The sequence below is a fragment of the Arachis hypogaea genome, chromosome 20 (assembly GCF_003086295.3).
Source record: "Arachis hypogaea cultivar Tifrunner chromosome 20, arahy.Tifrunner.gnm2.J5K5, whole genome shotgun sequence".
Taxonomy (NCBI): Eukaryota; Viridiplantae; Streptophyta; class Magnoliopsida; order Fabales; family Fabaceae; genus Arachis; species Arachis hypogaea.
Genome location: NC_092055.1, coordinates 140,406,538 through 140,528,666, shown reverse-complemented (window position 1 = coordinate 140,528,666; position 122,129 = coordinate 140,406,538). Strand labels below are relative to the sequence as shown.

Below are 122,129 nucleotides of genomic sequence, written 5' to 3'. Positions count from 1 at the left end.
TCATTCGGATGTGGTAACAAAGTTACAACAGGCTAATTAGTGCATGACAGAAGAAAATCAAAGAATGGTAAATCAGATAACCGAGTTAACCAATACTCAGATTGCTAATAATGGTGATCACAATGAACAAATAGATGACGAGAAAAAAAATTATGATCCAACGCATGTCTCTGAAACTCAACAACCAGAGGGAGATCAACAAACCAATGAAGATGATGAATTGGACAACACAATTGGACCATTCGCGGCAAATGTCATGAATTTCAAATTGTCTAGGAACTTTACGTTACCAATAACTCTAATTCCCTATGTTGGCATGGGTGATCCGAAAAAATACGTTAAAAAATTTCGCTCCATAATGATAGTAAACGGTACTTCCGATCTTACCTTATGTCGTTGTTTTCCTACTTTTTTTAGACGGTCCTGCATTTGATTGGTTTTATATTTGCTTGCAGATTCTATTTCACGTTTCCAGGAGCTTGCAAAGTTATTTGAAGATCAGTTCGCTGTAACTTCCATATATCTACACGACTCCGATTATCTGAACACTATCAAATAAGGACAACATGAAAGTCTAAGGGGGTATGTTACTCGCTTCACCAAAGTAGCAATGAGCATCCCAATTTCCAAACCTCCACCCACAAGCAGGGACAGATGTATGGAGGGGGCAAGTGGAGGCCTGGGCCCGGTTTTTTAAAAAAAAAAAAGTAGTCAAAAGCTTAACCTAATCCAAATAAAACATAATAGTTTTTAAATTTTTTTAAATTCCTAAAACTAATTCTCTTTCTTCACGTTTTCTATTCTATTTCCTAATTCTCCCGTTTCCTCACGATTCACGCGGCGCTCACTAAGTCACTATCACAGATTCACAGTGTTACTGCCATTCCCAGGGTAAGTAGCTAGTGTTATTTTCAATCATATATAATATATTCATATCAATTAGAACAAGGACGCAATGTATTCATTTTATTTTTGAGATTTATTTTTTTATTTTTTATTTTATTTTTTAATGAAATTGATAGTAATTTAGTAAAAAAATTATTATTATTGATATTTAATTAATAAAAAATACTTAAATTTTTTTATTCATGTAAGTATATAATTATTTGAGTTTTTTTTTTCAGGTAAAAAGAAATTAGAACATTTTATGATGAAAAAGCAAAGTAAAATTGATGCAATTTTTAAAAGAAAAGCTACTGATAATGTTGGAGTTCAAACAAGTCAACCCTATAATCTTATTTCACAAGAAGTTCAAGTAAGTGAACTCTCTAATTTACTCAAAATACACATCAACATAAAACCAAAGTACCAAGATTAGAAAGAGATGTTGATATCTCTTTACTAGAAAGGGATCCAGGAAAGTGACGTCCAATTTGGCAGTATAATGTCCATGAACATGATAAGATTCGTAGAGTATACATAATAGCTGGGCCATACCAACCAACAAATATTAGCTATCCAGTTTTTGGTAATAGCAATCATCATCGATATTTTCAATCTTCTTGGTTTAAGAAATTTTCAAGTTGGTTAGAATATTCACCAGAAAAATATGCTGCTTATTGTTTGCCTTGCTACTTGTTTGGTAAACATTATGGTACTCGCAATGATAGAAAAAATGTATTTTTAGAGTTAGAGTTTAGTAATTGGAAGAAAATAAACAATGGGGTAAATTGTGCATTTATATGTCACGAGAGTTCTATTCCTAATTCTCCCCATAATTTATGTGTGAAATCTTGTGATGATTTAATGGCTCAATCTAAGCATATAGACAAAGTTCTTGATAGGCATAGTGATGAAACTATTACAAATAACCGTTTAAGGTTGAAGACATCTATTAATGCTATTCGATGGCTTGTATTTCAAGCATGTGCATTTAAAGGCGATGATGAAAGTCCTGGATCTTTGAATAGGGAAAATTTTATTGAGTTAATTAAGGTTTTAGCTTCCTGTAATCAGAATGTTAATAATGTTGTCCTTGAAAGTGCTCCTGAAAATGCTCAATATATATCTCTCGGTGTTCAAAAAGATATATTGTGTATCTTTACTAGAAAAGTGCGTGCAACAATTCGAGAAGAAATTGGTGATTTTAAATTTTGTATAATTATTGATGAAGTAAGAAATGAGTCAAAGCAAAAACAAATGTCTGTGGTTTTGAGATTTGTAGACAAGCATGGTTGTGTTCAAGAAAGATTTTTTTATCTTATACATGTTTCTGATACATGTTCTTTGACATTGAAAACAGAAATTTCATTAGTTCTTTCTCGTCATAATCTTGATGTCCAAAATCTTAGGGGACAAGGGTACGATGGAGCTAGTAATATGCGTGGTGAATGAAATGGATTGCAAGCTCTTTTTTTTAAAGATTGTCCTTTTGCTTATTACATTCATTATCTTGCTCATCGATTACAATTAGCACTTGTTTCTGCAGCCAAAGAAGTTTGTTATGTTCATCAATTCTTTTCAAAACTTACACTAATTATGAATGTTGTGACTGTTTCTGCTAAATGTCGTGATCAGTTAAGGGTTGCTCAAGCAAATAATGTTGCAAACTTAATTGCCAATGATCAAATTGTGACAGGTAGTGAACTTAATCAAATTGGTACTTTGCAAAGAGCTGGAGATACTAGATGGGGGTCTCATTTGAATTCTGTACGTAGCTTGTTATGCATGTTTGATGCTACTTGTGAAGTTCTTGAAAAAAGTACCGAAGAAGGTAATTTCTCCACTCGTGGTGATGCTAGTGCTGCTTATGATGCTATCACATCCTTTGAATTTGTCTTTGTTTTGCATTTGATGAGAAATATTTTGGAAGTTAGTCATGATCTTTGTCAAGCTTTGCAACGAAAAAATCAAGACATATTGAATGCTTTAACTCTGGTTTCTACTACCAAGACTTTAATCCAAATAATGAGAGAATCAAGTTGGGAGGCTTTCATAAAAGAAGTTATATTATTTTGTGAGAAACATGAAGTTGAAGTTCCTGATATGAATGCATTACATATTCCTAGAAGAGGCCGAACTCGCAAAATTGTTGATCAAATTTCAGTGGAGTATCATTACCGTGTTAATTTATTTCTGGCTGTAATTGATACACAATTGCCAGAGCTTAATGGAAGATTCAATAATAATATGGTGGAATTGCTTACTTTAAGTTCAACTTTAGATCCCAGAGATAATTATAAGTTCTTCAGTGTCAACAAAGTATGTGAATTAGTAGAACGATTTTATCCAGGTGACTTCAGTGACCAAGAGAAATTTCACATTAGAATGCAAGCTCAACATTATGAACTTGATGTTCCTAATCATGTTGAATTAACTAACTTGTGCACAATTTCGGAGTTATGTCAAGGATTAACGAAGTTAGGAAAGTCTTTAACATATCCTTTGATTGATCGTTTGATTCGCTTGGTATTAACTCTCCTTGTTTCAACTGCTACAACTGAGAGATCTTTTTCAGCTATGAATATTGTGAAGAATAGACTCAGAAACAAAATGGAAGATGAATTGCTTGCTAATTGTCTTTTGATTTACATTGAGAAGAAGATTGCTGAAAAATTTGACACAGATTCTCTTATCGATGAATTTTATGATATGAAGAATCGACTAGTACCACTTCGTTAATAAAAAGTACACATTTTTTTATACTTTAAATATATATTCTCTATCTGTATATTTTTATAATACATCTTACATTATAATTTATTTGCATATATTTTTTTATATTATATATATTATTAGCCCCATGATAACATTTCTGGATCCGTCCCTACCCACAAGTGCACCTATATGTTATAAAGAGTGAATTTCGTCCAGAAAAATTCAAAGAGACCATTACAGTAGCCAAACCCAGAACCTTGGCCAAATTTTAAGAGAAAGCCAAGGGTCAAATGAAAATTTTAAACAAACGACATAAGATATATAACATATTACTCATAATTATCAAGCATATGCAATTAAGATAGATAACATATAACTCATAATAATAAATTTCTATCCAAAAGTTTCCTATGCCTCCCTTCTTAGCTCCGACCAATACTAACCAAATGGAATCCCAGAACTTAAATAAAATAGAAGTTATATGACATATAACTCATAATTATCAAGCATCTTTAATTAAAGCTCAGTTTCATACTTGAAGATATTGGTCCATGGCAATATCCCCGACCACATCAATCAGAGAAACGTCGGAAGACGCCTGCAATACCTCGTTAGCAACAAGTTAATAACCATAAAAGGAAACTTCTTATCCCACATCGAAGAGTCGTCTCCATCCTCGGCAAAACCATGCAGCCTTTTTTGCTTGCTCACGAAAGCAGTAAACTCTTCTAAGGGAATCTCCCTCTCCTTCTAAACTAGATCATCACATAAATTTATGACATCGGCCTTCCTCTTTTTGAAAATAATACCCTTCTTTTCAGCATTATTGGTCTTCAAACGAGCTCTTAAGCTCATTGTCGAAATACCTGGATACTTCCCATCTACAAAACATATAAAAACAGTCTCAGAAATATTCACTCATTTTATCTTCAAACACATTTTAATATTTCATACATTCTTATTGAAATAATTCACCACAGATATTCTATCTTCTTCCCATGAAAGCAGATAAAAAACAAATATTAAATTTTTCCTATCAACAACCTCTATCAGATACCCTATTATACACTCATTTCTAGAACTTATCTCTTCTGGACCCAACATGTGTTGTGGTTATAAATACCAAAACAAAGAAAACTTTTCACTGAGATGTTCGTCCAAATCAAAAGGAAAATTCTCATCTATCGATTTCAATTTAAGAAACATTTCTTTAAAGTCTTTAAAGGATGACTTATAGAGTTTAAAAATAGCAAAGCTCGGAGCACTATTAAGGTTAATCCAAACCCCTTTTCAAACCCCCTTTAGCTTGAAACAAAGAAAAAAAACAACTCCACTGAAAGTTTTATTGCCAAAAATTCCATTAAAATTTCAAAACACCTAAAAAATACCCAATCATTTAGATAAAGTTGTGAAGTAATACACTTTAATTGTTTCAAAACATCACACTCAAAACTAGTAAATGGCAATTTCACACGAAGTTCTTCAAGTACACAATTATGCATGTAAAAATATTCAAAATAAATTTTTCTATAAATAATCCTGTTAGGTGAACAATAAAAGATGCGAACAATGGGTAACCATTCAAAATAAGGATTATATCTAATTAATTCAAAATTTAAATTTTAAAATTAAAATTAACTTTTTTTTTAACTATTGTTTACCTTGTTAAAAAAAAGTATTGTTTTCCTGTACTTTCTTTTTTAATAATGCCTAAAATTAGATGTCCAATTTATCTAACAAAAAAAATTTAATGAACATTAAAAAACTCATTAATCGTGCCGTTTAAAATTTATGTTTGTAAAATCACAAATTTTTTTAAATTTGAACTAAAATACACAATTTAAATTTCTATCTTATTAGTTTTAATTTTTTAATATATTATTTAAATCTAAATGAGAATATTTTTTTCTGACATTTATAGTTTAAAGTTAATGACTTAAAAATAAAAAATTAAAAATAATAAAAATTGTTTAGAGTAGCAATTATATTTTTTTTATTGTCCAAATTTTGCTCGCAACTAAACTACATTGAAAATTGTTCTACTTCAATTTTGTTAGCAGTGGATATGAAATTAAAGTTAAAAAAATATGCTTTTCTAATTTCAATTATACTGACGCAAAAATAAAAAATTAGACGTAAAATATTCAATAGTTACATTTTTATTTAAAATAGTATATATGTAATTTTTTATTTATTTTAAAGAAAGTCTTAACTAGTGTCAACATTCTTATTAGAGAAAGTATAGAAGAACAACGTTTTTTTTTTTTAAATGTAAACAATAGTTTAAAAAAAAGTTAATTTTAATTTAAAATTCAAATTTTAAATTAATTAGATATAATCTTTGTTTTGAATGGTTAGTGAACCTGAAATGGGACCCGTTGTTCACGTCACTCATTATTCACCTAGAGGAAAACTCCAAGCAAGGTAATTCAACAATATTTATAGCATGTGATACATGAAAATTTTTTAAAATACCAAAAAACAAAATACATGAATGCAAAAGAATGTACCAACATAAATCTTCCAAGAAGGAAAAATAATGGCAAAGAGATTAGAGTGGCTATTGATGAATTAAACCCCAATAATAAGGAGCTGCTGTCAACTAATGGAGAAGGTTAGTGAATGCAAGTGGACAGACTATGGCATTCTTCAATATTGTCTTCATCATCATCTTAATTCATTCCCTTTTCATTGTTTAACCATTTAAATATTCTGAATTCCCTATACTTTTCAATTGTGAATTTTTGGCACTCTTATTTCACTACAAATATAACCTTCCAGACCATGAACATGAAATTCTAAATCTTCAAAAGGGTAGGTTCCAGAAAAACAAACAAGGTATTATTTTACAATTTACAATGCAATGGTTATGTGAATGTGACACACTGACAGAATATGTTGACTTGATTTCTCTTGATAAGGTTTTGAATTAGTCCAATTTGTTCATAGCCACCAATTAATATCCCATTAACTAAAGCAAAACTAAATTTATCTGTTAAACTTTAGTTCATTCGCATGAAATTTATTATCAGATGGTTTGGAAGAATTTTAGAGTGTAACATACACATGAATCGAAATTCAAAAGGTAAATATGATAATGATCAATAAGAAGGACAATAATCAATATTTTTTTGGTGACTGACAATAATCAATATTATGAAGGTGGACTTCCGGTATTCTTCTGGTGCTTCCTTGCAAACTGGAATGGCTGGACCCACCGCAGACATACAAATTTGCTCTTTCCACGTGGCTCTCTATGTCATTAAGTTGCTTACCTTGAGATTGGACTAAAACAGCCATGTCCAAGAACAGTTGATGAAGTTCATTGGGGCTCCTCTCTATATCAATCAGCGTGTCATGCCGCTCTTGAATCTCTTGGATTGTGTCCATGATTGTCCCTGCTTGCTCAGTTGCTTTCTGCAAGAAAGTTTCAACCACCACATACAAATTTTCATAGGAGTAATCAAAGTTAATCCAACATTATAAAGTAGAAATTCCTTCTCAGGTAATATACAAATTTTCATGAAATGATTTTTTTTTTTACAAAAAAAAAAAAGAAGAAAAATGGTTAGTTCAGCCATCCATACCACTTTAGTCATGAGGTGGTTTCCTAACCACCCGTCCTCAAGAACCTTCCTCTGTTGCAGTTATTATGATTGTCTTGTTTATCAGAATTCCTCTGAGTATTACAATGATTGAATATTATTGATACATCAAAAGCAAAATCGTAACTGCACAAGTTATCTCTTGTTGGAAAAGCTGTAGGAATGATACAAGACAATAATAAGAATGAAGAATAACAATATTGTAAAAAGAGAATGAAGAATGAAAAACTAGTGACTAGGCAACACAGAATAATGTTGTGTGAGATAGAAACAATTACCTGTTGAAGTTGTTGGATTACCAAATCCATCTGTCATCAACTTGAATGGCGGGGATGTGGCAAATTTTGGGCCAAACCTGCGGGTCCTTCATCTCACACCGTTCACCCAAAGGGCTTCCATTGATGATGAGTCGTAACAGAGAGGCAGGCAGCTTTTCTCCATCAATGTTCTCCATATTGGAACAATCAATAGATAATTGTTGGAGTGAGGTGAGGTGGGCAAGTCCCTTGCATTCCAACATCTCCATACTTTTAATGCTTTCCAGTCTGAGAGACTCAAGGGTGGCAGGCAACCAACCTTCCTTTGGGAGACACTTCACACTCTCATATTCACCTTCAATACAAAGATGAGTAAGCCCATGAAACTGCGATGCTACACAGCTGAGTTGTTTCTCGCAGTAGCGGATGGTAAGAGATCTCAAGCTACGGTGTGGATCTCCTGTAGCAGACAAATCAATCTCTGGGCAACCAAGTAATGTGAGATCTTCTAGCTGAGGTGATGCCATCCATAGCGTCTGCAGGGATTTCAAACTCCCACAATTCTTTATCTCTAAATAACGGAGACATGAAAGAGAGCGTGACACCACGACAGACTCCATCTTTTCACACTCGCTGATTGCAACACGCACGAGATTTGGAAAGGAATCCAGCGAGAAGGATGTAACCGAATCACAGCTGTTCTCTATCATTAGTTGATGCAATGAGTGGTGTTGGCCTTCCATTTCGAATTCTAATTTTTTGCAATTCAATATCGTCAGATCTTGTAGTGCTGCGGGAATACTACTCACTGGAAACAATACGCGGGATGAACAACCTGAGATGGATAAATATGTGAGGCAACTGAGTTTAGTTTGCTTAATGGCCTCCATCACCGACTCCGCTTGCTGCTTTCCATTAATTGATAGCTTATCCAGCAAAGGAGGTAGCTCCCCAATTCTCACTTCTTCGCTTCCTTCCATGCGTAAAGAGGTAATCGCAGGATCTCTTGGAACACAACAACTGAGCTGCTCGCAATACTCAATAGTAAGTGACCGCAAAGATGGTAGTTGATTGGGCAAATCTCCTCTCAACATGGGACAATCCCATATTGAAAGCTCCCTAAGTCGAGGAAATGCATTGAACTCCAATGAACGCCATTCCTCCCAGCAAGGCATTGAGTAAAATCTAAGAGTTTCAAGCATTGGAAATGGAGTCTCCAGACAAGATTCATCATTTCGGTAAAACTCAGACCCTACAATAGCAAGCCTTTCAAACATTGAAATTTCCAGGTGCTTCAAAGAGGGCAACTGTCCAAGTGAAGGAAGCATACAACAATTCTTCAAATAACCCGAAAAAATACCGCCCAGTGTTATTTGGGTGATGTTGTGGTAGGAAGAATGTCCCAACCAATCTGGAAATGCTGTACCCCTGTAACCCCAAATATGTAGTCGTTTCAAATTACTATGAGGTCGTAACTCTTCAAGTATATCTCTTTCAATTTGGGAATCAACCACATTCTCGTATTTAGCTGGCGACCACTTCAACATCAAAGATTCAATGCCATCCTTACGAAACATTCCTGCCTCCAAAGCTTCGCTGCTATTGACCACATTCTCCAATTTGTCAATCGAAATTGTTTGGTGTAGATTTGCAAGTTTTCCCAATTCATTAATCTTGTTCCCTTCACGCTTCCCAACAACATAGCTGCTTAAAACCTGCAAACTTGTCAATTTGCTCATGCCTTCCGGCATCTCATACAAACCAGTCCCCCTAATATCAAGGTAACGCAAATTTGTAAGATCTTTCATGCCAACAGGAAGGGCTTCTAGTGCGCAACATCCAAACAGCTTCAATGTCTGTAAATTGTATAAGTTACAAAGTGTATCGGGCAATGTCATGATGTCGGTGTAAGACAAATCCAAGTAACGCAAATGAATTAACTCGCCTATTGAATCAGGCAATGACTTGAGAGGAAAGAATTTGAACGACAAGGCCCTCAAGTACTTCAACTTTGACAACAAGATACAAGGTGCATTTTCCATGTTAAATGGAATATCTGAACTCAAATTGAGTCCAAGAAATGTCCTTGTGTGTTTTACTCGGTCACAAACTCCCAAAAGTTTTGAGATTGGATAATTGCCTTTGCCATTATGTGACAAACGGCGAGTTTTAATATCAACCTCAACTGCATTCTCAAGCTCTTCAGCTCTGAAATAGAATTCTCCAGCAAACATCATTGCCAAATCATGCACTAGATCATGCATCACAAATATGTTTTCAAAAGTACGTTGGAAAAATGATCTCGCAACTAATTCGTCAAAATATTTATCACCAATTTCCTCTGGAGTCTTTTTCCCTCCTGGTTGCAAAAAATTCTCTGCCATCCATAGCAATATCAATTCATCTTTGCTAAATTCATAGTCTTTGGGATACAAAGAACAATAAACAAAGCACTCCTTTAAATACGAAGGAAGATAGTAATAACTGATTCTTAATGCGGGAACAACCTTTATCTTATCATCGGAGAGTTCCCAGATCTCACTCTTCAATAAATGATTCCAATACTTGATATCAGAATTTCCACGCAATAAGCCCCCAAGGGCTTGAGCTGCCAAGGGCAATCCATCACACTTCTTTACAAGATCTTTGCCGAATTTATTCAAGGTTGGATTCTCCATAGAACCAGTTGAGAGACGTGCGTGTTTCGAAAACACTAACCAACAATCTTCCTCAGACAATAAGCTTAGTTCATATGGTGAAACAGTTTGCACCACAGAAGCCACTCTTTTACTTCTAGTAGTTATGAGAATTTTACTTCCCTTAACCCCTTTTCGAAAAGGTTTTAGAAGTTTATTCCAATCTTCGTAACTTTCACTCCATACATCGTCCAAGACAACAAAGAATTTTTTTCTTGACAACTTTTCTTTTAAATCATGCTGAAGCAAATTCAAATCTGTCAAGTTGCAAAAACTTGAAGTTATTGCCTCGATTATAGTCTTGGTAACCTTGAAAACATCAAACTCTTCTGACACACAAATCCAAGCTCGAAAATCAAAATTCTCCTTCACTTTGCCATCTTGGTAAACCAATTGGGCCAAAGTAGTCTTTCCTATCCCACCCATGCCTACAATGGGAATAACAGATACATCACTATGACCACCAGTATCATCATCCAACAACAGTTTTACTATGGCCTCCTTGTCTTCTTCCCTGCCACATATATCAGATGTTTCAACTAGAGATGTAGTGATCCTCCATGACATGTTCTCCTTAGGAATCTCTCTGAGACCAAGAGTGTCTTTTTGAATCACAAGAGACTCTATCCTATCAATGACATCCTCCATCTTGTTTGCTACATCTCTATCTTGCAAATTGAGAAAACGAGAGAGGAAGGTACCTGGATCCTTCTGAGTGGCAGCTTTGGTGAAGACTTCATCGAGCAAGTCATCAGCAACATACATGGCATGTTTGAGACTATCAAGCCAGTCCTTGACAGGTCTGTCCTTGATCTGCTTCTGCTCAGCATCAATGAGAAAGGCTTGAACAGCAAAAAGATTAGTCTTCAACCTTTCAATCAGGTTCTGAGTAAGCTTCTTCCCTTTGATCCAGTTAACAACTTCAGGAGAGGACATCCTGTCAAAAACAACACTAAGAACGGAAGACAAAACAGCTTCTGCAGCCATGTTTCTGAAGAGAAGTGATCAGATCTGAAAGAACAAATGGTAAGCAAGTGGTTGACTGATTGTAGTAGTTTGTGGTAGTGCCTTAACTGTGATATGTGTTGAGTAGTTAAATGTGTTAGGTGTTGAATATTTTTGTAATAAAATAAAATGACTTCATGCTCTTATTGGTCTTCGACATATTGTTCACATGGCATCCTGTATAGTTTTGATGTATTCACATGTCATATTATATTATATTATATTATACTAAAATTTGCGTATCTATAATTCAAATTTATCTAAATAATCATGTTAACAACTGTTGATCTTAATTTTAAAAAATATTGTCATTCTTCAATATTGTCTTCAATAAGGAGCTGGTGTCAACTAATGGAGAAGGTTAGTGAATGCAAGTGGACAGACTATGGCATTCTTCAATATTGTCTTCATCATCATCTTAATTCATTCCCTTTTCATTGTTTAACCATTTAAATATTCTGAATTCCCTATACTTTTCAATTGTGAATTTTTGGCACTCTTATTTCACTACAAATATAACCTTCCAGACCATGAACATGAAATTCTAAATCTTCAAAAGGGTAGGTTCCAGAAAAACAAACAAGGTATTATTTTACAATTTACAATGCAATGGTTATGTGAATGTGACACACTGACAGAATATGTTGACTTGATTTCTCTTGATTTCTCGACAGAAGGACTATAATCAATATGATGATGATCAATATTATGATGCCAAATTGCCAATGAATGTGGACTTCCGGAATTCTTCTGGTGCTTCCTTGCAAACTGCAACTGCTGGACCCACCGCAGACATACGAATTCACTCTTGCCACGTGGCACTCTATGTCATGGAGTTGCTTACCTTGTGATTGGACCAAAACAGCCATGTCCAAGAACACTTGATGAAGTTCATTGGGGCTCCTCTCTATATCAATCAATGTGTCATGCCGCTCTTGAATCTCTTGGATTGTGTCCATGATTATCCCTGGTTGCTCAGTTGCTTTCTGAAAGAAAGTTTCAACCACCACATACAAATTTTCATATTTTGAGTAATCAAAGTTATTCCAACCTATAAAGTATATATTCCTTCCCAGGGAATATGTAAAATTTCATGAAAAAAAAAAGGAAATCGTTAGTTCAGCCATCCATACCACTTTTGTCATCAGATTTTTTAACCACTTGTATGAAAGCAATCATGGTGAGAATTTCATTCTGTGTTGCAGTTATTATCATTGTCTTGTTTCTCAGAATTCCTCTCCGTTACAATGATTGAATGTCTTATGTCAGTGATGCATCAAAAGCAAAACCGTAACTGCAGAAGTTATCTCTTGTTGGAAAAGCTGTATGAATGATACAAGACATTAATAACAATGAAGAATGAAAAACCAGTGACTGGGCAACACAGAATAATGTTGAGCGAGACAAAAACAATTACCTGTTGAAGTTGTTGGATTACCAAATCCATCTTCCACCAACTTGAATGGCGGGGATGTGGGAAATTTTGGGCCAAACCTGCGGGTCCTTCATCTCACACCGTTTACCCAACAAAGGGCTTCCATCGATGATGAGTCGTACTAGAGAGGCAGGCAGCTTTTCTCCGTCAATGTTCTCCAAATTGAAACAACAATAAATAGATAATTGTTGGAGAGAGGTGAGGTGGGCAAGTCCCTTGCATTCCAACATCTTCACACTTGTGATGCCGATCAGTTTGAGAGACTCAAGGGTGGCAGGCAACCAACCTTCCTTTGGAAGAGACTTCACACTCTCATTTTCACCTTCAATACAAAGATGAGTAACCCCATGAAATTGCGATGCTGCACCGCTGAGTAGTTTCTCGCAGTAGCTGATGGTAAGAGATCTCAAGCTACGGTGTGGATCCTCTGTAGCAGACAAATCAATCTCTGGGCAACCAAGTAATCCTAGATCTTCTAGCTGAGGTGATGCCATCCATTGCGTCTTGAGGGATTTCAAACTCCCACAATTCTCTATCTCTAAATAAGGGAGACATGAAAGAGAGCGTGACACCACAAGAGACTCCATCTTTTCACACTTGCTGATTTCAACACGCCCGAGATTTGGAAAAGAATCCAGGGAGAAGGATGGAACCGAATCACAGCTGTTATGTATCATTAGTTTATGCAATGAGTGGTGTTGGCCTTCCATTTGGAATTCTAATTTTTTGCAATCCAATATCGTCAGCTCTTGTAGGGATGCGGGAATACTACCAACTGGAAACAATACGTGGGATGAACAACCTGAGATGGATAAAGATCTGAGGCAAGTGAGTTTGGTTTGCGTAATGGCCTCCATCACCGACTCCACTTGATGTTTTCCCGTAATTGATAGAATATCCAGCAAAGGAGCTAGTTCCCCAATTCTCACTTCATTGCTTCCTTCTATGCGTAAAGAGGTAATCGCAGGAGCTCTTGGAACACAACAACTGAGCTGCTCGCAATTCTGAATAGTAAGTGACCGCAAAGATGGTAGTTGATTTGGCAAATCTCCTCTCAACATGGGACAATCCCATATGATAAGCTCCCTAAGTCGAGGAAATGCATTGAACTCCAATGAACGCCATTCCTCCCAGCAAGACATTGAGTAAAATCTAAGAGTTTCAAGCATTGGAAATGGAGTCTCCAGACAAGATTCATAATTTCGGTAAAACTCATCCCCCACAATAGCAAGCCGTTCAAACTTTGAAATTTCCAGGTGCTTCAAAGAGGGCAACTGTCCAAGTGAAGGAAGCATACAACAATTCTTGAAATAACCCGGAAAAAAACCGCCCAGTGTTATTTGGGTAATGTTGTGGTAAGAACAATGTCCCAACCAATCTGGAAATGTTGTACCCCTGTAACCCCAAATTTGAAGTTGTTTCAAATTACTATGAGGTTGTAACTTTTCAAGTATATCTCTTTCAATTTGTGAATCAACTGTATTCTCATATTCATCTGGCGACCACTCCAAGAACAAACATTCAATGCCATCCTTATCAAACATTCTTGCCTCCAATGCTTCGCTGCTATTGACCACATTTTCCAATTTGTCAATGAAAATTGTTTGGTGTAGATTTGCAAGTGCTCCCAATTCATTAATCTTGTTCCCTTCACGCTTCCCGACAACATACTTGCTTAAAACCTGCAAACTTGTCAATTTGCTCATGCCTTCCGGCATCTCATGCAAACCAGTCCCGCTAATATCAAGGTAACGCAAGTTTGTAAGATCTTTCATGCTAACAGGAAGGGTTTTTAGTTTCCGACATCCAACCAGCTTCAATGTTTGTAAATTGTACAAGTTGCAAAGCGTATCGGGCAATGTCATGATGTAGGTCCAAGACAAATCCAAGTAACGCAAATGAATCAACTCGCCTATTGAATCAGGCAATGACTCAAGAGGAAAGCAATTGAACGACAAAGCCCTCAGGTACTTCAACTTTGACAACAAGATACAAGGTGCATTTTCCATGTTAAATGGAATCTGTGAATTCAAATTGAGTCCAAGAAATGTCCTTGTGTGTTTTATTCGGTCACAAACTCCCAAAAGTTTTGAGATTGGATAATTGCCTTTGGCATTATGTGACAAACGACGAGTTTTAATATCAAGCTCAACTGCATTCTCAAGCTCTTCAGCTCTGAAATAGAATTCTCCAGCAAATATCATTGCCAAATCATGCACGAGATCATGCATCACAAACTTGTTTTCATGAATCTTATGAGGTTGGAAAAATGATCTTGCAATCAATTCATCAAAATATTCATCACCAACTTCTTCTGGAGTCTTTTTTCCTGCTGGTTGCAAGAAATTCTCTGCCATCCATAACAATATCAATTCATCTTTGCTAAATTCATAGTCTTTGGGATATAAAGAACAATAAACAAAGCACTCCTTTAAATTCGAAGGAAGATAGTAATAACTGATTCTTAACGCAGGAACAACCTTTATCTTATCATCGGAGAGTTCCCAGATCTCACTCTTCAATAAATGATTCCAATACTTGATATCAGAATTTCCACGCAATAAGCCTCCAAGGGATTGAGCTGCCAAGGGCAATCCATCACACTTCTTTACAAGATCTCTGCCAACTTTTTTCAAGGTTGGATTCTCCATAGAACCAGTTGAGAGACGTGCATGTTTTGAAAACACCAACCAACAATCTTCCTCAGACAATAAGCTCAGTTCATAAGGTGAAACAGTTTGCACCACAGAAGCCACTCTTTTACTTCTAGTTGTTATGAGAATTTTACTTCCCTTGACCCCATTTCGAAAAGGTTTTAGAAGTTTATCCCAATCTTCGTAACTTTCACTCCATACATCGTCCAAGACCACAAAGAACTTTTTCCTTGACAACTTTTCTTTTAAATCATGCTGAAGCAAATTCAAATCCGTCAAGCTGCAAAAACTTGAAGTTATTGCCTCGATTATAGTCTTCGTAACCTTGAAAACATCAAACTCTTCTGACACACAAATCCAAGCTTGAAAATCAAAATTCTCCTTCACTTTGTCATCCTGATAAACCAATTGGGCCAAAGTAGTCTTTCCTATCCCACCCATGCCCACAATGGGAATCACAGATACATCACTATGACCACCAGTATCATCATCACCATTATCATCCAACAAGAGTTTTACTATGGCCTCCTTGTCTTCTTCCCTGCCACATACATCAGATGTTTCAACTAGAGATGTAGTGATCCTCCATGACATGTTCTCCTTAGGAATCTCTCTGAGACCAAGAGTGTCTTTTTGAATCACAAGAGACTCTATCCTATCAATGACTTCCTCCATCCTGTTTGCTACATCCCTATCTTGCAAATTGAGAAAACGAGAGAGGAAGGTACCTGGATCCTTCTGAGTGGCAGCTTTGGTGAAGACTTCATCAAGCAAGTCATCAGCAAGATACATGGCATGTTTGAGACTATCAAGCCAGTCCTTGACAGGTCTCTCCTTGATCTGCTTCTGCTCAGCATCGATGAGAAAGGCTTGAACAGCATAAAGATTAGTCTTCAACCTTTCAATCAGCTTCTGAGTAAGTTTCTTCCCTTTGATCCAGTTAACAACTTCAGGAGAGGACATCCTGTCAAAAACAACACTAAGAACGGAAGACAAAACAGCTTCTGCAGCCATGTTTCTGAAGAGAAGTGATCAGATCTGAAGGAACAAATGGTAAGAAGGGGGTTGACTTCTGGTTGACTGGTTGTAGTAGTTTGTGGTAGTGCCTTAACTGTGATCTGTGTTGAGTAGCTAAATGTGTTAGGTGTTGAATATTTTTGTAATAAAATAAAATGATTTCATGCTCTTATTGGTCTTTGAGAGATTGTTCAAATGGCATCCTATATAGTTTTGATGTATTCACTTGTCATATTAATCTTTTGTAAACAAGATTAATTTTTTTTAAAATAATATTTTTTAATAAAATTTATTTGTCTAATATGTATATCAAATATTTTATTATAAGTATTAGAAAAAACAAAATATCTCACGAAAATAATTTTAAAAGACTTCTATAATAATAAAAATTTATTAGAATTTCAAGTGTCTTATTTGTAATTTGTAGAGGAACAATTTGAGTATATATTAAAAAAATTAATTGTATAATTTTCTCATCACGTATTTAACAATTTTTAGTATGTATCTAAGATATACAGATACTAACATAGATATGGAACACAACATATATATAAAATATAAAATATTTTTTAAATAAATTATAATGATATTTCAATATTTGATAATATTAAAATATAAATTTTTAATTATTTTTAATACTTTCTTTTAATTATATAAAATATTTAAAATATTTTTTTTAATAAATAATAATATATATTATTTCTAAACTCATTTCAAGAATACATGTTAAAAATAAAATTGGACACACTGATATACATGATGGTATTTAGGTGTGTCCAAGTATGTTCCAAGTATTTCCAAAGAAGAATTTCAGAGAAATGCTAAGGACATCGAAATTTATTGTTTTTGGCTATCAGCTTAATGTTTAAAAGTATGAGATCAAATATATTGTATAATTTTTTCATCACATATTTTAACAATTTTTAGTACATATCTATAATGTACTAAAAATTATACAATGATATTAAGTATTTTTAAAATATAAAATATTTTTAAATAAATTACAATGATATTTTGATATTTTATTGATATTAAAATATAAAATATTTTTTTAACTATTCTTAATGCCTTCTTTTAATTATATAAAGTATTTAAAATATTTTTTTAATAAATAATAATATATATTATTTCCAAACTCATTTTAAGAATACATGTTAAGAATAAAATTGGATACACTGATACACGTGATGTATTTAGGTGTATCCAAGTGTGTTCCAAATATTTCCGGAGAAGAATTTCAGAGAAATGCTAGGGGCATCGAATTTATTGTCTTTTGTCATCAACTCAATATTTAAAAGTATGAGATAAAATATGTTATTGTATTGAAGAATTAGATACAGTTGGACATCGAACAAGTATTAAAATGTATCCAATACGCGGACACGACAACTAAGCAAAGTAGAGAAAGTAGAGAAAGTAGAGAGAGGAGAGAAAGTAGAGAACCGCTGCCTCTGGAGTCTGAAGCTGCTGCCATCGTTGTTATTGCGTTGTGTTCCTCACTGTTCACCCTCACTTTCCTGACCCCCTCATCCTTCTCACCACTCTGCAACCCATTTTCTCCCTTCCTTCGAATTCATTTTGTTAACTAAGCTTTGCACACCAAATGTTTGATGGTTTTCTTGCTATTTTATCAGTTAGTGTCTGTGTAAACTAAGTGAGTGGGTAGTGGTGTCCTATCTGCAAGATTGATTTTTTTGTTATTTTTACTTCCAAAACAATTGGGAAATTGTTCTTGCATTCTCACTTACTGGGATATTCAAACATTCTTCCTTACACCCGATATATTTCGTTGTGTCTTTACTTCCTTAAAATTATCATATTAAAATAACAATAATACTTTCTTTTTGGATTTCAATACTGTGGAAGATTTGAAAGCAGTTCATGAAATTTCTTGAAAGCTTTTAAGGTCATAAAATTCCAAAATTCCACGCTTCGGTTTGAAACCGGTCAGTTACTTCTTCAAATTTTGTCTTGAAGTCTTGCATTTCAGGGTAAATACAATCTGGTGTATCTGCTGTTCATGGAGTTGAAAAAATCTTGTACAACTATAGTGATAGTTAATAATAATAGCTTTACCCTCTCTATGGTTCTTCTTTTTGAAGTGTTCCAAGTTCCAACTAAAATGTGATATGTATGAGCAATGACATTAATTATACAAGTTTTAATGTAATGGTTTGTTGGTTTCAGATTCAACTGCACTTCCAAAAGAATTGGTTGTGCAGTCCGTGTTTTGATACACCATCTTTAAGTTTCTATTTAGGTATATTCTTTTCTTTCTCTGTGCGTTATTCTTCCTATTTGTATTAGGCTCTTTCTCTATTACCCGATGATAATTTTCATTTACAGGGAGACTCTAAATGCACCTGGATGTGAAGCCATCCACATCACTGATTCCTCTGTATTTCAGTTGTGGTACTCATCTTTTCTAAGGTGGAAAACAATAATAATAAATAAATGCATGAAACAAAAAGAAAGAAAGAAAGAAAGAGTGAAGGCGAAACCTGCTTGCCAAGCTGAACCATGTTATCAGCGAGTCTGCAAACCTCTTTAGCCTGGAAACAGAGAGAAGAGAGTGTCTATACGAAAATGAAATGAAATTGAAATTGAAATTGAAATGGGAAGAAAGAGGGACCTTGGGAACAGTGGTTTCGATGCGGTCGTGCTTGATGAGCTGGGAGACCATGGTTCTGAGCATGGACATTCGGTGACCGGTGGGTCGACCTAGTCTCCGGAACTTAGTCATATTAGTCATATTCGCACCACCGTTACTTCTATTCTCAGATTGGGAATCACGGAGCAAAAGACAGAGGGGCACGGTTCTGATCTCGATTTGGGCTTCAATTCAATGTTACTTCTACTCTGTGAGTCTGAGATTGGAGCTTTCACTTTTGAAATCACGGTTCAGGTTTAGTTCACATGTTAGTAAAATTGTTAATTTTTTAAATATATTTGTTATATATTTGTGTTTCACATGCTAAGTTAAAAAATTTAAATATTTTATTTAGTAAATATATAACAAATATATTAAAAAATTCTTAGTAAGTGAGCTAAACCCTGAACCCTGATTTCAAAAGTAAAGCTCTAATCTCTGACTCTTAGGCCCAAATCGAGATCAGAACCGCGCTCCTCTGTCTTTTACTCCGTCATTCCCAATCTGTGGGCAGAAGTAACGGTGGTGCTCTTCGTTTCCGTTTCCGTTTGCGAATATGACTAAGTTCCGGAAACTAGGTCGACCCACGGGTCATCGAATGTCCATGCTCAGAACCATGGTCTCCCAGCTCATCAAGCACGAGCGCATCGAAACCACTGTTGCCAAGGTCCTTCTTTCTTCCCATTTCAATTTCAATTTCAATTTCATTTTCGTATAAGCACTCTCTTCTCTCTGTTTCCAGGCTAAAGAGGTTCGCAGACTCGCTGATAACATGGTTCAGCTTGGCAAGGAGGTTTAGCCTTCACCATTTCTTTCTTTCTTTTTGTTTCATGCATTTATTTATTATTATTGTTTTATTTAGTTAGATTAGTAGCAGAATGTTCTAGAGTCGTTTTGTTTGAGGAATTTATCGTCTTAGATTGTGTTTCTAGGGTTCTCTGTGTGCTGCAAGGCGCGCTGGTGCTTTTGTGAGAGGAGATGATGTCCTTCACAAACTCTTTACTGAACTCTCTTATCGTTACAAGTTTGTATTCACATTCATTCAAAACCCTAAAAAAGTTTGTGTTGTTTCAGTTGGTCGTAATTGTAGGTTGTGTAACACTGAAAACTGAATGGACACTATTTCTTTTGTGATGCAGGGATAGAGAAGGTGGATACACCAGAGTTCTAAGGACTCGAATTCGAGTTGGTGATGCTGCGCCGCTGGCCTATATCGAGTATGATCAAACATAATTTGCTTGTTTGAACTCAAATTCTGTCTTGTATGCTGATTTTTTCTATTTTGGTTCGAATAAACTGAAATAAACATAGTTGTTCTGATTATTTTGTCTTGTCTGTAACAGGTTTGTTGACCGGGAAAATGAGCTTAGACAGTCGAAGCCGCCAACACCACAACCACCACAGAGAGCCGCAATTGACCCCTGGACCAGATCTCGTCTCACTAGGCAGTTTGCACCTCCTAAAGAGGAAAAACCAGACTCTGGATTATGATCCTATTCAAATGAATGTAATACAAGTACTTCTATTTTTATTTTGTGATATCTGAATTTTTGTTGCTCTTGTTTTGCCTGCTCCCCACAACGATTTCCAAATCAGGCTCTTCCCGTGTCCATTAAGCTAGAAATTTTTCCTCAATGTGTAATAATGGGATTGAAATTGTAGCCGAGGTAATGAAAATATCATTATTTTATAACTTCTATCTCATTGCAACATTTGTGTCCTATGTTTGCCTTATTTATTTAGGTGTTTTTTCGTCTTGAGTTCATGCAAGCTCTTGTTAAACCTGAGAGATGTAATTCGTGTTACATAACCCTAGTTCACCAGTAAAGAAGGGCTGGCGGTCTTAACATAAATGAATGAAATAGACCATTGGAGTAGTATAATTAATAGCGGATAGTGGTTCATAGTGGTGAATAAAAAATTGGCTCTGGAGATATAGTGTAATTCACTACGGCATATAGCAGAATGCATAGCAGCCCATTATATAAGCTGATTTTTATATGAATGATATTTAAGTATATATTGTATTATATAGAAAGGAAAAAGAAGGAAGAACAAAGGAATGAGAAGTATAATATACACAGAAATAGTAGAAAGGCTAATGCACTGTGTAACTGCTTGTTTCAGGAAAACATCAGCATTGTTGCTGAAATATTGTAGTTAAGCTGCTGTCTAATTTTGATAGAGATATTCTGGTTGCTGTTTTTGTTTAATTTGTTGATGGCTGCTTTTCTTTCCATATTTATATAATTGGCTTCCAAATGCATGATTTGGTGGTTGCCATTGTCTCTTCTTAGCTACTATATTGGTCGGAGTAATAGTTCTATGGATAGATGAGGTGGTTTGAGAATTTGTATGGTTTTAGTGTGTGGGTTATATATATAGCCTATTCTTCAAGTTGAGGTGGTGTTATAAATTTAGTTGAGACGGTCACACGCCCGTGCACACACACAGTGTGCATATTTTGCTGAAACCTGATATTCATTGAAGCAGTTATTTCATAGGTCTCTGCTGACGAAGTTCCTTATTCGTATAATCACAATGTAATGAAATTTAGATAGTGGGAAAAACAAAAACCCTTTAGCCAAGAAATTTAGCAATTTAGCTTGGAGGTGACATATTCTGATCATATGTAAGTATTTCACCTAATATGTGCCAGTTGCTTATGATTAGATGCAGGGTATGCCTTGCAATGTAAGGTGATTTAACTTTAGCATTCTTGACTCTTGCAACTTTAGTCAGAATCGGGGTGTATTTGTTTCTGATATGCAACTAACTATGTCCTATGTATTTTGTTGATAAAGGAAAAAAAAAAGGGACCACCCATGGTTTGTTTCCCGATGCTTGCTACCGTGTTTTAATTGTATTTTTATACGTTAAGTATGACCATAAATCAATAAAAAAAATGCAAGTAAACTGTTAATTTTATAAATTGATCAAACTTATTCAAATGTTAATTAAAATATTACTTTCTGATTGTGTTATTCAAACTTTCTCATGTTAATTAAATTGGTAAGTAGTAGAGTGTTATTTTGGATATCATTGCTATATTTTTAGCAAAAACATCTTGCTCTACCAACAAGGAGGGACCTTAACAATCAAACAACACATCACTTGGAATAGAAAAAATTATATAAACCGTAAAGTTTGACCTTATTCTCACACATGAAATTCAGTAAGTTTTAACCTTAAGTTTCAAATGTAATTTCAACAACACTACACCGTTTTCTTTTCCCCTTTTTCTGCGACAAACATTACATGGCACTTGGTCTGGCCATCAAAGACAGGACTAATTACATCAGCAAATGTATTTGTTAATCTCACCTATCTGTAATATTATGATCCACGAGTAAATTAGTTAGATAACTAATCGCTTAGAAGTGAGTTGCTGATATAAGCAATAGTTATTTTCAGTTTCCAGTTATTTGCCAACCTTGCTTCCTTTCTACTCCAGGCAGCATATATATGCATCCACTATGAGTTGTGATTAATCAACGAAGTCATTTTTCACTTGCAAATTCCACTCTCAATATGGTATCAGACGACATTTTCGATTATGCTCTAGCTCCCTGCATTCTATCACGAATGACATTTCCTAGGAAAAATTCAACCTCGTTTTTCTTTTCTACAACTCTTTCGATCCCTCTTCGATTCAACCTTCATCCTTTGAATCGTTTCTTTCTCATATACCTTTTTCTTTTCCCTTTCTCATCATTTCTTGAATCATTGCTCCTGAGGAATCATGTCCACCGCTTCAGACAATACAGATTCTTCGGAACCTTCACCTACTCAAATGCCATCTGACACACTCACCGATTCCTTATAAGCATCCAGGGTTGGTGCTCATCTCACAGCTGCACTAAGAAGACAACTACGCTTCATGGTGCCGTTCAATGTGTCTTGCGCGTAGTGGAATGCGCGAACTTGGATTCAATCCACCCTAAGCAGACCAGTGTGTTGCAATGGAAAACACGTTCTCAATCCCACCCTAGAACTGTGTCAAGAAGAGAAATGCATTCCAACATATATAAAAGAGAAACCTGATGGTAAGTTGAGTAAACATGGGCGAGGAAGACACAATACAAACAACAAATCAACAACCGAAGACCACAATCTAAAGCACTTCTTCAGAAGATTTATCTCTAGGAACTGGTCGTTTAATAATCATAATCAAGGCATCAAGCATACAAAATCCAACGGTTGAAGGCATTACATTTCCTTTAAAAGTTCCAACTGCTCAAATAGTAAGTTACCGAAATACATCTGTCGAACTAAATAAATATTTTAATCGGACTAATCAGCATCCATTTCTTCAAGAGCAGCTTTGGCTGCTGCCTTAGCTTCTTCTAGAAGCCCATCGGGGACCTGCACATGATCAATTCAGAGGCATGTAAGCTAACAATAAACAAAAGGAAAATGCTCTGGTAGAGAACAGCCAATCACTAATCAGTTGAAAAATAATAATTAAAGCACCCAGCCGGGTAAAAGCAACCCCGTTGGTAGATAAGTGTATCCACCTATAAATCTTTCAACAGGTTTACATAAGAGCATATCATTCGTTAGATCACGGTAAAGATGGATGGTGATGCAAGTGTTTGAAAGAAAGACATCAAATTCAACCCCTCAACAACAGAAAAAAAGAAAATGGACAAAAGTACACACGGAAAGAGTATGGAGGGGACAAAAAGTACACCCCAAGGATTAGAACTTTGAGAAGAAAATGGCAGACAGGAGATCAAAATAATCAAACCCAAAAATTACAGCAAGTTACAAAGTATGCATACATACTGCTGAACCTTACCTTTTGATGTTGGCGATTTGATTCATCACACACCCAACTCATTTCAAGTTCAAAGTCTTTATCCTTTGCCTCATCATGAACTCCATAAATACTGTTTGGCGAAGAGAAATAACAAAGATGGTTGTAAATAACAATCCATATCAAGACATTGACTTGGAGAAAGAATAGTATGTCTAGAATACACATCCTTCCCTCATTATGGAGTAGAATACTGACAACTAAAACAATTCGTAGCAAAAAGGGAACTTTTACCGTATGCAATCTCTATAGCCCAATACATGTAAAAGATAAATTTCCCCATAGTAGCAGTTTGGAAAATATTCAATTTTACTCCTTCCAACTGAGGGTTGAAAAATTCTTCATGATTCTAAAAGATGCAAGGGGTTTTCCAAACTTTTAAAAAATGACTTTTAGAGTTGAAGCTTTTGTTCATTAAAAAAAAACAGCAATTACATGATAAATCACTGATTTGATCAGATTTCTTTATTGGGAAAATGCAATTTATCCATACTAAGTTTGGTTCTATTGCACTTTGGTTCCAACACAATGAAGAATGAAAATTATTGTCAATGCTTGACAAAAGCTGAAGTACTAAAATGCTCACATCAATGAACACATCAGAGACAGAAGGCAATTCATCTAAATAAAAAACTAAGCACAAATTATACATACTATATCTAATAATCACGGTACTTACATCTTGGCTACTTCAATAACCCCTTGACGGCAAGTCATATCAGTAAGCTTTAGCTTCTCAATCTCTCTGCCAATAATTAACAAGATAATTTAATATCTTACAGAATATGAGTTGGCTATCTCATGAACAATTTGAATCAGATCAAGAAAGAAAACAAGGTGAGATCTTTGAAGGTTATAACATGAACCAAATATAGCCAAGGCTGAAAAAACCAATTACAACCCATCATAAAAAATAAAAGAAATATTGCAAGAATAGCAAAATTCAAGTGCTCTATTCAATATCTAAACTTCCCTATTTACTTAAGATATAATATATTTTACACCTTGTATACACAGAGAAACAGAGATTACATTGCAGCATGTACACAAAATAATCGTCGACCACATATACACACAAACCAAATTCAAACATCTCCATTTTATACCCTCCCCAGACAGCAAGACTGCACAATGACAGAATCCTCATAGACTGAGCAAGCCTTCCTGGCTGATAACAAAAAAGATAAGAAACACCCACCATATTCCAAAAGGCTGATTCAAGTTAAGCCCAAAGGCCAAATTGAATTTAAACTGCAAAGGCAAAAAACACAGATGCTGTTCATACTTTCATTGCCACTTGAACACGCTGTAATGAATCTTTTTAATACAACTTAATTAAAATTTAAATTTGATCACAAATCTTCTATTTTCAGTATTCGGGATTTGGGATGAAGATGCCAGAAGGGAATCCTTCAAACAACAGTTGAAGAGATTTTGCATGGGGAACAATATTCAAAACCATAAGGGAGTAAAATTCTAATTCACATTAGTATTTTCTTGCATTTATGTTTATTCAACTCAAACAGTACACACCAAAGTACAAAAAGAGGACGGAAAAAATTGCAGCATATGACAAATTTTACACTTACAATAAAAATAAAAGGGACGGTTTACCCTCCCACTTGATTACCTTCAGCAAATTACTTCAAACTTCACAAAGCAAGATTCTATATAATAGCAACTCAACGTAGTAGTTATTAAACAGCACAAATGTTTTTCTATATCATTTACCCTTCAACCAAACATATTAAAAGCCAAGGGAAAGCCAACAATGGAAATTGAAAGGAGGATAACCTCCCTACCAAAAACAATTAAAAGGAAAATTTAATTTTACATTTATTATTGAATATAATAATTATGATTAACGTTAATTCCCTTACGTTTTTGCAGCCTGCCTGCCTTTCCCAATTGCAGCACCAAAATATCTCTAGAACATAGCAACAAGAACAAATTAGTAGAAAAGTTGTATGTGGAACTGCAAAGAAAAGGAACCTCAATAGTTCAGGTATTGCTAAATATAATTTCAGAAGTTGTCAACAAAACAAAAGGTTCACTAACATAGGAAACACCAGAAGGTTCAACCATGTACAATTGTGGTCCATCTCTGTCATAACCTCCTAGTATGACGCCACATCCAAAAGGTCTGTGAAATCGCCAACAATATGTTATTGATGTAAAAAATACGAAAAAGTACAGCTTAAAATGGTAATGCGAATCAGTTTCACTAAACCTGAGCCACCAGTACAGTGTGCAAAGGTGCACATAACTAGCCACGCGTTCAGCAAGTTCCTTAACAGGAATAGGTTCTCCATACACACTGCAAAGAAAAATAAGCTAGAAATTAATATTATGTAACGGAAAGATATTGATCTTTAACTGGGCACTATACACATAAGGAAATGGGTAAAAACACAATATTAGCATGCACATCAGACCTAGTCCATTCAACACTGCTACACTAATTCTCTTATCCCATAGTGATTCAATCATGACATTCAATCTAAAGCATGAAAATGCATGAGTACTGAAAACCCAAGCATGATATGGTTCATTTCAATCCAGAGCCACCAACAGCAATGTGTTAGATCATAGATGTTTGAAATGGCGAATGTTTTAAGGTATAAACCAATAATTTTAATGGTCCACTAAAAGTTTCTTTCTGAATGAGGATTTTAGCTTTTGATTATATTCTATCACGATAAGCCTGAGAAATAAGAACAATAAAGTAAACTAAATTATCACTGTGTTATTTGGACAGCAGTTTAAATACCTACCAATCAGTTTCAGGGAATCCTACATTGTCACATTGACAACAAGTCAAGCAAAATATAGCAGAATAAAAAGATTAATGATAATTGGTTGAAATCAAAATCAAAACAAGGCTTAGTCACTTTCCGGTGATTTAAATTTCCAATTAGTTCATTTGTGTTCAATAGCAATAACACATCCAATCCAATCTTAGTCAATATAGACAATACACTTAAACGAATGCATCAGAAAAAATGAAGAATAAAAGGGCAGGGTGGACTTTGTTGCGAAATTTCAGGATAATGTAATAAACCTGTCATAGTTAGTTGCTTCAGACTTGGTCCTCGCAACAATTTGCCTACCGTCAGCTGCTAACCCTGCCACAGCCTAAAATTGGAAGAAGATTCATGCATACATAAGAAAAGGTTCAAAAACATCAACGTAACAATAATGAAGCAGCTGATATTATCCCCATAAAACAGTAATAATGAAAACAAAACACATGAAGGTATCCCTATCAACACAACAATATTATCCCCATAAAACAATAATAAAAACAATAATAATAAAAATAAATCACATGAAGATGTCCCTATCAACACAACATGATAACTTAGTTCTATGATCTCCACAACTTTCTAATACTTCCAATTAATTGAACATAAAAGGCATCCTTATATGGCCAAAACAAAAAGGCATCCCTATATGGTCGTTTCAAACATTTTTCATATAGATATCTCATCATTAATTTAGCATTTTTCATACAGACATTACTCATACTTCTTTCATTCTTCACACTCAATTCACATGTTCTCCTTCAATAACTTCTTAAATCCTATATGCTCCACTGCACTAATCACAACACTACAATACGAGCTACCCAGCAAGTCAGCAATTTCTACCTTTTGTAAACCATTTATTGTCATTAGATTTCTTTTATTGAAAAAAAATGAGGGGCGGGGGGAGTAGCAACAAAACAATAGTAACATACTAGCAAGCTGTGCAAAATAGTATAAAATTGGAATTATAAATAACTTAGTACCATGCCAGAGTGGCGATGAACTGAGTGTATTCTCCGATTAGAACCCGGTAACATCATTTTCGAAGCAATAAGTTTCTCCACGCCCTAAACCAAAACCAAGTTTTTTTTTACTATGTTATATTTGTTAGGGAAGACAAAAACAAAAAGGAGTACAGATATTAAATCAGAATAACCTACCAACACAATGCCATCCTTGCATTTGATCCCTATAACAGTCCTGCAACAACAATGTTGCAATTGAAAGCTCGCATTACACACAAAAAGTTATTCAAAACCAAAAGTAGAAGTAAAAAATCTACCATCATTCAATTACTCCAGGAAAAAAAAAAAGAAGCTAAAACCCACTCCTAATCAGAGTAAGAAAAGCAAGCTAACCAACTAACAATTGTTTACTAATCCCCTTTCCCCAAAACCCTGACCTAAAATCGATGATTTCAGTGACCCATTATTCGAGAAGGGTTTACCCGCTATTGTCGACGGCCTTGGCGGCGTACTCGATCTGGAAAACGCGGCCATCAGGTGAGAAAGTAGTGACCGATAGATCGTAACCTGTTCCGATGCTGCTCATCGCTTACTTGATTTTGATCTTCTTCTTCTTCGAAATTCGCTTTTTCAGATGTTTTCTTTGCTTCTCGGGCTTGTCTTGCGCGCAAAGCAAAATTTGTGTTTTAGACTTGAATATTTCACAGAAAATTAGTAAAAAACTAAAAATAATGTTGCATATTCAAGTTTTTTTTACTAATTAAATTCAATTAAGTTAATTTAAAATAATAACAATTAATTATAATTAGTATTATTTTAAATTGTACACATTATACGCTTAGGTTATTGGCTTCTTATACTTTCTCATTTTTTTTATATGAAATAGTAACATTGCTTTTAAAATAGTATTTACGAGGTGATTTATTTACTCAAATTCAATTTCTAAAATTGTTTATCGTTTTTCAGAGTTCGAATTTTATCTTTATATTATTTAAACTGTTTAATACTGTACACATTAGAATAAAAAATAAATAATAATTAATAAATTATTGTATATATATTTGTACATTCTGTGTTATTTTATATATTTTTTGTATATATTTTGAATTTTAATATATATTCTATTTGATAATTAATTTAATAGACTTTTTTTGTAAATTATATTATTGTAATTTATTTAATTGTATTTTAAAGAGAGACAGAGTTAAAATCCTTATTTATACGTGCACTTTGAAATCTTCTAAAATTTATAAGTTCTTGAGATAAACTCTAAAATTGTTTTGCCATCTTTAATTACATTGTTTTTTGGCTGTGTTTAACCAGTGCATTACTGATTGGGTAATTCTATATGAGAAAGTATAAGGAGCCAATGATCTAAGCGTATAATGTGAACAATGAAGGTTTAGAAAGTATTAGAGATATTATTATTAGTGTTACATTATCCTATCAAGTTACGTTTTTGGGATGAGTGGTTTCAAGATATGGTATAAGAATTCTAGATCCGAAAGGTTCAAGGGTTTGAACCTTGGTGAACTCAAAATTAACTTTTTATAACATGAGATGTTTATTATCCCTGGTATCCGGATGGTTATTCTGTATAGTATAAGCACATTTAAATCTTAGTATAATTTGTATTCATTAGATAATACTTTTAAACTATTTTAAAATCATGATAAATTTTTTAATCAATTATATTAAGTTTTTTAATTTCTCCAATGTCATATGTAAACTTATAATTTTTATACTTCACTAATTTTTTATGTAAATTTTTTAAAGTAGTGAGACATCGAATTTGAGTCACATTTAAATCTTAAAAGGCTTAGAAGAAAAAAAATATTTAAAATTTTTAATTTAATAAAGTATATAACATGAGTTACATAAAAAAAATTTAAAAATAATATTTAAAGTTACTAGAATGATGAAATATCAAATATAAAAATCATCTACAAATTTTAAAAATTTTTAAAAAATCATCAAAAATTCGTAGAATGTACAGTTTGAGTTATATCTTAAATATGAAAAGATTTAAAAAATAACATCTAAAATATTTAGGTTAAATAGGATTAAACCTGTTGATTATAAAAAAAAGTTTTTAAATTGGACTAAAGTTTAATATTGTCAAAACTTTAGTCAGAGAAGATTAAATACAAATAGTATCTATTTGTACATTTATTTTATTTTTTTCTTAAAAACTAGATGTATGCATAATGCATTCGGAGCAACACCAATATATATCGCGAGTACACGTTCTCAAATCCCAATCTTTATTTTTAATATTTCTTATCATGTGGTCGGATAAAATTGGGCTCGTTTTGATTCGGACTTAATTTTAAACAATAATCAAATCTATTTTAAAGACATTCATTTAATTTTAAATTCAATAAAATTACCTTACTTTTAAGTCATATTAAAATTGGGCTTAAATTGATAAATATGTCTTGATAAACTTTATGTTAAAAAGATTATGATGCATTTATTTATAAAGGAGAAAAAGACATATTTATTATTGGGGCAATTTACGTAAATAAAATGATTGAAGAAAACGTTTACGCAAATACAACATTGGCAATTTCCAGACGCAAATACAACAAACGTAACTATATATAATCCGCTACACTCTGCAGCGGAACTTAATTGCACGTAATCCGCTACAGGGTATCGCGGATTACGTTGAGGGCGGGGTTACTCATAAACCGCTACACCCTGTAGCGGTTTGTGACCAAATGGCGTTTATGCATAATTCGCTACACCCTGTAGCGGATTATGAGTATAGTGGTGTTTATATGTTAGGGTTTAAAACTCATGATGCAAAATGCACGAATTGATACAAAATATAATCGTCATTCGCAGTAACTCATACAAAAATAATACAGGTATAACTACATAACTAATACAGATATAACTGTCACAAGTCGTTAACCCTAACAGAAAATAAATAAGTCATAATTCATACATGGATAACTGTCGGAAATTAAGAGAGTCGGACGTTACTGCTGGTCACCGTCAACATCATGGTCGCCTCCGAATGGACCAAGTAGGTGCGAGCCTGTGCCACATCGAGTCGGACGCCTAACCATAGCCGCTCGCCGATCTCCCGGCGGAGCTTCCTGTGCCCCAACTCCAAATGCAGATGATGGCGTCCCCCCATCCCGAACCAAGTGTCGTACGAGCTGCCTGCGGGATCATTCAAGTCGACCGGGAGCTGGGTCTCAGGAACTTGGGTCTCAGGCATATCCGTTGGCTGTGGCCTATACTCCGTAGGGTCTGAAGGGCTGCCTGGAATCGGGCTCTGGTACTGATGAACGTCGTCACCCCGTATGATCTCAGCAAAATCCGCATAGAACTGGGGTCCACCCAACTGATCGTCCAAATCCATGGTGAAAGAAGTGGTAGCAAGATCGGCTAACAGCTATGTGCTACACCCATGTAGTACCTGAGAGCTAGATACGTGGGTAAAAGGTGTACCACCCATACTAGCCTCCGCGGTGCCACCAGCATGAGTGTCTGTAGGGTGCTGACGGGACGATCCTGCCTCGTCATCGTGGTGGATGGGAGGTGCTCCTCCACCACGAGCAGCCCGTCGTCTAGCAGAAGATCGACGAAGGCGATGATCTGCCTGGCCTCCGTTATCACCACGAACCTGCTCATGCATCATGTCGTCTAGCTAGCGCCAATCGCGTTCAGTGGCACGTGTACCAATGCGTCGTCTCCGCTCCAAACATCTGTTATCCGGCATATCGGACGCTAGAACTCTAGTCGGCGCCTGCGACGACCCTCTGAGTATAGCATCGTCCGGAACCTGGGTCGGCCTGGGGTCGGCGAAAGCAACTCCTGGTGACAGAATCCTATGTGCAACACGGTGCCACCAGTCCAGGTACTCAGGGGATGGACCAGGATCAGGAACTCTCTGGACACTCAACACAGAACGAACTCGCTCGTCCCAATGCTGATGCCATGTCCTATAGTAAGTGGGGAACCATCTATCTCCACCCCTGCCGTCCTTACTATGAAGATACTCTATGTTGAGCGCTGGCTCAGGCAAATGTTGTACGCCCCCTAACTGTGGGAAGACCCTGTCTACCTGATGCCACTCAATAACTGCAAAGTAGATCAGGCTGGTGACAGCCCGCCATAACCGGCTGTGCTCCTCGGTCAGTATCTCCGAATGGATGACTGCCATCACGTCCAGCGAACCATAAGGCTCCCACACAATCTGATAGACAGGACGCAAGGTCAGCATTATACCAATGTATACATATAAGTGTGAAAAAAACAATTAAAATAACAACAAACAAAAACAAAATACTTACATCTCAATGAGTTAGTCGATCCAATGCCAGATGATACTGTATAATCCGTCATTCCTTTCCATCAGAAAAGGGCAAATATGTGGCCCATCTGAGTAGCAGAAATAGCACGTAAGTATGTAATTTCAAATATAGAACGTAATGAACTTGAAAGAAAGAATGAATTAAAGTATACCTGGATGCCAATGGAAAAGAGAAAGCATCAAAACCCGGGGGCCTTAGCGTGAGGAACCGCCAAAAGATCCATGACTGTAGCAACTGTAGGGGTCCAGCCAAGTTGGTGACGTTTCTGTTCGCCACCCTGCACATGCATCGGTACAGCCACGCCAATGCAGCGGCGCCCCAGCTATAGCTGCCCATATCATCAAGTCTCGCCACAAAAGGCAACAAGTGAAGGTGGACTCAATTAGCACTCTTATCCATGAACAGCTGTGTCGACAGAAGCATCATAATATACGCGCGTGCATATATGCGCACGGTCTCCTCCGAAGCATCCGCTAGTAACACCCTGAACCGCTCATGAAATCATGTGAAGTGGACTGTGTATAACTTTCTCTTATCCGGTGGTAGAAGCTCACCAAATAACTCCTCGAACCACTCCCATGCCGGTCTGGCCCCCTCGATGTGCATGTAGAAGTCTGTCATGCACCCGGAAACAGCCTGGCCATCCACGGGCAGCCCGAGCTGGTATGCCACGTCCTAGAGCATGATAGTACACTCTCCGAATGGCATATGGAAAGTGTGGTCTCAGGCCGCCACCTCTCAATAAATGCGCTGACCAAAGGTTCATCCAACCAGAACCAATGCGCGTTCAGCCTAGCCAGGTGGTACAACCCAGCCCTCTATAAGTAAGGTATGATCCTATCATGTAACGGCATATTCTGTTGCCTACGGACGCTATACATACATCGGGTTGGCTGCATTTTCAGAAATAAAGAACACTGGCTTAATTTCTAACAATAACATCACCAACCAAACTATAGCTTGTATTTCTAGTCTTAAGCTACTTGGGTTTTGAAATTACTAATTTACCTCTCTACCTTGACTATTAAATGTTAGATGTCAAAGTTTATATTTCAAATTTTCATTTACAAACCAAAACCTAAACTAAGTCGCTATCTATCTAATTAATGAATTACTTCCTTAATATTGAATAAAATATACATTTATTAAAATAGTGTTCGGAAAAACAGACACTTACCTCTGCATCGATGGTTCCGGCTACGTGAGCAACGCCGTCGAGCCGGTACAACCGTCGTTCATCCTCCATTCTTCCAAACTACTCAAATATTTTAAATTTTCTCTCCCTTCTCTCTACTTTCTCTCTCTAACTGTCTTTCCAAAATAATTCAAATGATTTCCGCTACAGCCTCACGCGGTATATATAGACACACCACTATACTCAAAATATGCTACAGGGTGTAGCGGATTATGCATAAACGCCATTTGGTCATAAACCGCTACAGGGTGTAGCGGTTTATGAGTAACCCCGCCCTCAACATAATCCGCGATACCTTGTAGCGAATTACGTGCAATTAAGTTCCGCTGCAGGGTGTAGCGGATTATATATAGTTGCGTTTGTTGCATTTGCGTTTGGAAATTGTCAATGTTGTATTTGCGTAAACGTTTTCTTCAAACATTTTATATGTGTAAATTGCCCTTTTTATTGTAAAATTGATATTCATATTTGAACTTTAATTTGTTTATAAATTCTAATTTTATATTTTTTTAATTTATTTTTTAATTCATCTAATGTGATTAAAAATAAAACAACAAACTTATAATTAATATAATATAATACTAAAATTAATTTAAAATATATATACCTTTTTAAATCTTTCTAAGATATACATGAACTTAGTGAAGTTGGGTTCACATTGACTCGGATCCGATTTCTAAATAATGATCGAATCTATTTTTAAAATTCTTATCCGATTCTGGATCGGTAAAATCACACCAAATTAACTCATAAAATATTCGAATTTGGGCTGAATCTTCGAACTAGACCGGATAATGTATATCCCTATTTCTGATATTGTTTATTATGTTTATTTGCCTTAAAAAAATATTCATTTCTACATATAAATTTTGGGGGTAAGTACGATTTTGGTCCCTAAAGTTTTGTGCCAGAATAAAAATCGTCTCTCTTGTAATTTTGGATTTAAAATCATCTTTAACGTTTTTTTCGTATTAAAATCGTCCTTTTTATTTTTTTGGACAAAAATACCCTCACCACTACCAACATAATTACTTCCTTCACCACCATCACCACCACCACCAACACCAGCACCACCGCCACAACCTCCACCAGCACCACCACCAACGCCACCGCCGTCCCCCTCCCCCTTCCCGTTTTCCCTTCCCTGCACCCCACCCCCACCCCGCGTCACCCCCTCCCCGTCTTCCCTTCCCACCCCGCGTCACCCCCCTCCCCGTCTTCCCTTCCCAGCACCCCCACCCCCACCCCGCGTTCCCACCCCCTCCCCGTCTCCCCTTCCCCCCACCCCTCACCTCCACCTCCAACTCTACCTCCACCAGAGAAGCAAAAACAGAAAGCAGAAAATCAACAAATCCAACACAAATTTAACACAAACAGAAAGCAACAAATCAACAAATCCAACACAAAGCCAAATCAACAAATTCAAGCCCAAAGAAGCAGATGCAGAAGGTGAATGGCGGCGGTGGCAGGAGCATGCATGAACGGCGACGTCTTCCTCTGGTCGTGATTCCGGCGGCGGCTCGTGGGCGGACTCCCCCCACTCCCAACGCGTTTCCTTTCTCCCTCCACCCCCAACGCGTTTCCTTTGCCCCCTCCTCCAAATTGTGTTTTTTTTTTTTTTTTTTTTTTTTTTATTAAAATAGGGGTAGTTTAGGAATTAAATTAAAAATTTTATTAAAAAGGACGATTTTAATACAAAAAAAAAACATTAATGACGATTTTAATTCGAAAATTACAAGATGGACGATTTCGATTCTGGACCAAAATGTTAGGGACTAAAACCATACTTACCCCTAAATTTTGTATATATCTCAAAAATACTGTCTTCTAAAAGATTCACAAGTCTTTCTCAGTTTCTTGTAACTTTTGGAATCTCTCAATCTCATAGTTGGTACTAAAGTGATTCTTGGTTATTAAAATAACTCACATGTTTCAAATATTTTATCTCATCTTCGGTAATCCAAAAAGTTGTTTTAATTTATAAGTAAATAATCACATAAACTAAATTTTAATATATTTCATTGCATACATTTTTAAATATTTAATAAGTATTCTTAATTCATACATTTTAGAAAAATATTTATAAATAATTCAACTCACTTCTCCTACATTAAAAAAAAAACAGTTTATTTTTAGTCATTTGAGTGGTATTTATTCATAGAGGGTAATAAATATCTCAAATTTTAAACTTCAATAATTCTTAATCCATAGAAGACCAACACATTAAAATGTTATTAATTCGTGAATTTTTAATTTAATTGTTCTTATATTTTTATTAAATAGTAATAATATAGATAGATTTATTTAATTTTTCATCAAATTTTGATGTAAAAATAGAAATTAACGATTGGTTTGATTATCAAATTTTATAAAAAAATTAAAATATCCACTAAAAATATGAAAATATCCTTTAAAGTAAAAAAATCAATAAAATGTTAAAATAATCGTAATTACCATAAAATTTTTAAATTTTATTATATGTAAATTTCATTGTCACATATTTAATTTTTTTTCCACAAAATTTAAGAAACAAAAATAATCAGTAATAAAAACAAAAATCAATCTTATTTTTTACTTTATCAACAGTATTAATTAAAATAATTTGATTCTTAAAAATCTATATGTAGCATAACTTTTTAATTTTTTGAAAAATATTAAAGACTTTTAAATTTATTATTTTTATTATTTTTTAATTATTAATTTAATTTAATAATTTAATAATATTTTATACTATATTTTTAAATATTAATAATTAAAAAATAAATTCTAATAATTTCTAGCAATTTTTTTATTTTTTTTCTCGAAAAAAATAATAAATAAACAAATAATTTTATATGAAGTTGATATATAAAAATTGTTAGATAAAAATTTAGTTAAATCAGTCAAATCATTTAACTCTCATATATCAATTTTATATAAAGGCGACTACACTGAGTTTTCACCCACGGAAAAACCCAAAACCCTATAGAGTGCGAGAGAGAGAGAGAGAGAGAGAGAGGCGCCATGGATTTGCAGCAGAACGAGTTCGATCAGCTTTTGCTCTACGAGCACGCCCGTAAAACCGCCGAAGCCGGATACGCCAAGAACCCTCTCGATGCCGACGTCAGTTGTTCACTTCTTCGTCTTCTCAATTTTCAATATTTTCCTGTTAATTAAAACTTTGAAATGTCTTTTATGTGTTTATTTAGATGTGGTTGCAATTCTTGTGATAATTAAGGACCGTAAGTTATATGAAAAAAAAAATTGTCTGCTTTATGTGTAGAACTTGACAAGATGGGGCGGAGCTTTGTTAGAGTTGTCACAATTTCAGACTTTACCCGAAGCTAAGAAAATGATCGAAGGTGAATTCTTTGCACATTTTTTGGCCAATAAATGATTTTTTTTCCCGATTACATGATCCGAATCAAAGTATATCCGTATTCCGTCTAACTCATGTTACTCTGCTACAACTAGATTTTTTTTTTCCAATTGAATTTGTAAATGGTAAGAATGTGGTTTGGACCTTTGTATTGAACTTTGATTATGGATGTCTCGCTGGGAGCGCAGATGCTGTTTCGAAACTGGAGGAGGCTCTTGTGGTTAATCCCAAGAAGCATGGTACTCTTTGGTCCCTTGGAAAAGCTCACACCTCTCAAGCATTCTTAATTCCTGACCGTGATGAGGCGAAAGTTTATTTCGATAAGGGAGCTGAGTACTTCCAGCAAGCTGTTGATGAGGTCCGTTCTTTGTTCGGTTAACTTTACTATGTGATTGGGGAGTAATGTGCTTATGAAAATGATTTGAATAATGAAGGTTTTTCATTGTCTATATAGGATCCTAGCAATGAACAATACCTCAAATCATTGGAAGTGGCTGCCAAGGTATTCACTGCATTGTAATATTTTGTTTATCTTTCTATTTTATCTGCTTTACTTGTTGGAAGTGTCATGAAGTTCAATAATAGTTATCCAGTTCTCCTGCATTTGAAGAAAAAGACCCTTTACAGATGCCCACATGGTATCGGGTCAAGATACCACAACCCCCAGTCTTGGTTTCCTTGTTCAGACTCCCATCAACATTGACTTTAACCGAACCATCTTCTAGGATAAGCCACTGAGAAAGTTGTCATACCCTTCCTGACCTATGAAGCCTGGATTTCACTGCAAGTTTGAAAACGTAGCATAGTGCTAAACATATCCATTGGCTTCTCTTGAAAGATGAACTCATTTCTGCGCCTTCAATTCCACCATAGATTAGCTAGAAAGAGTGTGTTTGAAGATTTGATTTTTTTCCTCTTGCATCTTAGTTTTGTTATTTTCCATCCATTTATAATATCTGAATGCGTCATATTACATCAATGGTGTATCTATAGTCCTGGAGAGCAAATACTCATATATTGGGTGCTGTGGTTTGTTTGCCAAACTTTGAAACAAACTAAGTTGCTGTTGAATATTGTAAAATGATCCCGAAATCTGCAATTATCTATGATAGTATGAGACTGTGTGTTGACTTTTGGATTATGGATATTTCTGTAAAGACATGCCTGACTCATGAATCTTAGGATCCTCAACATATTCAATTTAAATCAAATTGAACACAGTGGTTGATTGAGAATATGTATACTGGTAGAATACTGCAATGATTTCTTTTTAACACTTGTTTTGGGTAAAGGATTGGGTCTGTTCATCTGGTTCACAAAGTAATTGAGTTATTGTTTGAGGTGTTCCTTGTTGGATTTCTCCCAGCTTTCCGTGCTTTTAGAGGTTAATTACTTTCTTTATTTGTATGCTATCTTTCTTGGTGATGTGTTTTTATCTTTTTCGTTAATAACTTGCTCATGTAAAATTCTCTGGTTGGCTGATTACTGGACCACTTCAATAACTAACATCTTTTTTTCAAGGCTCCTGAGCTGCATGTAGAAATCCATAAGCATAGTGGCTTTGCTCAGCAGCAGTCAACTGGAGCAACTGGAGCAACTGGAGCTTCTACTTCTGCTGGTACTAAGGTAAATGATTAAAAGTTTCCATTGGCTGATATTCTGTATTAGCATTTGGTACTCAATGCAAATCTTGATCAGTCTGACAAATTTTACACTTATAATAAAAATAAAAGGTAAAAAGGGGATGGTCTACCCTCCCACTTGATTACCTTCAGCAAATTACGGGTTAATACTCAAATTCGTCCCTGAAAAATCACGTGATTTCCATTTGCGTCCCTGAATGATTTTTTTTAATCAAATTAGTCCCTGAATGATTTTTTTTAAATCACGGTCGTCCTTCCGTTAACTTTCTGACGCTGTCGTTAACGATCTGTTGACCTGGAACGTGAAGTGGCAATACGAATTACACCTGACATGCCGTGTGTGTTGCTAACGAGATATGTTTAGCAAAATGTATCAATTTAGTCCCTGAGTCTCAATTAAATAAACCCTAATTCCCATCTTCCCATGAACATGAATGCATTGCTTGAGTGTTGTTGCAGATCCAGCAGCTGTTGAGGGAGGAGAAATTCGATTTCGGCGCCACGATGGGGAGCGGAAGTGGAGGTCCCGGTAGTGGGTTGCCGTCGCACTCACATGGTAGCTATGCTTCGAGCTCATCCATGCGAAAAAGAAGGAAAAACGATGAGGAAACCTGTTTCTGCGGTTTAAAAACTTTGATTAAGAAATCTGGGACATCACAGAATTCAAATAGGTTGTTTCATACTTGTCCAAGATACCGGGTGAGTTTAATTTTGTATAAATGATAGCATCATCTTGGCTTTCACCATTTATGTGGGATTAACTTTCTTATTCAATGTTTTCAGAAGGGGAGCCACTGCAATTTTTTTAAATGGGTTGAGGAAAATGAACATGTAGTTGTTGTAGAAGGTCCAAAGGGGGTCCTAAAAACTGATGTAGAAGTGGAGATTGATTATGAAAATTGGAAGGTTAAATTAGCATGGAGAATAAGTAGTTTAGAAGCAGAAGTCAGAGTACTCAAAATGTTAATGTGTTTCATGTTCGCTGGTCTGATAATGGTCATCTTAGTAGGAGCTTTACTTTGCATGTCATATATGTACAGGTAGGAGAAAGTGAATGTGGTATGATGGCTTTAGGTTGCTGGATTTTTTGTTTCCAATTATCATGGTTAAACTTTTGTAAACTGAAAGTAGAGTTTATAAATGGCAACTTGGATTATGAGTACACCTGTTAATCAAATATATTTATGCATTACTTACACCATCATATATAAAGAAGTCCTAATATAAAGGCAAATCAGATACAAAAGGTAATAAAGTAAAGGCAACGGTGATGAAGTTTTATTTTTATTGTGTTATTTTGCAAACATGTCATGCTTTTTCAGTTACAGACATCTATTTACAAAAGAGAAACGGTTACTATTTTTACATTTTTTCCTTTCTAAGTTCTAACTATCCCATTATAATACAAGTTTGTGGACAAAATTAACTCTATTCCATTTACATTTTACAGATTATAGAATAAATAAAACTAAATTACTATAAAGAATAATTCAATTTCTCCTATGGAGCAATGCATTCTGTTCTGTTCTGTCTCTAACTCTTTATACTTTAGATATGTAGAATCTGTAGCTCCCATTTTTGTTATACTCGTGCAACAGGAGAAAAAGGTGCATCATTACATAAGGTAGAGTCTTGTTCTTCTCCTTTGATTGCATAAAAAGCTCTGCTTCCTCTCTCATAAGCATTTCCAGTGAATTACATTGAGATAATGGTTAAGTGCCATGCAAAATGGCGACGCAAACGGAGAAGGCTTGTAACAGGGATAACCGGGCATGAAAATCAACTGCATATTCACCCTCTTCAACTCTGCCCAAGCTAAAGGTAGGAGTATTTTCCTTGGCTCCCTATAAAGTATGCACAAAATGAAAAAAACATCAGATATTTGCTAAAATGTAATAATGACAACTTTGTAAATGAAGCAAGTTGTACATTTTCATGTATCATTAAATCAGTTAAAGTTCCAATCATAGAATGTGTCTGTTTGCTCTTTTTAATTTTTATCCTAATCTGGATGTGTTCTATCTTATAGTAGCAAAATGGTTGCTAAGCATACAAGTAATAAGTTGGAACTAATTGCACTAAACTTGAGGACCTTGAAACTTTGCACTTGCTTATGTTATGCAGTTTCCAATAAAAAGGCATCAATCTTCTTCGGGAAAAAAGAAAACATGAAAATAAGAAACTGAAGATGTTAATGACCAAAACATAATGATAGAAAAGGAAGGTATTTTTTGTAATTAAATCTTAATGGGATTTGATCCGTGAATGAGAAAGCATATACAATAAAGTATGAAGTAGTTAAAACTATAGACCTATTTACCTGAAGAAAAAGTTGCAGTGGTTGATAATACAACAGGTTTCCTCATCGTTTTTCCTTCTTCTTCGCATGGACGAGCTCGAAGCATAGCTACTATGTGAGTGCGACGGCAACCCACCACTGGGACCTCCACTTCTGCTCCCATCATAGCGTCGAAATCGATTTTCTCCTCCCTCAATAGCAGCTGGAACAGCAACAACACTCGAGCAATGCATCATGTTCATGGGAAGATGGGAATTAGGGTTTATTTAATTGAGATTTAGGGAGTAAATTGATACATTTTGCTAAACATATATCGTCAGCAATACACACGGCATGCCAGGTATAATTTGTCTTGCCACTTCACGTTCCAGGTCAGCAGATCGTTAACGATAGCGTGAGGAAGTTATCGGAAGGACGAACATGATTTAAAAAAAAAAATCATTCAAGAACTAATTTGATTAAAAAAAATCATTCATGATGAAAATGGAGATCGCGTGATCTTTTCTTTCCGGGACGATTTTGAGTATTAACCTAGCAAATTACTATCAAACTTCACAAAGCACGATTCTATAAAATAGCAACTCAACGTAGTAGTTATTAAACAGCACAAATGTTTTTCTATATCATTTACCCTTCAACCAAACATACCCTAAAAGCCAAGAGAAAGCCAACAATGGAAATTGAAAGGAGGATAACCTCCCTACCAAAAACAATTAAAAGGAAAATTTAATTTTACATTTATTATTGAATATAATAATTATGATTAACGTTAATTCCCTTACGTTTTTGCAGCCTGCCTGCCTTTCCCAATTGCAGCACCAAAATATCTCTAGAACATAGCAAGAAGAACAAATTAGTAGAAAAGCTGTATGTGAAACTGCAAAGAAAAGGAACCTCAATAGTTCAGGTATTGCTAAATAATAGTAAATATAATTTCAGAAGTTGTCAACAAAACAAAAGGTTCACTAACATAGGAAATACCAGAAGGTTCAACCATGTACAATTGTGGTCCATCTCTGTCATAACCTCCTAGTATGACACCACATCCAAAAGGTCTGTGAAATCGCCAACAATATGTTATTGATGTAAAAAAATACGAAAAAGTAGAGTGTGCAAAGGTGCACATAACTAGCCACGCGTTCAGCAAGTTCCTTAACAGGAATAGGTTCTCCATACACACTGCAAAGAAAAATAAGCTAGAAATGAATATTATGTAACGGAAAGATATTGATCTTTGGAAAAGTCTAGAAGGCCAACAACTTTATTAAATACTGGCCAGCATGTAACCAGCAAAAGAAAAGTGAGTAATTCCACACCATTAAAAACATCATTGATGACTACAAATCACAAAAATTGCTGGCCTCCTAACACTCCTCTTGATCGTTAATTGGGCACTATACACATAAGGAAATGGGTAAAAACACAATATTAGCATGCACATCAGACCTAGTCCATTCAGCATTGCTACATTAATTCTCTTATCCCATAATGATTCAATCATGACATTCAATCTAAAGCATGAAAATGCATGAGTACTGAAAACCCAAGCATGATATGGTTCATTTCAATCCAGAGCCACCAACAGCAATGTGTTAGATCATAGATGTTTGAAATGGCGAATGTTTTAAGGTATAAACCAATAATTTTAATGGTCCACTATAAGTTTCTTTCTGAATGAGGATTTTAGCTTTTGATTATATTCTATCACTATAAGCCTGAGAAATAAGAACAATAAAGTAAACAAAATTATCACTGTGTTATTTGGACAGCAGTTGAAATACCTACCAATCAGTTTCAAGGAATCCTACATTGTCACATTGACAATAAGTCAAGCAAAATATAGCAGAAGAAAAAGATTAATGATAATTGCTTGAAATCAAAATCAAAACAAGGCTAGTCACTTCCCACTTCTCTATTTATTAACCAAGTCTAATCAAGTTAGTTTTTTTTTTTTTTTGACTAACTAAATTAGTTTAAGATAATAAATATTAGTTATAATTAATACTATTCTAAATTTTATTATTTAACTTGATTAGACTTAGGTTCAGTGTAGGTAAACAGCTTAATTAAGCTCTTTTTTAAAAAATAGCTTAAACAATAAATGTTTATATTAAAAGTAACTTATAAATAAGTTATTTTGTATTTAGTTTTTTAGTTTTAAAATTACTTATTTTAAGAGAAGAGTGATAAAAAAAACTTTTTATTATGAGAGAAGTAATTTTTTTAGCTTATTTATAAGCACTAAAATAACTTTATAGAAAATTGTAATTTGACTTTAAAAATTATATCAGACATTAATACTATACATTTTCATAAGTTAAAAGTTAAAAGAAAAAACTTATGCCAAACGGCCCTTAATTTATAAAAAGACAAATATATAGTATTACTCAATCAGTAATACACTGATTAAAGCCAAAAAATAATGTAATTAAAGATGGCGAAACAATTTTAGAGTTTATCTCAAAGAATTTATAAATTTTAGAAGATTTCAAAGTGTACATATAAACGAGGTTTTTAACTCTGTCTCACTTTAAAATACAATTAAATAAATTACAATAATATAAATTATAAAAAAATCTATTAAATTAATTATCAAATAAATTATTTATATAGAATATATATTAAAATTTAAAATATATACTAAAAATATATAAAATAACACAGAATGTACAAATATATATATACAATAATTATATTAATTATTATTTATTTTTTATTCTAATGTGTACAGTATTAAAAAGTTTAAATAATATAAAGATAAAATCTGAACTCTGAAAAGCGATAAACAATTTTAGAAATTAAATTTGAGTAAATAAATCACCTCATAAATACTATTTTAAAAGCAATGTTACTATTTCATATGCAAAAAAAAAAAAAAGATTAAAGAAATGAAAAATGCTTATCTCATAAAATGTCAATAAAATATAAGTTTTGATTCCAACGATTTAAAAGTAGTTTTTCACTCGTTTACTATAAAGTATACTACCAGTCTACCAAAAACAAAAAATATGCATATGCATATATATATAAAAATAGAAAACATTTGCCTTTTGATCTTTTTAAGTACAATGAGCATTGACAATGTCTGTTGATACTACTAAAATTATATATATATATATATATATATATATATATATATATATATATATATATATATATATTAAAAGATTGATCAAATGATGCAAAGTAGAATAAAAGAACAAATAAAAGATGCATTAGTTTGCAAAAAAAATAATTTGTAATTTAAGACACATATTGTGTATTCTTAGATTGTATTATATTATCGTAAATCTTAGTATAATTTGTATTCATTAGATAATATTTTTAAACTAATATAAAATCATGATAGATTTTTGAATCAATTATTAAGTTTTTGATTCCAATGTCATATGTAAAATTATAATTTTTTATACTTCACTGATTTTGTATGTAAATTTTTTAAAGTAGTGGAAATCGAATATGAGTCACATTTAATTTTTAATTCAAAAGGCCTAAAAAAAATATTTAAAATTATTAGGATGATGAAATCATCTTAAAATTTTAAAAATTTTGGAAAAAAAAAAACTATCTAAAATTTGTAGAGTATATAATTTGAGTCATATCTTAAATATAAAAAAATTTAAAAAATAATATCTAAAATTTTTAAATTAAATAGGATTAGACATGTTGATTATTAAAAAAAGTTTCTAAATTGGACTAAAGTTTAATATTGTCAAAGCTTTAGTTAGAGAAGATTATTCTATTTGTACATTTATTATTAAATGCAAATAATATCTGTTTGGAGCAACACCAATATATATAGCGAGTACATCTTCCGAATCATTATTTCTTATATTGTTTATGATGTTTATTATATATATCTCAAAAATACTTTCTTCTAAAAGATTCACAAGTCTTTCTTCGCTTCTTGTAACTTTTAAAATCTCTCAATTTCATAGTTGGTACTAAAATGATTCTTGATTATTAAAATAACTCATATGTTTCAAATATTTCATCTCATCTTCGGTGATCCAAAAAGTTATTTTAATTTATAAGTAAACATAAACTAAATTTTAATATATTTCATTGCATACAATTTTAAATGGGTGAATCTGTGGTGCTGATTGCGAAAGTCAACATGTAAAGTTGATACTATGTGGCTGTGAAATTGGATTATAATTTATAATTTATTATTTGTAGATTATAATAAACTGGATTAGCAAATAGGATTTTTGATAATATTAGTATAAATTATAATTTATTATTTACTTAGTTGTTACTTTTAAAAATTAAAATAATCTTTTTTCTAAACCGAATATAAATGGAAAGACTTTTTACTGACTTGTCGCTCATATGTTGAGTTTTCAGATTATTTGCTTAAATGTTGCTATTAGAAATTTTTATAATTTTATTTATAAATTAATAGATTATTTAGTTAGATTGTTAGATAATAATAAGGATTTAGTTTTTGAGTTTATTAGCACTTTAGCGGGTAGTTAGATATTTAAATCTTAATATTATTGAACTAATTTTAAAAAAAATTAATATATAAATTATTCGAATAGGTTGTTAGATATCAATAAGGATTTAGTTTTCGAGTTTATTAGCAAGGTAGTTAGATATTTAAATTTTAATATTATTAAACTAATTTAAACAAAGTTATTTATAAATTATTTTAAAATTAGGATGGTTGTTTAATAATAAAATCAACAATTTAAAAGTAATAAGCAATAACAAAACAATAAGAAGCAAGTAGTAAGAAATAACTTCGAAAACAAAATAACAAGAGCTTAAATTTTTTTTTGGTGACTACAAGAGCTTAAATTTAAAACAGTAACAAAACGTCCTTTTAAAACAAAACAATACAAAATCGAATTTAAAAGATGTTGTTACTTTTTAAATTTAAGTTATTTACTTAAAATTGTTTTGCTTAGGTTGTTATTTTTTTAATTTTAAGTTATTTTTTAAATTTTAAATTACTTGCTTAGTTTGTTATTAGGTTGTTATTTTTTAAATTTTAAGTTATTTACAGACTATTCTTTTAAATCATAAATTATTATTATTTATTTAAGTTGTTACTTTTTAATTTTAAATTATTTACACATAAAATAAAATTTTCAAAAAATACATGCCTCATTTAAAAAATAATTTAAATTATTTTATTTTTAGTATTAATTTAAATGAGATGGTTTTTAGAAAATAATGTGATGGCAGTTTTAAATTAGGTGTAAAATCTCTTATTAAAACGGTCTATCTTCCATGAAAGGTTTCTGTCTGTAGAATAATAATGTGAGAAAATTATTTACTTAAATTTTAAAATATAGATGAGATATAAATTAATTAAGATAGATTTAAACAGTAACAAACATATATCAAATTTTATTTATTAAATTGATCAAAATTATATTTTTAATACTATTTTATTATTTTAAAAATTATATTTTTATACCTATCAAAATTAATTTTTTTATAATTACATGTATTCGTATTTTGTTTACCGTATAAACGAAATATGTAGAGTACATTAATTTTCACGTATTACGCATGCACACCCTTGATATATCTTTAGAAATTTTCACATACTTCACAGTATAAACAGAGTACTTTTAAAATTATTTTGTTTACACTGTAAACGAAATAAATAATACAATGTAATTTCGTAAAAATACTACAAATTATTGATATCCATAAATAATATATTTATTTAATTTATATAAAAAAACCAGGGTAATAAATATCACAAATTTTAAACTTCAATAATTCTTAATCCATAGAAAACCAACACATTAAAATGATATTAATTCGTGAATTTTTAATTTAATTGTTCTTATATTTTTATTAAATAATAATATAGATAGATTTATTTAATTATTCATCAAATTTTGATATAAAAATAGAAATTAACGATTGGTTTGATGATTAAATTTTTTTATAAATTAAAATATCAACCAAAAATATAAAAAAAATATTCTTTAAAATAAAAAAATAATAAAATGTTAAAATAATCGTAATTACCATAAAATTTATAACTTTTATTATATGTAAGTTGCAAACAGTCACCAAAAAAAAAATATGTAAGTTGCATTGTCACATATTTGTTTTTTCTTTTCACAAAATTTAAGAAACAAAAATAATCAGTAATAAAAACACAAATTAATCTTATTTTTCACTTTATCAACAACTTTAATTAAAATAATTTGATCCTTAAAAATTTATACGGAGCATTACTTTTAAATTTTTCGAGAAATATTAGAATATTTAAAATTTATTATTTTTTATTATTATTTAACTATTAATTTAACTTATTTAATTTAATAATAAATTTTATATTATATTTTAAATATTAATAATTAATTAATAATTAAAAAAAATAAATTTTGATGATCTTTATCCCTTTTTTTTTTTCTACTTTTCTCTCGCGTGAAAAATAATAAATAAACAAAAACAGACGTGAGCGACAGGAATCTTTCCCTTACTTGGTTGTGACTTCACCACATACACGCACATAAGTAACTGAAAAACCCAAAACCCTAAGCAAGTACAAAACACAAGTGCGAGACAGAGAGAGAGAGAGGCGCCATGGATTTGCAGCAGAACGAGTTCGATCGCCTTTTGTTCTTCGAGCACGCCCGTAAAACCGCCGAAGCTGAATACGCCAAGAACCCTCTCGATGCCGACGTCAGTTGTTCTCTTCTTCGTCTTCTTAATTTTCAATATTTTTCTGTTAATTAAAACTTTGAAATGTCTTTTATGTGTTTATTTACATGTGGTTGCAATTCTTGTGATACTTAAGGACCGTAAGTTATATGAAAAAAAAAATTGTCTGCTTTATGTGTAGAACTTGACAAGATGGGGCGGAGCTTTGTTAGAGTTGTCACAATTTCAGACTTTTCCCGAAACTAAGAAAATGACCGAAGGTAAATTCTTTGCTGATTTTTTTTTGGCGAATAAATGATTTTTTTTTCGCGATTACATGATCCGAATCAAAGTATATCCATCTAACTCATGTTACTCTGCTACAATAGATTTTTTTTTTCCAATTGAATTTGTGGTTTGGACCTTTGTATTGAATTTTGATTATGGATGTCTCGATGGGAGTGCAGATGCTATTTCGAAGCTGGAGGAGGCTCTTGTGGTTAATCCCAAGAAGCACGATACTCTTTGGTGCCTTGGAAATGCTCACACCTCTCAAGCATTCTTAATTCCTGACCGTGATGAAGCAAAAGTTTATTTCGATAAGGCAGCTGAGTACTTCCAGCAAGCTGTTGATGAGGTCCGTTCTTTGTTCGGTTAACTTTCCTATGTGATTGGGGAGTAAAATGATTTGAATAATGAAGGTTTTCCATTGTCTATATAGGATCCTAGCAATGAACTATACCACAAATCATTGGAAGTGGCTGCCAAGGTATTCACTGCATTGTAATATTTTGTTTATCATCTATTTTATCTGCTTTACTTGTTGGAAGTGTCACGAAGTTCAATAATAGTTATCCAGTTCTCCTGCGTTTGAAGAAAAAGACCCTTTCAGATGCCCACATGGTACTGGGTCAAGATACCACAACCCCCAGTATTGGCTTCCTTGTTCAGACTCCCATCAACATTGACTTTAATCCAACCATCTTCTAGGATAAGCCACTGAGAAAGTTGTCATACCCTTCCTGACCAATGAAGCCTGGATTTCGCAGCAAGTTTGAAAACGTAGCATAGTGCTAAACATATCCATTGGCTTCTCTTGAAAGATGAACTCATTTCTGCGCCTTCAATTCCACCATAGATTAGCTAGAAAGAGTGTGTTTGAAGATTTGATTTTTTTTTTTTCTCTTGCATCTCAGTTTTGTTATTTTTAATAATTTTTTTCCATCCATTTATAATATCTGAAAGCGTCATATTACATCAATGGTGTATCTATAATCCTGGAGAGCGAATACTCATATATTGAGTGCTGTGGTTTGTTTGCCTAACTTTGAAACAAACTAAGTTGCTGTATCTGCAGTTATCCATGATAGTATGAGACTGTGTGTTGACTTTTGGATTGTCGATACCTCTGTAAAGACATGCCTGACTCATGAATCTTAGCTCCTCAACATATTCAATTTAAATCATATAGAACACAGTGGTCGATTGAGAATATGTATACTGGTAGAATACTGCAATGCTTTCTTTTTAATACTTGTTTTGGGTCGAGGATTGGGTCTCTTCATCTGGTTCACAAAGTAATTGAGTTATTGTTTGAGGTGTTCCTTGTTGGATTTCTCCCAGCTTTCCGTGCTTTTGGAGGTTAATTACTTTCTTTATTTGTATGTTATCTTTCTTGGTGATGTGTTTTTATCCTTTTCATTAATAACATGCTCATGTAAAATTCTCTGGTTGGCTGATTACTGGATCACTTCAATAACTAACATCTTTTTTCAAGGCTCCTGAGCTGCATGTAGAAATCCATAAGCATGGTGGCTTTGCTCAGCAGCAGTCAACTGGATCAACTGGAGCTTCTACTTCTGCTGGTACTAAGGTAAATCATTAGAAGTTTCCATGGGCTGATATTCTGTATTAGCATTTGGTACTCAATGCAAATCTATGATTGCTTGACTTATTGCACACATATGTTGTAAGGTGTTAAATGGAATTTCCCCCCTTTTGTTTTCATATTTTTGAAACTGAGATTTAATAACTTAAATTCAAATGTTCTTTTGTATATGAAATTATTCTCTGATGGTAAGGATGTATGTGTAGCCTTTTTTGTGGGCTGTTAAGGGAGCTACTGTTTGGCCTTTATTGCCCCTCTTTCTTGAAAATTGGTGTTTCCCAAGTCTTGATGTCATCATATGATAAATTCATTTCTTATTGGAAGAAGAGGAACTGTGTCTTAAGTGTATAGAATGATGTGAGAACCTATAGCAGTATGAGTAGGACAGAACAGTAGCAGCAGAATATATAGTTGAAATAAGTAAGCTAGTGAAGAAATGGTAGAGAATTAGAGAAGGAATGGAGGTAGAAGCAATGGAGCTGAATTACCTCTGTGAGTGTCTTATTGAATATAAGAAAATGCGACAGGAAGATACGAGTAGCATTTGAGAGGCTATAACTCCCCTAATGGTCCTGTTCCATCCAAAATTTTGAACGAATTCTCTGTAAATCTCGTCTCCTCTCTTCAACTAAAACTGATTTTCCCTTCCTAGTCTCGTTCACTTCATTTGGGTCCATAACAACTGAGTTCATGGGTTCTATATATGACTGCACCACATTTATTTTGATTTTATATGGATTGTGGTTCCCTCATTAGTGTATTTGTGGCCTGTGGGTTTGAGATAGATTGGATTAATGACCTTGTGAATGTGCAACCTGAAAGGGAAATATATGTTTATTTATTAATTTTATTATTCATTTATTAAAATGACCATCTCTGATCAATGTCACAAAAATGTAACAACCTTTACATTTGTTTTTGACTACTTAACATGATCCTCCTCTTTTTGTCCAAGCTTGGGACTAACTATTTACATTTTCCATTATTTATATAAATAAGTAACTAATCTTCTATTAACTCAGCTCTTGACTTTCTTCTAAATCCAAGTCTGTTTTCTGCCTGGACCTTTAGAATTTGCTTATTTCTTAAAACCTGCATGATGTCTTAATTCGTGTGCTACGTGAATTCAAGAAAGTATGCTAATCTGTTTTTAAACTCTCCTTCATATATGATTGTTACTCATTTGTCGCCTAATTTGTTTATTTTATTTTAGACTCAAAAGAAAAAGAAGAGCAGTGATCTGAAGTATGACATATTTGGATGGATTATTCTGGCTGTTGGCATTGTTGCATGGGTGGGGTTTGCGAAGTCGAACTTGCCTCCTCCTCCACCACCTCCTCCACGATGAGGGTAGTGATTTGAGTGAGATCTGGTGCGTTATTTATCGGAGATTCCCATTAGAATTGGATCATGGCCTATTATTTAATTTTTGACAGTAGCAATGTTTTTTTTCTGTATAACCGTTTCCATATTCCATCATATGAAATTTTATGAGTCTGCTAGAGTTGATTAGCTAGCTAAATATGTCAGGCTCAGATCGTTCTATAGTAATTCCAAATCCATATTTCTACCAAGTTCTTGCAAAACCCTCATTTTTAAGGAGAGCTGTTGCAAAACCTTCGTGTTATAGCAATTTTAATTTTAACTTTATCTTATTTTTTAGATGTCATAACAAATTTGTGTCGCTGTGAAATATTATTATTCACCAAACACATCAAGAACAAAACTAACAATTATTATATAACAGCTCCCTGCTCACGTTATAGAAGTAGAGGTGAAAACATGTTATCATTGTCGATACTGGATTATCATTATGAGGAAAATGCTAGGCTAAAAAGATAAAGCAATAATTTATCGACTTATGAAATCTGCTATATCATAAATGGGAGTTTTACGATGGGCTAAGTTGTCTATGACGTAGGCTTTATATTCAGTACGACTGTATAATGTTTTTGTATTATATTTATTGATAAATTAAATATAAAAAAAAATTATGAAAGTTTAATTTATTATTTATTTTTTTTCAAATAAAATTAAAAAAAAAAAATAGAATGATAAAACATATAATTATAAAAAATTAATAAGAATAATAAATAAAAAAATAATGTGTTACTTGTTAGTATTTTTGTAGTACCAAATATACTAATTCAATATTTCTATATACAATATTTATGTTTATATCTATAATTTTGTGTTTTTGCATTTTTGTCTCGGTGTTTTGTGTCGGTAAACAAACGCGGTCAAAGTAACCTTTTTTATTTTATTTTTGAAAAGTGAATTTGTTGTAGTTGCATTTTTTTTTAAAAAAAAATCATTTTTTAAAAATGCAATTTGTTGGGAATTTGTTTCCGAAAATTTTAGGTTAACTATATTAACGTAAATAATGAAATTAATAAAGATACTAATTCACATTTTTATTAAGAAAATGTGTATGAATTTGAAATTAGCTGAAATTGTAAATGATTTTATGACAAAAAGTTGGGGGGAAAAGAAAAAAGAAAAGCCGGGAGTGAAACTCAATCTGAAAGTAAAATAGCAGTTTTTTGAAACCCTTCAGCTTTCTGCAGAACCATACTCTTCGTCTTCGACGGTGTTTTCTGAGGTGGCGATTGAATTTCACAACAACGACGCTATCAATCAATACTCTCAGTTTTCCATCCACAAGCTTCATTCAGTTCTTGCTTTGATTTTCGTTTCGCGGTAAGCGATCTTAGTTTACTTTGGTTATTCCTTCCAATTCTTAGCTAGAAACCTGTCTCTGATGGTGTGGGTTTATCTGTAGTTTGAGTAAGAATAATTGCAGAAAATGTAAATGACATTTAGCACAAGGTTCCCCTTGGTTTAGCACAATACAAGTTAGTGATCCATTAGCACATAGTTGTTTTCATTTTTCCGAATCTTCGAATCCTAAAAATGCCAAACACTCTAAATCTCAGCAGATTGTTTTCGTTAATAGTGATTGTATTTGAGTGTAAATATTTAGTGCTCATTGGATATAAAGCTCAGTACCGAGGAGTATCTTCCTCAAGTTATACAAATCATTCTCTTCAAATTCTCATTCTACTCTTTTTTGTCTCTGCCGATTTCATAAATTCGGTATCAGAGCATGGATTCCAAAGATTGTCTTTCTCCTGTTGTTGCCATGGGTAGAAAGAGCGGGGAGTTCTTTTTGGTTTTTGTCATGGATACTAAGGGTTGTACAGAATGAGTCTTTGCTGGTCGTGGGTGAAACGGCGGTCGGAGCAGTGGGTCATGTGATGCAGAAGCAGCATTCTTTCTGGGCGTGTATAGTGTTAATTGCAGCTGCACTTCCGGCGGTTGTTCAATCTCGGAAGGGCGGGAAGGGCGACCCTGATGGCAAGGTTGGTTGGTTGGAGTCTGGCATGGGGGTTGGCAATGGCAATAGTGGTGGTGTGAGAGAGGAAAAATATAGTGATTTTTGAAAACAGAAAGATTAGAAATGGATGTTTGAAACTTTGAATGAGATGTAAAGGGGGGGGGGGGGAAGGTAATAGGCTCCCAGATCAAAATTCTGATACCAACTTGAAAGCAATACGAGGAAAATGAATTATATTTCTGATATTGAAATTGTACAAAACATTTACAATAATATTTAGGCGGGAAATGATATTGTCACTTATTTTTTATTATGCCACTCCACTCATGATCACATGATTTTTTGGCATTGTTTGTTTGTATGAATTTATAAAACATTATCAAAATAGGAGTAATAATATCCATTCACTATTTAGGCAGCTTGGTAATAATTTGAAATTGTTGTTGTATGTTTCTACCAAGATTGTTTCATTTATACATCTTATCTGTATGTTTAGACATGTGATTAGATAATTTCTAATCATTATTGCTTTCATGTTAATATGCAGTTATGGGAAAGAGAAAACGTTTGCGAAGTTCATTGAGGTTAGCATCTCAACAGCATGGTGATGTTCTTGCTTCCACAACAAAAGCTCCAACCCGTTATTTAAGACCAGATCAGGTTCCATTGCCACCAGTTCAGGCTCCTACAAACTCCTTGCCAGCTAATGAAGCCACGCAACAAGCATCAGGTCTGCCTTCTGATTCAAATTACATATATATGTACAAAATCTACATTAGTGTACTTACAGTAGATGCACATCTGTCTGAATATTAAAACTAACATGGTGCTTTAGTTGGTTGTAAACTGGTAATAGTTTCACGTAGTTAAAACCAAGGTTGTTTCATTTATACATCTTATCTGTATGTTTTAGACATGTAATTAGATAATTTCTAATCATTATTGCTTTCATGTTAATATGCAGTCATGGCAAAGAGAAAACGTTTGCGAAGTTCGTTGAAGTTAGCATCTCAACAGCATGGTGGTGTTCCTGCTTCCACAACAAAAGTTCCAACCCGTTATTTGAGACCAGATCAGGTTCCGATGCCACCAGTTCAGGCTCCTACAAATTCCTCGCCAGCTAATGAAGCCTTGCGACAAGCATCAGGTCTGCCTTCTGATTCAAATTACATATATATGTAAAAAATCTACATTAGTGTAACTTATCTTTATTCATGCCAAGAGCAATTACATCAATTCTTTGGCGCTTATGGTCAGTACATGTATCTGAGTAAAAAATAATTAAGATGGTGCTTTATTTGGTGGTAATAGTTTCACATAATTAAAACTAAGGTTGTTTGATTTATGTATCTTATGTGTATGTTTTGACATATGATTTATATAATATCTAATCTTTATTTTATTGCTTTCATGTTAATATGTAGACATGGCCCATGTTAAACGTTTGCGAAGTTCATTGAGGTTAGCTACTCAACAGCAAAGTGATGGTCCTCCTCCTACGGCGAAAGCTCCATCCAATTCTTTGAGACCAGATCAGGCTCCCTTACCATCAGTTCCGACTCCCATAGCACCAGATCAGGTCCTCTTATCACCTGTACAGACTCCTACAGACTGTTTTCCAGCTAATGAAGACCCACAACATGCGTTAGATCAACCTACTGATTCAAAGGTTGCACGTGGACGCTCTGTTGGTCGTGAGTCTACAGTAGGTTGGAACGTAGAGATAATAGGTATATATTATTCGCATTTATTATTAACTTTTTGACCCAATTTGTTTGTCCCTCATTTTGGTTGAGTAGAATATTTCTTGTTTTTTTCTTAAGACTCTGAAAACGTTCATAAGAAAATCAAGATCAAGGTTAAGGAAGTTAGCAATCTGCCTAGAGGGGAGCGGATTATTGTAGAGTTTGATGATCAGGGTTCCGCATATGGTGAAGCCCAAGGTTTACTTGCTGGATACTGTGGAATATTGGCAGCAAACTGTAATCTCTTTCCAATTAGTTTTGAAAAGTGGTTGGGAAAAACAGGCATGCCTAAGACATATAAGGATAAGTGCTTTGATACACTCATTAAGGTAAAGGTGACATATATATATATAGTGTGTGTGTGTGTGTGTGTGTGTGTTTTATGTATGTTATTATTGGACAGTTGGACTACATAAATTGATAATAGAACAACCTTTTGTTTTTGTATTTTTCTTTGTCAAAAGCCTCGATTTTATTTTAGGACTTCTGAAAGCATTGCTTATAGATATTGCAATCAAAGTATAGCGAAGAAATGGGCAACAAGTAGACAAAGGATATGGAATGAGTTTTATGACCCAGCCCAGAGTAGAGATGAAATTGTTGAAAATGTGCCAGTGGGCATTCAAAGAGATCAGTGGGCTGCTTTTGTTGATTACCGTCTAAAACCTTCAACAATGGTAAAATTCAAGTATTTTCATGAGTTGTTTATTGTTGCAACTAAATATTGGATTATTATCAAGTATACTAATATTTTGTTTATAGAAGCTTTGCAGAAAAAATAAAGAAAATCGAAGCAAGCAAACTATTCCACATACTTGTGGAGCTAAACCTAACTCAAGACGAAGGCATGAGTTGGTAGCTACACTATCATAATTTGTGGTTTTACAAAAGTTAAATTTCTAATTTGATTTATTTACATTGTTTCCTGCTTAGTTGCTAGAAACTGGAGAAGCTCCTAGTCGAGCAAGGATGTACATTGAAACTCACAAGAGAAAGAATGGATCATTTGTGAATGATGAGGCAAGAGCTGTAGTGGTAAGCAGATGATGTCTTCTTACATCTTACATTTAAATCCTACAGTTTTATATTCACTTATTTTGAACATTCCATGATTATAGGAACAAATTAAATTGAATATGAAACAATCAAATATTCATGAATCTCAAGTGTCACCTGATGATGCTGTTGGTAAAGTATTGGGGCCTGAGCACTCTGGTAGAGTACGATGTATGGGCATGGGAGCAGCTCCTACTAATACATTCAGGAATGTTAGGAGGAGTCGACTTACTGGCATTGTTGTGCCTTCATCTGATGTTGCTGGATCTTCCCCAACTTACACAAATTTACAGCATCGGATGACTCAATTGGAGATAAAGGTTCAAGGTTTAACAAACGTAATCAAGGCATACATAATATCAAAAGAAGGAAAGATTCCTGAAGAATTGGCGGGCTATTTTCCTTCTGAAATAGAGGTACATAGATTCTCAATACTAACTATAACTCCATGAATTAGATTGTTTGAGTGGTAATAATTTGATTGCATTTCTTGGTTTTGATTTCCTTGGTTATCTCCACATAGCATGGTTGCTTTGGCCTTGTAAGTTGTAATACGGTGTAGGTGCTTGTTCAGGATTGTCAAATCATTTAAGCAGTCCAGGCTTCTGTTACACTACCATATGTAGAAGTATAGTTTTGTATTAATAGTTTAAGACCAGATCCATAGGCAGACTTGATTGAGGACTTCCTGGAAAAAAAGAACTCCCCTCAGGATCACTAGAATTGTCAGATGGGCAGAAAGCTAAGCAATCCTCAGTCCTTGAAGGATCAGATTCTGTTGAACTGAATCCACCTACCAACCATGAAGAATTTCAACTCTTCAATTTATACTACAGAATAGCCAATATAATTTTATTACATGCATACTTTATATAAATCATCCCTCAAGCTCCAATCATTTATTAACAATCAATCCCAAATTAGTCATATTTGATTTCAGTTCCAACCCTTCCTTTATTGTAAGATTTTCCTTAACAATTGTGTATACTTGTAACGATTGAGTAATAATTGCCTTTGCAACTAGCAAAAAAAAAAAAAACTACTCTCTAGTCTAAAGTAGTTTGATCTCCATTAGAAGGGAGAACAAAAGCACAATTTTGATCATTATTGCTTTCCTTCGTGAAGTGGTGGATTCTGTGTTGTTCATATTTGTTTTAAATTTGAGTGTATCTTACCCATTTGGTATTTGGCTATTAATATTAGTGGAGGTTGAGACCAAGATTTAGCTTTACTGCTTTACTAAGTGTGCATCATTCTTACTAGTTCACATTTTGATCACAGGCATCTTGATGTTCCTTATGCTGGTGGAAATCCCTACTTAGATTTTCTTTTTAGTTAGCAACTAATTGAAATAGTTAATGACATACTTGGAAATTGTGACCATTGTTTAACAAAAATCTGTGGAGTAGGAAGCAAATTCCTTGTCACTTATTGCAGATATTATATGAATAATCCTTTTTGTTAGTTCCTATTGTTTTTGAATCCTTCCTAGACATACCAGGAAAGCACACGTCTTTTTCTCTCTCTTAAACTTCTCATTAGTTAATTTCTTTGAAACTCTAAACTTCCTAATAGGGATGTGCTTTTACATCATGACTGATTTTCCCTTATTTTGATGTATACAATCACTGTTAACAAGTTTCCCTATGCTTCAGCATTATTTCATAAATGGATAATGTTTTTGGTATTTTATTTCTAGTAAGGGAGAGGGGGACCGGTGTCAAACAGGTAAACCGCAAAGCTAGTTAACTGCATGAAGAGACAATGTTGTAAATAAATAAAAATTTAAATTCATGTAATCTATCATGAACACATTATGTTATTTATTGCTTTATTCCGTTTCCAATTATTCTTCCAAATGATGTATCTGTTAATCTTTTTCAGCCTGATGATGTTGGGAGTGAGTCTACTCCACGTTTGGATGCGAGGAGATCGGCAACATCGTCATCAGAAGGGAGCAATTCTAATCATGAAGCACTTTAGTATCTCAAAAGAACCGGTTTACAACAAGTACATGTTTTGTTCATGGACTTGGGTTTTATTTTACCGTTATGAATTTAAAGTTGCAATTTATAAGATACATGTTCAACTTGTAAACCAAATTAGCTGTATTAGTCACTTGAATTCTTCCTCTAGGATGGTAAGGAAACTCCTCAATGCCATGTTAATATATTTTATTTCCTCCTTTGTTTTTGTTGTGAATGGACTGCGTGTGCTCCATTTGGCCTTCATGATAAAGGTTGGTCCTTAGAGGTGTCACTATTTACAAATTGTATATAGCTATGTTAAAAAGTGTTTTATATATTTTAGTACTCACAAGCAATATGGTTGTATGATTCATAACTTTACAGACTTGTGATCTGTCTTTGATGTTTCCATGCTTTTGATTCACAATACTTGGTTAGATTGGATGCATTGATTATGTTTTTCTTGTTTAGTCTTTTGGTAACACTGTACTCTAAATTATGCGCAACACTTCCATTTTCTTTTGTATGAATTTAGATTTTGTTGTGGTTGTAACTTGTAAAATAGTTTTGTTTGATATATGAATTAATGAATATAAGATGAGTGCTATTCTTTTAGTTTTCGATTTTACGTATTTTTATCCTCACATGCAAAAAAAGCTGTAATAAATCAGCTAATTACGCAAAGGCTCCTACGATAATTATACTTATCGGTGATATTATATGTACAAGCGTTTTTGTAATTATGTTTAACTAAATTAGCATAAGTTCAGCCAAAAAAAAAACATACACATACGTTATCACTTCTTTGTTTTTTTTTGTCAGAATAACTATCCGGATATCAGGGATAATAAACATCTCATGTTATAAAAAGCTCTCAATTTTCCGGATCTGGAATTCTAATATCATGTCATAAAACCACTCATCCCAAAAGCATAACCTGATAAAATAATATAACACTAATAGTCATATCTCTAATACTTTCTAAACCTTTATTATTGTACGCTTAAACCATGGGCTTCCTATACTTTCTCTTATTTATTTGTAGAAATCATGGGCCATTGAGGAAACTCATCAAGCCCATTCTTGAAACGGAAGCGTTAGCAGCAACTCAATTACCCTCACTTCCCTTCCCTTCCCTTCACTTATAGAGCCCTACATTTTCCTTTGACTTGTTTCGATTCGAACGTCTAACTTCCATTGAAGATGAATGGCGTTGTTAGAGCTGCACTGAAGAGAGGTCATGCCCTTCCAATCTTCAGTCAGCAGCAGCTCAGGTGCTTCTCTACTGGAACGGTGCCGCCACCACACAATCCAACAAATCCATTCCTAGAAAATGCGGATACAGGTAAACCATTTTATTCAATTCCTTCATCGCATTTCAATTGTGTTCAATTTCTGTTGGTTAGTATCATTCATTTCTCATATAATTCTAGGGTTATGTGTTTCGTTAGGGGGCTTGTGGTTTGCCAAATCCTTTCACATTACCGAGAATTGTGCCCTAGGTTTTAAGTTTCCCCAAGATTGATTCCCAGAAATATGATAATATTGTTTGAAAACCGTACACCAGCTGCAATTGTAGAAGTTATAGTTTGTATTTGTATTTGTATTAGTATTAGGAGGTTCCTTGTTTTTAATAGAGTAAATACCCTTTCCGGTGCTGAGCATTTGTCCGAAGAACAAAACGACCCTTCACAATTTGAAAATTCCTAATCAGCCCCAATTATTCAAGTAATTGGTCTAAATGGTAAATGGTGGCCTGTCGATGTGTGCTTAGACCAATGAATTGAACGGTTGGGGACTGGGTAGGGATTTTTGAATTGTGGAGGACTGTGTCCTTTGGATAAATGGTCAGTGTTGAACAGGACATTTACTTTTTTTTTAATATTTACCCTCAAATAGGAAAAATGGGAATTGATAGGAACTTATATGTTTACCCTCATGCATTTGAGCATGTAAATTGCTAAAACATACATTCCAAGAGTTTATAGGTTTCACCGTTTGCGAATCATAAAAGCATGTAGTTGTACTCAAATTTGATAGGTGCTAATTTCCATTGATGTTCATTGACATGCTTAATCAGTTAATCCTATAAGTGCTTGCATGTGCCTTATGAATACCTGTTATTGATTCTTAGATGATGACTGTGCTCCTTTCACTTTTTCTTCTTAGGGTTGGCATATGGTAGGATGCTCGGCATTCATAAAAATACACTGAAAACAGATGTCATTAACTTCCTCGAAGGTTTAAATTTGACTCTGGAGGATGTTAAAATGGAATACACCCGGAGTTTTATTCCACGTGCAATGTAATGTATTCCATCTTCTTAAGTCTTGATTTAGGGGAATTGTTAAAGATTTAGCATTTTTGCCATAGACATGTTTGGATAAACAGTGGGCTAAAATGATGTGAAATCATGTTATGTTTGGATGCAATTATTGTCCATCAAAGTGATTAAATTGATTGTTTAATGTTTGGATGAATTGAAGGGAAAGGCAAAGGTCCATTCCATTGTTTTCCTGTTACATTTCATGAGTATTTTATTACTTTCAGATTGAATTTTTTGTTACCACCAGGATGGTGCAATTCCCTTCTCGTAATGCCATGGATGAAGCTGTAAGGATGATTAATAGGAAGGGTCGCTTGTACAAATTGGAAAGGGTACGCTGCTCTGCGTGTAGCCTTGGCAAGGGGGGAAAATGATTATTATATATTTGGCTATGCTTGGAAAAATGTTGATTTACTTTTTGTTCTTTTCATCGGCATCAGGTCAATCGTGAAGAATGGGATATTGTAACTCCCTATAATGGAAAAACTGTAAGTATAATTGTGTTTTTGTCTTTGCTTATCTGGTTTCCAGAAATATTAGAAAGTAGTTATGTTTTGATGATGGATTCTTGTATGTTAGCAATACAAATAAAACAGCCCTTCATACAACATGGAACTGTCAAGATTCATGACCAAGCCGAAGCTGCTTGAATCATCACATCTAACTAATGATCATGCACGTAACTGCATCGTTGTTGAAATATATTATTTGCACTCCCACTGTTTTTTCCTGCTTTGCAGCACATGATTGTATTTTTATTTGCTAATAAAGCGAAGGTGTGACTCTGATATAGCAAAGTTCATAATTAGATTAGTTTAATTTAGTTCTTAACCTTCATTTTTTTACTTCTTTTCTTTTCCCCTTAATATTATGGTTTTAATTCGTTGCCATTCTGAAATTTGGCCCCCTGTAAATGTTATAGAATAGCATTCAGTACTTGTAAAGGTAATTTTTTTTTTTGAGCTTATAAATATTTTAAGAATCTCCTTTTGATTCTTACAGGTATCATTACGAAAACATACTGAAAAAATGAGGAAGAGTAATTTTAAGTAAACCAAAAATGATCTGTCCTTATGACCTTATAGGGATTAAAAATATATTTAAGCCTAATTTTTGCTTTTCATAGGTGAAATTTTAAGTGGATCTTTTTTATGGTGGTGAAGTTGTCTTGAGAATTAATTATCTGCTTTCTGTTTTATGTAGACTTCTCTTGAACCACCATTCTTATTTAAGTGTTTCTTAAATTTGATAGATTCTAATTCAAGGAATTCCAAGGAATGCGCAGTTTGTGGATATAGAACGCATACTGTCTGGTTGTGAATTCGATCATTCCTCCATCAATATCTTTACAAGGTTAATTTCATCTACTTTATAAATTCATTTTATGTTAAATGTAATTATTCTCCCGAGATAATAGGGCTCCTGCATTTTCAGACTTACACCTGAATCCTCAGAACTCAATAGAATGGCCACAGTACGGTTCCCGTCGAGGACTCAAGCAATGAACGCATTCTTAACGAAGAATGGGACGTACTGTATAAACAATCGCATTTTGATCCAAGTTCTCCAGTAATATGCCCCTTCCTGGCACTAGTCTTTGTAACATTGGTATTGCTTTGATGGAGTAAGATTAGGTTCAAAACTAGTAAAATTTGTCCTCTCTTTGTTTTTTTCTCTCTTTTTAAATATTGAACTTCCCAGCATCACTGGTTTTTGGTGATCTCAGCACCTGAGAAAATGATCTAGTGTGGCAATTTTTTGAATAAAAACGCCTGACAAATCAATAGTTTGGTAGTTCATTGATCAAGATTTTAGTTTTTTTTACGTATGTTTCTTATCTTGTAAAAGTGCAATATTCAACCAAGTATCACTATTGCTGTGACATGAAAGTTAGATTGGATGATAGTAGATCAAACTGGGCGTAAAACAAATGGAAAATGATCAGTTCTCGTTATTTAAATTGCTTTTTGTTGATGTAAAACTTGCATCACTTCTTTGTTGAAGCATGGACTGCTGCAGTTCTTTAAATATGTATGTAATGTAACATGTAATTATCGTATGTAAGAACAACCTGAGATCTAGCTTACACTGGGGCTCAACTCTCAAGCAAATCCTTGCTCTGCTTTTTAACTAGTGATGATGTTGGAAAAATTATATCCTATAGCAGACATGTTGGAAAAGAATCAAGGTTATATTATATTAGACTTTTTGGATTATACGTTGACTTAAGGATTATCATATAAGCGTATTAATAGATAGTAGTGCACCCGATTATTATTAATATTATTATTTTCATGAAATTTGTTTTGGACTTTTAAATTATTTGTATTATTGCGGAGAGAATATTCAATTTAACCACAAACAGATGATGTGACAATTTATACCTAAACGGTTTAGCTCTTTTGATGTAAACAGAACAAAATTATGCTAAGTGAACAACAAATGGATAAAGTAAAACAATCAATCACCATTGTTATAACTTTTATCGAATTTTACTAACTTTGTCGAATTTATAACTTCATCCAATTTGAACCATATGGAATTTTGGTAACCTGAGCTTAAATCTTAAAATTAAGCATGCCAACGAGATGATCTAAATTCTAGGATCCAAGCTCAAGTTATACCAAACACAAATTCGAATTTGCCTTACTTCCATCCTCGTGTCAAGAACCAAGCAACAAATAGTTATGGTTCTTCAGGCCAGACCCCCTTTTCAAAGTGTGGCTGTTTCATCATATTGGTGCTTTTAGAAAAATAACATTCCACCAAACTGAACTGCAAACAGTGAATCGGAAACCGATACCATTTTTTTCATGATAGGACAATTAGCATCACTGCAACTATTTGTTCTCAGACTGACTCATACAACATATATGGCATTACAAAAGGTGCAGCATTGGTTCCAGCTGCATGGAAAGCTAGCTACTTCGAAAATTCCCAAAATACATCTTCACATGTGTCGCCAAAATGGAAGAATGATTAATGAAACCTGATACTGCTGGCATCACGTGCTTCCTGGTGCGTCGCTCCCTGATGCCGGTTTGCGATTCAAATACCTAATAACAGCATCTTCGACCCTGTCCAAGTTGTCAAACAGCATGTAAAATATCATGTTGAATTTTTTGTATTCACGTTACGGAAGGAAAATGTCATGAAGATTGATAACTTGCAAATGAACAGAAGGAAAAGCACCTTATGCATTCTAGCCATTTGAAAATGAAGTGAAATGAAACATCCCAATGGCTAGATAAGTCCAACCAAATAATAGTCATAGTTTTGTCACACATCATTCTCACTTGACAATTTTTTAAATTATTGATTAGTAGACTATACATCATTCTAAAGTAATATCCTTAGGTCAATCATTACCATGTCTAACATCATAGAAGAGAAATGCAGATAAATAAAGAAAACAAATTAAATTGGCAGATACCAAAACACTAGACAAGAGATAGATCAGAAAGATTACCATGGTTGGTTGTAAAAATCTGATCGACGCTCTTTTTCAGTGTTGCGACTGGGTTCTCCAGCTGCAAGTTTCAGATCCCTGCTTTGAGACTCGATCATGGCATTAATAAAATCTACAGGAGATTGACTGAAACCAAGAAAGAATGCTCGTCTCCTACGGTGCTCGTGGATTTTTCTAATGATTCCACATATCGATTCATCACATAGCTCAATCTCTTTGTTCTTCTCCACATTGGCCAATAGTACAGACAACTCCCTCTGAATAGGAAATGGAACATCAACAGTTACATCATAACAAGCAGTTCCAGTTGGACAATTTCCCGAGAGCTTGATCTTATGCTCTAAAAGTACAGGCTGTGGAGGAAACAAATGGTGTGATATTTTCTGTGAAACCATAGTAAATTTCATCTTATCTTCACCAAATACTTTCTGCAGAGGCTGATCGCAGTGAAAGAAAGAAGGGTCACTTGGGTTTTGCAACTTCCTGGCCTTTACATAATGCCATATTGCAGCAATAATTCTAGGACGAGTATCAACCTCAATACCAAGAACCTCAGTCAATGCTGGTGAAAGCTTAAATTTCTCGGGGACATAATTCATTTCCAACCGTATTGTCGCCGTAAATTCCTTGTCCCCTTTCCTCTTTACTTCAAAACCTTCCTGAGGAGCAGAAGATCGAGAATTCTCCCACTGAATAATGTGGTTATCAGGATAGAGTCTCTGATCCAAAGAAATCGTTACTCTCTTGAAGAAAGCTGAGAACTTTGGATACAACGGAGACGACTTCTGCACCACCCCAGGCTGATCAGGGTCTACGCCATCTTCCAATATCCTCCCAACTATCTTCAACGTCCAAGTAGGTGGCTCGGCATTTGGCTTATTGGGAATTGTGCGAATTTGATTATTAAAAGTGTTGAAGACATATATGCGAAGAGTCTTCTGAATACAAGGCGGATTTTTAAGCGCTTCTTGGATGTCAACCTTCTTCCTAGCAAGCGCAGCATCAACCCGAGACTCAAACTCAAGAAGCTGAGTATACAGAGCAGACTCTGGCAGGATAGCAGCTACTTTATCCTGAAGTTGCTTCTCAGGGACCTTCTGCTTCTTCCTTCGAGCAGCAGGCGTTAGTTCCATCGGTCTTAGAGGCGAGAATGTGTTTGGAGGAGAATACCCTACAGGGCGAATAGGGGGTTTCAATGGGATCCTTTTTCCACTCATATTGCCAGGTGTAGACACTGACGGCGATGACACCCCCAAATTCCCCAAACCAACAGACTGGCCTTGATTTAAAGCCAAACTCTGAGCCTGCAAGTGAGCCTGGAATTGAGCATGAACAGCAGCTTGGGCAGCATGAGCTTGAGCTGCTTTGGACTGAGCTTGAGCAATGGCGTGGGCTTGGGACATTGGGAACTGCCCTTGAAAACCAGCAGCAAGCTGTGCTTGTGCTTGGGATTGTGAGAAACCAGGGTTTCCGGGGGAGGGCATTGCCGAATTTCCGAAGGAAGCCGACGAGGACGGAGCCCCAATACCCTTAGAAGGATTATTATTGTTGTTGTTCGACATCACTATCTAAAACCTAGTCAACCAGTCTACAGAAAAAGCGGTAAGAAAAAGACCTAAACCAAAACCAAAAGAAAAAAAATCCAAAATTCAAGAGTTGATCTTAAATGGGAACACGGTGGGCGTGTATACAGACCGAATTAAAAGTATAAAAGTCATGAATTAGCACATAAGTCGTGGATTTGGGTTCCAAAATGAGATTATTTAAGGAATAGAGTAGGGTTTAGGGTTTACCTCGATCTGGGATTAGGAGGATCCAGTGAAAAGGAGACTAGTGTTGATGCAGTGGGTAGTAGACGGAAGAAAACAGAAGGACCATCAGAGAGACGTAACCGTGGAGGGAGAGAAGGAAGAAGGAAGGCGAATATGGAGGTTTGGGTTGCGAGAATCGCCGAATTCCGAGGTCAAAGCTCAGTCAGTGATTAACGCTTCCCCTAAAACGATGTCGTTAGCTATTCTGCCTGTTAAAAGTTTTGAATTTATTATTAATTTAATTTTGATACACCACAGTTTTATCCGTATCCAATTAAGTAATATTACGTTAAAGACTGTTTTACTTCTGAAAAACAAAATACTAAAAATAAGATATAAAAAATAAAATTATAAAATTTTATATTTTTATATCCTATTTGATAATAAATTAGAATAAATTATAAAAATTTATTTTTTTATTTATTTAAAAAATTTTAAAAAAATATAATAATAAAAATATAATTATAACAAATTAATAAAATTAATAAAAATAAAAAATAAAATGTATTTTTTATTCTGTTAAAATAAATACAAAATATACTAAATCAATTTCTATAAATATAATATTTTTATTCATGTCTTATCTGTCAAACCCAATTTTGTACCAATTTTGTATATTGTCTCTGTTTCATTGTTCGGTCCATGTAAACAAATACGATTAAAAATAATTATGTCTTATATTGACAGTATAATGATAATCTGAAAGAATAGACATAATTAAATAATTGTATAAAATATTTGTACTACTAAAATATTAAAATTAAATTCTTATTATCATAGAATAAATTGCATTCAAGTATTAATATTGTGTTGGATATCGTTTCTAAAATAGAAATATGGAAGAAAAAAATCATAATAAATTGTGTTTTTTAAATAAGAAAATCTTTTAACCACATTTTTTATGATTTTTTTATCAATATTATTTAAATTATTTGATAAAAAGTCTCTACCTTATTTAACTGCAATAATTACAAATTATTCAATAAATTTAAATTAATCAAGTAGTCAACTTATTCATCTGACTTATTTTTAAATGAAGTTTATATTAACCACAGATTAATTTTTTTAGTTATTTGGATAGAAAATATTATGAGAAAAAAAAAAGAAAATATTGTGAGACAAAAATGGCAATCATTTTTTAGTAAATTGTTGCCTAATTTAACTCTTATTCCACTATCCTTTAGCAACTTAAATCAATTTTAGACCACGATTCAAATTTCTTAGTCCAACCTCCATTTTGCCTTTTAAAACATTATGCATTATTTGATAGCTTGATTGTTCGAATTGATGTCCTAGTGAATGCATGAACACTCTTCAAAAAACGGTCTCGTTACGTTACCAACAGCATATCTGCCAACTTATACTAACTCTTATTTATAACTGTGTTTTATAGAAGTGTCTTCGTGAATGTGTCTAATAGAAATGTCTTTTTTATAGTTGTGTTTAATAGAAGTGTCTTTATATAGATATATTTTCTAGATGTGTCTCTTTATATATGTATTTAAAATATAATAATTAATTATTATTGGCAATAAATTGACAGATAATATGTTGGTATCCTATACTTTTTCCCTCCAAAAATGGTCACACATTCACACTAGAGGTTACTAGACAGTACAACCATATTTACACAATTCTCTTAGCCCCGAAAACAGGTTCAGGTACCTAACATGAGAATTCCAGAGGCATATCAGAGGATTCCAGAACCCCAATGAATTGTGAATTAGTACGCCATACGTGAACAAATTGGTGAATACATGAAACTATGACTAGAAAACATATTTATCAATATTTAAACTAGGAAAAATAAAATAAAAGGCAGGTAGGTTTAGAATTAGAAGGTTGAATCTTATTATCTGATTCTTTGGCTTTTAAAGCAATTATTATACTTCCTTACATTAGTTTCCCTAGAAACAATGATCAAAGAGCATCAGAATCTTGAAGCAAATTCAACCTTTCAAGCTAACATGACAGCACAATTGCGAATAAAAGGATTCAGATTTGTGCTGCCACATACAATTCTTGTCCACTTCAATTTCTCAATTCTTGGATCAGGACAGCAAGTGTAAATAGTGAAAGCGCAATGCGAAGAAGAAGTAGCACCACCAATAACAAGGAGCTCATTCCCCAGAGACTTAAACGCCACACCCCATCCTCCTCGTGTATCAGCTCTCACCGGCACCGGCCCCAATGTTTTCCATGAATTACTTTCCTTCACATACACCTTCAGTTCATTCGAACAAGCGTCCAGCGTGTAAAGCTCGTTGTTCGCAACCGCCACCAAAGGCGGCGACCGGGAACTCGGAAGAGGAATGTCTTTAAGCATTCCGGGAATCAAGATCCAGATATTTTTCCCCTCATCAAAGAATTCCCCGGAAACAAGATCGTTATCATACTCATCCCGCCCTCCAAGAACATAAAACCGGTTGTCCATGTAACAACCGGAACAAAACTTTCTCTTTTGTTTCATCTCCGGGAGCCGATCCCAGGACCGGCTCTCGGAGTTGTATTTCTCAGCAGAGCTGAGAACTTCCTGGCAAGTTGTGGTCTCCAAACCACCTGCAATATAAGCAAAGATTCCTTTCGTCGCCGAGGCGAAAAGGCACCTCGGATTAATCATTTTAGGCGCCTTGAACCATTTGTTCGTTGCAAATTCAAATCCCCAAACAACCGTGCCGTCAATCTCCTTGCCGGAGACGAACAGATTAGTCCCGGCGGCGAAGGACTCCTTGTCGCCACAGTCAAAACTGTAGTCTGATGGAATCACTGGAATCTTCTTGAAGGAGGTAAATCTGGAGTTGAAGGACCACCAGTTGCTTTCATCGCTCGCGATGAAAACAACCGGTTCCTTCAACCCGATCTCTCGCCGGATTCTGAAGACTTCACCGGTTTTTAGGAATGAGAGGAACTGCTTGTTCAGACAACACAACTTCCAGTGTTCTGTTATCGGTAATCTTGCAAGAATCAAGGTCTCAAGCTCATCGCTTAGACATGGAATCTTGTAATCAAAATAATCTGCATCCTGAGATTTTTCATCTGAGGAAGAAGTAGAACCGTTGCCACTAGAGTGTGACAATTCAAGAATCCTCATCTTTTCTGATGACGGATTATGGCGACACAAGCAAATGTCGCCGATAAAGCTCCACGCAGGAAACGCTTTCCTGTTAGACATGACCAATTTCTTTTTCTTTCTGAATTTTCGACAACTATCTGAAACTGAAAAAAAAAAAAAGAACAGGTCAATTATATATAAATACAAGATTAAAATTTAAAATTTTAAGAAGGAGAAGTAACGAATTGATGTAACTGCAGTGATGTCACTTTCAAGAAACAAGAATGTTTTGTTAGTTTCAGAAATGAGATATAATAAATATGAATATATTTTTCTTAATGGAATAATGGATATTTAAGATTTTAGAATAGAGATATCTAAATTTATGTTAAAAAAAAAAAAAAAAGCTTACCTCGGAAAATCCCAAGCAAGAAAATTTAGGAAGCTTTCATCAGATGATGGGTTGAACCACATCAGAGATTAACGCACAAATATTTTTTGTTTTTTTGGGTTATCAAAAAGTTTAGGCATATGCATATTCATTCAGATTTGCAGAACTCAGAATGTGAAAAAAAAAAAAAAAAAAAAAAGTGGAGCTATGAACATTACAAGGGTTTAAGCATATTCATTCAGATTTGCAGAACCCAATAGAAAAAAAAAAGTGCAAGAGGGGACATATGAACCAAACAAGACAAGGCACACATATATAGTGATAAAATTAAAAAAAAAAAAAAAAAGACCGAGTCAAAGAAAGGATTAAATGGAAGAAAAGCGTTACAGAAACATGTTGTGTAATTAAAACTTATAAAAGAGACGTTGGAGGAGGAAGTATTATCCTAGTGAGAAGGATGGAGAAAAGAAGAGAGAATAAGAAGCCATTAATAATGTGAGAAGAGAGGAGATCCAACATAGAGAGAGACACCTTCCATATATATGGTGAATTGAAGTTAGTACACTTTGACATGTGTTTGAAGATTAAAATTTAAAATACACTCAGAGAATCAATATTTTAATTAGCACCTGCATCACCATCATGGCCACTACCAACATGCATATTTCCATTTTTTTATTTAAAAAAAAAGCAGAATTTTTATTTTATTTTATAATGAGAGCTTCCTAGGTAGCTTCATCACTCCAAACATGAGAATCAGAAGGAGAAAATAAAATAAAATAAAATAAAATAAAAATTCTGTGTATTCATCACACAAATGTTAAGTGAGCAACTAATTTGTAGCAAGGGTAAAAAAATTTAATTAATCTCTTAGTTTTTATAGGTTTATCAAATTTTAATTAAATTTTAATTTTTTTTAAATTAAATTTTATATTATTTTTAATTTTGTAATTAGATATTTTTTATGTTAAAAATATTAAAATTAATAAAATATTTCTTCTAAAATAAATCTAATAAAAAATTTAATTAAGTTTTTAATTATGAATAATTTTAATTTGTGAAAAAATATTCAATTGACTCTAATATTTTTTATGCTATAAGTGATCTAATTATAAAACTAAAAATAATATAAAAATTTAATTAAATTAAATACTAATGATCATGTAAAAAATATAAATAAAATTCAACATTGAATACTAATGATCATGTAAAGGGTGGGGATATATATGTAGTGTTACTAAGCAATATAGGGGAAGCCGCGGATATGTGATTTTAAAAATATATATATAAAAGGATGCCTAATTATTTTTTAGAGTTATTTTGTTGTTTTTCTTTTTCTTTTTGGGTCGAGTTGTTGTAAACGATCTAAAAAAATTGTGAATTAAAAAAAAAATAAAAGAGAACATCTTCTACAATATTCAAAGACCTATAGGTGAGGGGAGATCTTTGTAATTTATCCTTTATTTTTTTTTAACATTGTTTGAATTCATGATAAAATTGTGCATTTAGATATTTTATTAGATGTACCGTAAAAATGTCTATTTAGAAATTAATAATATATAGTTTAAATATAATGTTGAAATGAATTTAATATCAAATAGATACAAAATTAATACGAAATATATTTAAATATTACATTAATATATAATAGCATAAAATATATTTTAACAAATATTATTATATTGGTAAATCCAAATAATATTTGAATTATAGTATTTCTATTCTAGCTAATAATGTTGAAATAGATTTTTATTACAATTATTCATGCTATAAAAACATGAAAAAAATATACTTTTTTAAATATAGTTCGATCCTACTATTATTATTAACATGCAACTATATAAAAAAAATAGCTATTTATATAGTATATATATTGAAATATAAAATATATATTAAAAATTAGTTAAATAATACATATTTTTATATAAATATATAATGATTGATTTAATGATTGATTCTTAATTTGTATATAATATTTTTTATATTTTATTTGAAGTTTTTTTTAAAGATAATTTTAAAAGAATTTTTCAATTTTTTTTCTAATTTTTAAATATTGTTAATCTTCAAATCACTCTTTTTTTTTTCTTATTTAGATAGCTGGGTGTAAATAGTAGTTTAGTATAAAACCAAATAAGCAAGGGTGTGATTTGTTATTCGAAATTTTTTGGTTCATGTGTCTTTTTCTATTAGTTTAAACTAATTTAAAAAAAATTATGAGTTTTAATAATTTAAGATAGTATTTATTTTCAGAGATTTAAATTAGAATTAAAAATTGAGATTCAGTATTGTGTTTAATAGTTAGAAATTGAAACTAAAATTATTTTATTTTTTTTAATATTTTCAAAAAGTGAAGATACAAGAGATTAAAATTTTTAAAGATAGAAACTGAAAATTTAACAATATTTTTTTAATAACTAAGAACATTTTAGTAAATATTCATATTTCATGTTCATATTTATTTTGAACCAAATTAAAAATTAAGACATAACTTAGTCTTGTATATTTTACATCGAACATAATATAGAGATTTTATTTATTCTCAGTTTTTTAATTTTAGTCTCTCTTTTAAACACAGTCTAAAAATCTAAAATTTAATTTTTGATTATCTAAAAGAAAAAATTAGTATAATTAAGACTAATAAAATAAGAAAAAAAGTCTATAAAAAAATTTAAAAAAATCTTGCATAAAGAAAATGTTAAATATATATTTATTAATTTTTTTTATTAATAAATTCTTTAGAAAAATAGTATCATGATCATGCTGTTTAGTTTTATTAGCTGCTATATAAAAGATAATAGCTTAGCCATGAATGGTATTCAGTTCTAATTTGACGTTGGTTATAGACTTGACTGTATTACATTAGATTATTTCCTTTGCAATTTGTAATTAGTGTTAGACTTATTTATTAATAGGTAGAATTTGGAGAGTGATATTGGCATTTCTGAATTCGATGATGTGATTTTTTTTTTTAATTATTCACTATTATTTTTTTTTTTTTTTTCATAACGAGAAAAGGTTAATATCCACTCAGCACTAGAATTTTATACTACTTGTGAAATGAAAAAGGGAAAAAATGTTCCACTTTTATTATTATTATTATTATTAGAAAACAGTTTCCTTTAAAAAACAATTGCATCTAATTAAAGATCATCGGTAACAAAATGAATGCTATGATTTAGAAATCAATAATATGTAAGAGAATCAAATGTTTCTTAATGCATATCATGCAATAAGTTTCACTGCTTTTGTCAAGATAAAGATCGATCTGTCGTGGCATCCACAAGCTTAAAGCTAGTTAATTAATTATTATTGAGACCTCTTATTTTCTAAATCTCAAAACCATAGCATTGTGCTTATTGTATACATAGAAATAAATTCGCCTACATCATAGCCAGATATGTTTTTTCTTGATTGAAAGGAAGTCTGATATTAAATATGATTGTGTTACACATTCACCAAAATTAGTCACCAAAGTCAGTTATCAGTATAAAATATATATTAAAATATAAATATATATTAAAATTAAATTAAACTACATATATATTTATATACAAATATATTAATGACTAATTTTAATAACTAATTTTAGTGTACAAATAAATAATATTTTGTATTAAATAATAGTCAAATTAATTCTTGAAATATCACTTAATTTTTAATTTAATTCTGGAAATATTTTTTTAATCAAATTTATTTTCTAAAAATTTTATTTTAGTCACGTTAGTCCTGTGATCACTTTTCACGTTAATGGCGACACAATCTTAAACAAAAGTTTAGTAACAAAAAAATAAAAAAATAAAAAATTTTTCTTTTACAAAATCGAACTCTATGAAAAAAATGCAAAAATCAAAACCTAACAACAAAACAAACACTAAACATAAATAATGAACAGAAAAATTGATACTCCTTTAATATTCGGCCCTTGATTAATTTTCATGAATCAACAAGGAGCAAAATTCTAATCCCACAAACAGTTTTTAGTTCCAACAAAAGACACTAACAACTAACAAGAAACAGATTTTAATGGCACAATCCTAAGAACAAGTTTAGTAACTAGAAAAAAACCTTAAACAACGACAAAAATGGCGTCGGTCACGTCTTTAATCACTGCGCCGAAGCCCACTCCTCAATAGCAAACTTGCAATATGTCGGATGCTTCAATCGGCGACAACAATAAAGGCTTCTTTATCTTCTCCTCAATGACGTCGAAAATTAAAAGAAAGCGGATTTGACGTTCTCGTAAGAGAAGCGGGTGGAGAGGTGTATCGGGAAGAATGCTTTCGGGAGAGAAACAAGGAGTTAGGAGACAGACAAACAATAAATGCTAAAGAGATACAACATGAAGAAAATGGCGAAGCGTTGAATTATGGTGACGGACGGCTGGTGGTTGAACAGGATCAGGCGGCTGTGCGCCTGTGCTCATGATGGAGGTCTGCAGGAATGATGAACACGAAAGGGACAAATTAATAAATTCATCTTTAGATTTGAATAAATGGAATCATAATAATTTAAAACGACATTATGAAAAAGCTGATTGTGCGGCACTTAAAGAAAAGGAGCATTCTCAGGGATCAATGGAAATTAATCAGGAGGTAGATTCGGATAAAACGGTAACATATGTTTATTGGGGGCATTATGGCAACGAACCAAATGAGATTACAAGAGAGGATAATGGGCTGGGATTGACTAAGCCCAATAAGGGTGGTAAGGGGACTCAGAATTGGGAGAAGGATATGGGCCTTTGGAACGGAGGATCCAATTGCCTATCCAACTAGGTTGGGCTTAAGCCTTACTCCATGGTGACCCGGTAGGGACTATAGGCTGGGTTGCAAACGAGTCTCAAGCGGAGCTTCCACGAATCAGCAGAGTAGGGGATGCGACGTGGCTTAGTGTGGAAGGAAGCGGTCAACACCGCGAGGCAGAGGCGGCTGAACCATCTCGACAGGGGAGGCAGCCTCCAGCCGCAGACGCTATGCACGAGGAGTTTGACCATGCGAGTGGTGCTATGGCTGGGATGTCGCACAACGGGGAGGCTCGGTGCGGACAGGGTCGCTTGACTGAGGCGGCCACACGGGAGGTGAAAGCTGGGGGTTTCGATGGAGGGAAGAACGCCGCAGGTGGATCCACTGATGAGGGAAAGAATCTTAGCTAGTGGAGACGTGAAATGGACCTCAATGCAGAACCTAGAAAAACCCTCTTGGGTGGACGTAGGTCTGATGAGATGGGAAGAATGCACACTGTGGCGAAGGACCTAGGGGCATGTGTAGTAGCTGCTGGGCATGGTGTGGATGATGACGCTGACAGAAGCCACAACGCACAAAACAAAGATTGGCAACTCCAAGCTGGGACAGGATTGAGAACGCAGGAAAGAAAAAGCTTGAGGAATGGTGGGGCACAGGATTATGATAAGGGCCAAGAGAAGGAATACGAGAGCCGTACAGACGCAAGATCATAGGCTGAGGTTGGTTTGGATGGTGGAAATGGATCTCACAAGGAGGAACAAAGACTGAGTTGGGAAGAAAAAATGGTTGAGAACAAAGAAGCTTGGAAATTAGCTGTAGATTCCGGTGCTCAGTGCAGTGATGAGGAGGATATTATGGCAATCCTATAGAAGCAAAACGAGGCAATGGCCCTGAAGCGATGACAGGCAAAGAAAAAAAAATACGAAGAAGCCAGCCAAAAACTTGCAAGCAGGTGTGTACTAATAATGTTAAATGATTATAAGTTCTTGGAATGTTAGGGGTTTTGGTGGTGCTGAAAAATTTAGTATGCTAAAGAGTTTTAAAAATAAGTTCAGATTGAAAATGTTGGGATTGATAGAAACAAAAAAGGAATTGGTGACTAATTTTGATGTAATGCGTATTTGGGGTAGTGACAGAGCTAGCTGGGAATTTGTGAGTTCGGTTGGGGCTTCCGGAGGGTTATTGTTAATATGGGACGAATCAGTTTTCAAATTGAGTAATTGTTTTAAAGGGGATAGATGGATGTGTGTAGAAGGGATTGTGATAAAAGATAATTTTCATTGTGCTGTTTGTTTAGTGTATGGACCACATGTGAGAGCAGAAAATATCTCAATGTGGAAAGAGTTGAGCTACATTTCAAGGTTGTGCCAAGTGCCATTCTGTTATTTGGGTGATTTTAATGGAATTATGCATTTGGAAGAAAGAAAAGGAACGACTAGCTTATCAGCGTCTGTTGAAGATTTTAGAGCATGGATAAATGATATAGAGCTGGTTGATCTGGCGTTAAATTATCGAAAGTATACATGGTTTAGGAGAAGTTCATGCAGTCATATTGATAAGAGCCTTGTGACTTTAGGGTGGCTCGAGATGTACCCGGGGACACGCCTGAGGGGAAGTCCAAGAGATTTATCAGATCACTGCCCATTGATAATGGAAGACAGCAGAAAGTTTGTTGGCCCAAGACCTTTTCGGTGCCTGGACTCGTGGTTCACGCATGAAGGTTTTATAAGAATGGTCAAGGAAGAGTGGAGGGAATTAGGTGATGTATAATTCCTAGACAAGATGAAAGTGCTGTCAGTACCAGTACGGAGATGACATAAGCAGCATTTTGGGGATATAGCTAAGAAGATAAGTAAGTTTGAGGAAGAGATAAAGAAGGTGGATGATATGGTTAGTAGTGGATTGTATGATGGTACAATGGAGGCAGGGAGAAGGGCATTAGTGAAGTGATATAAGAAGTGATATAAGAAGTGATATGTCAGACAGGATGTTCACTGGAAGCAAATGTCTAGGGCTCGGCATGCTAATGAGATGGATAGGAATAAGTATTTTCACAATATTACTTCGGCAAGAAGAAGGAATAACAGGATAGAGTCATTGGTGATTAATGGGAGACTACTAAGAAATCAAGCAAGAATCAAGGTGGCGATTAGAGACTTTTATAAATGCATGTACCACTAGGAAGCCTCCCCAACCTTGAGCTTTAGGGATGGATTAGTCAACCGACTATAGAGGAAGGAAGCTGAAGCTCTAGAGGTGATGCCATTGGTAGAGGAAGTGAAAGAGGCAGTAATAGACTGTGAATCTTTTAAGGTATCATGGAGTGATGAATACAACATGAATTTTATAAAAAAAAAAGTGTTGGAGTGAGATTGGGACGAAACTTACTACAATTGTAATAAGCTTTTTTGATACTGCAAGACTACCAGCAGACTCTAATGTCACATGGGTAGCTTTGGCACCGAAATTCGTTGGGGCAAAGGAGATAAAAGACTTCAGACCTATCAGCATGGTTGGATGTTTTTATAAATTTATTTCTAAACTACTGACACGAAGAATGAGGAGTGTCATGCTAGGGTTAGTTGGAGAATCCCAGAGTGCCTTTGTGAAGGGGAGAAAGATACATGATGGAGCGTTAATTGCATGTGAAACTGTGCACTGGTTAAAACTGAAAAGAAAGGCATCAGCGATGATCAAACTGGATTTCCACAAAGCCTATGATAGAGTTAAATGGTGCTTCGTCGATACTGTGTTGGAGAAGATGGGATTCGGTATTACATGGAGGGCATGGGTCAAGGAGTGTATTAGGTCGGCATCTATCTCTATTCTGGTTAATAGGACACCATCGAAATATGGGACTTCATCAAGGCGACCCATTATCGCCGTTTTTGTTTGTTCTGATGGTGGATGTACTCAACAGAATGATTGGGGAGGCGGTAAGGAACGGTCGAATATCTCCTCTTTTAGTCAGTAGGGATGATATTGAGTTATCATTATTATGCCTGCCCGAGGAGGAGACAATGAGAAATTATAAGAGACTTCTGAGGTGCTTCAAGATTATGTCGGGATTGAGCATTAACTTTGAGAAGTCCAGCTTGATACCAGTGAATTGCAGTCAGGAGTGGACTAGTCGGATGTGTTAGCTGCTTGGTTGCCAGGAGGCAGCCCTACCGGTGAGGTATCTTGGTATTAACCTAGGAGCAAATCTGCGGTTAGTAAAATCTTGGAAGCCGGTGATAGATAAGGTGGAAGAGAAGCTCAGCTTATAAAAAGCGAAGGTCCTAAGTAAGGCTGGAAAGCTGGTACCCATTAAATCTGTAATTAACAGCCTACCAATTTACTATCTGAGTCTGTATAAGATGCCAAATACGGCTGCACGAAGAATCATCTCTTTGCAGCGGAGGTTCTTTTGGGGGAAGGATGACGACAACCTGGTATGGCCTTCGTGAAGTGGAAGATGGTCCAGGCACCAAAGAAGTTAGGAGGGCTGGGTGTGGGTGATGTGGTGGTTCGTAATACTGCTCTACTGTTTAAATGGTGGTGGCTATTCTCAAAGGAGGACTGTCCGCTTTGGAAGAAGATTGTGTGTTCCTGTAATAGTTTGAACCCAAATCAATTTTTATCTACTAAGACTTTACCAGAGAGAGGTGGCCCATGGAGAGACATATGTCAACTACAAATAAAGGAGCAACAAGTTAGGCAGAAGATGATTGATGAGCTTGCTATGGAGGTAGGGGATGGTAGGACCATCAGATTTTGGGAGGATAAATGGCTTTAAGTGGGAAAGTTGAAAGAATCTTTTCTGAGACTCTTCTTGATTTCAAGCCAAAAAGGATCAGCAATTGGGAATTGTAGATTTTGGGATGGAATAGAGTGGGTTTGGCACTTCTAGTGGAGGCGGGAACTCCGCCAATGAGAAACAGAAACCTTGGATCAGATGCTTCATGTCTTGCAATTTGTTAGACTGATAGCATAAGTGCAAGTTAGAGTGGTGTGAAAATTTGACAAGGAATGCGTTTATACTACTAACTCATTTGTACAGGTTTTGCAGAAAGCGACTTTGGACGAGAAGATTCTGAGCTACAGATTCACAAAAGAAATTTGGAGAGGCTTAGTTCCGCCTCGAGTTGAGTTGTTCACTTGGTTTACATTGGTTGGCCGGGTTAATACAAAGGACCGGTTGAGTAGGTTGGGAATCTTAGAACAAAATGATAATATGTGCATGTTGTGTAAAAACGATGTTGAAAATGTTCAGCACCTGTTTGTTACTTGTGAGTATTCTTGGCAGGTGTGGTGTGCATGGATCACGGAATTTGGTCAGGTGTGCACTGCTCCCGGTACTTTGAAAGATCACTTTGAGAGTTGGAGATCCATGCCTATGAGAAAAGAGCTACGCAAGTATTGGTTAGTTGGATTTTTCTCAGTTATATAGAACGTTTGGCTACGAAAGAATGATGTAATATTCCAGAACAAGACAATAGGCGTTGTAGATTGTGCGACTCAATCGTTTCGATGTGCTATAGAATGGTGTGGTAACTAACTCATGTTGTTGATGGCTATGTCGGAGATGACATAAGAGTTGAGTTGTCTTTTATTTTTCTTGTCTTTATCCTTGTATGCTCCACTTCGAGTGTTGAGCTCTTCCTTTCAAAAAAAAAAAAAAAAATTAAAAGAAGTGAGAGAGAGTCTTGTAAGAGAAACAAGAACTTAGCTTGTGAATGAAAGTAAGAGGGAGAGAGTTCTCAATCACACTAATTGAAATAGGAACCAAAACGACGTTGTTTCAATGCTAACCTATAACTTAACGTGTCAAGTCAATTTTTATTAATGTCGTTCGTAACAAAATTAACAAAAAGATTAATGTGATTAACTTAAAATATTTGAAAGATAAATTTAATTAAAAAATATTTTAAAATTAAATTAAAAATTGTATAATTTTTTAAAGATTAATTTAACTATTTATTTGAATAAAAATAGAACATGATATGAAATGATTTTACTCTTACCTTTTTTCCAAAATGTACTTGTCATTCTCACCATGCATAAAGTTGGCCACTTTCTACATGTGTATGTGAACTTGTGAAGAGTTTAATTAAAATTTGCAGCAATTACCAATGTAATGCTACGTTTAATTAGGAATATTATACTTTGACCAAATATGGATGGTGAACTTCATAATAACAATAACATAGAGGAATTGTTAATTAAGAAGAATAATAAATAAAGAAGATGCAATTTTTAGTGGATCTGCCTTTCAATATTTAATCTCTAGGGTGATGACTGATCTGTTCCCTAATCAATTTATTTAAACTCTAGGGTCATCTATCATTCCACTAATGATGTGGCAGATTTATTTTCCCTCCTCTAATAACATTGTTTTCTCCTCTAATACACAGAATATAGTGGAAATTATTTTTTATTTGGGTTTTATTTTTTTATTCTTCTCATTATGGCTTATATATATATATATATATATATATATATATACATACAGAGACGGTTCTATGTACAGTGGTGTGGGGGTAAGCGCCCCCACTACGATTTGAAATTTTTTTGAGTAGTATATGATAATAATATTTATTTGCCCCCATTAGATTATTAAATTTGACCCCACAATAATTTTTTACTCAACTTTTGGTACTTAATCGTCAATTTAAAAATTTTATATTAGAAATTCGTTAGAATGATTAATTCTCAAATTTAAATGAAATTAGTGTTCTTTTTTAAAAATCAACTCAAAAGAACATTATTTATCTTCTTTTTAAATTAGCTTTAATTTTTGCATAGCAACTGTATTAATTGAAAGAACTTTTTTAACTATAAATATCAATAAGAGTCGATTTCTAATTGCATTCGGAAGTGGATTTCTAAATAATTATTTAGTAATATATATAAAAAGAGAGAAATTTTGATGGTAGTGTTAAGAGAAAAATTATTTAATTTTTTAAAATATAAAACCTAAAACAATAGAATTTTAAATTATATATTATTATTTAAATTACTATTTTAGTATTGTAATTTATATATTAGATATTTTGAAGGCTAATCATATTTTACAATAATAAAATATAATCATAACAATAATCATGTTATATGTACATAAAAAATAATTATTTGTATAAAATATATATTAAAATATAAAATACACATTAAAAATAAGTTAAACAATACATATATTTATACACATATATAATGGTTAATAGATAATTTAATATTTAATTTTTTATATACACATTATTTCTATTATAAAAATTATTATAATGTTATATAAATTTTACCCCACTACTAAAATTTTCTGGATCCGTCACTATATATATATATTGAAAATTAATCATAGGTAAGTAGTTAGACATTCGTGTCAAAATAAGAGAGGTTGTTGAATTTATTAATTTTTTTTTATTTGCACCAGGGTATCCATCAGGTCGGAAGCCCTATGACTAATTCTTCGGGTATTGCAGAGGTACACAAAGTGGACGACCCTCCCAAGCAAGCAAACTCCATTCTCATCCTTCAGTAAATATCAAACTCGGAAGAGATGGTTAAAAGACACAAACCCTCATTTATCTGTGCCAACTTGCGTTGGTTGAATTTACTAATTGAATAACATTTGATGATAAGTAGCCACAGTTCAGCCAAAGATAAGATGAAGAGATTTCATCATATATCATAAATGCTAATTTATGTGAGTTACTCTAATAGTTAATTTATTAATTTAAATAAGTATTAAAAATTTAAATTTTATTTTATTTTATATGTATAATAATTTATTAGTTAATAATAAATTCTAAAATAAAACGTTAATCCATAATAAATTAATTTTTTAACGTATCGAATAAAAAAATATCGTAAATAACTAAAAATATATAAAAATGTTAAAAGACAAACACTTTCAGCGTAAAAAAAATAAATTTAGTGTTACGTTGGTTTTAAAATTAAACGAAACACCTAAGATTTCTTATATTATATCTGAGAAATTGAGAGTTGTCTTCTAGAAGATTAGGGCTTATCGCTTATTGGTTTAATCAATTAAATTACGTTATTTTCACATTTTTAAGATTAGTTTTAACTTTTAAATTTAATTTTATTTTAGATTTTATAACATGATACATTAATATTTATGAATCCTATATCATAAATAATAATTTAAAATTAAAAAGTTAGATTTGACATTTTAATATTTAATCTTAGTTCAATTAAAATTTTATATTATTTTATTAAGATAATTATATAAATAACAAATTTTTATTGATTTCTATATTAAGGTGATACTAACACTGTCTCTCTAATTAAAATAAGATCAATTTTATTTTATCTATCAATTTTAATACAAAATTATTATATATTATTAATTTATTATATTACTAATTTTATAATTAAATTGTGTTACATGACATTCTTTTATTATAATTAAATTGAAATTTTTCTTCCAAAATCAATGAGATTTCTCCTTCTTCTTATTCATTTTATTTCTCTTTCTCGTCTATTTATTCAATTTCTCTTATATATTATTACTAATTATTAATTATTAATTATTAATTTAATAATTAAAATATATCATATATAATATTTTTCGTTGCAACTAAATTAAAATCTATTATATATTATTAATTTGATGACAACCAAAATACGTCATATAATACTCCATGTTATTATAAATAAGATATTTTTTTCTAAAATTAAAATTTCTCTCTATTTTTCACCCATTCTATTTTTCTTGGCATTTTAACCCATATGCTAATATTTCTAAAACTTATTATCAAAATACTACCTTTTATTCACATGCTATGATTTTATCATGGTTGCGGCTAGTGACGGATTTAAAAAATTGACAGTAGGGACAAAATATATATATATAATAAATTTTTATAATAAAAATATTATGTGTACATAAAAATCAATTATTATATATTTGTATATAAATATATATTGTTTAATTTATTTTTAATGTGTATTTTTTATTTCAATATATATACATGAGGTTATTTTCTATGTACATATAACATGATTAGTTTTTAAAATTTATAATTTACAAATTAAAACACTAAAATAGTAATTTAAATAATAACATATAACTTAAAATTTTATTATTTAGGTTTCATATTTTAAAAAAATTAAGTAACTTTTTTTTAACAATACAATCGAAATATCTCTCTTTTTATATAGAATAATGTTACACATTCATGTTATGTAGTTGTTACGGAAAATAATTAAAATTAATATAAAAAATAGATAAATAATACTCTTTCGAGTCGATTTCTAAGAAAAAAAATAAATTTCATTTAAATTGTGAATTTATCATTCTAATGATATCTAATATGACATTTTTAAATTGACTATGAAGTACCAAAAATTAAATAAAATATTATTATGGAGTCAAATTCAATAATTTAGTGGGGACAAATAAATATTATTATCATATACTACTCAAAAAAATTTCAAATTATAGTGGAAGTACTTGCCCCCACAACGAAACATGTGGCTAATTTTTTTTTATATTGTGTTGTTATGGGTGTTTTTCATTAATATTATGATGTTTTGGTGTAATGCACTAATATGGGATAAAAGAAATCGTGAATAACGATTTCAAATAAGACAAAAAATAAAAAAAAGTTAATAGAAATTGTAGGTTACGATTTCAGATAAGACAAAAAAAAAAAAGAAATCGTGAGTCACGATTTTAATTTTTTAATTAAAAAAAATGTGATTTATAAAATCGTGAGTAACGATTTCTTTTGTTATGCAAATCGTGAATAACAATTTATATTATACATCACATTTGTGAAATACACCCATTTTAACTCATATCAATGTATTATACCATTTCATCCATCATATAAAAAATAATTAACGGAAACATGTACATCTGTCCTTGCTTGCGGCTATTATTTTTTTATTTTGGTTCATTTAATAAAATCTTTAATATTTATTACAAGAAAGTTAGGTATTATTTATTTTTAAAATTTTATAATAAAAATAAAATATTGAGATATAATTTTTTTTAAAATTTATAATTCTGTAATATCATTACGGACAAAAATACTAATTTTAATTTTAAATCAATTAAAGTTTTAAAAATATCAAAAATAATACTCCAAAAGTATTTTATTAGAGTTATTTTTTTAAATTATGAAGGTTAATTATTATATATAACTCTTAGCTATTAAAATATGGTTGATTTTATATGTTATATTATATAAAATAATATAAAAAAATATTTTATATATGTGCACTAAAAATTAATTATTATGTATTTTAGTATATTTATATATATTGATTCATATATTATTTCAACTAAATAATATCCACCAAAATAATTATATTTACCATAGTAGAATTATTAAAATTGTAATAGACTGTCATGTAATTACTTTAATTTATCTAAAAGTTTAAATTTAATGTGTGTGGTATCTGGTATGCGTATATAATATATACCAAATAATGAAACCTACCATTTTCTCAAAAAGCTTAGCTGATAGTACGAGAATATGAATAATTATATTTCTAACATATTTATTATACAAAAATTTATTTTTGAGTTTATATATATTTTTTATATATTTTCTTTTTTTTATAGCTTTATGTTAAAAATATTTTTTTGTAGAGTCATCAATAAGACCGAATATTAGATTTTTATGTAATAAAAAATATTATGTTATGTAATTATTTTTTAAGAAATTTAAATTAATAAAAGACATATAAATAGTTATACTTTTAACGTAGACGAATAACCAAAATTTGTTTATAATAATATAATTTTCTTATAACATGTGAGATACATAGAGTAAATTCCTAAAATGGTCTTTCAGATTGGGTTCGTATACCAATGTTGTCCCTCAGTTTTCAATTGCTCTAAATGAACCCTCCAGTTTGAGCTCCGTGCGAAATCCTGGTTCTTCTACCCAATTTCGGCATGACTCAGCAGTCGAACCGCTGAGCTGGCGGTGCCACCTCCACGTAGGACGCTTGAAATGGCTAGCTGATGTGGAATATGATAAAAAAATTCCCCAAATTAGTCCCTGACACCAATCATAAACCCTAACGCAGTTCTTCGTTCTTCCTCTATGAATCTCTTCGTCGTCTAGCTAAAGCTCTTCGGCTTCTACCCTCTTCTTGCTCTGATTCTTGTTCGATTTTGTCCTGTTATTCTTCTTCTTCCTCCTCTTCCACCATAAGTGACAATCATGCTTCTGGAAAGTCAAATCGCTCCTCTGCGACCGAAAACTGAAAAAGGAACAATGTGCGTAGCCGGCGTTCAACAGTTCCAGAGTGGTGCGGTTGTGGGTGCAGGCCTGTCCTTCGGTAGTCAGGGATGGAGGCTCATCCTAATAAGCCGTTCTTCGGGTGTCCCAATTATAATGTGAGTGCACTAACTAGCTGAGATCTCAAGCGTTAATTATTTAAGATAGTTGTTTGATAAGGTTGATGCATATTTGTAGACTAGTGAAAAGAATTGGTGTGGGTTATTTGTCTAGCCAAATTATGTACAGGATGATGTGCCGGTGAAGTCTGATGAAGAGGATGAGCATGGTGAGATGAAGATGAACATTGCATGGAAGGTGGGTAAACTAGAAGCAGATGTCAAAAATGTAAAAGTGATGGTCCAAGTGTTTGGTTTAAGGGTATTTGTGTTATTTGTGTTGGTGTTAATGTTACTTTTGAAGGTTTGATTATGCTCAGAACTACAGCACAGAACCATGCTGTTAGTGTAATCCATTTTATAAACAATGTAATTGATATTAGACTGGTTTTGATATATTGATATTAGATTGGGTTGTTTCTATGGTTTTGTTTTTGTAAACGTAATTGAACACCCAATGATGTTATGGATAAGTAAGAATAACGAAAGCTAACATAAGGTATCATTCATAACTGAATGACAATAACACTAGTTCATATAAGCTTCTGCAAAAATGCAGTGATCACAAGAACAATAAAAAATATACTGAGCATTGTTTCAGCTGTTTTCTAGTAACTTAATTAGCATGTAAAAGTTTTAGAGGTGTCTATGAATCACCATGACCAAACAGAAAAACAAAAGATAATTGTTTCACAAAATAGACAAACTTTCGAAATTTCAACCTAAAGCTATGGACATAATCACTTCTTTCTTAGCGGTTTGAATCCTGGGGTGGGCACAAACTTGAGGAAGTTAGCCAGCCTTGTTGCAGTTGTATCACTAGCTCCCTGCATTGGATTTGATGATGCAGAGCCAATTGGAGGAGGTGACCTTCTTCTAAGTGGCAGTTTTCCAGGTCTTGTAGGTGTCTTCCTCTTAAGTTGATGCTCCTGCAGTGCAAATAGTAATAAGGCCTAGAAAATAAGAAATCGCCAAATAATAAAAACACATAACATGAAGCATTATTGTACACAATATCTTTTGGGAGTCTTCTGCTTCAGAGTATGATGGCTGAGACAGATCAATCTCAGCCTGCTGGATATCAACCTCCACAAGAGTGGCAAGATCTGGTGCAGATGCAGTAGCAGAGGCACTTGCAGCTTGAGTTGCATTAGAAGTAGTTGTTGTAGCAGACGCATAGGCAGTTACAGTGACAGTCTGAGCAACAACCTTTGGGTCCTTAGCAGCCTCCGCAGCTTTGGCCGCAGCAATAGCAGCTTCTGCAGCTTCAGCAACCCTTTTCTTCGTGCACCCCCTTTTTGTATGACCTTTCTGCAAGCAATACTTGTAAGTGAATGGTTGTAGCTGCCTCTTCAGAGTGGTGGTTGGCTTTGATTTCTTGCTAGATTGACCTCCTTCGTCCGCATCCTTCCTTCTCTTGGTTTGGAGCTGTCCCAATTTTCTCTTAACCAATGGTGCCAACGGTCTATTATTCTCCGATCTTTCCCATAATTGCTGTCCAGGTAGAGGGTTTATGTGGTGGCAGTAAGTGGCGTTGTATGACTCCATTGTCAGGAGCTTGTGGCAGAAATCCTCTGGATGCTTGTTCACTCTAGCAATGGCAGCACAGGTGTGAACACATAGGATTCTTGCAACAGTATAAACAATAATAAGGATTTGGTGAATAATTAATTCATGTTACTAGGCAGACTAACTACATACTTAAGTAACACTTAAATATATTATCAGTTAGCATCCAAAACTGGCAAGTACATAGCTTTTTCCCCAAATCCACTACATGGTTTGTAGGGTGTCCATGCACCTCAAACTTCTCGTATCCGGTGTCTCCAGCCCAGATTGGTGCCAGTGCTTAGATTCCTTCCTCACCTTCTCTAGTCTACTCTTGATCACCAGGGGAAGTATCCTAACATGATTATCCAGCTTCACCTTATTTTTGGCCATTGTACTCATTACGAACATCCTAACCTCTTCCAGCAGTGTGATTATCGGCTTCTTCCTAGCTTCCTTAATCTTTGCGTTGAATACTTCGCACGCATTGTTACTTATTGAATCTAACTTTGGCCTGTGACTGAACTGAGATCTTGTCCAAGAATGTGTTGGCCATTTTTCGAGGTATACCCATGCATCCAGATTGAGCCGCTTCATCTTACCCCTGTGTTCCTTGAATTCGTCAAAAATAGTGGCTCATGCACAATCCCACAACAAGCCTCTTAGCTCCAGATCTTTCCATTGCTTATTAAAATTTGTCCACAAATGCCATACACAGCAACGGTGATGCACACTATGCATCACCTCATGTACAGCATTAATCAGGCCCTGCAACAGAGTCAATGGAAATAACAATTAACACAGATACAGCAGCGACGACAATTTAGAATAAACTAGTATCGTGACCCATTATTGCCCCTTGCTTTGTGTTCTCCTCCCCATAACAGCCCCTGACTTTGTAATAAAAGCACCATAAGAGTCCCTAACTTTTGTTATCGTGCATCTAAAGTAGTCTTGTAACGAGTCAATAACATGTTACAGTAGCAGATGATATAATACAGTTTAGCCTACGAAATAAAACACATACCTTTTGTATATCAGAAATGAAACACCAACCATGTGTCTTGTAATCTCCCAAGTCTGCGTGCAAGAGTTCGAGGAACCATTTCTAGTTGGCAATGTTTTCAACTTCCACAATAGCCCACGCAATGACGTATATGTGATGGTTTGTATCCTGCCGCAACAGCTGATAGAATCTAGCCTCCAAAGACAGTTTTCAGGAAAGCACCATCAAGTCCAATGAGTGGACGACATCCTGCCCTGAATCCATTCTTGCAGCCACTTAAACACACATACATTTTCTCAAATATCACCTCACCGTTTGGCTGCAGAATGGTGCAAATTTGGACAGTCGAACCAGGGTTGGTCTTCAACAGTGTCTCCCCATAGTCCCTAACCATTGCATAATGTGCCTTTTCATTACCATATACAAGGTTTCTAGCATCAGATAGTGCTCTTGAGATCGAATTCCTATTCAATGAGAGATCATACTTGGTTTTGAAGGTGTTTGCATCACAATGTCTGAAGTTGGGATACTTACTCACTTTCTTGACCAGCTTACTAGCAACCCAGTTACGATTGACTGCTCTGTTCTTATCCTCCCTTGCACAGGTATGATCATCTCTGAAAGCCTTCACTTGTCAGCAAGTATCGTCTCGGTCCTTGGAAGCAAAAATAACCCAACTGCATTCCTTCACCTTGCAAAATGCCCTTAGCCTCTTCCTATCATTCTTATTGAATCGAATATGCCTTTCCTCCTGGATGGTGTACTCCCTAACAGCCTCTTTAAAATCTCACTTCGTATTAAACTTCATTCCAACCTCTAAGTGAAACTCCCCGAACCTAGCCCCATCCCTAAAAACTGGAAACACCTCATCAGATTCAGTCTCCTCTTCGAATTCGTCTTCAGAATTTGGTGGGGTTTTCATCTCCAATGAATGCCACGAGTTGGCACCATCAGAATCGGTCCCAGGATCGTATGCATCATAATCATACCAGCTCCTACAAATCCAAGATCCACTTCAACATCAGAAACATCCTCCACAAAAGCGTCGTCATCAACACGAATCTTCTCCTTACCCTTATTCTTCCCCTTACCCTTATACTGTGAATTACTGTTATTTGCTGTTTTCTTCTGACCTTTTACCTTACGTGAAGGAACAGGGTCCACAGCATACGAATCAGATGAGCTGTCTTCCCTTACTGGTTTATAGGGTTCATCTTCTAAACTCTCATCCGAATTAGAGGAGTCCTCATCAGAGGACAGCAACATCACTGGCATCTTGCTACCCTGCCCCCTTTTCTGACCCTTTATGCCTCTTATCCCAGTTACAGACCTCAGGCAATACCTCCTGTTCACTTTTGTCTGAGTTGGTTTCGGGGTGTTCTTGGCCTTCTTTTTAAGTTTTTGTTCAATCGGCACCTTAACAGAGGCTTTAACCCCTTGCTCCCTAGGTCGACTAACATTATCAGTAGGATTCTTTTCATCATTTGGGCTAGCACCATTGTGTGGAGCAGCTGCGGCATTTTCCTTTGCTTGCATCCCAAAGTCCCTTACTCGATCATCAACGTATATCATAACCTCCTTCCCTTGTATCAGTTTAGGTGACGAAACCTCACGTTCAATGTAGATATCAACAAGATTCTCATTATGTGAACCCATCTCACACATCTCTCTTAGGTCTGCATCACTGTTTAACTTCCTCAATCCCTCCCTTATGCTCTTTCCAGGTACAAGCCACCAAACTTCCTTCATTTTATCATAATCTAGCTCCTTATAATAGTTTCTCAGGTAAAATACATCCAGCCTATCCACTTCAACATCACCCAGGCAGTTTCTGTTGTCAGGATAGTAACCAATCTTTCCATCCACACCCTTTTCGAAAGTTCCTCCATGATGAAACATAATGTCTAGTACTTCATCCATCTGCAAGATACATAAACAAACGAATTAAACACATGCAACACTAACTTCTGACCATAATTAAACAACTGTATCATTAGAGGAAAGAGCCCCTGTTTGATTCATAAAAAAAACAGAGCAACCCAAACTCCATGCTAACATCGTAACCATAAAAAACTTAACAACATAAAATCTCAACAAACCACCAAAGGAAGATGAAATCACCTTTAATCAACAACTCACATGAAGAGCCATCAATGAAAACCCAAAAAAAAAAAATTTAAACTTTAACTCCACACTGTATTTCTAACCTTGTTGATGCTGACGATGATTATACCCTCTGGTTCACCAACTTCATACGATTGGCGTCCTTCGTTCTCTTGCCAATGAACTCAGAAATGCACTAACGAGGACGTACCCTACTGTGACCGTATTCTCTGGACGAAAGGGAGAAGAAACGTTTGAAGAGAAGTAGAAGAAAGACTAACGAATGATCAACCATTTCCCAAGCAACCTTTCAATTCCCCTCCATCACAAAGCGACACCGTTCTGATTCATCCACCTCCTCCAAACAAAACGACGTTGTTCGGGCGTCCTATGTGGCGGTGCCAGCTCAGCGGTTCGGCTGTTGAGTCATGCCAGAATTAGGTAGAAGGACTAAAATTTTGCACGGAACTCAAACTGAAAAGTGCATTTAGAGCAATTGGAAACTAAAGGATAACATTGATGCACGAGCCCAATCTGAAGGACCATTTTAGTGATTTACTCGAGATACGTAACTTTATACGTCATAACAATTGATTGTTTAATTATTATTATTATTATTATTATCGATAAAATGTATACAATTATATCTAAAAATACGACTTAACTGGTACCAAAGTGTTCCACATAAAACTAATATTGATAAGCTAAATCTGATGGACCTAAATTAATTTTATATATAGCATGTAGACTTTCCAAAGCATAGCCTTATGTTAATTCAAGAAACCCTAATATTTGATATATAATATAATAATATATATAACCCACTAATGTTTCTTCCAATTGGTTTTACGATTTCGAACACACTTGATTTCAATGAATGGAATAAACAATATTAATTCGTTTTGGAGCAGTAGTACTAATTAATATATAACCTATTTAACTTTGGGACACTAAAATTCGTCATGGCATGCTTCAAAATTTGAGCTAATAAGGATTAATTTATGTCTCGCGTTACAATTGGAGCTCACAAAAGTGACATCAATACTTTTATCTAGTTTAATGTATGTGTGTTACTTTAAGGAAAAAAAAAACTAACCTCGTATCTTCTTCATAGATGCATTGAACGTAACATATATTCTTCCACACCTTGGTTGTCTCGTGTAAAAAAGACCAAATAAATAAATATCATTTTTACTTTTTACCAAGTTATTATAATAAAGGTTAAATTAAGATGAGATAAAACCTGAACTCTAATATATAGGTGTATGTGTTACTACTGTTATTACCTCGATTACAGAATCTTGATCAGGATTCAAAAAGATCACATAAAAAGTGATTTTCAATACCAAGATATTGGTAAATGATCATGTAATTCAGCTGATTAAAGTTGACAGCCAATTACTAGTGACAAAGAAGAATTGAACCCACTATGGTTTAATTTATAAATAAATTAAAGAATTTTTTGTTTTTTACCCGTGATGAGTAAGACTGTCAAAATGAGTTAAATTTATCGAGTCAATTCGTTTATCCATTTAAACATATATACTTTATTTTAAAATTAAATCTGTTTAAATTTTAGGTAAGAAAATTGAGTCTGATTAATCTAAAAAAATTGATGGATTAAATCAGTTAATTTGCGGATGAAACGGATGATACTTGTGTTGGTCGAGTGGTCAGTTCACTCGTTCGCTTAAGCAAGTGTCGGAAATTCGAACCCCGCCTTGTGTATGCAGTAACTTATTGGCCAGCGGCAGACCCTTAAATGGAGCTCAGATCCGCGACGGATTAGTCCTTAACCTGTCGGGTTGGGGGATACCGTTTGGGTAAACCAAAAAAAAAATAATAATAAAATGATACAATCAAGTATGATCAATACATACAAACAATAGAAACAAAATATTATTTTATTAAAACACCAATTTAGAAAATAGAATACATATAGACAAAAGTTAAAAAATATATAAATGAGATAAAAGAATACTCCAAAAATTAAAAAAATAGTTTAATATATTTCAAATATTGTTTTTGGAAGATAAAATTGTCCTTCTAATTACTTACAAAAACAAGCTAAAAATAATTTCACTACAAAAATTTCCCTGGTTTGTGGCCATTTTAAACCCCTACTAAAAGGATTACAGCAGTTTCCTGCCCCTCAAAATTTAATGTGCTACAAACGTACACGTATTATGGCAATTACTTAAAAAAATGTTTGATCCTCTTCTTTTGTTTTTTATATTATTTTTATTTTCTTCCCTCTTTCCATTCTTTTTTTTTTTTTTTTTTCATATAGTATGTTACTTACACATGTTCTAGAAGATTAAGGCTTTATCGCTCGATCACACAAACACTAAAATTTAATTTACAATATTCTAAACTACTACTGTTGTTTCATATATATATTCCAGAAAAAATATTACACGTGCTCTAAATAATATATTACCCATAATCTAAATATTACAGTGGCAATACTCAATCTAATATAAGCACTGGATTATACATACAATATTTTATAGAAATAAATCAATAATTATGTGTGCATGTGAATTTTCGCGTGTTAAAAGATTCGATAAAAAAAAAAAAAGAGAATAGAAAAGAAGATAATAAAAAAGAAGAGAAGAGAAAGATCAACGAAAAAAAGAGTTTCCGTTTATTGGTAGAACGTGGTTGTGCGTTATTTTAAAATTTAAACTATTTAGCTACTATTAATTGACTATTATTTTATGACTATACATTTAAATCTCACATTCCAAGTTAAAATTAGGCTTTGAGCAATCTGAAGAGGTGAGATAGCTAATAAGTAATAACAATACTTTATTTTTGACATGCAAACAACGGGCCATAATTTAGTTTACCTTTCAATTCCCATGGTTTTATCCCAACGTAGTCTTTATGGTTAATTAGCAGATACAATCTTAATTAGCATCTTTGTTTATTAACACACTAAACATGTTATTCCTTTGGAAAACACTCTATCCTTATTAAACGCTTATTTTATGAAATAAAAAATATTATATTTTTTTATTAAAATAGACTACCAATTCGATCTTTGTTTATTTTTTCGAATAACAACGCGGCATTCAAGATAAAAATGATTTATTTTCACTCCTATGCTTTACTTCCGCAACACAACGCGATCTTTGCGAGTATTTTTCCATTAACTCCGAACAAAAAATACTGATGTGTTACATTAACCTTGTGTGCTAGCACATTTCGCTGCTGACATAGATATTTATTGTATACGTAGACAATGTGAAATAGTCAAGGACTTAGTTGTCCTGATTCATCACTCTCGCAAAAAAAAAAAAGTCTCTGTTTCAATGAAACGCAATCTTTGTGTTCATCTCTCCCATTGAGTCTAATTGGTTGAGCCCTAAGACGCCATGAGCAGCAGCAGCAACAGAAAACTTGGTTCGACGCCATTTTCATGGGTTTGAAAGAGATGTAGACAATAATGATGAAGGCAAGAGTGTAACTGTCAGTTCAGCTGTTAGTATTGGAGTAAGGAACAAGAAGAATAAGAGGTTCAATATTTCACAATGTCATTGTGAAAAAAATACAATTTTATTTCTATCTTTAATAGAGCTAAACCTTAATAGATTATTTTATGGTTGTCTAAACTTTAAGATAATTTGAATTTATCTTAATATTATGTTATACAGTTTGTGATAATGGTATCTTATTTTTTTTATATTAAGCTTCCGAAAAATTCTCATATTTCTGACCTTAAGTCTTTGAAAAAAATTTTTTTGGAAGAGTCTTAGGTGACTTCTTCTTACTTTTCTTTATTTTTGCCTAGCCCAACATATAAAGATTATAGTCAATAAGAAATACTAGTCATATACAGATCAATTCACTTTTTATATTAGATTACCAAAGGATCCATGGCAGCTGCAACAACATTGTTTTCCTCATGTGGTTGATCCTAGTTATATGCACCACCAAATATAAATAGGACAATTCGAACTCTGACCATTAAATTTTAAGACACTTAACACCTTGACCATTCAAACGACAATATTTTTTTGCGGACGTGGATTAGGACAACTAAGCTCCTGATCATTTTACATTGTCCACTTATGCAACAAACATCCACATACATCAGCAGAAAGATGTATGTGCCAACACACAAGGTTAATGTGACACGTCAGATTTTTTGTTTGGAGTTGACGGAAAAATACTAACAGAAACTACAGTGTATCACATAAATAGAAGACATGGGCCAAAATAGATCGTTTTTATCTTGAGAAATCGCGTTGTCATTCGAAAAAATGGATAAAAATCAAATTGGTAGCTAGTGCACTCTTTTGTTAATTAAACACATCTTAACTTTTTTTTTATTATATTTATATCAATTTTATTAAGCGTATATTAAAATTAACTATCAAAATCAATGACTATATATTAGAATATAAATACATATTAAAAATAAATTAAATAACATATATTTATATATAAATTAATGACTATTTTTAATAGTTAATTTTAATATACATATAATATTTTTTATTTTATATTGATGATTCAAATTTAAAATTTAATATTTCTAATATTTTTTTTTTACCTTTAATAATAGTTAATTTTCGAAAAACGCTATACGGTTTGCTTTTTCTTAGATGCATTATTAGCATTTAGTGATGTTGAGTAACAACTAATATTAGGATATTTAGGGCTTTAAGTCACATTTAAGGACATCCTTTTTTTAATAGACCTTAAGATTATTGTTAATTTAATTCATGGTAAGAAAGTGCTATTTCTACAAAAGATTTTTTTTTTTATGAACAAAGATGCTTATACACCACGGCTTTTTTACCAAAATGCGCACCTGAAAAACATTAATTCCCAAAATGCGCATGGATGAAAATGTTTCTGCAAATGCGCAGCCCCAACTCGCAGCCAGCAACCACGAAATGGAAATGATATAGACATCAAGGAGGGTGGCCACGAAATGGGATTATGGCACTGACACATTTCGCAGCCATGAGTTGCTCCCTCCATTTCGCGGCTGCCCTCATGGAAATGACATGCCCATTTCGTGTGTGGTTTCCTTGACATGGCATGCCCATTTCGTGGGCACCATAAAGGAAATGGAGTTCATTTCCATTTCACGTGCAGCTGCCACAAAATGGCGATGCGCATTTACAGAAACATTTTCATCCATGCGCATTTTGGGAATTAATGTTCTCCAGGTGCGTATTTTGGTAAAAAAGCCTATACACCACTACTTATATTACAGGTTAATTACTGAGAAATAGAGTTAGTGAAAATTTCTTCTTAATTCTTTTTAGATTAGAATTAACTAAAACGATGTCCAGATTCATACTCAACAGAAATCTCATGCAATCCAAAAGAACTTTCCAAAAAGGAGTGCGCTTGCTATGTATATTCACATGCTCAAAATATCGTTGGCCCTTCAATCATCATAATAGTTGTGTTCCTCGTCGGTTTTAATCTGCCGTCTTTATCATATATCAGAATTTCATTTAAAAATTTGTTTAATCAATAGATTACTATAGCATAAAGTGAGATTCAAATTTTTAACACTTGTTTAAACGAATTAATAAATAAAATTATCTAATAATTTTTAAGAGAATCACTCAGATAAAGATGGTTAAAACGTCTTTTTTTAAAGATGTTTTTCAGTAATTAAAATTTAATATATATAATTGATTAAATCATGTTATTTTTGTCAAAATTAAACTAGACAAATTGATTCAACCGAAAAAATGGTGAATTAAATCTTGAATTGGTCTAAATTAATATTATTTTTTTTATAAAAAATAACTACAATACCCTTATTATAAAGAAGGACTAAAATACTCTTATTATATATATATATATATATATATATATATATATATATATATATATATATATATTTTTAAAAAATTCTAAATCCTAACCCTACGATAGAAAAATAAAAGACTAAAATTTAGGATTCTCAAAATTAATATATATAATAGAAATATTTTAGTCATTTTCTATAATATGGTATTGTAGTCATTTTCTATAAAAATAATATTAATTTAGACCAATTCAAGATTTGATTCACCATTTTTTCGGTTAAATTAATTTATTTAACCTAATTTTGACAAAAATAACATGATTTAATTAATTATATGTATTAAATTTTAATTACTTAAAAATATTTTTAAAAAAAGACATTTTAAATGTCTTTATCTGAATAGTTCCTAATTTTTAATTATTATTTTTACATCAAAAACATTATGAAAATAGTCACCCATTATATACACGAATCAAGACTTAATTAAAATATGACATATTTACCATATAAACTAACTTCATATTTGTTAATATTACATATATTTGTACATTAATTGGCACCTTTAACACACTAATATATATAAAGCGGCAGAAATTTGTTAATGAGATTTGAATAAAGTATTAATATAAGCATCAAAACAAAACTATCTCTGTTGGCTGTTAGCTACTTATGTTGCATATATACCGCAATTTAAAATCTTTTCCAAGATTTTCAGGTCTTTAAACAGTTAATTGCACCAATGAAGAGGCATATAAGTATCTAATAAGTGTATAACACACATAATTGGAGCGAGATCTTAGATGACGTCATTGTATATTCCTCTTTAATTAAGATTCAGGCCTTTTAATTTCACTTTCTGCTGCTACACATTTGGTTAGCCAAAATTGTGACTTATTGTGGAATGATTTGCTTGCTGTAAGCGACTTCAATTATTAATTATTTATTTATTTTTTATTTTTATGGTATTTTCTAGATTAACAGACCAAAAATTAATTCGGAAATGTTTGATAACTAAAGAAAATCAGTCAAAAACAGTCATAACTTGTCTTATTTAGCATTTATTAAATGTTACGACAATTAATGAATGCTAAATAAGACAAGTTCTGGCTGTTTTTTTTTGTCTCTCTAACATTACCCTAACTAACCCGTTGCGATACTGAACTTCATTTAAGGACTTGTCGTTTATCAATGAGTTGTTACATGTACAAGATGTGATTCAAATTCTCGATACTTACTTAAACAGACTAGTAAATTAACTGTTAGACCAACCTAATTTAATTATTTATTTATTTATTTATTTATTAGTGGACACTAGCTAGCTTCATAAATTCCTATATATCTTTCTTGATGATGCTCTATATACCATAGCTAGCAAGATACAAGTTAAAAGCAGCTGTTAAAATTTAATTAAACACCACTACTATATATAATGACCCTGTTATTTAATTAATATTATCTTAATTTGTTATGTCCCTTGAAGGTATTGAGAAGAGCTTCCAATGAATTTGGTCTGTTCCCAAAATTCAGTGGAACTATACTGTTCATACTACTATATATATTTTTTAATCTTATGGTACATAAACTGTTCATATTTAATTTTGCTATTCTTTAATTTCCAACGTTGAGTTTTATCCTTTTGGTTGAAAGATTTAGTAATAAAAGACTTACACAAGTCATTTATCATTCTGTCTTTGTTAATTGTCAGCCATGATCAACCATTCATATTTACTGCACACTCCACCAGGGTATAAATGAAATGGTGATTGCTCTGCTGCCTTTGAAATAGTGTCTAATTTATTTAAAAAGATAAATTCATATTATTTAATAAATTTTAAATATTTAATTTTTTATTTTAGGAAGAAAATTATTAGACAATTTTTAGATACCAAAATAAAAAAATATTATAGAATTCACCAAATGAAATATTAAAAAGCTATTTAGATTTAATCTTCGACATTTACACATTTATTCACTTACTGTAAAAAAAAAATTAAAAACAAAAAAAAATATACATGTTCACTTTAGTTGATATGTTCTTTGTGACTTGATAACTCGCCTGATTAGATTAGATTAGATTAGTTAGCAAGTTAGCACTGCTTTAAGTTTGTTAGAATTAGTTAGCATTTAGTATTGGCTTGCTCTATTTATAATTAGTTAGTTAGCCTTCTTAGTAAGTTTGTGTATAAATACAAAAACCTGTAACTCAAAATAGTAGTTTAGTCACTAATTTGATTTCTGTAAATTCTCTCAACAAAGAATGTGCAGAGAAAATGTTCTCCCCACGCTCCACTGATTCTTGAATCATTCCCTTTAGATACAGCTCGAACTCACCTTTCACATGGTGCGGTGAGCGTGGAGCTGAAATCTGAAGGTTGAATAGATTCGAACGAACAGCGAGGGAGAGGTGATTGACACATCAAGTCGAATTCTCATTCGAGACCACAGGTTCAATTTCTTGCTTCGAAACCCTAGATCTTTCGATTCCTGATTGTGATCGACGCATCAGTCCCTCATTCATGACTTCAATTTCAAATTCTTGTTTCGAACCCTTGAACTTCAATTCTTGATTCAATTTTCTCTGATTCTTCCCCAAATTCTTCAACCTACAACTTCTCCTCTTCGTTTCTGCCCAATTCTTCCTCTTCTCTTCACTCACACGATAGAGATTGATGAGATTACAATGAGCTTAGCAAATTTTCGGTTTTCCCAATGCTAACGATTGTTTTCCGATCAACGAGTTTAGAGAAGAAGTTCTGAATCTTGAATGTTAAAAGATTCATTGATACATATGGCGCCAGATCAGAGAAACGAGCTTCCAAACATGGACATGCACACCTTTGCGAGTATGATGAATCAATTCAACATCATGCAATCTCAGCAAGCAAGGAACAACATGAGTCCTCTCACAGATCCATTGAGCCCGTACTACCTGCATCCTGGTGAAAGTCCAGGATCTCCTTTGATCGCTACAATCTTGACATCCTCAAACTACCACAGTTGGGAAAGAGCAATGTGGAGAGCGTTGAGGTCAAAAAATAAGGTAAATTTTGTTGATGGTTCAATTGAAAAACCAGATGTAAATGATCCATTGTATGAAGCATGGGATAGATATAACAATATCGTCGTTTCTTGGATAACCTTGGCATTAAGTCCAGAAATTGCTCAAAGTGTGATCTGGCACGATGTTGCAGCAGATTTGTGGCGAGACCTAAAACACAGGTATAGTCAAGGGAATATATTCAAGATGGCCGAACTTGATGATGAACTAAGCACAATCAAGCAAGGTGAACTCTCGTTCACAAAATTGAAAGCAATTTGGGAAGAACTTGAAAATCTGCGACCTATACCTCCTTGTGTAACGTGTGCAGCAACTAACTGTGCGTGTGGTCTGGAGATTGTCAGAAAGTACAGAGAAGATGCCTATGTGGTACGATTCCTGAAAGGATTGAATGAAGTTTACTCTCATGTGAAATCACAAGTCATGTTGATGAAGCCAATGCCAAATATTGACCAAGCCTTCCCCATGCTACTTCAGCAGGAAAGGTAAATAAATCAGACTGAACCTATATTTGATGCGAACCCTCATGAGCACTTCAAGCAACACTCCTCAAGAAAATAGAGGAAGGGGGCGTGGCAGAGGAGCTGGCAGAGAAAGAGGGAGAGGACCTTCCAAAAAATGTTCATATTGTGGTAAGACTGGCCACTTAGTTGATGTATGTTACAAGAAACACAGAATGCCACCTCACTTCAAACAAAGTGGAACAAGCTTCATCAACAATGTAGTTGCTGAAGAGAATCCTGACACAAACAGCAGCGCCATTAGAGAGGACAGTAAAGCTGAGCTAGAGTTTACCCTAGAGCAAAAATGCGCACTATTGTCTCTGCTGCAGCAATTAGATACACAACAAATACAAAAGACGATAGGTACAACAAACCAAGTGGTATCATTCCCATCCAACCAAGGTATAGCTTTCGTAATGTCTCTCAATGTGTTTAGCAGCAGTGCCTGGGTGATAGACTCAGGAGCCACACACCATGTGTCATTCTCTTTAGATGTTTTCCAATCATACTATCATGTTGATCCAATCACTGTCAAACTCCCAAATGGAACCCGTACAAACACCTCAATAGTAGGAACCATATTTTTCTCAGAGTCATTCTTTCTTAACAATGTCCTTTTCATTCCAGAATTTAAGTTCAATTTGGTTTCAGTTTCTAAACTAACTAGCTCCATTCACTGTGAATTTGTTTTTAATGATGTTTGCTGCAAGATTCAGGAGTGCTCTTCCAGGAAGATGATTGGTCAAGCTGAACAAAGAAGAGGGCTGTATGCTTTTGAGAACTTAACTCCAACTCGGTCAACTAACAAGGTACCAGCAGCAGCACTCATCACACACAGCCACAATAAAAGGGACACCACACAATTGCATAATAACATCTGGCATTGTAGACTAGGTTATTTACCAAAGAATAAAATTGTTTAATGCAAAAATACTATGGTTGCATAGAAAACTCACATTGTAATAAACCATGTGACTCATGTCATTTCTCAAAACAAAAACGATTGGCATTTGGACATAGTTTGTCAAAGGTAGAAAATAATTTTGATTTGATTCACTTAGATATATGGGGACCCATTAATCACTTATCTACTGCTGGTCATCAATACTTCCTTACAATTGTGGATGATAAAAGCAAATATACATGGCTGTTTTTTATGAAATTAAAGTCTGAAGTCAGAGACTTGATCAAGAGCTTTGTGACACTAATCCAAACTCAGTTCAACAAAACAATTAAAAAGATACGAACTGATAATGGATTAGAGTTCCAAATGCAATCATATTATGAGGCCATGGGCATTATCCACCAAACTAGTTGTGTTGAGACTCCTCAACAAAATGGCATTGTTGAGAGAAAACATCAACACATACTAGAAGTGACTCGAGCACTCATGTTTCAAGCAAACATTCCAAAGTGTTTTTGGAATTATGCAAGTGCTCAAGCCATTCACATAATTAATAGGATTCCTAGCACAATTTTAAAAAACAAGTCCCCATACCAAATTCTATATGACAAACTACCAGATATCAACTACTTTCGAGTTTTTGGCTGTCTTGCTTATGCGACCACCACTGCAGCTCATCGAAAAAAGCTTGATTCAAGAGCCAGAAAATGTGTTTTTTTAGGGGCATAAGCAATGAGTTAAAGGTTACCTTCTCTATGATCTAAAGACTAGAGAAATGTTCCTTTCTAGAGATGTTGAGTTCTATGAGCACCTTTTTTCCTTTTCATTCAATTACTCGACACCTCTGACTCTACACCAGAATCAGAAAATCATATTCATCAATTCATAGATCCTTTTGACTCAACTATTTACTCTCATTCACAAAATATCACTCACTTCTCATCCAATAATACACCGTGCACATCTTCTCAAATAGTTTCGAGTTCTCCCTCACATACATTATCACATAACCATTCATCATCACAACATGAATTTCAACCTGCATCACACACTATTGCATTACAACAGAACGCTACACTGCCTGTTGGGCCTATTAGGAGATCCTCAAGAGAACGGAGACCCCCCCTCCTACCTAAAGGAATTTCATTGCTCCTTGTTGAACACAGGACCAACTTGCCAATCATCTTCATCTTCTGCAACCCGATGCAAATATCTACTAAGTGATGTCTTATCCTACGAGTCACTGTCATCTTCACATAGAAACCTATCCTTAGCACTTTCCACTATCGAAGAACCAAAAACCTATCAAGAGGCAATTGTGCATCCTTGCTGGCAGCAGGCCATTACTACAGAACTTGAAGCTCTAGAGAAAAACAACACTTGGTTCCTTACTACTCTGCCAAAAGGGAAACGCGCGATCGGATGCAAATGGTTATTCAAAACTAAACTCAAAGCTGATGGAAGCGTTGAGCGGTACAAGGCGTGTCTCGTTGCAAAAGGTTTCACCCAAGTCCCTGGCCATGACTACTTCGATACGTTCAGCCCTGTGGTTAAAATGAACACACTCAAAATCCTTCTCGCTGTTGCAGCCACAAGTGATTGGATCGTTCATCAACTTGATGTTAACACGGCCTTCCTCCATGGCGATCTCCCTGAAGATGTGTATATAAAGGTACCACCAGGCCTTAAGGTTGATGATTCTACTCTGGTTTGTAAACTCACACGGTCCCTTTATGGTTTAAAACAAGCAAGTAGACAGTGGCACACCAAACTTGCCACCACTCTGACCGGGCTTGGGTACCATCAATCGAAATATGATGACTGTCTCTTCACCAAGGATTCTGGTAATTCCTTCACTGCTTTACTTGTATATGTAGATGACCTCGTCTTGGCAGGAAATTGTTTGGTTGAGATTCAGGTTGTCAAGGATCACTTACACAAATTGTTCCAAATCAAGGACATTGGTGAGCTTAAATACTTCTTAGGCATTGAGTTTGCCAGAAGCAGGGAGGGATTTGCAATGTATTAACGCAAATATTGCCTTGAACTACTTGAAGACTATGGCATGCTGGCTGTCAAGAGTGCCACAACTCCAATGGATTACTCCAATCAACTATCAAAATCCACAAGAACAAGGTTGGAGACCAACACTGAATATCGAAGACTAATTGGGCGCCTACTCTACTTAGCAAACACAAGACCCGAAAATCAGCTATGCCGTCGGCAAGTTGAGTTAATTTCTGGAATGTCCCACTGACAAACACTTCGAAGCTGGCTTGAGAGTATTGAGATACTTGAAATCCTCCCCAGCACAAGGCCTATTTTCTCCACCAAGTCAGATCTTGAAGTAATTGGATATTCAGATAGCGATTGGGCTGCATGTCCCGATTCGAGAAGGTCAGTAACGGGCTATTGCTTCTTCCTAGGAACAAGTTTGATAACATGGAAGAGAAAGAAGCAAAATGTGGTGGCCAGATCATCAGCAGAAGCTCAGTACAAGGCTCTCGCGGCAGCAACATGTGAAGCCCAGTGGATACGCTTCATCATGAATGACCTTAAATTCCCACAAATAAAGCCAATAGCCATCTACTGCGACAGCCAGGCAGCATTACACATAGTTGCAAATTCAGTATTTCACGAGAGAACAAAGCATATAGAAGCGGATTGTCACATTGTTCGCGACAAAACCAAGGAACAAGTGATCAAGCTACTGCCCATTAAGTCTGCCGAACAAGCTGCAGACATCCTGACTAAAGCATTGAGTCCCAAGTTGTTTGATTCATGTCATCGTAAGTTCAGGCTCCTCAACATACATGCGCCTGACTTGAGGGAGGGTGTGACTTGATAACTCGCCTGATTAGATTAGATTAGTTAGCAAGTTAGCACTGCTTTAAGTTTGTTAGAATTAGTTAGCATTTAACATTGGCTTGCTCTATTTATAATTAGTTAGTTAGCCTTCTTAGTAAGTTTGTGTATAAATACAAAAACCTGTAACTGAAAGTACTAGTTCAGTCACTAATTTGATATTTGCAAATTCTCTCAACAAAGAATGTGCAGAGAAAATGTTCTCCCCACACTCCACTAATTCTTGAATCATTCTCTTTAGATACAGTTCAAACTTACCTTTCACATTCTTTCCTTTATTTAAAAAAAATAAAAATAAAAGTTGATTGAAAAATGATATATTTATATTAAAAAATATTATATACACAAAATAATTAATCACAGAATAAATTAACATATATTTTTATATATAAATATATGTGTTGTTTAATTTATTTTTAATACAAAACTACTGTTGAATTTAGCTAAAATTTTATGCGGGACCTCAAAAATGAGAAAAAAACTCGGGGCAAATGATGATGTATTCAGAGGTGGTAGGTCAAATTTGAGAATGACAATGTTGGTTAGAAGTAAAAGTGAGACAAATAGAGTCCAGGACTAAGTTTAATATTAGTTCATTAACAATTAAATTTACTTATAAAGCTCAAGTATTGTTACAAAAATATTTGATAAAAAAAATAGTTAAAATTTGTCATTTTTAATATTTATTAATTATTATAATAATTAATAAATATTAAATAAAATAAATTTTGACATTTTGTTGTCTTTCTAGTATTATTGTATTGTTATATATATTTATTGGAATTTTTTATTTTAATAAATAAAATGAATGTAATATTTATCAAAATAAATATTTTTACGAGAATTTACCGATTTAAATTCTCTTGTCATATCTCGTTTACAGTGTAAACGAGATACATGTATTTTTTTAAAAAAATTTAAAAATAATAAAAAATATTAATAATATCAATAATCCAAACTTTTGTCATGCAATTAGTATATAAAAAGGTTGGTAGAAGAGATTAAAATGGATATGTTTGATCAATTTTAGTCCATTTTAAATGATAGAAATTAACACATTTACTTGAAAACTATTAAACTCTCCACTATTAATACGGTTACCTCTTTTCTAACTATCCACTGTTTAAAAATTTAAAATATTATTTAAATACATGTGATTTATTTAATGACCCAATTAATGTATGTTATTACTCTATTAGTATATAATATGAAATTTTTTTATATAAATTATATTTCAAATTTTTATGTACTCCCATGCAACAAATAAAATTTATATATACTCCCCTTACAAAAATAAAAAAAGTAGGTGAACATGAAAGAAAACAAATATGCTGCCCACTATTAATAATGAGTAATTACAAATATATTTTCATATATTATTAATAATGGACAGTTACAAATATATTTTTAATTATACATTATTAATATATTTATTTCTTTCATATTCACTTATTTTCTTATTTATTGTGTGGGAGTACATATAAATTTTATTTGTTACATGGGAGTACACTTTTTAATAAAATAGCAGATATTCTATATATTTTTTATAAACAAATTTATTAAATAAAATTTTTAAATTAATTATATAATTATTTTTATTTTTAAATTGTGGATATTTTAAAATATATTACAAAATATTTGAATGATTTATTTTTAATATACTAATAATATAAAAAATAATTATATAATTATCTAAAAATTAAAAATAATAAATAATTATTTAATATTCAATATGATATTGGTCATGATGATTTTATTCATTTCTTACCGATGCGAAATTTTCTAAGGGATGATAATGCCTTCTTCATTGTTATATGTGAAATGGGAGGAGTGGAAAAAACTTTACTAATAAGTAGTAACTCACTTCAAGAATCAAGTAAGAAGTAGAAGAGTTTAAATTTTGAGAATGTGTATTGAGCCACAGTTTCTCAAGATTTTAGCATGCTTATATTGCAGATAACTGACAAGTCAGAAATTTTGTCATCTGCATTGGAGAAGATAGATAGATTATTTTGGATGATGTTTAAAATTATATTGACCTGTATAAGATGAGATTTTTTCTTGTAATAAATGGGATCAAATTAGTTCTAATAAGTCATCAAAAATATGTAATTCAGTCATAGATTTTTTATTAAATTATTTTTTATCTTATTTTTTATTATTTTATCTTATCTTTATTTATTTTTATTTTTTATAGATAATATTCTGTATATATTTAGTTTTTATTTTTTTTTAATTTATCAATAAAAAATACATAATATAATATTTTTTATTTTTGTGTACTCTTTATGTATTCTTTATGTACTCTTTCATAGAATCAGTTTATGCATCTTTTAATATGAGTTCCAAAACCAATATTACTGTAACAGAGAATAGAAGACATTATAAAATTCACCAAATCAAATATTGAAAAACTATTTACATTTAATCTTTCACATTTATATATTCTTTCACTTATGGTAAAAGAATAAAAATTTAAAACAAAAAAGAATATACACGTTCACTTTCGTTGATATTTTTTTCTTCATTTAAAAAAAAAATAAAAGTTGATTGAAAAATGGTATATTTATATTAAAAAATATTATATGTATAGAAAAATGTTATCATAAAATAAATTAATATATATTTTTGTATATAAATATATGTATTGTTTAACTTATTTTTAATACAAAATTACTTTTGAATTTAACTAAAATTTTATGCGAGTATTAAAAATGAGGAAAATAACTCAAAACAAATAATGTATTCAAAGATGGTAGGTCAAATTTAATAATGACAATGTCATTAAAAGTAAGAGTGAGACGAATAGATTCGAGTTAGATTAAATTTAATATTAGTTCATTAACAATTGAATTTACTTGTAAAGCTCAAGTATTATTGTTACTAATAAAAAAAATTAGTTAAAATTTACTTTATTTAATATTTATTAATTATTAATAATTAATAAATATTAAATAAAGTAAATTTTGACATTTTTTATTTCTCTAGTATTATTGTATTGTTATACATATTTATTGTCTATATTTATCAATTATAGTTCATTTAATTCTCTATCAAAATATTAATATACACATTATCCTATTCTATGAGAATAAAAAATAATATTAAATAATAAATATATACCGAGTGAACTTTTATTTCCGGTTATAAAATATTTTAGCATAAACAATTTTAACCATAAAAATGTAAATTAAATCAATAACTATAAAAGTAAGTACATATATAAATGTTGCACACTTATTAAAAACTACAATAAGGCTTAACTTAGTTCATAAATTTATTAGCAGAAGGCAAAATTCGAACTTCTAATATTTACTTAAATAAATGAGTGAGTTGACCACTCGATTAATCAAAGTTTGGTTAATCTAAAATACCTATTGACGATGAGATAGTGTTGTTTAGTAGTCCTTTCTATTTTCCGTTCGATGGCTATATAGGGCCCTTTGGATAGGTTCATAAGTAACCATTTTTAACTTTTAACTTATGAAAATGTGTAGTATTAATGTCTGGTACAATTTTCAAAATAAAATTGTAACTTTCTAAAAAGCTATTTTGGTGCTTAAGGAGAAGTTAAAAAAAAGACTTCTTTCATAATAAATTTTTTTATCACTTTTCACTTAAAATAAGTACTTTTAGAACTAAAAAATCAAACACAAAATAACTTATTTATGTTGTGATAAGATCACATTAGATGCCCATTAATATGGGCGGTTAAATTCCTTTTCCAATAAGAATTAAGTTGAAAAAGCAAATCTCGTTGGCTTATAAATAGAGAAGCCATCTGAGGGACACGAGACACAAGCAAGTAATAATAAAATCAATTCTCTCTTTATGTTGCAATCAAATACTCTTCTCTTTATATTTCTACTACAATTCTTTCTCTTCTTTTATTTTATTAGTATTCTAAATTCTCTTTTCTATTACTCTTTACATATAATATTAATAGCAATATTAATCATCTTTATTATATTGAGATAGTAATAATAAATATATGCAATTCTCTCTCTCTTTATTTTTAATACTTCTTTCTATCTTTGTATATATATATATATATATATATATATATATACATTACAACATATAATATTATTATATATATAAATTATTATTGAGCTAATTATTTTAATGCTAGAGTCTTCTATTTATACATCTTTATATATATATATATATATATATATATATATATATATATATATATATATATATATATATATATATATATATATATCTTTTATTTCACAACACGTTATCAGCACGAGACTCTGATCAAATTTTTAGGAAGACTCAGGTAACAAATTTTCATTATGTCGAAGCTCTCTCATCTTGAATTCAATGCTCTTAATATATCTGGAAACAATTATTTATCATGGATACTAGATGCTAAAATCTATCTTGATTCAATGGATCTTGGAGATACCATTAAGGCTGAAAATAATGCATCCCAGAAGGATAAAGCCAAAGCCATGATTTTTCTCCGTCGTCATCTTGACGAAGGATTGAAAAATGAATATCTTACATTAAAAGATCCTGCAGATCTTTGGAAAGACCTTGAAGAAAGGTATAATCATCAGAAAACAGTAATACTTCCTCAAGCCCGATATGAATGGACGCATTTGCGTTTACAAGATTTTAAATCTATAAATGAATATAATTCTGCAATGTTTCGAATCACCTCACGAATAAAATTGTGTGGAGAAAAAATAACTGATCATGATATGTTGGAGAAAACTTTCTCAACCTTCCATACCTCGAATGTGCTCTTGCAGCAGCAGTATCGAGAGAAAGGGTTTAAAAAATATTCTGAGTTAATTTCTTGCCTTCTTGTTGCTGAACGCAATAATGAGTTGTTATTAAAAAATCATGAAGCGCGCCCAGCTGGCGCCGCCCCATTTCCTGAAATAAATGCGGCAAATTACCCCAGAAGAGGTAAATGGCAAGGTTTTAATAACAAGAAAAATTATGGAAGGAAAAAGAATTATGTTCATAAGAGAGGATCTCACCAGAAGTGGGATAAAGAAAGAAATATCGGGCAGAGTAAATCAATAGAGGACAAGTGTTTCCATTGTGGTGGAAAGGGCCATTGGTCTCGTACCTGTCGTACCCCAAGGCACCTAGTCGATCTTTACCAGGCATCTTTGAAAAAGGACGACAAAGGAAAGGAAACAAATTTTGTTTCAAATGATGCTGAGAACTCCACCACTCATTATTGTTAAGTTTTATTTTCTATGTATTTAAGTTTCAAATGTGATGTACATAAATAATGAAATATTAATGTTTATAAATTTTGAAATTATTAAATGTGTCAAATTTTAAAATAAAATTTTAGTATATGACATTATTTTATGTACAGTATTTCCTAGAAAAATAATTCTGATCAAGTATTCAATTTATCTGTGCATACTACTCATTTTATTATTATTTATTTTTGAAGAGAATGGAAAGGATATGTAATGAAGATGTATGCCTTGCGGATAGTGCAAGTTCGCACACTATTCTCAAAAGTGATATATATTTTACCCATCTTGTGCCAAAAGAGGAACATGTTAATACTATTATTGGCTCAGGCAATGTGATAGAAGGCTCCGGAAGAGCTATAATTTTGTTTCCTGGAGGAAGAAAATTTATAATAAATAATGCACTATTATCTACCAAGTCTCGAAGAAACTTGTTGAGCTTTAAAGATATTCGCCGAAATGGATATCATGTTGAGACGATGAATGAGGAAAATCATGAGTATTTATGTATCACAACTCATGATTCAAATAAGAAAGTTATATTAGAAAAATTACCCTCACTTTCATCTGGGTTGTATTATACCAAGATTAGTGCAATTGAATCACATGCCATTGTAAACCATAAGTTTACTAACTCAAATGAGTTCATAACTTGGCACGACCGATTGGGTCATCCGGGAACAACCATGATGAAGAAAATTATTGAAAACTCTCATGGACATTCACTAAAGAACCAGAAGATTCTTAAAACTAGTGAATTTTGTTGTGCTGCGTGTTCTCAGGGAAAGTTAATTTTAAGGCCATCACCAGTAAAGATTGGATTTGAGTCCCCTGAATTCCTAAAAAGGATTCAAGGTGATATATGTGGACCTATTCATCCACCATGTGGATCTTTTAGATATTTTATGGTCCTAATAGACGCATCTTCGAGATGGTCACATGTGTGCTTATTATCTTCTCGCAACCTGGCGTTTGCGAGATTACTGGCTCAAATTATTTGATTAAAAGCACAATTTCCAGAAAATCCAATCAAAGCAATTCGTCTTGATAATGCTGGTGAATTTACTTCCCAAGTTTTTGATGCTTATTGTATGGCTAATGGAATAAGTGTTGAACATCCAGTAGCTTATGTTCACACACAAAATGGGTTAGCAGAATCACTTATTAAGCATCTCCAATTAATTGCTACTCCCTTACTTATGAGAACAAATCTTCCAACCTCGGTTTGGGGGCATGCTATTTTACATGCCGCAACACTTATTCGTTTGAGGCCAACGAGTTATCATCAATTCTCTCCTATGCAATTAGCTTTTGGTCAGCAGCCAAATGTCTCCCATTTAAGAATATTTGGGTGTGCGATATATGTTCCCATTGCACCACCTAATCGCACCAAAATGGGACTCCAAAGAAAATTGGGGATATATGTTGGATATGATTCTCCCTCTATAGTGAGGTATCTTGAGATACAAACTGGTGATGTGTTTAAAGCCCGGTTTGCAGATTGTCATTTTGATGAATCAAAATTTCCAACATTAGGGGGAGAGAATAAGCTTCCTGAAAAGGAACTTAATTGGAATGCATCATCATTGATGCATTTAGATCCTCGATCAGGGCAATGTGAACTAGAAGTTCAAAAGATTATACATTTGCAAAGAATAGCAAATGAATTGCCTGATGCATTTTCCGATACAAAGAGGATTACCAGGTCGTATATACCAGCAGAAAATGCTCCAATTCGAATTGATGTCCCAGTAGGACAAATAGCCACGAAAGCAAATACACGCCAGAAGTGTGGCAGGCCTGTCGGTTCCAAAGATAAAAATCCTCGAAAGAGAAAAGAGGTAAATACGATTCCTGTTGAAAAAGACATAGTAAAGACACCGGCAGCTGTCCAAAATTCTGATATAACGCCAGAAGACGTTTAGGTACCTGAAAATTGTGAAAATGACGAGATCTCGATAAATTATGTCTTTACAGGAGAGAAATGGGACCGAAATAAGACAATTGTCAATGAAATATTTGCATATAATGTGGCATTAAATATCATGCATGAAAGTAAGGATCTTGAGCCAAGATCAGTCGAAGAATGTCGACAAAGGAATGATTGGCCAAAATGGAAAGAAGCCATGAAGGCTGAATTAGACTCACTTGCAAAACGTGAAGTCTTTGGACCTGTAGTCCGTACACCTGAAGATGTAAAACCTGTTGGATATAAGTGGGTATTTGTGAGAAAACGAAATGAGAAAAATGAAGTTGTGCGCTACAAAGCCCGACTTGTGGCACAAGGTTTTTCACAAAGGCCCGGTATAGATTACGAAGAAACGTATTCCCCTGTAGTGGATGCGATAACATTGCGTTATTTGGTCAGTTTATCTGCATATCATAAACTGCATATGCATTTAATGGATGTGGTAACAACCTATTTATACGGCTCATTAGATCGGGATATCTATATGAAAGTCCCTGAAGGACTAAAGATATCTAAACCATCCAAGGAATATTCGCAAGGGTTATACTCAGTCAAATTGCAAAGATCTTTATATGGTCTAAAGCAATCTGGACGAATGTGGTATAATCGTCTTACTGAGTATCTGGCCAAAAACGGTTTCAAGAATGATGACATCTGCCCATGTGTTTTCATAAAGAAAACTACATCTGGGTTCATTATAATTGCTGTGTACGTTGATGATTTAAATATCATTGGGACTCCTGAAGAGATTCCAACAATTATAAAAACTCTAAAAGAAGAGTTTGAGATGAAAGATCTTGGAAAGACTAAATTTTGTCTCGGCCTGCAGATCGAGCATATAAAAAGTGGGATCTTTATTCATCAAACAACATACACAAAAAAGATCTTGAAGAGATTTTATATGGATAAGTCACATCCATTAAGTACACCAATGATCGTAAGATCTTTGGATGTGGAAAAGGATCAATTCCGTCCCAAAGAAGAGAATGAAGATATCCTTGGTCCTGAAGTACCATATCTTAGTGCCATTGGAGCACTAATGTATCTTGCTAATAATACACGACCCGATATATCATTTGCTGTGAATTTACTAGCAAGATATAGTTCCTCTCCAACCAGAAGACATTGGAGTGGAATCAAACAAATCTTTCGATATCTTCATGGGACGGTTGATATGGGATTGTTTTATCCCTATGGATCCAAGTCACAACTAGTTGGCTATGCAGATGCCGGATACTTGTCTGATCCACATAAAGAGAGAATTCAAACAGGATACCTGTTCACATATGGTGGTACAGCTATATCATGGAGATCCACGAAACAGACGATAGCAGCAACGTCCTCTAATCATGCTGAAATACTAGCGATTCATGAAGCTAGTCGCGAGTGTTTTTGGCTGAGGAGTCTGATTCAATATATTCTGTCATCATGTGGACTGATTGATCATAAGATAGCTCCAACTGTCCTGTTTGAAGATAATACAGCATGCATTGCTCAACTTAAGGGTGGATACATCAAAGGTGATAGAACAAAGCATATTTTTCCCAAATTCTTCTTCACTCATGACCTTCAAAATCAAGGGACAATTGATGTCCAACAGATCCGTTCAAGTGACAATCTGGCAGATTTATTCACAAAGTCACTCCATAAATCCTCCTTTGAAAGATTGGTACATGAGATTGGGATGCGCCGATTTCGAGACATTAAATGATGTCGGCAAGAGGGGGAGACTGTACTCTTTTTTCCTTGGTCAGTTTTTTTTCCCATTGGGTTTTTCTTGACAAGGTTTTTAATGAGGCAGTCCCCATCACAAAGGATATTATACTCTTTTTCCTTCACTAAGGTTTTTCCCACAGGGTTTTCCTTTAGTAAGGTTTTAACGAGGCAATAATCTTAAATGGGCATCTAAGGGGGAGTGTTGTGATAAGATCACATTAGATGCCCATTAATATGGGCGGTTAAATTCCTTTTCCAATAAGAATTAAGTTGAAAAAGCAAACCTCGTTGGCTTATAAATAGAGAAGCCATCTGAGGGACACGAGACACAAGCAAGTAATAATAAAATCAATTCTCTCTTTATGTTGCAATCAAATACTCTTCTCTTTATATTTCTACTATAATTCTTTCTCTTCTTTTATTTTATTAGTATTCTAAATTCTCTTTTCTATTACTCTTTACATATAATATTAATAGCAATATTAATCATCTTTATTATATTGAGATAGTAATAATAAATATATGCAATTCTCTCTCTCTTTATTTTTAATACTAATATATATATATATATATATATATATATATATATATATATATATAAATTATTATTGAGCTAATTATTTTAATACTAGAGTCTTCTATTTATACATCTTTATATATATATATATCTTTTATTTCACAACAATTTATAAACTACTTTTAATATAAGCATTTATCGTTTAAGCTATTTTTTAAAAAATAACTTAATTAAGTTATTTATCCAAACTGGCCATAGCCTAGTTAGGCCTCCTCTTCGTTTGACAAAAATTAAAAAAGGAAATGGGCTTATAATATTGACCACCATTGCTTCCCATAAATATAAAAAAGCCCAACACCAATATGATATTGATTTTAATATTTTATGAATAATTATCTTCCGGTCCAAGAGAAAGTAGTAATTAACTAATTATCTTGTTTTGTGGATTAATTTTTTAGAGATAATTTCTAGTTTTCCACAGAGCAGATTTAATTAAGTAATCTTTTAAAAGGAAAAGTGGGATTTATAGAGAACCAGAAAATAATCTTTAATAGTCTAAAATTTAACCCCAAAAAAAAAAAATTATCTTAATAAGAAGTTAATATTTTTCTTTTTCAATCATATGATCAGTGGTTTAAATTTAAATATTTTAAATTGTAAATCCTAATACTAAATCGTAATTCTTTAAAAAACTAAAAAATCATTTCATAATAAGAAATTAACTAGTATTAATTAATTGATTTTTTTTTTTGGTGAAAAACCTCTAAAGTCTACACTCTTCGTTGAAATCCAGCCAGGTTGGATTGAATTCATCCTATTTTTAATTAAACCTAAAATAGTCATTGACAATTACTTCGAAAGATAACGAATTCTTAATAAAAATAATCCCAATTCGACTTCTGACAATTATTTTAAAAAGATAATGAGATTTCTATGTAAAAAAAAATTAATGTTATTTTTTTTAGCACAAATTAAATGTTTCTTTTTTTTCTTAGGAATCTCATTATCCTTTTGAAATAATTGTCAAGATCCCGAATGAGATATTCACTCATTTTTTTTTTAAGAAAAAGCTGTGGGAAAATTCCCAGGTTTGGGCACATAGGAAATTAGGAATACAAAATAGTGAGAATACTCGCTTGACGGTTGACGCTTCTACCAACTTCCATCGTTCCTGGTTCCTACTCATCAATCATGGCTTCTCTATCTACCTTCTCCAACTTCCTCACTTTCTTATTCCCGCCAAAATCACAACCACCACCGCCACCACCACTATCACCACCGCCAAACCTCACCATCCGCAAACCATTACACCACGTGACGCCACTGGATCACTCCGATCAAACTCCACCTTATTCTTGCTCATCGTCTCCGTCGTCGCTGTCGTCGGTGGTGTGCCCGTCGCTGGCGCAGGCGAACACGATGTGGTTCAAATCAACGTACAACGTGGAGGTGGCGGTGGAGGAGAACGAGCCGGAGGAGAGGCTGCTGAACCGGTTCCGAAGAGAAGTGATGAAGGCTGGCGTCATCCAAGAGTGCAGAAGGAGGAGGTACCACGAAGACACACAGGACAAGCGGAAGCGCAAGTCACGTGAGGCTGCTAAGCGTAACCGCAGAAGGTTAGATCATTTTTCTCTTGTGTTTGCTTAGATCTTTTTTTTCCCTCTAGTAGAAACATGATTTTTGCTTAATTGGAAAAATCTGATAACTATTTGACATGAATTCGAATTCCTTAGAGGAGGATTAGGTTTAGGCTCTGCTTAGATAGATGGATCAAATTGAACCATTGATCACACGTTATATTTGTAAAAGAGTGCTATATTTGGATTCTTCTAATATACATAATAAACTAAGGAAAATGTTTAGTAACCAAAAAGATACATAATAAACTAAGGAAAATGTTATTTCAAATGGAAGTAACAATTTGATTCACAGTTGTATCTTTAATTTTAATTTCAGGCGTCCACAGTTAAAATCATTAGCAGAAAACAAGCAGGCCATCAAAGAAACCGAAAAGAAAGACGATGATGACGATGATAACTGGGATCTACCTGAAGACAATGCATATATTGACCACTTCTAAATAGGACTCTACACTTTTTGGTAAATTCTATTAGCAGGGACGGACCTACAGCTTGTGTCCCTACTAATCTTTGTGAAAAATCGCAATTATGTATACGTGTATATATACTTGTAGCCTCGTAGGAATGTATAGTCTTAAGTCTTGAATAGAGGTACATGCTATAAGAAATAGTTGTATTAATATGAATAGAAATTATTATGGCAAAAATAGAAAAAAATAATCACCAATATCATATAGTAACAAAAAAAGAAGCACAAATATCATAGTTATATCATATTGTAATAACTCAAAATGGGCATTGAGTTGGAAGCGTGCCATTTACCTGCAACATCTCCTTCAATTGAAGACATACTTTCCATCTCAAAACACCAATTAGTCTATTACCAAATCGCATAAACAATAATCAACAGGCTCTTTAGTCCTAGCTTTTGATCTATTAACAATAACCCTAATTGATTGCATTTGATTATTAACATTCAAAAGCTATTAAATCATATAAACAATCAAAACTTATATTTATATGTAGCAAACCAGAAAGGCAGAAAGCGAGAAAAGTTGAACAGAGCAGAGCACAACAGAGCTTCAGGCAGCGGCAGGCAGTGAGTGGCAATCTTCAGGCAAGTGGTGGCGACTGGCGAACTTCAGGGAGCAAAGCTCTTTTATGTCAAATGAATTGGACATCGCTTACTAGCTGCAGTTTACTATACCTCTTGTTGGTTCTCTAGGAGGATTGTTTTAAATTTAGTGTCAAAACTTACATTATAAATTAGAAAGGGTTAAAAATTTGGATTGTTACATCATGTTTGACCGGTAATCACATGAAAAGAAGTCACTAGTAAAAACAATATATAATACGGGCTCTTGAGCGGTTTATAAGTTATAAGTAAGCAATAACTGTGCCCTTGACTTGTAGCAACTAGCAAGTGTCTTAGTGTAGCATGTACTTGTCACTTGGCAAACTAAGAGTATCTATAGTGACTACCTACTTACGAAAATTAATTTGTCCTATCCAATAATAGACTCGTAGTTAATTAGCTGATATTTCCAATGATGACTCCTTGTTTTATCCAAGCTATTGTAATATAATAGTAAGAGAAGTAATGTTAGTTAATTTCTAGAGAATGGAACTCAATCTGATCTTATAAGTTAAAAGGAAAAAGATGTTCATGGTACTAGTTGTTCATCTTCAACTTTCCTGTGTACTACTCAACTTCATCCTATTACTAATATTGGTTGTCCTCTGCACTTTATCAGGTAGGCACTTAACTAATTAGCTTGTCCCCTTTTTCTATTTGAGGAAGTAATTTTAAGGTTGTGTTATTTATTTACTTGCGCTCTCTATATGCAGATTGCTACGACCCCTTGGATCCAAATGGCAACATTTCAATTACTTTTGACATTTACCAACGCACACAAGATGGATATTTGGTCACTTGACCTGAACCTTCTAAAAATGTTCTAGAAATTCAGGTATTTCATTGATTTTAGTCATTGATCTCAACTTTATACATATTTTATGATTGAGGTCAATGCTAAAATCACTGAAACACCTAGGTTCTTGGAAAAACTTGAAATGTATCCCAAAATATATATATATATTTCAATTTCGGATAGTCCAACAACATATTTTTAGCATACGCATTTGAATATTGATAGTTAATTGCTGACTAAAAATAATAAATTCTGTTGGTCTTCTAACATTCCTCTGCGAATAACAATAATAGATTTTGCAGGCAAGGGTGACACTTGAGAACTACTACCAGTACCGGCATGTAGACAAACCAGGTTGGCAACTTGGATGGCAATGGGCTAATGATGAAGTTATATGGTCAATAAAGGGTGCGGTTGCAACAGATCAAGGCAACTGCTCTTCTTACACATCTCAGTTACCACATTCTTGCAAGAAAGATCCTCTCATAGTTGATCTTCCGGCCGATGTGTCGCCGGAGAGCAGGTCAGAACACTGCTGCAACGGCGGCATCCTCTCGGCTCGAGCCATCGATCCTTTCAGCTCATTGACTTTGTTTGAGCTTGAAGTACGCAACTTGGGGCAATACCCTCTTGGACAAGCACCTAATAATCTCACACTCTTAGCCCCTGGTCCTGGCTATACTTGTTCCCCTCTTCTTCAGACTGATCCCACTGTCATCTCCTCTTTTAATGGACAAAGACAAGTTCCTGCTCTCAGTAATCACATTCTCATTTTCTCTTGCAAATTAATAATTATTACACCGCTACGCTGAAACTGTTAAATAATCTGACATATTTGACTAAATTACTTAACATAATATGTGTCTAACATGTTAGGTATCATTTTTACACGAAGATATCTTTTATGTGAGTAAACATATACTACATTATTACTATAGTAGTAACATTGATATTTTTGTACTGAAGGAACGTGGAAGTCAGCATGTACATACTCCAACTTTATGGCAAATAAGTCACCAATATGCTGTGTATCGCTCTCAACATTTTACAACCCTATGATCACACCATGCCCTGATTGCAGCTGTGGATGCAGCGAAGCAGACAAAGCTTCCAAGTCTTGCATAAGTTTGGGTAATCCCTTATCAGAGGAGAACATAATAGCATGCACTAAGCACATGTGCCCAATTCGAGTTCATTGGCATGTTAAGAACAACTATGTAACTCACTGGAGGGTGAAGCTTACCATTTCTAACTACAATTATAGGAGCAACTACTCTAACTGGAATGTGCTTCTCCAACATCCTGCCTTCTCCCAGAATGCAACTTCTTATAGTTTCAACACTGCCAAACTTCCCCTTGACTTTCAAGGTAAATAACTAAACCATTATTGTGAAAATATAAGTTTATTGTAACAATTAATATAAATAACGGTGACTACTACTGAAAATATCTTTATGTAAAGATAATATTAAGCAGTTTAGTCAAATATATTATTTTTTTTAATGATTCTCAACTATCATATGCCTAAAACTGTTATCTGTGATTCATGAATGCAGATGGAGTTTCTCTGTTTTGGGGGATTGATTATTACAACACCGAACTAGTGCATTCGGATAAGGATCAACAAGGTTTTGTGTCAACAGAGATACTATTAGAGAAAGATCCAAAATCTTTTACATTGAGTAATGGATGGGCTTTTCCTAGGAGGGTCTATTTCAATGGAGAGAACTGTGAAATGCCCTTACCTGACACATTTCCTATGCTTCCAAATCATACCAACACTTTGAGACCTCCCAATATTCTTTTACTCATCATCTCTTTATTCTGTTTCTGGACCCAAGCTTCCTTTCATTTTCAATAGTGATTACTTCACTCCTATCTAGCATTAGCATGTATCTTTCCAATCTTAGGATTCCTTTCATTTTATGGCTTAAGCGTAAAGTTTTGTATGGTAGAGTGTTACATAGTAGGTCAAATTTGAGAATGACAATGTTCGTTAGAAATAAAAGTGAGACGAATAGAGTCGAAACTAAGTTTAATATTAATTCTTTAACAATTGAATTTAATTATAAAGCTCAAATGTTGTTACGAAAATATTTGATAATAAAAAAAAATAGTTAAAATTTATCTTATTTAATATTTATTAATTAAATAATAATTAATAAATATTAAATAAAATAAATTTTGACATTTTTTTTGTCTAAGCGTTACTGTATTGTTGTATATATTTGTCGTCTATATTTATTCATTATAGTTAATTTAATTCTGTATCAAAATATTAATATTGACATTGTGCTATTGTATGAGAATAAAAAACAATACTAAATAGTAAATATATACTAAGTAAACTTTTATTCTAAGCTATAAAATATTTTAGCATAAACAATTTTAACCATAAAAATGTAAATTAAATCAATAAATATAAAAATAATTACATATATAAATGTTGCACACATATTAAAAATTAAAAATAAGGCTTAACTTAGTTCATAAATTTATTAGTTCAATTTATTTAATTGTTAATGAGTTGAGTTCTAATCATCTCACAGATAAAACCATTTGATATAGGTATGCAGTTTAAACTCAAATTTACAGAATGACTTCCTTAAACATCACGTGTTTAATAAGACTAGTTTTCAAAACTCTATTAATGAAGTTATTTTGATGAGTGAACTACCAACCCGGCCCCTGACTATTTTGCACAATGACAAAGCAACCCCTGACGAATATTGTAATCCACTTCTGTCCCTGTCCTATGCTTCCGTCACACAAGCCGGTCCTTGAGGCTGAATCTCCGGCAAGAATGAACGGAAAGCGCTGAGTTGGCACGGTGAGCGTGTGTGAGCTGGCTGACGTGGACGATTGCTGCATACGTGGACTACTGAAATGGTCAGGGGGTTAGTTGTCCGAGTTCACATCAACATAAAACGTTGTCGTTTTGAGGGGAGGTGCCATCTTATTCGTTGTGGGTATTCGTCCCTCTCCTTCTGACTAATTTCTGAAGCCCTAATTCGCCATGAGTAGCATGAGAGAGCTCACTTCAATGTCCCTTCACGATGGCAACTCACAGGTAATTCTATGTCCGTGCTCATTACCTCTTCATCTTGTACACCTGATTATTGCCATAGTACTGTACTTTGCTTCAGGAATGCCTTGCAGGCATGCGATAGCAGCCATGTACAAGATTGGCTTGAAGTCAGAGGATTTTGTACATAAGTGGCTGACAATGGAGTCCATTAGGGCCACGTACAAACATTGCATCAAACCTGTGAACAGTGAGGAGTACTGGATTCCATCTACTGCAGTACCATGTGATCCTCCACCAATAAAGAGACCCGCACACGGCCCAAAAATGAAAAGAAAAGTGGATCCAGTTGAGAAAGAACTGCACCCAAACAAGGCAAAGAAGACTTTTGAAGTTACATGCAGTAAATGTGGCCAAAGTGGGCATTACTACAGGACCTACAAAAATGAAAATAAGGACCCAAACTGGACACCCATGACCAAGAAAGAGAGAAGGGCTGCTAAGTTGCAGATTGTAGTCACCAATGTCCCTAGCCAGAACACATCGCAGGTAAATTGGGGTTCGATTTGCCATATTATAGACATGGTCAAGGTCTTAAGTGTCTGGTTTTATAATGGTCAGGGTTCGAATTGTCTTACTAAACTATTACTTATCCATTTCATTAGGATCAAGCACAACAGGGAACTAGTGCAGATGCACTTCAAAGTTGTCCATTGGTAAATATTTTTTTCATTTTAGTCCTATTGGTAATTTTTGTTATCTGATTGCAAAGTTCTTGGTCTAGGCAAAAGCAAAGAAAAATAAGAAAAAACAACCTAAAGCAATTGGAAGGTCTAATCCTTCACTTAATCAAGATCATATGGATGAGATACCCCTCTCACAAACTGCACCACAAGCAGAAGAGGTACCGTTGTGTGAATATATAACTTCTCTTTATTCAATATTTTCTCAATACATAACTGTCTTCTTTTACTGTTTCAGCATGCATCAGATACAATCAACTTGAATCACAGGCCACCACAACAGCCCATCTTTACTGAACATGTGAACCAACTGAAAAGGAGGAAACACCCTGTTGTAAGGCCCCCAGTGCCTCCCACATCTGCTCCACCAATGGTTAACCAATCTGCTCAACCAGCAATGGGGTCAGGCCTTCTGCTCCACCAATGGAAAACCAATTTGCTCAACCACCAATAGGGATCGGGCCTTCTTTTCCACCAACACCAAATAGCATATCCACAGAGACAATGCAGGCAGCAAGTTTTGGGACTGCTTCAAGGCTTTTCAAGTTTATTCCAACTCCTGGGTTCATCCCACCAAGAAAGAAATAATCTATGCAGGGATATGACAAACTCATTTCATATGTTTTATGTGTTACTTTTGTGTTAATTTGGCTTTGTTTTGGCAAGTTTAGGCCTCAAGTAGAAAACTGATAAACTATGTGTTATCTCGCTTTTGTAAAGGGGCTTTTGTAAAAGGTTATATACTGTCCCCTGAATACTAGTTGCTACATTTTTAGAACTTTTTTTTGTGTTGCTTCTTTAGTGAATGAACCTAATATAATATATGAATTGTGTTTGCTTTTCGTAAGCTTATTCTCAGCTTCATATGTCCACAATAATTAACAATAATAACATTAAACAACATCTGTGTTTAATTATCTCCAAATCAAATATCATAACAAGATAACAGTCTTAACATCAATTCACATAGTCATCCTCTAACTTAATGTCCTAACAAAGTTTGCAACTATAACTCCACAGAAAAATGCAAAACTGCTGCACCACTAAAACACCTATGCTCACTCTGCACATGTTTGCATCTCTTAACTTGCAGTTCTAAAGCATGTACTGTATGCTCTAGCTCCCTCACTTTTCCACCAAGCATCTCAGCTGCAACCACGTGCTGATCTTCAGGTTGCTTTCCACTATCAAAACCAAACGATTTGGAGCCTTCAAAATCGAACAACGCCACAAATTCATCGAGCCACACAGAGTATTTGCAGTGTGACCCTGAACTCTGCAGTGTTTATTATGGCAATAATCAGGTGTACAAGATGAAGAGGTAATGAGCAAGGACATAGAATTACCTGTGAGTTGCCATAGTGAAGGGACATTGAAGTGAGCTCTCTCATGCTGCTCATGGCGAATTAGGGCTTCACAAATTAGTCAGAAGGAGGGGGACGAACAACGAATAAGATGGCACCTCCCCTCAAAACGATGTTTTATGTTGATGTGGACTCGGACAACTAACCCCTGACCATTTCAGTAGTCCACGTATGCAGCAATCGTCCACGTCAGCCAGCTCACACACGCTCACCGTGTCAACTCAGTGCTTTCCGTTCATTCTTGCCAGAGATTCAGCCTCAAGGACCGGCTTGTGTGACGGAGGCATGGGACAGGGACCGAAATGGATTATAATATTCGTCAGGAGTTGCTTTGTCATTGTGCGAAATGGTCAGAGGCCGGGTTGGTAGTTCACTCTTATTTTGATCATAACACACTTTAAAATATGTTACGTTATTGATATTTTATTTATTTTAAGTTGAATTTTACTAATATTTCAGTTAGAATATTATCGATTAAACAATGATATGGGTTAAAGATTTGTATAGATAATATTTTATATATATTTAATTTTAATTTGTAATTCATCAATTAAAATATATATAATACAATTATCTTTATTTTTATATATTTTTTAATATGTACTCTTTATGTACTCTTTTAATTTTATTAATTTTTTTTGTTTGAAATTTCATTTCATATAGATGCGAAATTTTTTAAGGGATGATAATGTCTTCTTCATTGGTATATGTGGAATGGGAGGAGTGGAAAAAACTTTACTAGTAAGTAGTAATTCAAGAATCAAATAAGAAGCATAAGAGTTTTAATTTTGAGAATGTGTATTGAGCTACAATTTCCCAAGATTTTAGCATGCTTAAATTGCAAAACTCCATTGCCAAAAGATAGGTGAAAGCTTGATGATGATGAGATAACTGACAAGTCAGAAATTTTGTCATCCACGGAGAAGATAGATAGATCAGTGATTATCTTGGATAATGTTTGGAATCATATTGATCTGTATAAGGTGGAAATTTCTTTTACAACAAATGAGATCAAATTGATTCTAACAAGTCATCTAAAATATATAATTCAATAATAGATTTTTTTATTAAATTATTTTTTTATTTAATCTTTGTTATTTTATCTTATCTTTATTTATTTTTATTTTTTATAGATAATATTTTGTATATATTTAGTTTTTATTTTTTTTAATTCATCAATAAAAGAATATATAACATAATATTTTTTTATTTTTGTATACTCTTTATGTACTCTTTTATAGAATTAGATCATGCATCTTTTTAATATGAGTTTGAAAACCAATATTATTGCAGCTGAGAATAAAAGACATTATAAAATTCACCAAATCAAATATTGAAAAACTATTTACATTTAATCTTCTACATTTATACATTCTTTCACTTATCGTAAAAAAATAAAAATTTAAAACAAAAAAAGAAATATACACGTTCACTTTAGTTGATATTTTCTTTCCTTTATTTAAAAAAAATAAAAATAAATGTTGATTGACAAATGATATATTTATATTAAAAAATATTATATGCACACAAAAAATGAATCATTAAATAAATTAACATATATTTTTGTATATAAATATTTGTATTGTTTAATTTATTTTTAATATAAAACTACTTCTGAACTTGTGAGCTGAACTTGAGTTTGGATAAGCTCAACTCATTAGCTTGTGAGCGAGCTCGATTGTATATATAATATTAAATACATATAGGATATGCGTATTAATAATTGAATATATATAATTTTACATATATATTAGTGTTCTTAATTATTTAAAATTTTATAGTCATCTTTTATATATAATTTTGATGTAGGACATAAATAACAAATTTATAATTGATAGATAAACAATATATAAAATTTATCTTTTTTAACTATTTTTTAATATATATAAATTATAATTTATTGATATAGAATTATAGATTAAGTTCCTATTATTTAAGCCAGTCGAGCCAGCTTGTGAGCTTTCGTTGAGTCGAGTTTGAGCTTACGAAATAGGCTTGATTGTTAGTGAGTCGAGACTTGAGCCAAGCTTAATTTTCGTGAGCTGAGCTTGAACTTGGTCTAGTTCGACTCACTTCCAGCCCTACCGACGTGCAAAATAGTCCGATCTTTTCCTTAAAACCTGGAAACTGATCGGTTCGTATAAAACGACGTCGTTTCCCCTTTGTTTTTTTTTAAAAAGTGAAAAAACCCGTTAACCAGCCCCCCAGCACACACCAAACCCCCCCTCTTCCTTTCGAACATCGAAGCAACTAGCCCTAAGGTTACCCAGACCCAAAACCCAACTTCGTCGCCGGAACCGCCGCCGCCGTCCGTGGTTGTCAGCGACTTCGCGGCCTCCTCCTTCCCCTGTCCCAAAGGCATACGGCCAGAGCTTCTCTTCTAGCTCGGCACGTCATCCATTCCGCCGGTGAAGTCGCTGTTCGAGGCTTCCAGCTGCTGTGCCATTTAGGGGTGTGCAAAAAAACTGGTTTCACTGAACTGAATTGAAACTGAACTGAAATTGTTTTAAATAAACCAGTTTTTTTAAATAAAAAACTGAACTGAAACCATAGTTTTTATGAAAACCAGTTTATTAAAAACCAGTTTTTATGGTTCAGTTTAGTTTTAAACCAAATTAAAACTGGTTTTATTTAAACTCTAAAATTAGTTTTTACATACTCTTTCTCTCTCTCTCTCTCCATTCACTCTCTCTCTCTCCTCCTCTCTCCCTTCTCTCTCTCTTTTCCCTTTCTTCCTTCTCTCCCTCTCTCTGTGTCTCCCTCCTTCTCTCTCTCCCCCTTTCCTCCTCTCTCTCCCTTCTCTCTCTCTCTCTCTCTCTCTCTCTCTCCTTTTCCTCTCTCTCTCTCTCCTCCTCTTTCTCCCTTTCCTCTCTCTCCCTCCTTTCCTTCTCTCTTCCCCTTTCTTTCTCTCTCTCTCCTCTCCCTCCTCTCTCTCCCCTCCCATCTCTCTCTCTCTCTCTCTCTCATCTTCCTCTCTCTCTCCTCCCTTCTCTCTTCCTCTCTCTCTCTCCCCTCCTCTTTCTCTCTCCCCTCTTTCTTCCTCTCTCTCTCTCTCTCCTTCTCCTCTTTCTTCCCCTTCTCTCTCTCTCTCTCTCTCTCTCTCCATTTCCTCTCCCTCTCTATTCTTTTTCTCCCCTTTCCCTCGCTCCCCCTCCCTTCCCCCCTCTGTCTCTCTCCTCTCTCTCCCTCTCT

At 33.4% G+C, this 122,129-nt stretch overlaps 13 protein-coding genes and 2 long non-coding RNA genes across 19 annotated transcripts; 9 read left to right on the top strand and 6 right to left on the bottom strand.

The window, feature by feature from the left end:
- The first annotated feature begins 1,746 nt into the window (after positions 1-1,746).
- On the top strand, positions 1,747-4,351 carry LOC112786543 (uncharacterized). Its single transcript, XM_025829912.1, has 4 exons — positions 1,747-2,014; positions 2,243-2,314; positions 2,429-3,408; positions 4,139-4,351. The coding sequence occupies exons 1-4, from the start codon at positions 1,747-1,749 to the stop codon at positions 4,349-4,351; spliced, it is 1,533 nt and encodes a 510-aa protein (XP_025685697.1).
- A 2,233-nt stretch (positions 4,352-6,584) lies between these two features.
- LOC112782651 (putative disease resistance RPP13-like protein 1) lies at positions 6,585-11,308 on the bottom strand. Of its 2 annotated transcripts, none has more exons than XM_025825135.2 (3): positions 7,481-11,308; positions 7,185-7,276; positions 6,585-7,014 (listed from the first exon to the last, which is right to left on the bottom strand). In XM_025825135.2, the coding sequence occupies exon 1, from the start codon at positions 11,140-11,142 to the stop codon at positions 7,498-7,500; it is 3,645 nt and encodes a 1,214-aa protein (XP_025680920.1). In that variant the 5' UTR covers positions 11,143-11,308; the 3' UTR covers positions 6,585-7,014; positions 7,185-7,276; positions 7,481-7,497. The 2 variants fall into 2 exon arrangements, with proteins under 2 accessions (XP_025680920.1, XP_025680919.1); XM_025825134.2 differs by having other exon boundaries at positions 7,185-7,356; positions 7,481-11,257.
- A 325-nt stretch (positions 11,309-11,633) lies between these two features.
- Positions 11,634-19,071, bottom strand: LOC112786542 (putative disease resistance RPP13-like protein 1). Its single transcript, XM_029296209.2, has 5 exons — positions 18,899-19,071; positions 18,768-18,818; positions 12,578-16,367; positions 12,294-12,482; positions 11,634-12,146 (listed from the first exon to the last, which is right to left on the bottom strand). The coding sequence occupies exon 3, from the start codon at positions 16,261-16,263 to the stop codon at positions 12,595-12,597; it is 3,669 nt and encodes a 1,222-aa protein (XP_029152042.1). The 5' UTR covers positions 16,264-16,367; positions 18,768-18,818; positions 18,899-19,071; the 3' UTR covers positions 11,634-12,146; positions 12,294-12,482; positions 12,578-12,594.
- On the top strand, positions 17,658-18,696 carry LOC140182571 (uncharacterized). Of its 2 annotated transcripts, none has more exons than XR_011878451.1 (3): positions 17,658-18,257; positions 18,454-18,526; positions 18,613-18,696. It is a non-coding gene; the product is annotated as an uncharacterized lncRNA (long non-coding RNA). The 2 variants fall into 2 exon arrangements; XR_011878452.1 differs by having other exon boundaries at positions 17,662-18,212.
- Positions 19,072-19,171: 100 nt separating the features above from the next.
- LOC112782652 (uncharacterized) lies at positions 19,172-20,609 on the top strand. The gene is made up of 5 exons (XM_025825136.2): positions 19,172-19,583; positions 19,659-19,709; positions 19,849-19,940; positions 20,056-20,133; positions 20,260-20,609. Exons 1-5 carry the CDS (start codon positions 19,473-19,475, stop codon positions 20,405-20,407), a joined length of 480 nt encoding a protein of 159 aa, XP_025680921.1. The 5' UTR covers positions 19,172-19,472; the 3' UTR covers positions 20,408-20,609.
- A 2,400-nt stretch (positions 20,610-23,009) lies between these two features.
- LOC112783930 (proteasome subunit alpha type-3) lies at positions 23,010-28,251 on the bottom strand. Its single transcript, XM_025827010.2, has 10 exons — positions 27,990-28,251; positions 27,703-27,742; positions 27,526-27,609; positions 26,797-26,870; positions 25,966-26,052; positions 25,794-25,878; positions 25,616-25,662; positions 24,415-24,480; positions 23,718-23,808; positions 23,010-23,281 (listed from the first exon to the last, which is right to left on the bottom strand). Exons 1-10 carry the CDS (start codon positions 28,091-28,093, stop codon positions 23,210-23,212), a joined length of 750 nt encoding a protein of 249 aa, XP_025682795.1. The 5' UTR covers positions 28,094-28,251; the 3' UTR covers positions 23,010-23,209.
- A 7,720-nt stretch (positions 28,252-35,971) lies between these two features.
- Positions 35,972-39,196, top strand: LOC112782891 (mitochondrial import receptor subunit TOM20). The gene is made up of 7 exons (XM_025825547.2): positions 35,972-36,135; positions 36,296-36,374; positions 36,580-36,749; positions 36,846-36,893; positions 37,913-38,017; positions 38,494-38,733; positions 38,818-39,196. The coding sequence occupies exons 1-7, from the start codon at positions 36,037-36,039 to the stop codon at positions 39,076-39,078; spliced, it is 1,002 nt and encodes a 333-aa protein (XP_025681332.1). The 5' UTR covers positions 35,972-36,036; the 3' UTR covers positions 39,079-39,196.
- A 7,536-nt stretch (positions 39,197-46,732) lies between these two features.
- LOC112782890 (mitochondrial import receptor subunit TOM20) lies at positions 46,733-50,410 on the top strand. The gene is made up of 6 exons (XM_025825545.3): positions 46,733-46,990; positions 47,151-47,229; positions 47,416-47,585; positions 47,670-47,717; positions 48,726-48,821; positions 50,050-50,410. The coding sequence occupies exons 1-6, from the start codon at positions 46,892-46,894 to the stop codon at positions 50,182-50,184; spliced, it is 627 nt and encodes a 208-aa protein (XP_025681330.1). The 5' UTR covers positions 46,733-46,891; the 3' UTR covers positions 50,185-50,410.
- Positions 50,411-51,278: 868 nt separating this feature from the next.
- On the top strand, positions 51,279-57,317 carry LOC112782888 (uncharacterized). The gene is made up of 10 exons (XM_025825543.3): positions 51,279-51,536; positions 52,721-52,903; positions 53,138-53,320; positions 53,598-53,903; positions 53,997-54,247; positions 54,383-54,595; positions 54,681-54,773; positions 54,852-54,953; positions 55,037-55,390; positions 56,859-57,317. The coding sequence occupies exons 2-10, from the start codon at positions 52,723-52,725 to the stop codon at positions 56,955-56,957; spliced, it is 1,782 nt and encodes a 593-aa protein (XP_025681328.1). The 5' UTR covers positions 51,279-51,536; positions 52,721-52,722; the 3' UTR covers positions 56,958-57,317.
- Positions 57,318-57,758: 441 nt separating this feature from the next.
- On the top strand, positions 57,759-61,074 carry LOC112782889 (uncharacterized). Its single transcript, XM_025825544.3, has 6 exons — positions 57,759-58,286; positions 59,111-59,246; positions 59,515-59,599; positions 59,708-59,755; positions 60,520-60,620; positions 60,702-61,074. Exons 1-6 carry the CDS (start codon positions 58,145-58,147, stop codon positions 60,838-60,840), a joined length of 651 nt encoding a protein of 216 aa, XP_025681329.1. The 5' UTR covers positions 57,759-58,144; the 3' UTR covers positions 60,841-61,074.
- Positions 61,075-62,052: 978 nt separating this feature from the next.
- LOC112785019 (SWI/SNF complex component SNF12 homolog) lies at positions 62,053-64,779 on the bottom strand. 2 transcript variants are annotated; one of them, XM_025828422.3, is made up of 3 exons: positions 64,530-64,779; positions 62,737-64,324; positions 62,053-62,344 (listed from the first exon to the last, which is right to left on the bottom strand). In XM_025828422.3, exons 2-3 carry the CDS (start codon positions 64,296-64,298, stop codon positions 62,272-62,274), a joined length of 1,635 nt encoding a protein of 544 aa, XP_025684207.1. In that variant the 5' UTR covers positions 64,299-64,324; positions 64,530-64,779; the 3' UTR covers positions 62,053-62,271. The 2 variants fall into 2 exon arrangements, with proteins under 2 accessions (XP_025684207.1, XP_025684205.1); XM_025828420.3 differs by having other exon boundaries at positions 62,737-64,351; positions 64,530-64,752.
- Positions 64,780-66,374: 1,595 nt separating this feature from the next.
- LOC112785018 (F-box/kelch-repeat protein At3g27150-like) lies at positions 66,375-68,494 on the bottom strand. The gene is made up of 2 exons (XM_025828419.3): positions 68,012-68,494; positions 66,375-67,763 (listed from the first exon to the last, which is right to left on the bottom strand). Exon 2 carries the CDS (start codon positions 67,717-67,719, stop codon positions 66,505-66,507), a length of 1,215 nt encoding a protein of 404 aa, XP_025684204.1. The 5' UTR covers positions 67,720-67,763; positions 68,012-68,494; the 3' UTR covers positions 66,375-66,504.
- A 15,169-nt stretch (positions 68,495-83,663) lies between these two features.
- LOC140182788 (uncharacterized) lies at positions 83,664-89,137 on the bottom strand. The gene is made up of 3 exons (XR_011878914.1): positions 89,033-89,137; positions 88,843-88,892; positions 83,664-84,018 (listed from the first exon to the last, which is right to left on the bottom strand). It is a non-coding gene; the product is annotated as an uncharacterized lncRNA (long non-coding RNA).
- A 22,179-nt stretch (positions 89,138-111,316) lies between these two features.
- LOC112783866 (small ribosomal subunit protein bS21c) lies at positions 111,317-113,445 on the top strand. 2 transcript variants are annotated; one of them, XM_025826945.2, is made up of 3 exons: positions 111,354-111,910; positions 112,251-112,394; positions 112,901-113,445. In XM_025826945.2, exons 1-2 carry the CDS (start codon positions 111,486-111,488, stop codon positions 112,372-112,374), a joined length of 549 nt encoding a protein of 182 aa, XP_025682730.1. In that variant the 5' UTR covers positions 111,354-111,485; the 3' UTR covers positions 112,375-112,394; positions 112,901-113,445. The 2 variants fall into 2 exon arrangements, with proteins under 2 accessions (XP_025682729.1, XP_025682730.1); XM_025826944.2 differs by lacking the exon at positions 112,901-113,445 and having other exon boundaries at positions 111,317-111,910; positions 112,251-112,601.
- Positions 113,446-113,534: 89 nt separating this feature from the next.
- On the top strand, positions 113,535-115,885 carry LOC112783865 (COBRA-like protein 1). Its single transcript, XM_025826943.3, has 5 exons — positions 113,535-113,628; positions 113,723-113,802; positions 114,108-114,561; positions 114,772-115,173; positions 115,362-115,885. Exons 1-5 carry the CDS (start codon positions 113,535-113,537, stop codon positions 115,664-115,666), a joined length of 1,335 nt encoding a protein of 444 aa, XP_025682728.1. The 3' UTR covers positions 115,667-115,885.
- The last annotated feature ends 6,244 nt before the right edge of the window (positions 115,886-122,129 follow it).

Excerpts from the sequence above, each read along its gene's own strand:
- LOC112786543 (XM_025829912.1), top strand. The coding sequence starts at position 1,747 with ATGGCTCAATCTAAGCATATAGACAAAGTTCTTGATAGGCATAGTGAT. Across the intron at positions 2,015-2,242 it reads TGCTCAATATATATCTCTCG|AAATTTCATTAGTTCTTTCT; the intron begins GTGTTCAAAAAG and ends CATTGAAAACAG. Across the intron at positions 3,409-4,138 it reads TTGATCGTTTGATTCGCTTG|ATATTGGTCCATGGCAATAT; the intron begins GTATTAACTCTC and ends TCATACTTGAAG.
- LOC112782651 (XM_025825135.2), bottom strand. The coding sequence starts at position 11,142 with ATGGCTGCAGAAGCTGTTTTGTCTTCCGTTCTTAGTGTTGTTTTTGAC.
- LOC112786542 (XM_029296209.2), bottom strand. The coding sequence starts at position 16,263 with ATGGCTGCAGAAGCTGTTTTGTCTTCCGTTCTTAGTGTTGTTTTTGAC.
- LOC112782652 (XM_025825136.2), top strand. The coding sequence starts at position 19,473 with ATGACTAAGTTCCGGAAACTAGGTCGACCCACGGGTCATCGAATGTCC. Across the intron at positions 19,584-19,658 it reads TCGAAACCACTGTTGCCAAG|GCTAAAGAGGTTCGCAGACT; the intron begins GTCCTTCTTTCT and ends CTCTGTTTCCAG. Across the intron at positions 20,134-20,259 it reads GCGCCGCTGGCCTATATCGA|GTTTGTTGACCGGGAAAATG; the intron begins GTATGATCAAAC and ends TGTCTGTAACAG.
- LOC112783930 (XM_025827010.2), bottom strand. The coding sequence starts at position 28,093 with ATGAGCAGCATCGGAACAGGTTACGATCTATCGGTCACTACTTTCTCA. Across the intron at positions 27,610-27,702 it reads GCAAGGATGGCATTGTGTTG|GGCGTGGAGAAACTTATTGC; the intron begins GTAGGTTATTCT and ends GTTTTGGTTTAG. Across the intron at positions 25,879-25,965 it reads ACACTGTACTGGTGGCTCAG|ACCTTTTGGATGTGGCGTCA; the intron begins GTTTAGTGAAAC and ends GCGATTTCACAG.
- LOC112782891 (XM_025825547.2), top strand. The coding sequence starts at position 36,037 with ATGGATTTGCAGCAGAACGAGTTCGATCAGCTTTTGCTCTACGAGCAC. Across the intron at positions 36,750-36,845 it reads TCCAGCAAGCTGTTGATGAG|GATCCTAGCAATGAACAATA; the intron begins GTCCGTTCTTTG and ends TTGTCTATATAG. Across the intron at positions 38,018-38,493 it reads CTACTTCTGCTGGTACTAAG|ATCCAGCAGCTGTTGAGGGA; the intron begins GTAAATGATTAA and ends GTGTTGTTGCAG.
- LOC112782890 (XM_025825545.3), top strand. The coding sequence starts at position 46,892 with ATGGATTTGCAGCAGAACGAGTTCGATCGCCTTTTGTTCTTCGAGCAC. Across the intron at positions 46,991-47,150 it reads AGAACCCTCTCGATGCCGAC|AACTTGACAAGATGGGGCGG; the intron begins GTCAGTTGTTCT and ends CTTTATGTGTAG. Across the intron at positions 47,230-47,415 it reads AACTAAGAAAATGACCGAAG|ATGCTATTTCGAAGCTGGAG; the intron begins GTAAATTCTTTG and ends ATGGGAGTGCAG.
- LOC112782888 (XM_025825543.3), top strand. The coding sequence starts at position 52,723 with ATGGGAAAGAGAAAACGTTTGCGAAGTTCATTGAGGTTAGCATCTCAA. Across the intron at positions 53,321-53,597 it reads AGCCTTGCGACAAGCATCAG|ACATGGCCCATGTTAAACGT; the intron begins GTCTGCCTTCTG and ends GTTAATATGTAG. Across the intron at positions 55,391-56,858 it reads ATTTTCCTTCTGAAATAGAG|CCTGATGATGTTGGGAGTGA; the intron begins GTACATAGATTC and ends AATCTTTTTCAG.
- LOC112782889 (XM_025825544.3), top strand. The coding sequence starts at position 58,145 with ATGAATGGCGTTGTTAGAGCTGCACTGAAGAGAGGTCATGCCCTTCCA. Across the intron at positions 58,287-59,110 it reads CCTAGAAAATGCGGATACAG|GGTTGGCATATGGTAGGATG; the intron begins GTAAACCATTTT and ends TTTTCTTCTTAG. Across the intron at positions 59,756-60,519 it reads CTCCCTATAATGGAAAAACT|ATTCTAATTCAAGGAATTCC; the intron begins GTAAGTATAATT and ends TAAATTTGATAG.
- LOC112785019 (XM_025828422.3), bottom strand. The coding sequence starts at position 64,298 with ATGTCGAACAACAACAATAATAATCCTTCTAAGGGTATTGGGGCTCCG. Across the intron at positions 62,345-62,736 it reads GATTTTTACAACCAACCATG|GGTCGAAGATGCTGTTATTA; the intron begins GTAATCTTTCTG and ends CAACTTGGACAG.
- LOC112785018 (XM_025828419.3), bottom strand. The coding sequence starts at position 67,719 with ATGTCTAACAGGAAAGCGTTTCCTGCGTGGAGCTTTATCGGCGACATT.
- LOC112783866 (XM_025826945.2), top strand. The coding sequence starts at position 111,486 with ATGGCTTCTCTATCTACCTTCTCCAACTTCCTCACTTTCTTATTCCCG. Across the intron at positions 111,911-112,250 it reads GCTAAGCGTAACCGCAGAAG|GCGTCCACAGTTAAAATCAT; the intron begins GTTAGATCATTT and ends TTTTAATTTCAG.
- LOC112783865 (XM_025826943.3), top strand. The coding sequence starts at position 113,535 with ATGTTCATGGTACTAGTTGTTCATCTTCAACTTTCCTGTGTACTACTC. Across the intron at positions 114,562-114,771 it reads AAGACAAGTTCCTGCTCTCA|GAACGTGGAAGTCAGCATGT; the intron begins GTAATCACATTC and ends TTTGTACTGAAG. Across the intron at positions 115,174-115,361 it reads ACTTCCCCTTGACTTTCAAG|ATGGAGTTTCTCTGTTTTGG; the intron begins GTAAATAACTAA and ends TCATGAATGCAG.